Source organism: Lontra canadensis, unplaced genomic scaffold (genome assembly GCF_010015895.1).
Source record: "Lontra canadensis isolate GAN:19392208 unplaced genomic scaffold, GSC_riverotter_1.0 scaffold9, whole genome shotgun sequence".
NCBI lineage: Eukaryota > Metazoa > Chordata > Mammalia > Carnivora > Mustelidae > Lontra > Lontra canadensis.
In genome coordinates, this window is record NW_022631003.1 from 17,402,918 (window position 1) to 17,547,096 (window position 144,179).

The 144,179-nt window shown below is 36.0% G+C and overlaps 7 protein-coding genes across 11 annotated transcripts in view; 4 read left to right on the forward strand and 3 right to left on the reverse strand.

The window, feature by feature from the left end:
* The first annotated feature begins 423 nt into the window (after nucleotides 1-423).
* On the forward strand, nucleotides 424-13,805 carry KLRF2 (killer cell lectin like receptor F2). Its single transcript, XM_032855403.1, is given in 6 exon segments — nucleotides 424-568; nucleotides 3,863-3,972; nucleotides 7,552-7,600; nucleotides 10,867-10,991; nucleotides 11,246-11,361; nucleotides 13,656-13,805. Coding segments are annotated over 6 exon segments (588 nt in total). The 5' UTR covers nucleotides 424-498; the 3' UTR covers nucleotides 13,774-13,805.
* A 2,931-nt stretch (nucleotides 13,806-16,736) lies between these two features.
* Nucleotides 16,737-28,731, reverse strand: CLEC2A (C-type lectin domain family 2 member A). Its single transcript, XM_032854959.1, is given in 5 exon segments — nucleotides 16,737-17,400; nucleotides 18,921-19,024; nucleotides 20,696-20,859; nucleotides 23,943-24,023; nucleotides 28,577-28,731. Coding segments are annotated over 5 exon segments (507 nt in total). The 5' UTR covers nucleotides 28,632-28,731; the 3' UTR covers nucleotides 16,737-17,297.
* Nucleotides 28,732-30,370: 1,639 nt separating this feature from the next.
* Nucleotides 30,371-71,885, reverse strand: LOC116866193 (C-type lectin domain family 2 member F-like). The gene is made up of 8 exons (XM_032854958.1): nucleotides 71,772-71,885; nucleotides 58,540-58,703; nucleotides 56,659-56,763; nucleotides 39,011-39,192; nucleotides 38,396-38,488; nucleotides 34,124-34,311; nucleotides 33,202-33,308; nucleotides 30,371-31,095 (listed from the first exon to the last, which is right to left on the reverse strand). The coding sequence occupies exons 4-8, from the start codon at nucleotides 39,075-39,077 to the stop codon at nucleotides 30,981-30,983; spliced, it is 570 nt and encodes a 189-aa protein (XP_032710849.1). The 5' UTR covers nucleotides 39,078-39,192; nucleotides 56,659-56,763; nucleotides 58,540-58,703; nucleotides 71,772-71,885; the 3' UTR covers nucleotides 30,371-30,980.
* CLEC12A (C-type lectin domain family 12 member A) lies at nucleotides 46,741-56,177 on the forward strand. Of its 2 annotated transcripts, XM_032854955.1 has the most exons (7): nucleotides 46,824-46,920; nucleotides 49,303-49,368; nucleotides 51,259-51,357; nucleotides 51,629-51,817; nucleotides 52,708-52,859; nucleotides 54,415-54,518; nucleotides 55,904-56,177. In XM_032854955.1, exons 1-7 carry the CDS (start codon nucleotides 46,830-46,832, stop codon nucleotides 56,079-56,081), a joined length of 879 nt encoding a protein of 292 aa, XP_032710846.1. In that variant the 5' UTR covers nucleotides 46,824-46,829; the 3' UTR covers nucleotides 56,082-56,177. The 2 variants fall into 2 exon arrangements, with proteins under 2 accessions (XP_032710847.1, XP_032710846.1); XM_032854956.1 differs by lacking the exon at nucleotides 49,303-49,368 and having other exon boundaries at nucleotides 46,741-46,920.
* LOC116866192 (C-type lectin domain family 12 member B-like) lies at nucleotides 69,284-90,030 on the forward strand. Its single transcript, XM_032854957.1, has 7 exons — nucleotides 69,284-69,470; nucleotides 71,254-71,355; nucleotides 79,214-79,312; nucleotides 82,019-82,231; nucleotides 85,836-85,942; nucleotides 89,084-89,192; nucleotides 89,927-90,030. Exons 1-7 carry the CDS (start codon nucleotides 69,380-69,382, stop codon nucleotides 90,028-90,030), a joined length of 825 nt encoding a protein of 274 aa, XP_032710848.1. The 5' UTR covers nucleotides 69,284-69,379.
* Nucleotides 90,031-117,701: 27,671 nt separating this feature from the next.
* Nucleotides 117,702-125,851, reverse strand: CLEC12B (C-type lectin domain family 12 member B). Of its 2 annotated transcripts, none has more exons than XM_032855405.1 (6): nucleotides 125,683-125,851; nucleotides 123,750-123,848; nucleotides 121,506-121,724; nucleotides 120,847-121,001; nucleotides 120,631-120,746; nucleotides 117,702-118,015 (listed from the first exon to the last, which is right to left on the reverse strand). In XM_032855405.1, exons 1-6 carry the CDS (start codon nucleotides 125,771-125,773, stop codon nucleotides 117,952-117,954), a joined length of 744 nt encoding a protein of 247 aa, XP_032711296.1. In that variant the 5' UTR covers nucleotides 125,774-125,851; the 3' UTR covers nucleotides 117,702-117,951. The 2 variants fall into 2 exon arrangements, with proteins under 2 accessions (XP_032711296.1, XP_032711295.1); XM_032855404.1 differs by having other exon boundaries at nucleotides 117,706-118,102.
* Nucleotides 125,852-135,557: 9,706 nt separating this feature from the next.
* The window catches only part of CLEC1B (C-type lectin domain family 1 member B), a 23,267-nt gene continuing 14,645 nt past the window's right edge, over nucleotides 135,558-144,179 (forward strand). The window contains exons 1-6 of one of the 3 annotated variants that reach the window (XM_032854961.1): nucleotides 135,558-135,851; nucleotides 136,458-136,556; nucleotides 137,576-137,695; nucleotides 137,850-138,001; nucleotides 140,688-140,794; nucleotides 142,620-143,146. In XM_032854961.1, coding sequence (XP_032710852.1) covers nucleotides 135,788-135,851; nucleotides 136,458-136,556; nucleotides 137,576-137,695; nucleotides 137,850-138,001; nucleotides 140,688-140,794; nucleotides 142,620-142,764 — 687 coding nt within the window. In that variant the 5' untranslated portion in view covers nucleotides 135,558-135,787 and the 3' untranslated portion in view covers nucleotides 142,765-143,146. Of the gene's footprint in view, nucleotides 135,852-136,457; nucleotides 136,557-137,575; nucleotides 137,696-137,849; nucleotides 138,002-140,687; nucleotides 140,795-142,619; nucleotides 143,147-144,179 lie in introns of those variants that run through there. The other 2 variants (XM_032854963.1, XM_032854962.1) reach the window with 2 other exon arrangements.

Below are 144,179 nucleotides of genomic sequence, written 5' to 3' on the forward strand. Positions count from 1 at the left end.
CTCTTATTAGTCAGACATGCCCCCAATAGCAAAATGGGTATTTTAATTTTTTTTTGTTTAAAATATTTATTCTTAGCTAGCTAGACACTGTTCTCTCATTTGTTTGGCATGTATTTGGCTAATTTCATTTTCTTCTTTTAATAGAATATAAAGGACATGAGCGTAGAAAGTACTTTTATGTTTTTCACTATTATGTTCTTAAATACACTGCAGGCAACTGACTGGTACATGGTAAATACACAATAAATATCTGTTGAAGAAATGGAATAATATGGCCACATTTACCTTGAGGGTACAGAAGTTTAGCCAGAAATTAACATGGTTATACATTTGTATTTTACCAATGCATCCTGTGTGGTTTTAACCGCCCATATCTGAGTAAATTTTGAGTATTTTTGGACTTCCTTTCAGCTTTTGGTACATTATGCCTTGGAGAAATACCTAAGCTAACACTATTCTCCATTTTCTTTTTACTGTTTTCTGGGTAATATCACATAGATGGAAAATGAAGATGGCTATATGGTATTGGATTATAGGAATATTTTAAAATCCAGACAGAGGCCTAAAGGTAGGAATATTATCTCCCTTCTGACTCTGGCTTGAAATTGCATTACTCTCTTAAGAAGATTATTATCTTCGAATATTTAAAAGAGTTAAAATTAACTACATTCTGGGACTTAAAAAAAATTCACAAATTGTCTAAGATAGGTTATTTAGACTCACATAAACTTGAAAAATGCAGTATTTTTGCAGCCATGTGAAATGCTAATACAATGATATATAATCCCCTCAATGTTATAGCATGAGAAAAAAAATGTAACTTTCAAGTAAAAGGTCAAAAATAGTATTTTTAAAGAAATTATTCATCTTACAAAATACAAGATTTTTAGGAGCAATTATCTGGGAATGATACCGACATGAAGATACCTGCCACACAGGGAAGGTAAAAATCTGCTAACGGTGGGAGTAGCAGTGGTTCTAGAGTATTCTATAGCATAAAAAGCATTTTCATGTATACAGATTGTATTTTTTATTTTCCACAAAAGATCCATATGTTTGGCAGAATAGTCTATTGGAAATGAGAGAAGGACAAACTAAAACTAATTTCACTACTTAGAGCTGCTATATTTGGGTCAAGCTTTTATCTGTGTTTGTGTGTTTTCAGATCTGTCCCAGGTTCTGTAGAAATGTTTAATAAACAATATACTGATGTCTAAATTCACTCTGTCTGCAATAAATGTGTAAAGCAAAAAATAAGCCATGATCTAAGCTGGGATGACATGGGCCAGGAATTTGAAATTGCTGATCACAAATCGCAGCTCTGCCATCTAGACTCTTGCTGAACCTCTTCATGTACTACTTGTTTCCAAATATCAGGAAGCAAACACACCTTTTTTAATTAGCAACTTAGACTGATGTAGTAAAAAACTGACCATTGGAGTCAAATTGGCTAAATTGGATCCTAAGTCCTGCAGACAAAATTGGTGGCCTTGTGGAAATCTTTTTGTCTTCTTAAATCTCATAATTTTTACTTATAATAAAGCCAACCTCACTTGTGGTTGTTTATGTAGATGTTAACTAAATTATTAATGATTTTTTCTGTAATTTCTAAACCACCTTATAATAAAGTGAATAAAAATATATAAAGTCTGAGTATATGTACATAAAATATGAAGTAAACATCCATTTGAATTATGAGTGAAAGAAGGAAGGACTAGAAACATGAACTAGGCCTGCAACTAAGCAAGAAGTATGTAATTCAGCATGTTTGTGCTTGTTATAAATTTGTTTCTAAGCTTCTCTGTTTTGATGAGTAAGGGAAACATTGCTAATTTTTCAGCTGCGTCGAAGTTGCATCCATGCTTAAGACAAATATGAATTAATCTTGGCACTGAATCCAAAAAGAAAATCTTCCCATTAGAAAGCAGATATAAATAACCCAATGGTGATCTTGCAGGAGTGATAACAGGTTTCACAGAGTGACTTCTTAATATTACCCCACTTAGGCCAATGGCAATTCCAGAATTGCCCAGGGCAATGCACTCCACGTACACAGCTCTCTGTTCACCTGACTTTATATATGTATGCATATTTTGGTTTATATTAAAAATTACTGATTTTTAATTTATAGCTATAATATTATCTTGGAATGAGTTTAACATTTCCCTTTCTAGCAAATATGGAACCAGCAAACTGCAGATCTGTATGCCTAGGTTTGGTGTCCCTCATAAAACTGCAGAAATGTATTTTGAGGATTATCAGCTAAAGTGGAAGTCTTTTCACTTCTGCTTAAGCAGAAAGAATACCTATAGGCAAGGCAAAAAAAACCAAACAAACTTATTTTGGATTTATTCTGTAATACAGACAATTGGTTGGTAAATTTCAAAGGTTTTACTACATATGGGACATTCTGTGAGTGTGTACTATACATAAAATCAGATGCATTAAGACCAGAAAATGAGGGACGCCTGGGTGGCTCAGTTGGTTAAGCGGCTGCCTTCTGCTCAGGTCATGATCCCAGTGTCCTGGGATCGAGTCCCACATTGGGCTCCTTGCTCAGCAGGGAGCCTGCTTCTCCCTCTGCCTCTGCCTGCCACTCTGTCTGCCTGTGCTCACTCTCTCTGACAAAACACACACACACACACAAAAGAACAAAAACAAACCATAAAATGAAAGTAAAACATACACACGGAAACAGCACTTCTTATTATGACTTAGAAGATAAATTATTTGTGAAATGCACAACCAAGGTTTGATATTAAGAGCTTGTTTATTTATAAGCTAATAAAAACTAGGGAATAATTATCTGAATATCAGATTATTTGACTTTCTCTTTGGCCACCAGGATGACAAATTGGCTAGAATGTCTGGATTGAGGTAATATTCCTATGGTATCTTCATGTAAAAGGATACCTGTGTTCATTTTGTTTGTGGAAAGAGTGTATATATCCAACTTATTCAAAAATGCTCAGATGTAGAAGCAAATACATACAATCGAAAGAGAAAAATAATATATTTATAGACCTGTTCAATGTCTTTGGATGCTTCCTGTTTCCTCCTCTGTGAGATCATTCCTGCCAACTCTGATCCAAGAAGAATACTATGGCATAAATTCTATATAATTCTCTATAAGCACCATTAATCGAGATGTGTGATACTTAGATTGACACTGTTTCCTGTCCAAAAACTCAAGCCAGGAAAATACAATATATCATATATAAAAGTGAAATAACATGACTATTACCAGTATAGTGATTGGTACATAATAGAACTTTGATAAATGTATTTTTCCTTCTTTAATTTCTAACAGTGGATCATTAAAATAAACACATATAACATATATGCACTTGGCAATGAACAATTCAAAAATAATGTTAGGTAAAACAATTTCATTTATCTAGAATTATTGTACGTAGAATTATTCTATATATTATACATTTATATAATATGTTTATATTATATAATATATAGTATTCTATAAAGACAATATAAAATATATATTTCTATTATTTTTATATATTAATGTAAATACATATAATATATAACACTCTACATTATTTATAAAGTATTTACACTATATATAATACATATACAATTTAATAAATCATTTTTAAGTCATCAAAAACATCACCAAATAATTAACAAAGCAAGGCAATAACAATACAACCCAACATATTAAATAACAGTAGCATCTCTTTGGTTTTGGACTGTAAATACATTGCATTTTCAAATTTTCAATTAGTCAAATTTTTCTGTCACATGAACATGATTATCTTTGTAATAAAAATAAACAGGGAAAATGTTTATAAAGTGAATACTCAAGTGAGCTCTAAAATTCACCAGAAAATTCTCCATATTTCAGATTTCTCCCTGTATCCACGATATCATCGTCTTATGCTAGTATTTGGCTGTATTGGGTTCCTTATTTTCATGATCACACTGATTTGCCTGAACTTTTGGGGTGAGTATGGAGTTTTATTTACTTTTGCACTTTTAGGACATAAATATTGATTTTTACTTCTTCTTTTTAAAAAAAGATTTGTTTATTTCAGAGAGAGATAGAGAAAGAGAGCCCACGCACAAGTGGAGGGAGGGCAAAGGGCTAGGAAGAAAGAGAATCTCAAGCAGACTGCCCACTTAGTGGGAGCTTGGAGGGGGCTTGATCTTGCCATTCTGAGATCACCACCTGAGCCAAAATCAAGAGTTGGACTCCTAACCAACTGACCACCCAGGCTCCCTGATTTTTAATTCTTCTTAATATCAAGATTAACTCCACATTGTGGCCCCAAATTGATAAATTAAACTGATCAGCTGTATATGTTATATTTAAAATTATTTGAAATTTAAGAAAAATTAAGAAACAATCAAATATAAAATTAACATTTATTCAACATCTTTTCTTAGGAAGAGGCTCCACTGAAAATTTGACTTATTTTATGAAACATTGGTGATACAGTTTTAGAAAAAGAGTATGTGTTCATTGGTACTATTTTCAGAGATAATGATTTAAATGTACCAATGTGGTGGTTAAAAAAGACAGAGGACCTGTTGAAAACCATTTTAAATGTACTTCTGCATGTTTTTTTTTACCCCTGAAGTGATATTTATTGTACATAATCTATAGTTGTTCTTTTGGAAACAACTAGACCATTTCATGGATTTCTGTAATTTTCTGCTTTTTCTCTTGAAATAATTATCTGAATATTTAAAATGCATTAAGACCATAAATTCTTTAAAATGCATTAAGACCATAAAATGAGGGACGCCTGGGTGGCTCAGGGCTAACATGGGTTCTGTTTTATATATAATACTGACATGGAAACATAAACTCTGGTGGTCTTTGATGAGATCTAAATATAAATGATTCCCAAGACACTCTCTCTGAGGGAGACAAAGACCTAAAGGGTTTATTTTTGTATTGGGCAAGAAAAGTTTGTTTTTGTCTTTTTCCCAATACAACAGGGGAAAATATCAGATATTTCTAAGACTAAATAAATATTCTATTCAATGTAATTTTTTCTGTACTTGGCGCAGCATTTTGGCTGGGAACTTGTCAACCAATCATATCCTTAGAATATGCTCAGATTTTACTTGAAATCAAACTCTAATAATACAAAATTCTCCACCTATTTAACAGTCAATATTAGGTGACTAATATTAGTTTTCATGAATCCATCTAAGTAAGCATTATTGTCTGTTAACCAGAAATTCTGGGAAGTTGAACATATCTAATAATTATTATGTATTTTTTTAAAGCCCTTAAAATTCAGGACAAATGGCTTCTTGTTAGTCATTAAATATGGTATGTACAAGTTACCATTGATCTCTTGTGACTCAGTTCTCTTTTCTCTAATACATAAGTGATAAAATAAATAATTGGTGCAATAATCATTGCTTTAGAGAAAGATGCTATTGAGAAGAAATCAATAAAATTTGACACATTGATGAAATATTAATAGGGACAATATTTTTTCCTAGTGATATTATTTTAACAAATTAACAATTTCAATATTTGTGTTTCTATTAAGTTTGTGCTTACACTTTGACCAGTTTGAAAATATTTTCCATGGCTTCCAGTTCAAAACAAAATATTGACTATAAATATTTACATCTGTTCTCTCCTAAGATTCTGGATTAGACCAGTAAAAGGTATCAAAATTAGAATAAGTTAATAAGAGCACAGAGCATGGAAAGGCTAGAAAATTGGAAAGGAAATGAGAAGCAGAGGGGATAATGCTCTCGATCAATGAAGAGAATGGCAGTGTAGAGAAAGTACAGCAACAGCACAATGCAGATGAAACTATTTCTCATGGCAAAACCAGGAAGGAGTCTTTTGTCAAGGAGGAGAGTATAGATTATAAGGAGAAATCTAAAGAAAAGTAATTAGCTGGAAGACTTTCTAAGGAATGCTCTTTTAGATTGTTGTCTTGACAACCTCTTACTCCACTCACATAGTAGCATTTGCCACTATATCGTGCCAAAATAAAAAACAAAAATAAAAACAAAAACAAATTCTTGTAAAACAATGATGTACACAACTAGAACAAGCTAGGGCTCCTCACTTAGAGAGTGGTGGTTGGTGCAATAGGCATGTGCCCCCTTATTTTGGTTCTGGAGTGGGATGGGGAAGTAATGTAGTCGTTTACTGCATAGCTTAGCTATTTCCTGTGGGTTTTTTTTTTCTGTCTAAAAATTCACAGTAGCTAACAACATATCCTAGAGTGTAGAGAAAATTATCAAGAAAAAAACCCAATAAATATAAGAAATCTAACACAAAAACACAAAATATTGTCCAGCCCAAAAGATAATGTCTAACAAATCCCCAGAAGAAGAGAATAGGGGGAAAAAGTAGATCTGAAATAATAATAATAATAATAATAATAATTTTCAAGGAGGATAAAACAAATCCCAAACCATGAGTTTCCAGCTTATAAGAGCCTACCAAATTCAGAATAGGATATGTAAATAGATATAGATAGAAGACAGATAGATGGATAGCTATAAATAGGTAGATGATAGATAGATGATAGATATATAATGAGGTTGAGAGAGAAATCCTTATCATATTTCAGGACACCAAGGGTAAAGATATGATCTTAAAAGTTTACATAAAGAATTAGTTTTCTCGGGACACCTGGGTGGCTCAGTTGGTTAAGCCGCTGCCTTTGGCTCAGGTCATGATCCCAGAGTCCTGGGATCAAGTCCCACATCGGGCTCCTTGCTCGGCAGGGAGCCTGCTTCTCTCGCTGCCTCTGCCTGCCTCTCTGCATGCTTGTGTGTACTCGCTCTCTCTCTCTCTCTCTCTCTCTATGGCAAATAAATTAAAAAAAAATCTTAAAAAAAAAAAGAATTAGTTTTCTCCCCAAAGAGAAACAAATTGGCATCAGATATTTTTTTTTTTTTGGCATCAGATTTTTAAATGAACATATAAGAACACCACTGTAGTAATGCCTTTAAATTTATAAGCAAATCTGAACTTAAGTTTAAGACAAGAGTAATCAAGTAATATAAAATTTCCAAGCAATAAAAGTTTTCCACACAGGCTTGTATGTGAGTGTGTGTGCTGATTTTAGATAGAATGAAGCTAGCACAAGATGTAATGAAAAGACATTTCAGGTTATCAGCTCTTCTACGCTCCTGGAAAGCAATGATTTCAGTCTATATGAAAAACCATCTATAAGTAATGCTGTAAGATGCTAAAGGAACTTGATATGGTAAAAAGGAGTTTGGGGTGGAAGGTCTCGACCAAGAAGAAATAACAGTAATTTAAAGTTCAGCTGGAAAAAGAAAATAGTATACAAAAAAGTTATACACATGAAGTTTAAGAATGCACACAATAGTTAGATTGTGACCAGTGACTAAAAGAGTAAAAGTAGATATGATAAAAGTGGCTAATTCTGGGGAAAGAGAAGAGTAGAAGCTGAGTATAAGAGAGAGACTTCAAATTTTTATTTGACTTTGTTTTGTGCTAGCATTTTTATCCTCGCATACCTAGATTGGTTTTCATTTTCAAATGTTTCTCATTATATTTTTTCTTTACACTAGGTACAGACAAAAAAAATGGATTTCTCCCAGAAAGTAAATATCAGCCATCTAGCAGGTAAGGTTTGTTTTTGTCTGTAACATGCTGCCCTATGTTTGAATGAAGAGATTCCAAGTCATTAAACATGACTTTTCTAAACTTTCAAGTAGGGATATAATACCCCAACTACAGACTATTTAATGTAGATTAAATCAATGGTGGTGGGGGCACCTGGGTGGCTCAGTGGGTTAAAGCTTCTGCCTTCAGCTCAGGTCATGATCTGAGGATAGAGCCCCGAATGGGGCTCTCTGCTCAGCAGGGAGCCTGCTTCCTTTCCTCTCTCTCTGCCTGCCTCTCTGCCCGCCTGTAATTTCTGTCAAAATAAATAAAATCTTTAAAAAAAAAATCAATGGTGGTGGTTAATTTTAATGTCAACTCAGCTAGGCCACACCCAGTACTCAGATATTTGAACAAATACTGGTCTAGATTTTGCTGTAAAATTAGGTTTTAGATGACATTTACATCAGTGGATTCTGAGTTGAGCAGACTACCTTCCATACTGTGGCTGGTCCTTGCCTGATCAACTGAAGGCCTTTAGAGAAAAATATACTAAGGTTCCCAAAGAAAGAGGGAATTGGGCCTTATACTGTATATAAGACTGCTCTTATACACGAACTGCAATATCACCTCTTCCCTGGGTCTCCAGCTTGCCAGGCTGAAATGCACATTAGATAATAAAATAAAAGTAGAGACTTATGTAATAAATCTCCACGTACCTTTCAAATCTCATCAGAATTTGTCAGTATATAATCAGTATTAACTATATCTCCCCCACATTGCTCTCCCAAACCAGATTACATTAGCAATGCACAGATATCATGCGTTTAACATCTAAATATATCCGCATGTAATTCTGACAGTTAAGGGCTCCTTTTGCTTAACACAAACACAACACCATTATATATCCTGTACTGGTTTTCTCTGGATGTGTAACAAATTACCACACACTTAGCAGTTTAAGATAATAATTATTTATTACCTCACGTTTTCCATGGGTTGGGAGTTTGGGCACAGCTGAACTCGGTCTTCTATTCACAGTATCATAGGCTATAATTTAGGTGTTGACAAGATCACACATGTTTCTGAAGCTGACATTCCTCTTGCAAGCTCATGTGGCGGTTGGTACAATTCAGTTACTTATAGTTGTAGGACTGAAGTCATTGATTCTTGCTGCCTGTCATCCAGGGCGACTCTAGTTTTACATAGGACCCCTGCATTTCCTTGCCATGTGTCACTCTTGTACATCCTCTCAAGACACGAAAGCCCAATTCTTAAAAGGAAATGGGAATTTTCTTTCTCTTTAGAAAAGGCCTAGGCCGATTCTTAACATCTTGTATCTGATTAAATCAGGCCCACCAGGGGAATCTCTTCATTTATTCAAAATTGACTGACTTCACACCCTTCCCTAGTCTTGAAAATCTTATCTTGCCATCATGTATAACTTAATCATGGGAGTGATAGTCCATCATATTCGCAGGTCTGACTCACACCAAAAGAAAGGGGATTTCACACACTTTCTGGATTTTTCTGCTCAGATGTCCATGGTGTCATTTAACATGTTCTTCTATCTTATAAAGTAGTTTTAAAAACTAAATATGTTAGGTGCTTAGAAACTCACCCACTGTAGCGGGTGTGTGTTTGTTGTTGTTATTATATAAAGTATCTGAGACAGGAATGAGTACAAAGTGTTGCTTAATATATGTGTGTTTTTTTTTTTTTTTAAGATTTTATTTATTTATTTGTCACAGAGAGAGGGAGAGGGAAAGAGAACACAAGCGGGGGGAGCAGCAGGCAGAGGGAGAGCCAGGCTCTTTGCTTGGCAAGGAGCCCAATACGGGACTTGATTCTAGGACCCTGGGATCATGACCTGAGCCAAAGGCAAATCCTCAACTCACTGAGCCATCCAGGCATCCCCCTTGATAAATGTTTTATTCCATTCTCATCCCCCAGGATATTTCTTCTTATTTTAAAAATGGCACTTGAACCTGAGTTCATAGTAGTGACTCTTTTGGACAATTAGTATCCACATTTTGCATCTTTTTTTTTGTATTTTAATATATTACACTAATCATTTAGGGAATTTTTAGTGTGTTTTGCAACTTTACAACTATACTTCATTGACCACTCTATCAATAGCCACATAAGGAGTCCGAGTGACTCCTTCTCAAAAATAATACATAGCTCCTTTCAAATCATAAATTGGGAGGTATTATTTGAGGTCATCTTATACTTTTTAAGACACAACTATGTACTGGTAGAACTGAGAATAGGCTTATCCTGAGTCTACAAGTATTTTGCAAAATTACCATTATTCAGGATTGGCAATGTTTGCCCAGCACAGAATGTATTAATGAGTTAAGAATATATATGAAGTTTTATATATTGAAAGTTATTCCTTGATAGTCTTCTTCAGGTCATATGTACTGATGTTATTTTTATTTCCCATCTTACCTGGACATATTAATTCAATTTCCTAGAATAGATTTTTACAAATATTTAGGCTCATAAATAACAGACTAAAATATTAGCAATAAAAATATGGCATGCTTTAACTTATTGATATTTAATTCAATCATTCAACAATTAAAAACAATAATCAACGTGCTATATGATTGGAAACTCCAAGATGAATATGACAGTCTCCTAACAACCTCCCAGTCAGGTAAAAGACGAGGAGATGTTCACATATGACCAGGACATGGGCAATACACTTGTTGCTAAATGACACTGATATGTTATGAGTCTAGAGGCAACAGAAATTATGAACAGTTAAAGACTTTGTTTTTGAGATGGAAGTACAATTGAGCAGCAAAATTTAAGTTTAATTTAGATGAAGAAGAAGAAGGAAGGGAAGGCTATTCAAGTCTAAGGAGACCATATGAATGAAAAGCATAGGAGGATCAAAGTATCCAATGCAATGATGTCAGTAATACTAATGGTAAGTAATCTCACAGAAATGAAAAAGAGGTTGTAAGGACAACCCCAAGAAAAGGAATTAGGCCAGACAGTAGAGAGATTCAAGCAGTAGGTTCTTACTTGTGTTAATTATAAATAATTAAAGATATTAAATATCTGTTTCCTTTAATTATGGGACTCAGAATTCACATGTTTTTTTTTCTCCCCAAGCCCTCACCCCAAATCCTACCTCCATACCAGAAATATACAGATTAATGAATTAATCTCACTCTTGTTCTGCCAATGGAGCAGCCTTCTCATCACATATGGTATTATTCACACTTAATTGATGGTAAAGTCTAATTTTTTTTTCCTACATTTTCCTTCAGGAAATAATTATTTGTGCCCAAAATGCTACAGGTTTTCAATTTCTTCTAAAACTTGGAATGAGAGTCAACACAATTGTGAAAATCTACAGGCACATTGACCAGTGATCCAAACTCTGAATGAGCTGGTGAGGACTCAAATACAGGATCTAAGTACCAAGGAAGAATTGATAGGTGCAATTCTAAGAAGTGTGGGTGGCTTAAGCATTGTTTTTGAACATTCATTAATCGTAATGTCATTACCATTTTTTTTTAAACCTATTCGTTATGAAAGAAATGGTTATTTACCATTCCATCAATGCCTGGCATACTGTCTTATTCTATAGAGGGCATGGAATTTTTTAAAATAAATTAATAAATGAATATACCATTTCCTTGATAGAAGTTCATACAGAAGACTTTAAAACCTGGAAATCCTGGTTGGATTGGACTACATAGTACATCCCCAGGAAAACAATGGATGTGGATAAACAAATACCTTTTTGTGGAACAAAATGAGTAAGTAGTTATTTGAGGGGGAAGAATGGCAGCTGTGACGTTGTTTTATTGATAGAAATGTATTTTTAATAAGCTTCCATGCTTTCTAGTCTTTTTATCTTTCTTCCTCCTTTCTTTTCTTTCTATCTGCCCCTCCTTTTCCTTCCCTATTTCTCTTTTTCAGAATTTTCTCTTCCTTTTTTTTCCTTCCTTATTCACTAATGATGAGAAGGAGGGCTAGAAATCATATCTGGAAATTTTAATGGACAAGAAATGGTAACATCTTTATAATTTTTAAGTCCACTCAGATCTCATTTAAAATAATTTTCAGCAACTATATTCTATATAGGAAATGCAAAGATAAAATTCCCCTATAAATAAAAGCATCTGGAATGTGTAAAAACATCTCTTGAGGTAAACTCAGAAAGCATGAGTTTGAAATTTTGCCCTTAGAATATTCTCCTAAACTTGGGGCCCTGGGTCACTCAGTCAGTTAAGCAGCCAACTCTTGATTCACCTCAGGTCATGATCTTGAAGTTGTGAGATTGAGCCCGTGTTGGGCTTGGTGCTCAGTGGGAAGTCTGCTTGGGATTCTCTCCCTCACCCACTCCCTCTACCCCTCCCACCTCTCTCTTTCTCTGAAATTTATAAATATTTTAAAAAAGGAGAATATTCTCCTAAACTTTTGATATCAATTTCTTTATCTGTGTGATAAGAATAATGAAGCTTCCCTCACAACATTCTTGTGTGAACAACATAAGGTAATTCATGTAAGAGTGTTTTAAGATTCTTAGGGGTCACATACATTTACAGGTTCTCCTCTGTGTCCATGTTTTCTTTATACATCACTGGAGCACCTGACCTGTGGCAGGTTTAAAGCAAAGGCCGTGGAGTGGTAGTCCATTTCAGTCTCGATATTTATCTACTTCTAGATACTTCCATTCTCCTCCATATTTTATCATCTTTCATGCACATAAAACTAAAGTGTGAAGTGGTATTCATTCTTTGGCCCTATTTGGTAGCAATCTTATGCAAAAATTAGTAAGGAACACCTAGGCTCCTCCCAACCTTTGGAAATCCAACATATTGTTAGGGCAGCATATCTCTTTGAAAAAGCTTTCGTTTGATTATTTTAGGAAAAAAGATAATGCAGCTGGTTGTAATAGTGTTTGGTTTTTATATTTAAATAGTAGTCAGCTTTCAGCTCAGGTCATGATCCCAGGGTCATGGGATCAAGCCATGCATTGGGCTCCCTGCCTGCTTGGTGGGGATCCTGCTTCTCCCTCTCCTTCTACTGCTCCCCTTGCTGTGCTCTCTCGCTCTGTCAAATAAATAAATAAAATATAAAAAAAAATAGTAGTCAGCAACTAGAAAGAATAATTAAAGAGATAGCTCTCTCCAAAAATATTCTCTTCACATATTTTCCTCATCATACTATTGAAGTTAATGAAGAATTTAAGTCATCTATATAGTTTTTTACTTTAACTTAAAAAAAATTGTCTCCCTGGGTTATTGCTTTGCAACTCTCATTAGTATATCTATTACTATACAGTATTTACCAAAAACCTGTATTTTAGAGGTGCCTGGGTGGTTTAGGAGATTGGTTTAGGTTTAGGAGATTGTTAGGAGATAGGTTTAGGAGATTGGTTTAGGTGGTTTAGGTTTCAGTTTAGGTCATAATCTCAGGGTCATGAGATGGATGTGTCCCCGCCCTCCATCAGGCTCTGCGCTGGTCATGGAGTCTGCTTAAGATTGTCCCTCTCTCTCTGCTGTCCTCCCTCTCCCTCTCTAAAAAAATTAATTTAAACAGAGAGAAACTTTTAAATTTAATATCTAATCACCTTTTATAGAAAATTATTTTGCTGTGTGAAGAATGAATAGATGGGAAAAATAAAAACTGATACTGAAGTTAGGTCAGAAGTCTGTGACCAAAGATAAGGGAGAGGCAGTAGCAGCCTGGGCCAGGAGTGAATGGATATAAGGACCAGTCCAGAGGTAGAATACTAGAACTTGCTGATAAACGCAACTCAAGGGTTGAGAGGGAAGGAAGAGACAGGGATGCTTCTAGTCTTTAGGCTGGAGCTTCTATGGCAATGTTCCTCAGATAAGAGACACATTATGGGGGGAGGGTATGGAGGGCAAGCAAATCAAGTGTGCCCAAATGCAGTCATTTACAACAAAAGAAGAGTCTATTCTGAAACCTTTGCAACATTTTGTTTGCTGAAGAATTACCTGCACAAGTTTGGCTGGAAACTTTAAGAAACATATTCATTATTTTAAAATAAATGCTCTAATGTCTATACTTTATCTCCTAGTTTTCTCATGATTGAACCAACGGATCACGAGAGCTGTGCTGTCATAACAGGAAAGCAGGTATATTCTGAGGACTGTAACTCCAAATTTAATGGCATTTGCCAAAGAGACGCTGTCTGAACAATGAAAACAAATCTGTGCATTTAAATAAAGATTTGGATTAAATTTATGTGGTTGTTAATATTTTAACACAAAATATTTTAACCATGAAATATTGCCTTTATTTTTCTTTAAGTGGAATGCAAATTTATTTCTTTTCTATATTATTAAAAAACAAAAATCGACCAAGTAAATTTGAAGATCTAGTTGGCTTTATTCAATGATTGATGAACTGGGCAGCACCCCCATCTAGCAAGTAAAAAGGAGCTTCAGTGAGCTACAGAAAAAAAAAGGTTTTTAAAGGCAGACAGGCTAAAACAAGGAAGTCATAAAAAACAACAAAGCAAACAAGACAAAGCAGCAACAAAAGATTATTTGGAGCTATCAGGTGGATTACCTCACTAGTGTTGACCAGAAAATTCTCAACCAGTTAAAATTATATTCCTGAGGAGTTTAAAACTGCAATTAGATTAGGTATTAAATTTTGGTTTGGTGATATGGGCTCACTCTTCTGGGTCCATTGGCTCTTTTTTAACAATACAAATATAATGTTTTCAAATATTCCATATAGAAATAATCTTTCAAAATGAGGAAATATAACTGATTTTTAAACACCCCCCCCCACATTTTCCCATTATTTCAATATATAAAAAATAATTTTCAATATCTAAAAAATAATTAAATTTAATCTTCTTCTAAATTACCTTATTTTCTGTGTCCTATTTCTTGGGTTCTAACTCCTGAGCATCTAGTGAAGTAAGAGACTACACACATAGATACAACATTTTTTTTTTCTTCATGGTGGGCTTTTCCTCCAAAGTAACTGTCTTCAATTTTTATCAGAAAGAAATCAAACTTTCAGCTGGTATTAAGTACTCAGATGTTGTCAGCATGAGATGTCTATTTGAGGTAATATAGAATCTTCTTTTTAATGTGATTCCACAATTCATTTCCCTTTAATCAAATTTATATATCATTTATATTTAAAATTATATTAAGAATGATTTCACCCCTTAGTTTATAACTGAAATTCTATACAATGTGAAGTTTCTTAATTTCCTTTCATGTATTCAAAGAAAAAAAAAAGGGAGCATATTACTCTAAATTACTAAACAATTTACAAAATTAGTTTGTAGCCATGAACCAACACTAAAAATAAAACCTGTATTATGAATCAAATAAAACTTGAACTTAACCAGAATTTAATACATACAACTGTAATATACAGTGGCATCCTAAAATACATTATTTTCATGTTTTCTTGATAACATCATGCACAGATATAATGGCCCATACGTGATTACATGCCAACATTTGCTAAGTTATTTTTGTTCCCATATAATACCAGGGGGAACATCAACTAGTCAGCTTGCAAGAATCTCTTTTCATTTATCAGAAAGTTTCAACTGTATCTAATTAAGGAAGTAAGCCTCAGTTAAAAATATGCAAGAAGGACATGTTCCCATGTGTTTGTAATGCAGATACTCTCTTTTCCTCCCAGCTTCTCCACCCTACTTTTTCTCATCCACCTATACTCACATTCTTTCCTACATTCATAGATTGTAGAATTACTCATAGATGAGTAATTTATAGTTACCTAGTTACTAATAATAATTCATAGTTACCTAGGCAAGAATTTAAACTCAACTAATGTAATATAGGTGATTTTGGTATTTTTTGAATGCCCTGCAGAATTTGAATTTTATAACCTCACCCAGATATATGTCAAAAGCCTATTCTATTTTCTTGTCCTTACTTGGGAAATATATATTTTTTTCCCAATAGTCTATTGTTTGGTCACCTTTGATATTATTATTATAGTTTATATTCAACTGTCTAAGCTTTGTAATATTTTAAATTGAAGTACAACTGACACATACCCCATTAATTTCAGGTGTATATCATAGTTATGTCATATTTTTATTTTATTTTTTTCTTTGATTCACAGTTATTAGGGTATAAATTCCTGATGGTTTATAATTTACTATGGTCAACTTGGAGGAGTTAAGTAATGACCTTACTTATATAGTGGACACAAACTGTTACATTTATTTTGAAATACAAATGTGCTTTAAATACATGAAATTAATTATTATTTGACCATAGAGTTGAGGGTCCATATCTGGGCTCTCTACTCTGTTCCACTGGTGTATGTGTCTGTTTTTATGTCTTGGTGATCACAGCTTTGTAGTAAAGCTTGAAATCAGGTAATGTGATGCCCCCAGTTTTGTTTTTCTTTTTCAACATTTCCTTAGCAATTTGGGATGTCTTCTGATTCCATACGAATTTTAGGATTATTTGCTCCAGCTCTTTGAAAAATACTGGTGGAATTTTGATCGGAATGGCAATAAAAGTATAGAATTTTTTTTAAATTTCAAGATATCTTTTCATTTTGTTGATGTTTTTCTTCACTGTGCAAAAGATCTCCAGTTTGAGTAATCTCATTTGTTTAATTTCGTTTTTGTTGCTTTGTCTGAGGACACTGGTCCAAAAAAAAAAAAAAATTCTGATGTCAAATGGCTTACCATCTCTGTTTTCTTCTGAGAGTTTTATGGTTCAGGTCTCATAGTAAAGCCTTTCATTCAATTTGAATTTATTTTTGTCTATGGTGTAAGATAGTGGTCAGTTTCATTCCTTGGCATGTAGTGTCCAGTTTTTCCAACACTATTTATTGAAATGACTGTCTTTTCCCCATTTTATATTTGTACCTCCTTTGTCAGAAGTTAATTGACATATAAGCATGGGTTTTATTTCTGGGGTCTCTATTCTATTCCATTGATTCATGAATCTGTTTTTGTGCCAGTACCATACTATTATGATTACTACAGCTTGGTAGCATAGTTTGAAATCAGGGAGTGGGATGCCTCCAGCTTTGTTCTTCTTCCTCAAGACTGCTTTGGAGTCTTTTGTGATCCCATACAAATTTTAAGATTCTTGGTTCTAATTCTGTGAAATATACCATTGGTATTTTGATGAGGATTGAATCTGTAGATTGCTTTGAGTGAGCTTTATAATTTAATATATAATTCTGATCATTTATCAGTGATTTTTATTGATAGAGTTAGGATCCTTATGGGTGGGTTTTTCCTTGTTTTTATGTCATTGAAGTGAATGTCTTTTCATAGGTTATTCTCTTATAACATTTCTTTCCGCCAAAGTTATTATTGTTAGTATTTTGTAATATTTACACATTTGGAACACATATATTTCTCTAACTCTTAAGCTAAGTAAATGTTGGCTGGCCTATCAACATAGATCTCTTTAAATTTGCTTAAAATCATTATTGCAGTTGCATGTCATCTAATTATTTGTCATTACTTTATTTGCTTCTCTTTAGTAGAAGTTTCCTGATTTGTGCTTATAATGGGCAGTTGTGTGTCTTGATTTGATGAGGTTCTTTCATTCAACAGTTTTTAATTCCTTTGTTTAAAATCTGCAAAATTCAGTATTCAGCAACATAACTAGTGAGAACTATTGCCTACCTAGGCCTTTTCTTTATCTCTGAAGTGTGAGAGTCATTTTCCAGTTTTTTTTCTCAATTAAAATTAAAATTTGCTGCAAATCCATTTAATATCAATAAATCCCCTAGAACTATGGACTCCGTCAGCATTCAGAAAAGCAAAGGATCCATTCCCACTAATTTCAAACCTGAAAAGAACCATTAAAATTAGTTTGAGAACCACTTACAGCTGTACTCAAGAATAAAATTAAGATTCAAGTACTCTGAAACACTTTACACAAAACATTGAGCTCCATGCTCACTCATCACCATATGCTACACACACAAAAAAATCTGGTACATCAAAGAAATAGAAGACTAAATGTAGGTATTTAATTATAATTCTTAGTATAAAGTGTAACATTATTTAGAACAATAAATAGAAAGGCAGCTATAGGTATAGATGGACATGGATAAACCATGAATATAGCTATAAGTCAATGTCTATCTATATTTATCTATCTATCTATATCTATTTTCATCCATCTATCAGGAGAGAGACTGTGGTTGCTAAATTGAAAGATCTCTGGAGTTTCTTTAAAGCAGTTATTTTCAGCCAATGTTCCTTTTTGAAAGTAAGAAATAAGATTTATATTCATTTGATGCATTTGAAAAATGTACTGAGATAGAAACCGAAGAGACTAATTGCTATATTAATTTTATTGATTTGCTCTGTTTATGGAGTTTTTCCTTCTTTCATAGTAAGTGTAATTTGTCTTATCTCACATATTTTAACATTTTTTAATTGGTTCCCACTGTTTATCTAGCAGTTGATGAAATATTAAGGCAGGAGTATGTGGATAGAAAAGAAAAGTCACACAGCCTTTATTTTCAGTTATAATAGTATGCAAGTGAGAAAACAACATTACTCAGTAACAGTTAAATAAATAAATAATATGGTTTACAATGGACTTACGGAAAGTTAAAGACAACAATGTGGTCACTTACTCTTTAAAACAAAGAGATCTTGTGGCACGGATTGCATGGAGCACTGGGTGTTATAGACAAACAATGAATCATGGAACACTACATCAAAAACTAATGATATAATGTATGGTGACTAGCATAACACAATAAAAAAAAAGAGATCCTGTATAAATAAACTCATTTAAAAAAGGTGCAAGTTGGGGCAACTGGGTAGCTCAGTTGCTTAAACATCTGCCTTCAGCTCAGGTCATGATCCCAGGGTCCTGGGATCAAGCCCTACATTTGGCTCTCTGCTCCATGGGGAGTCTGCTTCTCCCTCTCCCTCTGCTGCTCCCCTTGCTTGTACTCTTTCTCTGTCAAATAAATGAATAAATAAGATACTTGCACTTTCTTTAAAAAAAGAAAATGCAAGTAATACATGTGGTTTGGCTTGAAATTTGAAATAAAATTTGAATTTGAATTAGCGAAAGGAGTGTTTATTTGCAAGACTTTGGCAATAAAAATAAAATGAAATAAACAAAAATAAAACAGAAGAAAAATTTCACTGTATCACTTAAAGTAGAAAGAAGATAGGTTGCTCTAAGGTATGTTTCGATGTGAAAGGGCACATGTCTCAGGGTAAAGACTAAGAAAGGTAATTGCACATAGAAAATAGAAAGATTTCTTTATAATAATTCACTTAAAATTATTTAAAATGTTTGCATACCAGAATAAAACCTTTCCTACTAAAATTGAAACTCACCAAGGATTGAATATGGTACCATTTGTCTATTTCCAAGATTCTCCTTGTTTTCTGTTCAATCCAATCCAGTGCATAAAAGTTCCTGCATGTCTCCTCAAAAACTCCTTTCACAAAAATCAGGGTATTATCCATTACATAATCTTTTAGATCACATTGCTGAACACACTTCTCATCCCAACCTTCTCATCTTTATGATTTACATCCTAATCTGCATGCCGTAATGCCTCTTTAGCAACAGGTAGGGATATTAGGTTAGTTTATCAGAAAGATTTTCACTTTGCTCTTTCACTTCTTAAAAATCTGTAAACAATAGAGTGACTTTCATCAAGTCATTGCAGTTTTCTGAACTACACTGTCTCAAATTATCTTTAGGGGTAATTTCTATCTCTCAAATGAGAAACTGATGAGGAAAACGTATTTGAATTAATTTCCTCCAAACTGGGCCATCAGTATGTTTTAGTCACAGAGTGAATGACAGAGACTATAAACTGATAAGATGTTTGTGTGTGTTTGGACGACAAAATCAGGAGCTGAGCATTTTCTCTAGGAACTGATACAGAACGTTTGTAAGAGTGACAGAGAACTAATGTTTCCATTTTGTTTTATGCACAGGTCCTCTCTCAAAAGTCACAGAGGAGGTATTTCAGGGGGAAAGTGTTTAATAGAAAGTATAACTACTGCTAAAAATAGGAAAATTCAGTCATAAACTACATTTGATCCTTGAACAATGCTGCCATGCAGTTGAAAACCTAAGCATAACTCTTGATTCCCCCCAAATTCAACTACTAATAGCTTACTATTGACACAAAGCATTATTGCTAAGATAAACAACCCACATTTTGTATGCTATATATATTATATATATATATATTTCTTTCTTACAATAAAGTAGTAAACTAGAGAAAACGAAATGTTGTTCAGAAAATCACAAGGAAGAAAAAATACACTTACAGTGCTGTACTGTTTGTTGAAAATAATCTGCATGTAAGTGGACCTGTACAGTTCAAGCCTATATTGTTCAAGGATCAACTAACTGTCCTTTGAGGAGATACCAAAATAAGAATGTTATTGCTGCTGTAGGTTTTCTCATATAATCAGAAACCAAACTAACTTCTGGATGATTATGATTTATTGCAATAAAAATATATTGAATGATAGATTTCCTTTCTCTTCTCTTGGTTCCTTGCTATATAGAGTTTAGTCAGCTCTCTTTATAAACAAACATATTCCCTCATCCAGCGTTCCTGCAACCCAAGTCCCTCTTCTTCATGTTTTTTCACTTCTGTCCATGGTCTCATGTTCTTCAAACTGCTATTTCCCTCAGAGCCTCAGCCTAAATTCTAAGAGCCATATCTATTTTTTGGTTTTAATTTTTCCAGGCCATTCTTGGCAGAATAAAAATTTAAAGGTATTAAAAACTATCCATTTAATAATTTAAGAACATTAAATAAAGACATTTAGCTATATAAACAGCATGCATTATTTTTAAGGACATAACATCACCAGCTAATTTGACTAAGTTCAAATCCCAGTTCAACAAGTTCTGGCTGTGTGATAATGGCTATGCTACATAATATCTCTGTGCCTAACTGTCTTCAGCTATAAAATACGGGTATTTTCATATGTACTTCATAGGCACTGGTTGGTTTACATGAGTTTTATAGTTACACTTAGAACACTGTCTGACATATATTTTCATATTCACGTTTATCATTTTTATTCTCTTTGTACAAACTTAAGCTCTGAAATGGTTAAGAACTTTCCCCTTTTCTTACCGTATTCTCTTGTGTATCAATATGAGCAAGTTCTGATCCCTGTGAAAGGCAAAATTGTTCACTGGCTATCCAATTTTTGGTATCACTGGAAAAATAGAAACACTTCTTTCTTACTCCAATCCATTCACCTGAACATTCCACAGTTTTGGGACATTTGAAAAATACTGGAAATATTGAAAAAAGAAAGAAATTATCAGATAAAAAGTAAGTTAAAGAGTATTTCTTTCATTCTGATGAATCAGGTTTACTTTTATTCCTATGGTTTGCAGTCTGTAAAATTAACTTCACTCATGGGATGATGGACAAATTCAGTTCAGCTGTCTGTAAGGAAAACCACTTAATGGTCGGGCAGTCCATAGTTTATCCAATTTCCCTGGCTTCTTCTTTGAAGAATGGAACTACTGGCCTCTCATAGTCTATATTGCCATCCTCCCCACCCCCCCAAAAAAAGTATAAAATTTAACAACTGACAAAAAGTCCTAGAAACATAAAGACAAATTAGACTTCACAGACTAGGGTGAGAAAGCTCACCTTTACCTTGAGAAATGAAATGCTTTAAGGCAAGAAAGGACATCCAAGCTAGGGAAGTAAAACTCTCTGTACATGACAACACATCATTGGAATATAAGTTAGTAAAACATTTGTTCTACTTCACCAATATTCAGTGCCAAAGAAGCTGGAATCATGAGGAACTGATTTCTGCATAGAGTGTTTTGAAAATTTTCTTTTTCAAGGTTTTAGTTAGGTGTTGAGTAATCAGAATAAGATAAAGTCCTTACCCTCCAACTGTTTGAATAAGTTAATGTAACTAGCAAAGAACCAAGTAAATGTTCAACTGTCAGTTCAACTCCAAAGCCTTCTCTCCTCATTTGCCATGATGTATAATACATAACATTTTACTTATTTATTTATTTATTTATTTAATTTATTTAAATATAAATATATATATATATATTTATATATACTTAAATATATATAAATATTTGGAAGCAGATCCAGGCTACCATACCTAGGTAATGAAATATATTGTGTTTCAATTTTTTAAATTAATTAATGAATGAATATAAAGGTTTCTTATAGAAACACTTCTTTATAAATATTTAAATTCTGGGGCACCTGCTGGCTCAGTTCAAAGGTGCTTGGGACTCTTGATCTCTGAGTCATGAGTTCCCACCCCACGTGGAGTATAGAGGTCACTAAAATAATAATAATAATAATAATAATAATAATGATATAATTATTTAACTGCTAGATATTTAAATATCAATAACATTAAGCTCCAAGGACGCTATGATGACAGAAAAAGCTATATGCAAGAACAGTACTGGTACTCTGTGAATGACAAAGAAAATAAGAATCAAGAGTGCTAAATGTTACTTTAATGTAAGTGCCAACTTAAGTGTTATATTAAGTAAAACATGCATATGGAAAATCAAATTCTGAGACTATTACATGGATCAGGAATTTTAAAACCTACCTTTGAATTATTTTCACAAAATGAGCCATTAATGTCCAGAAGAAAATTAGTATCTTCATTTTTACATATCTACTCCAATAGACAAAATCGCCACAATTCACTTATGTCTTTATTTCATTTTTTTTCTTTTAACATAATAAATATATCATAGAACAACTATTAGTAATGTAACTTAATCTTAATCCAAGAGAAATAAGAGCAAAGAGATACTGCAGCTATATGGGCTGTATTGCATGGTGGTTAAAATACGAGCAATTAGAGCCAGCCAGACAAGAAGAGTCTCGATTCTGGCTCTGGAATTTGTTATTTGTGAGAGGCAACTTACTCACTCAGGCTTCTGTTTCTTTGCCTGTAAATGGATTTCATAATTATAGTTGTTTCTTGTTCTTGTGAGAATTAAATATAAATAATAAATATAGTATAATTAGCATTGGTTCTTCAACTGGTGCAAAGTATGCTCCATTAAAAAACATAACTATTGCTGTTGTTATCTGGTGGTCACTTCAGAATTTATTATTACTTTACTTAAAGATTAAGAACTTCTATAAATTTGGGAACATAACTGTAATGTGAGATTTAGGATATTTAGTTTTTGTTTTTTGTTAAGTGATCTCTACACCCAATGTGGGGTTCAAACTCATGACTCAGAGATCAAGTTGCTTGCTCTACTGACTAAGCCACCAGTGCTAGTTTTTAATTTACTTTTTAAATTGAAGCTAAATATATTAATTTCAGGTATACAACATAGTGATTTGTCAATTTTATATACTACAAAATGCTCACCGTGATAAATATAGTTACCATCTGTCACCTTACAAAGTTATTATATTCTTGACTATATTCCTGATGCTGTATTTTTAATCTCTGTAACTTATCTATTTTATAACTAGAAATTTGTACCTCTTAATGCCTTTCACCTATTTTGCTCATTCCCTCCCTCTTGCAACCACCAGTTTGTTCTCTGTATTTTTGAGTCTGAGTCTGTTTTTTGTTTGTTTATTTTATTTTACTTGTTAGATTCTACATATAATTGAAGTAATATGGCATATTTCTTTGTCTTACTTCACCTCACACAATACCCTCTAGCTCTATCCATGTTGTCACAATGGCAAGATTTCATTCTTCTAATGTCTGAATAATATTCCATTATGTTTATATACCACGTCTTCTTTATGTATTCATTTACAAATGATATATCCAATAAGGAGTTAATATCCAAAATATACAAATAACTCATAACACTAAACCCCAAATAATCCAATTAAAAAATGAAGAGAGGACCTGAATAGATATTTTTCCAAAGAAGACATGCAGATGGCTAACAGACAATAAAAGAATGCTCTTTTTTCCCTAATCATTAGGGAAACTCAAGTCAAAACCATAATGAAATATCACCTCATCCCAGTCAGAATGGCTGGTATCAAGAGAAGACCCAAGAGCATTTTTGAGAGGGGTGCCTGGGTGGCTTAGCCTCTGCCTTCAGCTCAGGTCATGATCCTGGGGTCCTCACCCTCTCTCTCTGCCACTCCCTCTACTTGTGTTCTTTCTCTCCCTCTGTCAAACAAATAAATAAAATCTTTTAAAAAAAGAGTATTTTTGAGAGAGACAAAGTGTATGGTAAAACCTGCCAAATTAGTAGGAACCTGAGAATTTGTCTTTATAAGACCTTTTTGTTACTTCAGATTTGAGAGATCTAGAATTATTTTTGAGATAGGATTGACCCTAATGGGCACAAAGAACCATAGAAAGTTTATGAGCTCAGCCACTCACCTGCTATCACAAGAATGACCACTATGAGAAGTATGATGCACATACAAAGGTATAACATCCAGCATTTTTTCAACTTGCAAACTGCAAAATAAATAAATATCTACTGTAAAATTTGCAGAGAAACCCTGCCTGAATATTTTCATTTATTCTCCTTCATAGTAATCAATTTTAAAACTCAAATTAAAAGCATCTATATTGGGTACCTGGATGGCTCAGTGGGTTAAGCCTCTGCCTTTGGCTCAGGTCATGATCTCAAGGTCCTGGGATCAAGGCCTGCATCAGGCTCTCTGCTCAGTGAGGAGCCTGCTTCCCCCTCTCTTTCTGCCTGCCTCTCTGCCTACTTGTGATCTCTCTTTCTCTGTCAAATAAATAAAATCTTTTAAAAAAAGAGTTTAAAAAAAAGCATCTATATCATAAAGTAATAAAGGATACAATGGCCTTATAAAATGCAAAGATGGAAAGTACCAATGACCACTGTAGCTGTTCAGATAGGGCATCAGCGGTGGAGAAGATCACTTAGACTGGTTGAAAGGAGGGAGGAAAGGCAAGGTTATTTCAAAGGTAGAAATAGTGTGAATGGTGGATTGTAGTCAAGAAAGTATAATGTTCAACAAAAGGGCTATGATCAGACAAATGGCTACGAAAGATACACAAATCAACAAAATCAAAGATCGGGGAGAAAGGAAAGTCATAAGGTCATTTGACAGAAGAAGCATGTAAGATAAATCATTTTCTTTATTCTTAAGCAATAGTGGGAAATTTAATGCATTTAAGCAAGGAAATGCCAAGATAAAAGTAGTAATTTGTGGTAAGCAGAATGAATTAGAGAGGGGATTTGGCACTCATGGAAATGTTATGAGGTGAAGAAAAGAAAACAGTAATAATTTTAGGGGTGCCTGGGTGGCTCAGTGGCTTAAGCCTCTGCTTTTGGCTCAGCTCATGAACTTAAGGTCCTGGGATCAAGCCCGGTGTCAGGTTCTCTGCTCAGCAAGGAGCCTGCCTCCTTGCCTCCCCTTTGCCCCCCCTTCCCCGCTTGCCTCTCTGCCCACTTGTGATCTCTGTCTGTCAAATAAATAATAAAATCTTTAAAAAAGTAATAATTTTAGCAGTGATTAAGATCATCTTGTTTGACAAATTATTGGCAGATGTAGAAAGAATGTTTTCCATCCACACATTTAAATGTCAGAAGAAAGGATTTGGGGAGGCAGAAAGATGGCAGAGTAGGAAGACCCAAGTCTCCTCTCATCCCATGAACACAATTAAAGAACTATCAAATTATCTTAAATACCCTATAAGTCCACCTGAAGACTGACAGAACAAACTTGTAGAGAGCAAAATGAAGTCTCTCATGTTAAGCAGGGACCTATGACGAGCTGTGACACAAGTACTTAAAGGATCTATGAGGGGCACCTGGGTGGCTCAGTGGGTTAAAGCCTCTGCCTTCGGCTCAGGCCATGATCCCAGGGTCCTGGGATCGAGCCCCGCATCGGGCTCTCTGCTCAGCAGGGAGTCTGCTTCCCCCTGTCTCCCTGCCTGCCTCTCTGCCTACTTGCGATCTCTGTCTGTCAAATAAATAAATAAAATCTTTAAAAAAAAAAGGTACAACATCTACAAGATATCGCTGGGACCAGCATCGATAGACAGTCCAGAATTGATAAGAAACAGGTCTGCAGAGGCCTAAGACCAATTAAATCCATTTAAAAAGGAGAGGATTTTTGCAGCACGCTGTCAGACTCATCAGACATGACTTCTCCATGTGACCACTTAAAAAGGCAACTTCAGCTGCTGAAGGCTCCACCTGACTGATCTCAACAGAGTGAGGTTCTTCACTGCTTGAACATAAAAAGCAGTAAGTGCCAAGAGTTGACTCAAACCAGATAAGTCTCATCTCAACTGTGCACCCATAGACTGACATTGTGTTTAGTTTATTAACTTCCTATACCCTTTCATTATCTTGGTTTTTTGTCTGGTTTATCCTATGTTCTGCTCTGTGTGTTGTATAGGAGCCAAGTTTAATCACACAGTGAAATGTCATTGAGTTTGAAATCCTGAAGCTGCTTTATAATTGTGATTAACTTTGCTTTATGATTGAATAAAGTCGAAATTGTGGAAAGACACAACTCATGTATGCACATGCATACCATGCTCATGACAAAACTCCATAATAAAAAAGAGAGAGGATGCCACATCGAAGGAGGTAAGATATGTGTTTTACTTTATTTATTTTTTTTTAAAGATTTTATTTATTTATTTGACAGACAGAGATCACAAGTAGGCAGAGCAACAGGCAGAGAGAGAGGGGGAAGCAGGCTCCCTGCTGAGCAGAGAGCCCGATGTGGGGCTCGATCCCAGGACCCTGGGATCATGACCTGAGCCGAAGGCCGAGGCTTAACCCACTGAGCCACCCAGGCGCCCCAAGATATGTGTTTTAGAGGAGAAATAGATCATGGGTGCCATGAAGGGGAGAGAGATGTGGTTGTAGACAAGGACAAGAGAGAGAGGAGCACACAGGGGATTGCATAAGAACATTTCCCCAAAGACACTGGCTTGCAAAATCAGAGAGGCTGAATTTTATGAATTCTTACAATGAACAGAGCTTAAAGCCTGGAGTTTTAAAGGTCCGCTGGCTTGGCTGGAATACTTGCCTCCATCCCAGTGCAGTGGGCCCTCCTCCAGAAGACCAGTGCAAACCCCTGAGTACCTAATGTTTCCCAACAAGAGAGTTCTGCAGGGCTTTAGTTCTGGCGGAGATGACATCAGGTCTCATTTCACAAGCGCACCAGAGCACATCTAGTTAAAACTCACTGCATTTTGTATTTTTGTTTGATTCCACTTTCTGAGAAATTCATTTAGAAAGGGTCTATGAGTAGCAATTACGTTAAATTTTTACATCTGAAAAATTTCCCCCAACATCTGATAGACTGAATTAAAAACCTGAATTTAAGCATTTTCTCCTTTATAAATGTGAAGAATTTGTTCTGTTCTTTTTATGCAGCTGCTGTTGCTGATGAGCGACCTACCATTCAGAGAAGGATTTTCATTATCTTGAAGTTCATTTGGTTTGTGTGGTTTCCTCCTCTTTGAGGCCTTTCAAGATTTTCTCTTTATTCTTGATGTTTTGAAATTTAGTATAAGTCATCAAATTATGAAAAATCCTTTTAACCTTTCTTTTCAGCATTGTGTATGCTTTTTCAAATTCTAGACTCATATTTTTCTTCACTTACGATATTTTTTCTTCTGCTACTGCTAGTAATATATCCATCCCCTTACACTTAACTCTATCTGGGACTCCCTTATACACCACACCTCTAAACTTTTTAAAAACCTAAGTTTTTTATTTTTCAATGATATCAAAGAGACTTACTCAGTGGCATGAGGATACAAATTCTGATATGAAAAATCAGTCATTCTATTAATTCATCCTTGAACAAGTTCTTTAGTGTACAAAAAAATAACAGTCCATAGATATCTGCTTCCACCCTTAAAAAATAACCTAGGGAAAATACAAAAGTGAGGGAAAGACACACAGACTTGAGAAATTACAGGAAGCGCTGCTAGAACCCCCTGTGGAGATCCAAGGCTACTCTATGTGCATGTGAGTGTATGTGTGTGCATTAATGGTGAGTGAGTGGTAAGGCTCCAGGCTTGCAGTTGGGAGATGCAGCAGTATAAAGAGACAAAATACAAAATGCATTCGAGGAAACTTTTTGCTTTTTGCTTTTGCTTTCTTCCATCTGGCCTTTGGACAATTATTGCATGTTCTACAACCCAAAAGCCACCTAGGCCTCCTGAGTGTATGTGATGAGTACTCAAAATCCATGATGGAGAGAAAGTCTGAATTTATTTTACTGTGGTAAAAAAAAATAAAAATAAAATATTTTATAAAAAATTAAATAAACAAAATAAATTTAGCACTTGAACCACTCCTAAGTGAATAATCACTGGCATTACATATATTTAGTAAAGAAATATTCTTCTAATTAAAATTTCTCAAAATTGAAATTGTCTTGTAAAACAGAGATATTATCATTAAAAATATTCTAGTATAGAAATTTCTGCTAGATTCAGTCAATCTTTACACTTCTTCAAAAGCCCCTTTCAGCTTCTTTATCTTCAAGCCACTTCCAGATTTTCTCTATGTATATTTCCTATAATATCAAGATGATGCTGGGGAAACAACAAAAGAACCGGACACCTAATGATTCTGAAAGTCAACTTGACCCAAGCACATACATTTAAAAACATCTTCATTCACTTCAGCAGGATATTAGCTATTTCTATCCATCCTTGGTCTGTGCTGGTTGAGACAGAGAAAGCAATCTTGGTTACAGGATTGGGTAAAACTGTGGTAAATAACTTCTCTTTGCTGTAAAATTACATTTAAAAAACCTTTTTATTGGCATATAATGCACACACCATAAAATTCACCCCGAATATCTTCATACATACAAGCTTACACTCTAACAGAGACAAAATTCCATACCTTCTACTAAATTTTGCATTGTTTTACAGAAGTGCTTTCTCTGCCTCATAAACTTTAGTAGTTTTCCTCCTTAAGAGGTCAGCATTATTAGGCTGTTCTGTATTTGGTTTGTTTTTTCCCCCTTCATTCTCCCTCACCCAAAGGAACTTACTTATCCTGTGTTTCCAGTTATCATGCCTGCCATCATGCTGCTCTGGGGTGATCATGGCAACTGTGGTGATTGATCCAAATCAAAGAAGATAACTAGAAGGACTTACAGACTTGGATCACAAAAAGCCAAGCAAGCTTTCTGTATAACAGGAGCGAAACAACTGACAACACATTTATTTAATCCAAGGAGAAGTGGTGAGTAATCAGTCTTATCAGTTCAGATCAGAGATAAATGTGAACACATCATTAAAAATGGAAAATTGACTCATCCAAAAGCATGTTTGCACAAGAGTATTATAAAATTGGCAGAATATTTTTGTCCACAAATAATAAAAAGTCCTGTGTGCCATATTGCGTGGAACACACAGAAAAAAATGTTCATCTTATTAAAGCACTCCTTACTATTTCTTGGAATTATCTCACTTCCCATTTTTATAAAAGGTCAAATCATTAATAGTAATTACACACACACACATTATTCATTCTGTATAGGTTCAAGTGCAGTTATTACATGATTTTGAGAAAGCTATTTAACTCTGTTGCTCAGTTCTTCTGTAAAATTGAGAGTAAATTATACTTACCTATAGGAATGTTGCAATGGTCAAATGAGATACTACATGGAAAATACTTAGAATAATGATGCCTGGCATTTATGTCAAGTGTATCTATTTCAATCATCTATCTATCATCCATCTATCATCTATTTATCCATCCACACACATATTATGGTACATCATCACTTTAAAATCTACTCGTGAATTTTACAGCATACATGTGAACAAAAATAGAACTATATATTCCTTGAAGATTTCATGTATGAAGCTGTATTATGTTTTTAAAAATTTATATCTTTAAGTCATTCATTGGTTAGATCAATGATTTACATTAATGATGAGTCAACATTTCTCTCTGGATTTGCCATACAAATTTATGCAGTTATGACAACTGAATTCTATGTATAACTCAACTTTCTGTGCAGAGCCAGCCCTCTTTCATATCTGTAAAACTGAGAAGCTTATATACAGATGCTAGCAACCACCCGCTAAGTTTTATTTAATCATGCTAGGACGGTTGGTCCATGCTTTATGGACTTTGGGAAAGAGCCACTTTTGGAATCAGAAAGAACGGATTCTAATCTTGGGTCTAGAATTTCCTATTTTTTTTTGGATTTCTGGAAAGTTACATTGAACTCACTTCATTGGATATTCTTTATTGGTGTTGTAGAAACACCTATATTCCCCATTCTGTTTGGAAGTCTGTTAAATGAGATGACAAAGTATGCTGGACACAGAAAGGGCATAGGATGCATTCAGTGACCTTGAAGAACTTTTCTTCTCTTACGTGCTCTTTTACAATCTTGCATACGCATATATTAAAGCACTTCACATTTTGCATTGCAGTTACTTTTTTTGTCCCAAGTCCAACAGGAGCAATCAAGTAGTTTAGCAAAGCCTAAAATAATCTTCTATTTGCTCATTATTTAAGAAAAATTGAGATGAAATATTCTCAAGAGAGAATTATTGTGTTTGTAAATATAAAAAGAAAATATAGACTGAAACATTAAGTACTAAAATGTGCACAGATTTTTAATGAAAACTAGATGTTGACCCTCACCCTTGGTCCCTTAGATTCCTATTCAAATGTGATTTGGGATCTAAATCCCTCAGCTTTAGTGAAAGACCAGAGAAACCCCATCATTTCTTCAAGTTACCGGGCTTCTTTCCTCACATTCTGCTCCTTCTCTCAATAGTTATGTTCTGCTCACCATGACTTACATCCCAAAGTCTGATTCAGTGATTTCAGCAACAACAAATCCATGTAATGTAATTCTTCACCTTAGTAGCTTGAATAAAGATCTAGGAAACTGTGAAAGATTGTATAAATGTATTTTCAGGGGATTTGGTCTTTGACGGTAATACAAAGTAAAAAATCCTAATTAATCTGAGTACTTGTCCCATGGCCTTCTTTCCAAATTCTCAATGGGCTACATACCACTGGAGGCTGAGTGGAACACGCAGTGCTCACTTCATGCTTCATCTCTCATCTCTTGTAGGCAAATTAAATTGAATTTCCGACAGAGGAATCTTTCACTCCTTCCTCTTTACCCTCCAGTCTGTTCCGCTGAGGCATGTTGTTGAATCAGTTGTGAACAAGACCACTGTTATACCCCCAGGCTTAGACACACCAATTTATGTGGCGAAGCGACATCATGTAAAAATTCAGTTTAGTTTCTTGACTTCTTAGATAAGTTATTTAAATGAAGATAGAAGTCATTTAAAATTTTATCAAGCAACTTAAAGCATATGTTTGATGGGAAGGAAAATGTATTCATATGAATTTATAACACATAAAAGGATAGTCTTTCTTTAATTATTTTATTTACTTTATTATGAAGGACCCTTTGTCTAAGGACAAAAGGATTCTCTGCTGCATACATATTTTATTGCGTCATTGCAACTGGCACTGCTTATGCCATTCTTAAACATGAAGGCACACGTTCCACTTCCTTCAATATTAAACCTGGAACAAAATAAGGAGGTTAATTATTTATCGAACTGCATGAAAAATAACTACGTACAGACTAAAATATGTAACTTTGGTGACCATGTTTCAAAATTTGCAACTAAAAAGGAGTAGAAGGAGTGAAATGAACTGTTTCTCTCCTCTCCAGCTTCCAAACTTCACTTCGGGATGGTGGTGTGGAAAGAAACTAACACCAAGGAACTTCACTGCAGTAACAACAAAGAATCCTGGAACTTGATGCCGTTTTACAGTGGAGTAAACATTGAAAATCACTTTGGGAAGGATTAGATCCTTCCTTTTATACAAAAGAACAAAAGTAAATATAGTGAACCATTTAAAGATCATATACAGGTAAAGTATAACTGAAATTTCACTGATTCCCACACCCCTGCATACATTTACAAAACTGGTCAAAAGGCTGAAGTAGATGTTCCCTCAACCGTATTTTGAAACTATTAGCATAGTAATAGTGAAATAGGTATTCACCTGATGAACTGTGAAACATGTAAATAATCACAAATAAAATACCTAGGAAGGGTTTTCTAAATTCTTCTTTTAGGTCACATAAAACATACACAATTGAAAATTCAAAATGAGAAAAAGAGAATGTTGAGTTATGATGGATTTCTGGTTATATGGCAATTAAAATGTTTTAGCACCTCATTTTGGGGAAACTTTGTGGCACTAGTGTGCACTTTCCCAGCTTTTAGGATATATTCAGAATTTATCCTGTTTCCAAAATACGTGTCCATTTCTGTGCCTACCCTAATGCTAACTGCAATGGGCTTACTTATGTCCCCCCCAAATTCAGATGTTTAAGATCTAACCCCTAGTAGCTCAGAATATAACCATATTAAGAGATGAAGTGTTTGAAGAGGTGATTAAGTTAAAGAGAGATCTTTAGAGCCCTAATCCAATATTTGTGGTGTCCTCATGAGAAAATATTTGAACAAGATAAGCATTTGCACAGAGGGAAGAACATGTGAAGACACAGAGGGAGAAGATGACCATTTACAAGCCAAAGAGAGAGGCCTCAGAAGAAATCAACTCTCCTGACATCTTGATCTGGGATTTCTAGTCTCTAGAACTGTTGTTCACACTGTCTAGTCTGTGATATTTGCTACAGCAGCCTTAGCAAACTAATACACCATCTTTAACCAACTTCTAGTTTTTACTTCTTTCTCATTTTTTATTTTTAAGTAGGACTATATATAATATATAATATCATATTAAACTGCCAATATTTTCTCTAAAGAAAATATCATTATATTAGGTTTGATAGAAATTTTAATTTATGTCATAGTTTTCTTACATTTTTCAGAGTTGTCTATATTATTATCCTCAAATCATTGTGTATTTTCACCCCAAATTGGATATAAATACAATAATAGAAGTTTACTTTTAGAAAGTCCTGCTATTTCTTTGTTGGGTCACCCCTCATATAATATCTAGCACAGAATTAGATGCTAAATAAATTATAACTAGGGGTTCCCTTTACAGGGAACTCAATATTCTTTCTTTTCCTTTCTCCTCTCTGAAGTTGGAAAAAAATCAAATGTTTCAAAAACGAAAACGGAGTTGAGAGGTATAATCAGTTCTTCAAGCTAGGAAACATTGAGAAGTTCGAAAAGTTCGAAAATTTTAAATAAAGATCGCCTAGAGCATGCATTTTTTCTTTCTCACTCATTCCCTTCCATTTCAGTTCACCAGTGTGTGTGGTATGTAGACTTGAGTACACTCTCTCAGACTCCCTAGCAATGACAGTCCAAAACAACAATAAACAAACAGATAGAGACAAAACCCCAACTGGAAAGAAGCAAGGATCAAGCTAGTTAGATTTTTATATAGTCTTAGATTAAAAGAACACTTGTGGTACACATGTAGTATATACATTCTAATTTACCATATAGAAGTAGATGTTGATATTTGATGCCAAAACCTCACTAAGGACTATATATTTGTTTGAAGGTTCTCTTTGGCATCTACATACATTGATGGTCTTTTGGGGAGATAATGTGGAGGAAACTATAAGGGTAGCTGATTATAGGCTTAGATTCCTTACCTTGCTTAGCATATTTTATAATAAATGTTATTAAATCTTACCAATTGTCGAATGCATCTCCATTTGCCCACACCCAGGGTGCGCTTGCATTTGGCTTCTTTAGTCCAATCCAATATGAAGAAGGTTCCAGATAGGGCATCAAAGATTCCTTTAATGAAACACGGGGTGCTGTTTCATTAAAGATTTGAGAATGAGTTTTCTCATTCTCACTACCTCCAGTGCTATGGTCATTCCTTGGGCTCATTATGTCTTGCTAGGGTTATTGCAATAACCTTGTAACATGGCACTCTACTTTTAGATTTGCCACCCATTAGCTCATCACAGCAATGATAATGATTTTTTTTTTAACTTAAGTCAAATTGTGTCTCACTTTAGTTCATAGTTCTGCAGTACTTCCCTATTTTACTTGGAGGAAAACCAAAGTATTTACTATAGCCTCCAAGACCCTAATCACCCATATCTTTCACTCACTTCCTCATTCTAGGCACATTGGCTGATTTTCTTTTCTGTTCCTTGAATATTCCAGGCATATACCTACCATGAGGTCCATGTTCTAGATGTTTCTTCTTCTTGGGAAGCTGATTCCCCAGATATTTCTCTAAGTCTTTTCCACCCAATAGTTTTGCTCAGTATCATCTCAGTAAGACTATCTTACATGCAACCTTCCCACTTAGAACACTGAGAATATCACTTATTCATATCTATTTCATATCATACACACGTATGTTATATACATAAATCATATATATGTTTATCAAAATTTACTAACTTCTAATATACTATACAATTTACACATTCGTTTTGATTATTTTTCATTCCCTGTCTCTTCCTCTGGATATAAGCTCCAGAAAGGCAAAGATCTTTGTTTTGTTGGCTGATATATCATACCCTAGAAGGATACCTGTCATATAATAGCTACTCAATAAATTAGATGTGATGTATATTGCAAAGGAGAAATCTAACCACTTCATTCTTGGAGTTGAATATGGCGAGAGATCCACGATAGGCTATGCAGTTTGCTTGGCCATCTATCCAAGTTTTTTCATGTTCAGATTGAAAGAAGCAATTATTATTGATTTGGCTCCAGCCTTGTGGACATATAGTTTCATCTTCAGAGCATGTATTGTCTTTAAATATCCTTGGATTTTTAACTAAAATTAACACAGTGGTAGAAAAAAAAATGAAGAAAGTTTAAGAGAAAGGAAGAGTCTTACCTTCAGTATAAAAGATATATTTCATATTGAGAAAATGTATTTTACTTCCATATTCAATTCAAATGATTGAACTTCAAATGTCAACTCAGAAAAAAAATTAAGAACATAGCATGAAAGAAATCAAGACTGAAAAACGCAGGTGTATGCGTTATTTAATATAGCAACAGTAGACCAATAAACAAAAAATCTTCTCTAGCCAGTTTCCTCCCATTTTTTTAAATATTATTGGCATTTTCTCTATTTACCCATTTCCTTTCCTATAATTTACTAAGGTGCCTGGGACATGTCTCACTGTAAATAAACCAACTATCTGTATCCATAACCTCAGAGGGTTGGCTTCCTATTGCTGGCTTAATTGAGACTAGATTGTCTTTCAAGAACAGATTTTCCCCAGAAGTTGAAGTTGTTCATTTGTTTTTAAACACAAAATAATTCAAGGAAAAAAAGTTTGGAATTTACTACCATTCTGCTATCCACTTTTTACTTTCCAACTTACTGAAACTAGACAGATGAAGTTACTTATTAAGGTATAGCCCTGAGAAAACAAAAGCTCACCAAAAGGACACCTCTTCACAGTTGAAATAAATGACTAGTTCATAGTCAAGCCTATGAATGAGAAAATCTTCAAATTATACAAGAAACCAGCAGTATAGTTAGTAAAGTTTATACAGTAACAGTTTGTACAAGTTAGTAAAAAATCAAGTATTTGGTTCAGAATTTGGGTTACCAGAAAACCAACTTTTATCATTTATTCATTCATTCATTCATTCATTTGACAACTACCACTTGAGCTTCTATCATGTGCCAGACATTTCTGTAGGTCTAGAAATACAACAGTGTACATAAGATACCAAAAAAATCTTTGCTTTTATGGGACTTGCTTGTGTACTAAATTTTATAGTTTGTCATTAAGGGGGATTAGGGTTATTGGTAGAAAGTCTTACAATTTTAATACAGTAGCCAGGATAGGATCAACCAGAGGGTGATTTTATCAAAACTTGAGGGTGGTGAACTAGTGAGGAATATGCGTATATCTGGGAAGATCTCCCTTAACAAAGAGAAGAAACAGTACAAAAGACCAAGGTGAAGGCCTGGCTTGTTCACAAAATAGTGAGGATGCCTGTATGACTGAAGAAGACTGAGTGAAGGGACAAGTGGGAGGAGATGAGATCACAGATGTAACTGGTGACTGGATGACTAGATCCAATAGAGCCTTGTAGACCATTGGCAAGATTTTGGCATTACTCCAAATGAATGAATAACCATAGCAGCATTTTAAACAGATCTGATTTGTTTTTGAAAAATTTTTTAAATGTATTCTAGAAGTGTACTGTCCAGTATGGTAGCCACTAGCTACACATTGCTATCGATATTTGAAATATGGCTAAATCAACTCCAAATATCCTATAAGATACACAGTGAATATTAAAAACTTAGTACAAAAGTTTTAAAAATATCATTAGTAATAAATTGATAGATGGTGAAATGATAATATATTGACTATACTGATATTAACCTAAAATTTTCAGGAGGCAAGAGCTAAGCAAGAGCATTTTTTAAATCAAAGAATTGCAATTCAGTGTTTATAGATTTGAGTGGCAATCCAAATAGCATCCTTCTAGGGAGCAAAAGTCAGGAGTTTTAAAAGAAAAAAAAAGGAAGGTTTGTATATATTATGTATTACAAAGAATTTTGATCGGTGCTGATAGCAGAAAACTAATCTTGGGTAAGCATAATTGGTGGCTAAGGCTTTCATTAGTGTAGCAAATTCCAGGAGGTCTTGCAGAACCCTTGGAATATTTGGGGTTTGGCCTGGTTCGAAAGTTTTGGAGGATACGCATAAGGCTTACCTCCTTAATGGCCTCCTGGATACATTTTAAAACACTTTGATGTAAATGACTCCATTTTATTTTCTTTTTCACACTGGGTTAAACAAAAAATACAATGAAAACTGTTTTCATTGTATTTTTTTTTTTAATTTTTCAGTGTGCCATCTAAAATATAAATGATATTTGTGGCTCATTTTTTTCACTGGACAACCTTGCCCTAAGAGGTAAAGGGTAGAAGAGGGAAGAACATTTAGAAAAGAGGATGTTGGCTAGGTAGAGGGTGGTAACAGTAGAAGTGGTGAAAAGTACACAGATCCTATTTATATTTTGAAAGACCAGGAAGAATTTGCTGATTATGTGGGGAATATGGGTATGAGGCAGGAAAAAGTGTCAAATATGACTATAAGGTTGGTTTAAAAATTGGAAAGACAAAGTTGCTGTTTCCTGAAATAAGATAGACCACAGATAAGAAGGGGTTATGAGAGAAAGCCAGAATAAGATTTCAGCTTGGACAATGTTATGCTTGAGAAGTTTATTAGACAGTCCCCTAAATGGGTTACAAATTTGGAATCCAGTTAAGAGACACATATTGGAGACATGTACTTGGAGTTCATTGTAAGTGTGACAAAGTTGCAAGTAAGGTTCAGATTGCCAAGGGTGCAAGGGTAGGTAAAGAAGGGACCTGCCCAGGGACTGAGCCCCAGGGCACCCCAAAGTTAAGACATCAGGGAGAAAAGAAAGAATAAGCAAAGGAAAGCTGGAAGAACCAACAAGTTAGGTAGAAAGCAAATCATGGGAGAATGGTATCTTGGAAGCCAAATGAAGAAATTATTTCCAGGAAGAGAGATTGCTGAATACTGCAAAGAGGTCAAGTAAGATGAAAACTGAGAAAGGACTAAATTTAGCAACACAGAAGTTGCCAATGAACTTGAAAGAAAAATTCTGTAGAAGAAAAAGGAAGTGGAGCCTGATCAGAGTAGATTGACAAAAAATAGGAAGACAGAAATTAGAAAAACTTAGCAAAAAAATATTTTTCTAGGAGTTTGCTGTAACGGAAGAAAAAAGAAATTGATAGTGAAGAAAGAGTGAGGGCTAATCAATTTTTTTTTAAGGTAAGAGAGATATTACCATAATGTACTACTGATGGGGATGTTTCAGCTGACTATGGAAAAACTATAATGTAGGAGAGAGAGAGAAACATTATTATAGTCACATAATTGACCAGGTGAGAGGCTATAGAAACTGAAGTAGAACATGAAAACTCTATCTACAGTACCAGGATTCTAGACAGAGTGTATTACAGGTAGGGATAGAGGTAAGCAAGTAGGGGTGGTCACGAGAGTATTTGGAAGTTTTTTAGTAAGTTTGTTATAGTTTATGAGGTAAAATTGAAAGCAAATATAGACCTGAGACTGAAGCATTCTGAAGAAAAGGGGAAAAGTATAACGTAATCATCTATGGGAGTAAGAGAGTTAATGCACTAAGGAACAGTAATCCAATTGCTAGTCCCCACCCCACTTCTTTTTAACTCTATCACATTTACACCTGGCATAATTCTCTGACACTCTCATTCTTTCTTTCATCTAAGGCACTCTCATAAATGCCTACTTGAACTTAAGGTTCAGCACAAACACCTTTCCCTTCACAAAGTTTTGCTTGACTACCAAAAGCAGACTTATAATCTCCTCTTCCTCTTCAAACTGAACATACTTCTATTTAGCAATTATTTTATTGTTACTATTTGTTTCTTCCATCAAAGATTAATTCCTTTCAGGCCAAAATCCCCCCCCCCCCCCCCGCTTTGTTTTCATTTTGGTAGCATCATCATCTAATACTATGCCCAAAGTTCAATAGGTATTAAAAGAAGAATCTTTCTATGGGGCACCTGGCTGGCTCAGTTGGTAAAGCATGCGACTCTTAATCTCAAGGTTGTGAGTTTGAGCCCCACATTGGGTGTAGAAATTACTTTAATAAATAATAATAAATTTAATAAATAAGCTTTAAAAAAAAGATTAATCTTTCTAGAAGGCAAATCAAGTGACAAGCTTTAAAAAGCAATTAGGTGCTCTGGCTGGGAGAATGCTTTCTGATTCTAATTATTCTGTGTTAGGGAAGAACAGGCTAGTCATTGATATGAGACTGAAGTAATGATAATACAATTAACGTATTTTTAACAGAAATTGGTTACTCACATTTTCTAGGAAATCCTAACATTGCCCAAAGAAGAAAAGCGATGCCTCCACATAGCATACTTGACATGACTAGCATTTTCTTCGTTACTACACCTAAGGAAGATGCATGTCATTGTTTATATTCTAGAGAAAAAAACAAACAACAAGCAAACAGAAAACTCAAGTAAGATTTACCTATTTCTCTATCTTCTATAGGTGCTACTCTTCACAACACAGCAATTAATATTGGGAACATGAGAAAGGGTACTCAGAGCTAACTTCTCAGCAGCCAGAGTTCAAAAGTGCTTTGGCTCCACTTTTTAGTGCCATTTCTGACAACTGTTTTACCTACTCAGTTTTCTTGCCTTGGGTCCAGAATAGAAAACCAAACTTCATCCTGGGACTTTTTTATTGCTGCCTCTTCCGAGGGGGAAAAATCTGGTGGAGAGGAGTGGATCCATCATTTCTTTGTAGTCTTGGTTTTATTGAGGAATACCGCTTTTATTTAGGGCAGATTATGGACAATTAAAAACAAAAGTGCTGAGTACACAAATTGGGATCAAGAAAGGATGCTAAGATAATCGCGGGAGGCTCAGTTTCTGTACCCAAGGACAATCTCTGTGGCCCCCCCATTACCTGGTCTCTTGACCTTCTGCTCGACAACCTCCATCCCATCCCTATTCTCAATCCCTTCGCTCTCCATCTCCAAAGCTCATAGACAAGGCCCTTCTGTTATGAAGCTGGAACGGTAATGGTTTCCAGGCAGCACTAACCGCTACCCTTGTTCCAGGGGTGTGGGCTCAGCAGCCTAGGATTGGCTGGACCACAGAAAGAACTCCAAGAATTCAGTCTCTGATTGGTTCCTTACCTCCCACCTGCCAACTCCTCAAAGCTGAGCACAGAGAGGCTCATACCTTCCTGTGTAACCTGAAACATGGAGCTAGTATAAAGAAAGAAGAGAGTATAAGGAAAGCATAAAAGCTTTCCTAAACTTTCATACTTCTAAGTTTGATTGGGCTTTCAGCATTTTATTTATTTATTTACTTATTTATTTTGCATTTGGAATGTCATGAAACACCTCAGAATCCCTTTTATGTAAAAATTATTCGTAGTTATAACTTCTCTGGGACATCTCCATCCTTTTCATCACAACTCTATCCCTTATTTTTGTTGATGGTTGCCTTCAAAATTCCTCTCGCTGCATATCTAGAGTTTCTCCAAAAGTGGAAATATCAATATATTCATGATCAGCTATTTCTTTCTACTTGTCTATTTTCTCTCTGTCTTTTAAAGATTTTATTTATTCATTTGAGAGAGAGAGACACAAAGACAGAGACAGCATGAGCAAGGGGAGAGGCAGAGAGAGGAATAGAAGTAGGGGCAGAAGCAGACTACCTGCTGAGCTAGGAGCCCAATGTGGGGCTCCATCACAGGTCCCTGAGATCATGACCTAAGCAGAAGGCAGGTTCTTAACCATCTGAGCCATCCAGGGGCTCCTCTATTTGCCCATTTTCTATTTGACTTTGACTTTCAGCATTACCACTTTTTATTTCTTTGCTGCATTTAATCATTATTGAACAGTTCCCTCTATTGATTACTTATTTTTGTAAAATATCATGTAAATTTATCACTGTGAGGTGAAGAGGTAACGTAACTTTACACTTAATTGTCTACGTGCTAACTAAAGACAGATGCACACGAATCAATCATTGACAGACTTACAAGTAGATGACATGACTGGTCATTGATCATAATACATATCTGTTTTATACATAGTGACTTGTAGGCCGAAAATCTAGCAGAGAAGTTTGTACTTTATACAATTAAGTAATACTGTAGGTATATTATAAATATGCATAAGTATACTGTAAAACTAAAATTTGAGACATATAGCTGGAGCATGGTGTCATTTAATTAATTAATTAAATCAGGGCAAATGAAATTTGTGCCATCAGACCATAGAAATAATGCACAATCACCCCAACAAATACAAATTCTCTTGCAAAAGTATATATGAAATTAAAAATACATACACACATATACATAAACATACATCATGTACACATATGTTATGGGCTATCTGTGTCCTTACAAAATTCATATGTTGAAATGCCCAATGTGATGGTATGAGAAGATGAGTTTTTTTTTTTTAAGATTTTATTTATTTGATATACAGAGATCACAAGTAGGCAGAGAGGCAGGCAGAGAGAGAGGGAGGGGGAAGCAGGCTCCCTGCTGAGCAGAGAGCCCCATGTGGGGCTCAATTCCAGGACCCTGAGATCATGACCTGAGCCAAAGGCAGAGCTTTAACCCACTGAGCCCCTCAGGCACCCGAGAAGATGAGATCTTTGAGAGGTAATTGGGTTTAGGTGAGATAATGGAGGTAGAGTTCCCATGATGGAGTGTGTGTGTGTGTGTGTGTGTGTGTGTATTTCTTACCCATGCTTATTTGTGTCTGCTCAATCTGATGATTAGGGTACATTGAGGATTCATTGCTACAATGTAGACATTATGCTAAGGATTGGTGGGAATGTAAAATGGTGCAGCTGCTGTGGAATACACTACGGTGGCTCTTCAAAAAATTGAACATTGAATTGTTGTATGATCATAATTCTATTTCTGGGTATATACTCTCATAGAATCCAATGCAGGATTTTGAAGAGATACTTACAAACCTCATGTTCATAACAACACTATTGACAATAGCCAAGAGGTGAAAGCTTCCCAAAGATCCACTGATGAATGAATGAAGAAAATGTGACCTATACCTACAATTGAATATTCCTCAGTTTTAAAAAGGCAGAAAATTCTGATGATATGGATGGATCTTGATGACATAATGCTAAGTGAAATAAACCAGTCAAAAAAAACAAAACAAAACAAAAAACACTGTATGACTCCACTTCGGCTCAGGTCCTGATCCCAGGGTCCTGGGATTAAGTCTCGCATTGGGCTTTCTGCTCAGCAGGGAACCCGCATCCCCCTCTCTCTCTGACTGCCTCTGTGCCTACTTGTGATCTCTGTCTGTCAAATAAATAAATTTAAAAAAAAAAAAAGAAAGAAAGTTAAGTTCTGTGGGTACTTACAGGGCTACAGTCTTTACAAAACACCAGATCCATCTGGTTCCCCATCCTCTGACCCCTTCTTATGGGTTCTTCCCTGAGGTCTTTCAGTCATTTGAAAAATATTAGTTGGGCACCCAAATACTTGATTAAATCTGATCAAAACACATGGGACTGAGGAATGAGTGGGTAGGTCAACTGATATGTGTGCAGAGGGCTGGTGAGAACATACTTCTGAGTGGGTGGTCAGGATAAACCTTCCTTCTCACTGAAAGAATTTTTGCTACCTATACGTATTTGTCTCCATTTTTCTAGCCAATCCACTCCTTGGGCTTGTAGGGTGACCAGATTTAGCAAATTAAAATATAGAATTCCCAGTCAAATTTGAATTTCAGATCAACAACAAATATTGCAAAGACAACAACAACAACAAAAACCATTGCCTGAGGCATACTTACCCTGAAAAGAAACCATTTTTAATCCAAATTTATATTTAACTAGAGATCTTGCATTTTGTCTGAAAACCCTACTTAGGTCAGAACACTTTTTCTTATCTTTTAAATCAGTAAGTGCTCCAGGGCTTGGTTTGGGGTTTTGCTTGATCCCTGCTTACGCCTGTCTGGGAACTCTTAGGTAGCCAAGAGGCTGAGACTAGGAGAGGAATATGCAACAAAGGAAAGATAGATTGATGCTCTTTCAAGGGCAGAAAGGACTAAAGAAAGGGAAAATGGAAAAAGACAACATGAGACCTAAAGAATCTAGTGCAGGCTGTTTATTTGGAAGGTGAAAGAAACAGCAAAGAAACGTTCATGAAGTGAGACAGGATGTGTGTCAAGCAAGCCGCTACTGTGAATAATCAGTTTCCTTTAGCAGACCACGTCTGGCAATCAGTGTGAAAGTATTTACACTTTTTCAGTATGCTTTCCAGTCTTCCCCCCAGGAGTATAGAAACATCTCTGTTTCATTTCCAGCTGTAATGAGTCCACCAGTGGCCTGAGAGGGAGACTTTTTCTCCTTATGTCTAAGGACATAAGGGAATTCATGTCCTCTGCACAGTGACTTTTGTTCATCTCCCCCAATCCTTCATCACTTTCAAACTTTCAAACTTTCAGGATCCAGTGACATCTGTAACATGTCTGCAGGAGCATGTGATTGCTGTGTCTGCAGCAATCAGGGGTCCTATGCTGTCATATAAACCCACAATCTACCTTTAGCAACTTGTTAAAAGCTTTACCCTAATTCTTTTTTTTTTTAAGGTTTTATTTATTTATTTGACAGAGAGATCACAAGTAGGCAGAGAGACAGGCAGAGAGAGAGGAAGGGAAGCAGGCTCCCTGCTGAGCAGAGAGCCCGATGTGGGGCTCGATCCCAGGACCCTGAGATCATGACCTGAACCAAAGGCAGAGGCTTTAACCCTCTGAGCCACCCAGGCACCCCTACCCTAATTCTTTATAATAGTTTACATGAGTTGCATATTTACCCCAAGTAAGCAAGCCCTGTCTCTTTCCTTAGATGTTAGCTTAGTCAGCTGCCACATGACCTCAGATCTCTGAGGAGTTTCAGAGAAGTTATGAATTTGCAGATTAATAACAGCAGAAGTGACGTATTTTCCCCATTTTCTACATGCTAAGTGAAACTGAGTCTGTCTCTCCAGTGGTTGTTGTTCTAGTGATCCAACCTCACAGCCTTTGCAGGTTGAAGTGTTCGCTCAGCTGCTGTGGAAAATCTGTCAGCCACAGTTTAGAGTCAAGACTAGAACAAAAGGAGAGGATTAACTTATCCAATACGGATTTGCTAGAGGGTTAGCCCTTGTAAGTCTCCAATGTAACTAGCTATAGCTGAACACTTAGGATAGTCAATTTGGATAACATGCCCAAGTGAGGACTCACATGACAGGTTCTGACACATTTTATGGTTATAGGTGTAAGAGTGGGCTGGTGGTTTCTGTGGTGAAAATACTGAGGCAGCAGCATAGGGGTAAAGTAAGATTTCCCTGTGTTACAACATCATGACCAAAATGCTTAGAATATAGCGCTTTACAATGCCAGCAAAGAAGCTTCTCATTCCCCAGCCATGCACATAAAATACCCCCTGAGCAGCATCAGAATGTCCTACCTGGAGGGAAGCCTGGGTGGCTTAGTGGGTTAAACATATGGCTTCTATTCAGGTTGTGATCTTGGGGGTCCTGGGACTGAGCCCTGCCTGGAGCCCACCTGGACCTGCCTTGAACCCCAGGTCTGGCCCCATGCTCAGGAATGAGTCTGCTTGAGATTCTCTCCCTCTCCCTCTGCACCTCCCTTGTGCATGCTCTCTCTGTCTCTCTCTCAAATAAATAAATAAATCTTAAAAAAAAAAAAAAGAATCTCTTACCTAGAGTCTACACTCAGAGCTACTCAATTCCTGTGCATTACCCTGTAGTGGGACAGCTGAGAGGGAAAACTCAGCAACTGCTATTGCTTCTGCATCTATGATACTGTTCCTCATATTTGTTGTTTCAGAAAAACCAGTGTAGATGTACTGCTTGGCCATCAGCTCTTATACATATGCTCAGTAGGTTTTATATGATGAACAGCTGGGAGATCTCTAGTTCTGGTATAGAACTGTGGCCAGTATCACATGAAGCCTCCTACAAAAAGATTGGTATAAAGCTTGAACAAAATTTATTAAAAAAAAAAATGAAACTTGAAAGACTCCAACTGATTGAGGCTTACTTCTTTTATTATACCTGTCTGCCAGGAAAACAAACAAAAATCATTTTAAGGATATCATTTGTAATCTCAACTGTTTTGCCATACAATGTCTGGCATTTGATCAAAAATAATGAGGCATCCTGGAAAAAAAAAAAAAGACTAAATGGCAAAACAACAACTGACAAGCCAAATTAAAACAAACAAACAAAAACTGAGCCGCAAGTGCTTTCAGATACTGATGGTATTGGATAGGAAATTTGAAACAAAAGTGGTCAGTGTGTTCAAGTAAAGAGAAAAAAAGTATAAAGAATTTCAGCAACATGGAAGCAATTCAAGAGCCAAATGAAAACTCTGGAACTGAAATAAATAATAACTGAAATTAAGAATAGTTTAATTGAGGATTAAGTGAGACAAAGATGAAATCTGAGAAATAAAAGTGTTTACAAAGGAAGGGGTAGGGGCGCTTGGGTGGCTCAGTTGGTTAAGGATCTGCATTAGGCTCAGATCATGATCCCAGGGTCCTGGGATGGAGCCCCGCAGGAGACTCCCTGCTCAGAGGGTCTTGTTCTCTCTCTCTGCCCCTCGCCACAGCTCATTCTCTTTCTCTCTCTCTCTCAAATAAATAAATAAAAATCTTTAAAAAAAAAAAGAAGAAGGAATAGCCATTGACTTCAAATACTTCTAAGGAAGGAAAGCTAAGGAACTGTTATTGCTTCTCCATTCATGTTGCTATCCCCTACCAAATGTTGTGCCAGATAAACTACTCACTTACTGGTAAGTTCCAATAATATATAAGAAATAGTCAATGGATATAGTGAAAATACAATCCTTTTTGCGAGATCCTTTTTGCTGTTTTGTTAAATGGAAAAGAATTCAGATTGGACTGGATTGACGAGACCCTAGCAGAAGTAGCTATTTTGCGTATTATACATGAGAGTTCATGTAATGAACGTATTATACATGAGATCTCATGTAATGAATGAATGAGAGCTCATGTAATGAAATAATACACAACCACACTAAGTTGGTGTGTAGTGTTCAATGATTCATTAGTTACATGTAACACCCAGCGCTCATTACCACACATGTTGTTCTTAATACCCATCATCTTGTTACCCCATCCCCTCACCCCCTCCCTTCTGTAACCTTCAGTTTGTTTCCCAGAGTCCAGAGTCTCTCATGGTTGGTCTCCCTCTCCAATTTCATCCCATTCAGTTTTCCCTTCCTTCCCCTGTGGTACTCCACACTATTTCTTATGTTCCACATATGAGTGAAACCATATGGTAATTATCTTTCTCTGCTTGACTTGTTTCACTCAACATAAGCCCCTCCCATTCCAGTCATGTTGATGCCAATGGTGAGTATTCATCCTTTCTGATGGCTGAGAAATATTCTAGTGTATATATAGACCACATCTTCTTTATCCATTCCTGTGTTGAAGGTCATCTTGGCTTCCTCTACAGTTTGGCTATTGTGAACATTGCTGCTATGAACATTGGGGTGCAAGCCCCTTCTTTTCACTACATCTGTATCTTTGAGTATATATATTCCTTTGAGCCTATCCACGTCGTATAAATTGTCCCTTTATTTTATCCTTTTCAAACTCCCCTTTTAATGTATATGCTTGTTTTTTCTCTTGATTCTGACTGTGGGTCCCTTTTTGAACTTGAGTATGCCACTGTCACTGCAGTCTTTCAACTCTTCAATTATGTGACTGAATATATAAGATTTACTAATAAGAATTAGGAAGGAACTTACTCAAAAACAATGATTCCCAAGCACCCATCTTCACTTTGTACCCTTGATTAGTAAATGCACAGATCCTGGCCTCCTGAGAATGCTGAGTGGACTTTATAAGATCCTGTCTTGAATGACCTTTTTGGTATACTTTAGCTGGGAGCTGGCTTAAAAAGATTGAGGCAGTCTAGAGAGACAGCAAGACTTATTTCAGCTTTCCTGGACTACAAAGCAATTTCTAGGGCCTTTGGTATACCCACCTCGGCCATCAGTGTGCATACTTCCTGGTGTGGTTTCTGGGCCCCAGATCCCTTACTGCATTTCTTGCTGCTAAAGAAACTAGATGCTCCCTAACTCCTCTTAGGTTAACTTACCTCTAACTAACAGAGTTACAGAGTGGGCCTTATCCTCTGTCTCTCTCTATGAGTGCTTTGCGTACATACAGTCTCCCAGCAAAGGCAAATCCACTCTGCCAGGACCTTTGCCATGACACATACAGAACATTTATGCCAGACCACTATTGTGGAAAAGTGAGTGTGTGGGGATGGTGTCCTTCTCGTCTTTCTCTGCTTGAAGGTGATTCTCCAACAAATTCTGTGTTATAGTTGCACATGTGTTGTTAGGGATCTGTGTCCCCTTGCCTGGCACTAACCAAAACAATTTTTAAAACTTCCTCTCATTGGGAGTTATAGAGAAATGAGAAAAAAGGAAGAGAGATAAGAGGAAGAAAGACTTTCAGTCTTGCAGCCATGTCTGTACTTTTCTGAGGCCTGTGATAGGCTGCAGCTCCTCTGTATACAGACAGGATTGGGACACTGAAAAGAGAAGTTAAAGCTTACAAATTTCAGCTTTGGTTTGTAAACAGATGTGTAAAATTACAATTCCTGTTTATATTCAACTCTGTTAGTTCACCTTCATCTTATTTTTTTTAATAGTTTGTTGGGCTTTCTTTTTTCATAGCCATCAATGTCTGAAGAAATTACTTATGCAGATCTAAAATTTCAGGACTCCAGTAAAAAGGAAAATATCCATGAGTTTGATGGAGTTGGGATAAAAGGTAAGATTTTGAACTTTGGATGTGTTGTAGTTTGAACCTCCAGTTTTTACTAAAAAAAAAAAAAGAAATTTAAAGGTGTTGGTGGTGCATTGAACACTTGATCTTTTACAATGTTTCTGTTTTAATATCATAGTCAAGATAATTAGGTTGGGATGATAGTTTGATTTTACTGGATTATGTAACATTTTTCCCCCATAAAACAAGGGAGTACATGTTGTCCAGGAAAATCATGATTTTGTACGTTCTTTTTTTTTTTATAAGAAAATGCTAGCCACTCCCAGCTAATGTATCTAATAGTAAAACAAGAGATCTTTCCTGCTATGTGAAAAATACTATTCTTCCTGCCTTATGAGGTAGAAATGGGCATCTTCATTTTGCAGGAGAGCAACAGTGACTTCAGTGAGTACATGCTATGCTTGAGTGTTACATACATGAGTGTGGATTGGAAAAGACTCTCTATTGACCTGCCAGAATTATGGAGGAGAGGGTTTGGAGTCCATCGGATGTGTACAGGACATTTAAATAGATCATTTGACCTTTTGAAGTCTCTGGGCTCTCACCTAGAAAGTGGAGATAAGAAGGCCCGTTTTATTATGAGATTACAGCCATAATTCAGTGTATGCTGCCTGTGCCATTTTGGAAAAGGCCAACATATTTAATGATTATTTTGTGAGGCTTAAATTAAAAATAGATGAAGATGAGAAATATACCAATAATTTTTTTAATTGGTCAGGATTTCAGTAATCATTTTTTGTTTATACATTTAGTCTAGTAGGTATGTATTTAATATTTAAAATTGATCATATTTTCAGTTCTGGGTACCACAAATAAAAATAAAAGGATATCAAAAAGAATGCAGTAATAAATAAGTTTGAAAATATTTTTCAGAAACAGATATTAGAAGGAATTAAAGTTCTTTTAAGCCGCTCAATTTGACCAATTTGACCATTACTATCAAACAAATCAAATTTTATTCAGAGAAGGATTCTAAGCAGAGAGAAAGATACTAACCTCTGTAGGCACATATGACTAAGTGGAAGAATATGAACTTAAAACTAAACAGAAGGAATTTTATTTTCATATTAAACTATCACTAGAGATAAAGAGTGAGATAATAATATTCAGTCCTATAAATGGAAATTTTGTGAATGAAAATTTTACTATATTCTTAGACATATTATTTATTCATAAATAAATTCATAAAATCACGTTATGTCACTTCTCTTTAGCTTGCTGTTAGGTCTATTCACTGTTTGAATGATTAGAAAATAATAGCTTAGAGAATATTATGGTTGAATGGGGATACAGCTCTTTTTAATAAATCTTTAATTAATTTAGTTTCCTTAGGTATGAGATATAGTTTGAACTAAATTTACTCATCTTAAATATGGCATTTAAGAAGTGATTGCTTTGGTTGAACTGTCAAGGAGAACTTAATAGTCTGATACTTTATTTTAAAATGATTCTTGCAATCATATGATGGCATTAATGTTTCTCATTATTTAGAAAAGGAAAATATTAATGTTTATTGGAGGCTACAAAATACTTAGATACATACACCCACCATAATTCACATATGTTGAGCCTAGGTATAGGAAACAAAGAATAGGAGAGAGAGAGAAAGGGAGAGGGAGAGAGCGAGAGGGCAGGAGGGAGGAAGGAAGGAAGGAAGGAGAAAAGTAAAGAAAGAAAGAAATGTAGTGTGTGTGTATGTGTATGTGAAACAGAGACAGAGAGACAAAGAGAACTTTTAAAAATATCATTTAGTATTCTACCAAGTCAAGCATATATTGCTTCCAAATTTCTCTTTTTCTTTTTTTCTTTCTTTCTTTCTTTCTTTCTTTCTTTCTTTCTTTCTTTGAGGTTAAGTTAAATGAAAAAACACCTAGGGGACTAAAGGAAGAAAAGAGGTAAAGAAATATTGGAAACTATAACATTCAAAACCACACTGTGCCTGAAAGTTTTGTATTTGTATTTTTTAAATTTTTTTAAAATTTTATTTATTTATTTGACAGACAGAGATCACAAGTCAGCAGAGAGGCAGGCAGAGAGAGGGGGGAAGCAGGCTTCTTGCTGAGCAGAGAGCCTGATGTGGGGCTCGATCCCAGGACCCTGGGATCATGACCTGAGCCAAAGGCAGAGGCCTTAACCCATTGAGCCACCCAGGCACCCCAAGTTTTGTATTTTTTAAAAATTTTTCCTCTAAAACTCTTTCCTTTCCCCAATCATCCTCATCTCATTAAATATAAAAATAGATACATATTTAATACAATCACCAGGAGTTTGCTATATGCCAGCACTGTTCTAATTGTATTACCAATATTAATTCACTTACTCTCTGATATTTTATGGCTTTCTTTTTTAACCAATGCAAAAACTAAGACACAGAGAGGTCAAGTGACTTGTCCAAAGTCTCAAGTGATAAGCAGATCCAGCATTCAAGCCCAGGCATACTAGCCCTAGGCATGGCATGCCTTCTTCTTCTTCTTCTTTTTTTTTAAATCACTATGTTATACTGCCTACAAGTGTATATATTTAAATCCTCTACATCTATCAAGTAAAAGATCTCTCATAAATATTTCATAAATTTGTACTGTAGATTCTAATTTCTTTGTATTCTCTAGTCCTAGTAAAGCAAACTGCTGTTCTCTCTTGCATGGCATACTACAATAGTTTTCTTGCTATTCTTCCTACTTCCAACATTGCAGCCCTACAATTAATGCATTGTCCCTATGCAGTAATAGTGATCTTTCCAAAACAAACCAAAAAAACAAAAAACAAAACAGCTCAATTATTTTCCTGTCTTCGTTAAACCCGGTGGTTTCTCAAAGAACTCCAATCCCCTCACTCTGGCTTAATAAAGCCTGTCAATAATCTGTCTCCTGCCTTCTTTTTGACCTCCTCAAACATCATTTCTCATCTTGGCCACAGTTCTTAACCTCTGAATTTTTTTCTGTTTTTCAAACAGGTAAAGATCTTTCCCAAATGAAGTCCTTTGAACTAGACAATCTTGCTGCTTATAATGTTCTTCCCACTGGTTTTGCAGGCTCATTTGCATTGGCTATAAGATCAGAACTACTTGTTCTCTATAATATAACTGTTTTGAATCTGTGCACACCATAGCACAATTTAAGATCTCTATCATCTATCTACTTATAGATAGATACTATTTATCTCTATCTATGATCTATCCATTTTTTTCTCTCACAATTAAAATGTATTTTCTATGAGAGCAGGAACTTGTATATCTTGCTCACTTGTGTGTTGTATTGTGAGCACCCAAAATAATGCCTAGGATATAGAAGGTACTGAGCAGATAACTTTTGTCTAATTGAATACATAAATAAATGAGAACATAATTCTTCAGAAGATAGAACTTGAAGTCATACCTCTAACCTTAGATAAGATCTTGACTATATAGTTCTTTCACTATTAGCCATTGTTCAAAGTCTAAAAAGTTGTTTTACATTTTACTTTCAATTCTCTACATATTTCACAATGTTACATCACCAGCTAAGAGATGTAGGACACAGATCAGAAGTATAATTGGTTATCACATTTTTCCTGAATTATGTTCTTTTAAATAGCTAGTATCCATATATACAGATGATGATAATTAAAATCAGATACTGATTTAATAATGATTAATTTATAATATAAAGTTTATAATTCTTTTTTTTTAAATAGGGAAATGATCTGTTTTGGGGATTTAGTGTTTAGCAAAAAAAAAAAAAAAAAAAAAAAAAAGTCCAACAGAAATTTGTTGCTAAAAATATGAAGAAATCCTGATGAGGAAATGATACTGATCTGGCCTATGTTTCTGGCTGCTGGGAGGACACATGAAAACATTACAAAAGACACCCTATAATTTATATTCCACAACCAAACTCTCAGGATTTGTGGGGAAGGGCATAAGTAATGAAATTATTTTCTTTGGCACTCTCAATTGTCCACTGAAGGAAGGGATACTTTGATCGACCTCTTTATTAGCTGCCAGCTACTCGTTTCCCCAATTTGTACAGAAAAGATATGTCATATCCAGATTGATAGGTTTTCTCAATTCTTTTCAAAGCCCTTTTTTGCCTCTTTGTGTCTTGACTCAGCCTACCAGTTAACAACCTCTCCTATGAGAACCAGTTTGCATGTAAAACAGCTAACAAAGTGTTTTTTACTTATTCTTTAAAAAGACATTTTTAAAATGTCCTTGAGTTTCTAGCAAAACACATTCCTTTACCAGAGACACGTTAGAAAAGAAATAAAGGCTGAATGAATGAATGAATGAATGAAATTAAGATGTATACCACTTCCAGGCCTGCCTGCTTATTTTGCTTTCCACAGCACCACCTGCTCCTTCCCATGGATGGCGTCAGAAAGTCTTGGCTCTGACTCTTCTATGTCTTCTGCTGCTGGTTGGACTAGGAGTCTTAGGAAGCATATGTATGTATTACCCATGTTTGGACTGAAAGGAAAAACACCTAGAACTACATGAATTTTACAAGAAAGTTTATTTTTGAATTGAAGCCTTGGAATGATTATGGGTTATATAACTCAAAAGGTATTGATAACTGGATAAACACGGTAATTTGTTTTCCTCCCTTCTGTGAAGGGATTGCTTCCCAAAACTTTTAATGTTTGTAATACTAGTTCAGCAGAAAAGAGATAATGGTTGGGTTGAGGAATTAAATTTTTTTATTTTTTTTATTTGGAGTTTACACAACTTTGAAGATAGAAACAGGAAAATTGAATAAAATGCAAAATTTCAAAGAAGAACTTCAGAAAAATGTTTCTCTGCAACTGATACATAACAAGAATAGTTCCAAAATGATCAGGGACCTGTCGATCACACTGCAGGAAATAGCCACCAAATTATGTCATGAGCTGTATAAAAGAGAACCAGGTAATCTTATATTCCTCTTCAAGCTATTTATTAGACAATGAACAAAACTTAGGAGTTACTTGAGACTCATTCATCAATAGCTGGCAACCTCCCCCCAGGATGCCATTATTTGGAGACAGGAATTAAATGTAGTTGACAGAGGACTCACTGATATTTCTGTGCAGTTAGAAGTTTCTCTAATCTGACATCTACTACTGTTATATTGGGAACTGAGGTTAATAGAAGTTAGGGAGGAGAGGAGAGGGCACCTCTTTATACACTTTTTAAAGGATAAGAAGAGAAGATAGGTCTCATCTTTATAGGTGACCTTATCCTACATTTCAGTCAATGTTTGAGGAGAGTCCATAGAAAAGAAATAGTTAAGCCTTGCCTATGGAATGAGGAAGAATTGGCTTTTGAATTATCTCTAACAGTTTCTATAGCTATTATAACTAAAATATATTCTTTGTGCTCTTGAGGACTCTCCCAAATATTCAACATCAGGCAGCCAGAAACACTGTAGTTGGAGAAGGCAAGGTTGATGTAGGTTTGAGGGGTAGATTCTTACCAAACAATGTTTTCGTGATTAGCCTTTATTGCCATGTAGTAGTACAAAAAATGAAAAAAAAAATAGAGAAAGAAGTTAGTTAATCATTATTTACGACTCCTGAGGTAAGAAAACACACTGCAATACACCGGATGTTTAATTCAGAATGTGTTGTTCAGATTATGTTTTGGACATATTGTGGTGGTATCTAGGGACCAGGAATACAGGATGCATTTTCTTCACCTTTCATGTAAGAAGAAGAAAGAGAAGTAAATTTGGTTAACTTATTATAGAGGACTTTGGAAATAATAAGAATAATGAGGATTATCAACACAAACCAAATGAAACTATGTTTTTCTTCCAGAGCACAAATGTAAACCTTGTCCAAAGGCATGGATGTGGCATGAGGACAGCTGTTATACACTAAGTGACCATTATGAAACATGGCAAAAGAGTGTCATGTTCTGTTCTGCTCAAAATGCCAGCCTGCTGACGATTAAGAACAAAAGTGTGTTGGTAAGGTCCCATGGATCTTCTGCCTATGAAGAAGGAAGTCACTTTTCCCATCATAGAATAGAGAGGAATGAGGCATGTTGGGGAAGATTTGTACTAATCCCGACACGGGCTTAAGTTAGGGTATGAGGTGATTGAAACTTAGTATATTTACCATACCGTGTAGATTAGCCAAGGTGTCATCTAAAATGTTAGCTTAGGGGCGCCTGGGTGGCTCAGTGGGTTAAAGCCTCTGCCTTCGGCTCAGGTCATGATCCCAGAGTCCTGGGATCGAGCCCCGCATCGGGCCCTCTGCTCTGCAGAGAGCCTGCTTCCCTTCCTCTCTCTCTGCCTGCTTCTCTGCCTACTTGTGATCTCTGCCTGTCAAATAAATAAATAAATAGAATCTTTAAAAAAAAAAATAAAATAGAATAGAATGTTAGCTTAGGTACTTAACGTCAGTGGAATCTCAGCAGTTGGGCAGGTGTGTAGACATGGGGTAGCCAGAATCTTTAGGTCTGTGAGCATTTCCAGACTGGAACTTTAGGATCAACTCTCAGAACACAATTTCTGAGAATTTATCTAAAAGCAGGAGATCTGGAAATCATTCCTGAAGGTTACCAATTCTATAAAATCTAGATAGGAGAAGATTCTTTGTTTCTATCATTTTGTCTTTTTTTAACTAACAGAAAAAGCCAACATATACTAGAATAAAAACATAGGTTAGATAAAATATGTATAAAAAGGTAGAATTAAGATGGGATGTCAAAGGCAAGCGTCAAGCAGACATATTATACTGACTCCCTGGGTCCCAGGAAAATGAGTTCTCTGGAAGATTTATTTATGTTTATATGTATTTATTTATTTTATTTTTTCTAATATTTAAGTAGTATCTCTATATTTTACTTATTCCTCTGCATTTCTGGTCTCTCAAATAGTATTCCCATATTATTTAAGGAAAAAATTCATTTTCACAAAAGTGTCAGCTTCCTTACTGTAAGAATCTGGTTCCTCCTTTATAGTTACAGGGAAAATCTAACCATAGTTTCTTCCTCCTCTCATCATTGTCAACTGATCCATTCTTAGTTATTTACTCAAAAAAATGTCTGGATTATGAGGGAAAAACAGCTTATGTTGCCTATAAAATTTTGGACTGGATCTCTATTCTATAACCACTTCTCATCAGACTTTGCTACATTTTTCTCCTACTTTTTCGGTTTCAATTAACTTGTGTATGTAGTGATTAACCACCTGTTTTGCTCCTAGACTGACTACTGCTGGATACTTGAATCTTGAAGTTTGTGACCTTCACTGCCCCTAAGTTAAAGAAATGCATGGTTTGGTAGATAGTTTTACTTGTGAAACAGTATCTGATAAATAACTGTTGGAGGAAATCTTACAATAAGGAGCACTTCATTTTGATTTTTTTCTAATGGCATCAAAAATAGTGTAATGTCAGAAATGTTACCTTAAAACAGTAATTTGTAAGAAATTATGTTGTGAAGTAATGTACAGAAATGGGAGATAGCTATTATTTTGCGGGGGAGACAATTTTTTTAAACATCTCTATTTCTTGTAGAAATTTATAAAATCCAAGAAATTACGTAGATACTGGCTGGGATTATCTATCGGAGAATATCAAGATTACCAAAACCTGGATGAGACAATTATCTCCTCCAACTGGTAAGTCTTTATTCTTACTGAATTTTTCTGGTTGGTTTGAGTAAAGGTGTTTTCCCTGGGACAGTATTGATTACAATTAAAACTAGCTTCAATTGAAATTGCATCCTTAAATAACTCTTTTCTATCAGGCTTCTTTAATGTTTAATAATGCAAAAAACTACCACTAAATCTAAACCCTGGGATTCCTGCACACTCTCCACTGTGGGCGAGAAGCAAATACAAGTTTTGATTGTTTTGTTTTGTTTGCATTTTCCTTCAGACAGAAATAGTAAATATAAGAATATGGGTCCAAAAGACAAGGCAGCTTTGTATTTTCAGTTAAAAATGATGGGACAGAACAGGGGATAATATGTATACAAATGGAGGACAAAAGGAGGTATATTTTAAAGATCTCATCTGGAGTGAAGGGACTAGAAGTAAGGGTAGTGTGGTCACATCATGGAGAGTACAGATGGAATCTTGTTTTGAAAAGGTAGAATTTCTACGTGTTTATTTGTAATTATGGCTAATGGGAAGGTAATCTATAGTGGAATAGAAAACACAGTATATATTTGAAATAATTAAAAAATAAAAATATATAATATATGTATATATAATACATTATATATGTGCATAATATATTATCATATATGTATTTCTTTTTGTTTTTATTCTTAATGTTATTCTGGGATTTGTTTCTCGAAAGGTGTTGTGATCAATGACGTTTGTATGATGCCACTTCAAATAGGAAATCTCACTTTTCAAAATTTAATTGATAAAGTTATTTATTTATTAATGATCATTATTTAGGGACCCAAATATTTAATACTACATTTTTCCCAAAAGATAATATTTTCAATTTATAAGTTTGTCTTTGATGCCTAGTCCCTGCTTAGTAATCTTATTTTAGGGGCTGGTAATTATTCAGAATGTCAGAATAAAATCTTTGAAAAATGGTTAGAAGGAAATGTTACTTGGAGATTATGTTGAACTAAAAGTGTCATATATTAGGTTAATTCCAAGCTTGGGTGATTACAAAAAATATTTGAAGAGATAGTGTCAAAGATTTGCTACAGGAGCCAGACTGGAGAATTAATAGAACTGCATTATTCTAAATCATATTAACTATTGGGGAAGGGAAGTTATACATCTGGGAGTAAAGGCAAGCAAATAGTCCAGATGTAAAATAGTGGAAAAGGCAGACTGAAGTAAGGCAGTGTTTACTACTGCATATTTGTTGATAAATATAAGTAACTTGGACACTCTCGATAGTCCCAATAATAATTAAAATTTATTTTAGATAATGCAGACCTAGAAGCAATGATATATTGGAAAAGCAGTTTTTTCCTGTGGATGTGTTTGAAATGTTTGACTTGCTAATTGTAATTCTTTATTTTCTCTTTCAGGCTTACACAAAGGAGAAATGATGTAAATGATAGGATGTTTTGTGGGTATATAGATGCACAATATGTTTACTATGAAGACTGTACTTCCAGAATGAAGTTTATATGCGAGAAGCTGGCTAATCCAGTGGAGGTTAAGAGCACACTACTGAGTGAAATACCAGATGGAAAATATAGTTAGTGCAGGTATTTCTCTATTATCCTGTGATTCAGGCAACTTTAGGGAACATACGTCTTGCAGGTCACACAAAAGCAATAAAGAAGCTGTGAGACTAAATCTCTGTCTCCAAACTCTGTACATTTCTTTCTTCTTTCTTTCTCCTAGTTTGCTGAGTGGAAGGAACCCAAAGTCATATCTTGTTATCTGGATACAGCCCCAATACTGTTGACCATAAATACAGTGTGTTGGGCAAACATATAGAAAAGTGAAGCTAACTTTTCCTGCTTTTCCAGGGATAAACAAGGAAAATGCCAACCTTACAGAACACCAGGGAAAATGAAATCTAGGAATATATAGAAAGGATGATAACATGACCAACTGGAATTTATTCTAGCCATACAAGTTGATTTACATTTTAGAAAAAATCTATTATTTTAATAGATGTAGAAAAGCATTTGATAAAATTTAACAGCTAATCTCTAAGAAAACTGGAAACACAAGGTGTCCCTAATCTGATAAACATTGATATTAAAAGAAGAGAAAAAAAACAAACCAAACGAAAAACGACCAACAACAAACTCTAAACCTAATAAATTACCTTTGGTAAAAGAGTGAATGTTTCTTCTTTTGAGCTCTGGAACAAGATCAGAATGGCCTTTGTCAGTAATTTTTATTCAGTAACCTCTACTGTCTATTAGAAGTCCTAGAAGTAAAATAAGGTAAGAAAAATAAATTTAAAAATATAAAAACTGAAAAAGGAAGATATAAGACATTTTTATCTATAGCTAATGTAATTGTGTGTATATATATACTATATATGTAAATGATAAAACATAAATTATTAAAATATATATTTTATCAAGGTTATTGGATAAAGTCTTAAAATATCTCAACGTTTAAACATGAATTATATTTCTGAAGGTTAGCAGTAAACAATGAAAAATTTAAAAAAAACAATACCATGTATAAGAGGATCCAAAAATAAAATAGTAATAAATGTAATAAAATTAGAAAAACTTTCTGCCCAGTACTGCTTCCTTCAACTCTCTTGCACAGGTGGTGATACCAAGAGCGCTCCCTAATAAACCTCCAACACAATAATCTTGATTTCAGAATCTGCTTGTTGGGAAACCATGCCTTCAAGTGTTGTTGACAAAATAAAAGAAAACCTTAATAACTGGAGAAATAACCATGTACTTGAATTGGAACTCTCTATTCTTGGAATATAAAGTCTCCCAAATCTACCTACAGAGTGAACAAAATCCCTGAATATGACAGATAGATTTTTTTTGAAAAAATGATATCCTAATTCTAAAATTAACATAGAAATGCATAGGATTTAGAATAGCCAAGACAACATTGGAAAGAAGGATCTTTGGAGAAATTACGATTCTGAATATCAAGATTTACTTTAAAGCCATAATAATAAAAACAGTTTAATTTCATACCAGAATAGAGATACATCCACAAGACCAGATATAGCCCCCCCCCAAAAAAAAGACATGCATACAATTACCTTACATATATATTAAAAAAGTTGTCCCTGCCATTAGAGGTAGAAAGTGGTAGTCTTTTCAGTAAATGGAGCTGAAGCAATTGGATATCTGCATGGAAATAAGTGAAACTTCGTATTGACCCTGTACCACACATAAACATTTAAAAAAAATGGATCATAGAACTAAATATGAGAGTTCAAAATATAAAGCTTCTAGTTAGGGGCTCCTGAATGGCACAGTCAGTTAAGCATCCAACTTGCGATTTCAGCTCAGATCATAATCTTAGGGTGGTGGGATCCAGCCTGGGGTTAAGCCCCATGAGAAGCCCCATGTTAGGGATCCATGTAGCTCCTCTGGGGCTTTGAGCTCAGCAGGGAGTCTGCTTGGGATTCTCTCTCTTCCTCTACCTCTCTCCCGACTTGTTCTCTCTTTCAAATAAATAAATCTATATTTGAGAAAGAGAGAGAGGGGGAAAAGCATACTCCCCACTGAGCAGGGAGCCCAACCTTGAGTTGGACAGGCACACCTCAAATAAATAAGTCTTTAAACAAATGTATAGCGTTTCTAGTTAAAGCCTAACAGAATACAGTTATGGCTTTATGGCAGACAAAGATTTCTTAAACAAGATGAAATAAACACTAACAACAAAAAACATAGGAAAATTAGACTTCATTCAAAATAAGAATAGTGTTAAGGAAGCAAAGATACAAGTTGTAGGCTTTGAAGGGCTCAGTTTGAATTTGAATTAGTATAACACACACATATCCAAATTTATACAGGACTAGTAGTCAGGATAGAATTAACTCCTACAAATCAATAATAAAAAGTTCTAATTAAAAAATGGCAGAAAGACTTGAAGGGGCACTTCACGAAAGAAAATGTTCAAATGGCCATTAAAGCATATAAAAGGTCATGAACATCATTATTCACCAGAAAAAAAATTTTATTGAAAATAAAAATACAGTGAGGTACCAGTCGCCTACCAAAATGGGTGAAATTAAAGGCTGGCAATACTAAATGTCAGCGGAAATGTGGAATATGCTGGATTTTTCTGTGGTCAAACTAGCACCAAAATTCCTGTCTGGGAAATCCATTTCACACAAATCCCTTTCCCTGTGTTTGTCAGAACTGGGCCATGAGGGGAACTCTGAAAGATAAAACCAAGACAGAGATCGTTACTCTCAGAAGGATGCTGAGGTCAAACAGAACAACAGGTGGATGCTGAAGTGCCAGGTAGACTCCACATCATCATCTATCTCCTCCTTCTTCACATCCAGTTACTTCGTCTTTCTGACTTCTTACTCTGCCAACCCACAGCACCTCCAGCTCTACCCCAGAGTCATGACTGCAGTCCCACAAAGCAGCAGCTTCCACAGAAATGTGATTCCTGAGAGACAGTGGGCTTTGTGGAGAAACCATTTTCCACAGAGACAGACACTTCCTCACAGACGGCAATTACCCTCTAGGTAGCAGCTTCCACAAATGTGTGGATTCCACAGCCTTCTCCTTACAGCTCCCTTTTTATAGTTCTGTTGTGGAATCCAGATGACCATGACCACTTGGAATTTTACCCCTTCCAGATTGTGGTAGAGTGAAAAACAACAAACCAAAGATATTAGGTCCTAATCCCTAGAGCTCTCACCTGTTAATTTGTAGGGAAAAAGGATCGATGCAGATGTGATTCAGTTAAGGATCCGGCGTGGGGATTATCCTGGTTTATCTAAATTTAATCACACCATTTGAGAGCTTCTGTCATTTGAGATTTTACTGTCCCCAACTCTCTGCTCCTTCCTCTTAAGCTCTTTTTCTTTTTATTTAAATTTATTTGACAGAGATCACAAGTAGGCAGAGAGGCAGGCAGAGAGAGAGAGGAGGAAGCAGGCTCTCTGCTGAGCAGAGAGCCTGATGTGGGGGTCGATCCCAGGACCCTGAGATCATGACCTGATCCAAAAGTAGAGGCTTAACCCACTGAGCCACCCAGGTGCCCCAAATTCTTCTAAATTTTTAAAGCTTTTTTGTTTTCCTTCCTTGTATCCATCTGAATGATTTTCATTGGTTTATCTAAGTCAATAGAAACTAATTCTATGTATCTTTTGCACCCTTTGATTTTGTCTTTATACTTCTGAGTTTCAGAATTTCTATTTGATCCTTTGTAGAGATCCCATTTCTTTAGTAATGTTCCCAATCTTGAAACCAATATTGTTGCACATGTTAATAAGAAAAGAAATTTAAAGTCTATGCCTAATAATACCAATATCTATTTCTCCCCTGGGTCTCTTTCTGTTGTCTTTTATTCTCTTATTCTTCTATCATTTGGACTTGAAGCCTGATACTTTTCACTCAATAGTTGTCCTACAGAATAAAAATCTGTAGAAGCTATGGGTGATGCTATCTTTCTTCAAAAAATGGATTTAATCCTGTTTTGGCAGAGATTTTCCATGGGGGAGGATCACTGCCCTAATCAGGAATTGAGATGTTTAAGGTTGTATTTCAGTCATTGCAAAGAGTGATATCTCTCCGATTTTTACTTCAAAAGGGCCTCTTCTAAGGTGTCAACTGTATGGGTCTCAGCTTTAGGACTCTGCTTTTATTGTTACCTGCACACTATGAGACTAATAATCTTTAGGTATTTTCTTTAAAAAAATATTTATTTATTTGTTTATTTATTTATTCTTTAGAGAGAGCATGAGTAGAGGGGGAGGCACAAAGGAAGTGGGAGAGAGAATCTCAGGCAGACTCCCTGTCAAGTGCAGAGCCCAATGTGGTTCACGATCCCATGACCCTGAGATCATGACCTGAGTTGAAATCAAGAACTGGTCGCTCAACCCACTGAGCCACTCAGGCTTTATGTGTTTTCTAAGGCTTTTTGTTATTGTTTTCACTTGGCTTCTTGACCCTATGCCCTATACATGATGGCTTGGAAGAGAAACACTTGGAGAAGAAAAGTGGCTCAGAATATCAGACTCACTACTCTGTAATTCCTTTTATTCTGTTACATTGTCTCCTTCAGTCCTCATCATCTTATTTTTTGCTGGACTCCAGTTTCATCGCTCTACGCCCATTGAGACTATCTAAAACTTTGAGCTGTTTTTTTCTGCTTGGGATTTAGCCCTGAGAAAAATGGAATCAGTTATGTGGAAATATGAACATCAGAGTTACCGTAAATTGTTCTCTTTAGATGCACTATCTTGATACCCATAAAGTCTGGCTGAATTAGTTGACATTCAATGTCTGCAATCAGCTACTTTGGTATTCGGTATTTGGTATTGATGCTTATTATATCACTTTTTAAGTAAATTTCAGAATTGACCACTTTATAATTTTAGTATTCTAATCCAAGAATGTGGTATATCTTTCCTTTACTTTAAGACTCTTAAATAACTCTCAATAAACTAATTTAATATCCTGCAATAGTAGTTTTATTGAGTTATAATTAATATAGAATAGATTGCACATATTTAAAGTTAACAATATATTAATTTTTAACATATGTATAAACTCATGAAATCATCACATTCAAAATAGTGAACTAATCCATATCCTCAAAAGTTTGCTTTTTTGATGGTTTGTATTCTCTCCTCCTCAATGTTCTTTGCCACCATATCTCCTTGTAACCACTGACATCCTTTCTGTCACTATAGATCAGTTTGCGTTTTCCAAAATTTTGAGTAATGGAATTATAGAGTATGTGTGTTTTTTGGTGACTTCTTTTCATCAGAATAAGTTCTTTGTGATTTTTGTAAGTTGCTGTTTATATCACCAGATCACTCCTTTTACTGCTGAGCTGAGTACTGTCCCATTGTTTGGATATGTTTATCCATTCACTTGCTGAGGGTCATTTAGGTTACTCCTGATTGTAACAATTAACACTACTATAGGCATTTGTACATAAGTCTCTCTATGGACATGTTTTTATTTATCTTTGGTGAATATCTAGGAGTACAGAGACTGATCAGATGGTAGGTGTAGGCCTAACAATTCAAGAAGTTACCAAACACTTTTCTGAAGTCATTGTATAATTGGACATCCTCATTATCAGTGTATGAGAGTTCCATTTGCACATCAATAACTATTAGGGAAATAGAAATCAAAACCACAATGAGATATCGCCTCATGCCTGTTAGAAGGGCCATCATCACAAGGATGAGAGGTAACACATGCTGACAAGGATATGGAGAAAAGGAAACCCTTGTGCACTATTCATAGGATGGAAAATTACTACAGCTACTGCTGAAAACAGTTTGGAGTTTCCTTAAAAAATTAAAAATAGAACTACCATATAATCCAGCAATTCCACTTCTAAGTATGTATTAGAAGGAAATGAAAACACTGTGTCAAAAAATTTTTTGTACTCCCATGTTCACTGAAGCATTATTTGCAATAGCCCAAATATAGAAACAACCCCAGCTTCCACTGACAGTGGGATAGATAAAGAGGTTTGATTCGTGTGTGTGTGTGTGTGTGTGTGTGTATACAATGGAATGTTATTCAACCATAAAAAAATTAAGAATTCCTGCCAACTATGACAACATGGATGGATCTTGAGAGCATTAAACTAAGTGAAGTAAGTCAGACAGTGAAAGACAAGATAAATAATTTATGATCTCACTTATATGTGGAACCTTAAAATAGATATATATACACAAAGAGATCAGATTAGTGGTTACCAGAGACAGAGGTTTGGGGAAGAAGATATTGGGTGAAGTGGTCAAAAGGCACAAGCTTGCAGCTATTAGATAAATAAATACTAGGGGTCTAATGTACAGCATAATGACTGAGGTGAAAATGGCTATATGGTATATTTGAAAGTTTTTACAAGAGTAAATCTTAAGAGTTCTCATCACAAGGAAAAAACCATTTTTTTTCTTTCTATTTTTTGTATCTATATGAAGTGATGGATGTTAATTAAACTTACTGTGGCAATCATAATACATGTAAGTCAAATTATTATACTGTACACCTTAAACTTACATTGCTATATGTCAGTTATATCTCAAAAAAAACTGGGAAAAAAAGAATTCCATTTATACATCACATTTTCTTTTTTAAAATTTTATTTATTTATTTAGAAAAGAGGGAATGAGAGGGGGAAGATCAGAGGGAGAAGCAGACTCTGTGCTGAGCAGGGAGCCTGAAGCAGGACTCGATCCCAGGACCCTGGGATCATGATCTGAGCAGAAGGTAGTCAGTCACTTAACCAACTGAGACACCCAGTCACACTATTCATCCCATTTTTATCAAGACTTGATACAGTTTGTTTTAAAACCATTCTAATAGGAGGGTCCTGATTCAAGACAGTGACACAGGAACACTCTGATATCACCTCCTCCACAGAACACACAAAAATACACCCATTGATAGAACAATTCCTCTTGAAGAACTGAAGGTCAACTAAACAGCTACTGAACAACCACAGATAGATAGAATGGCAATGGAACAGCAAGAGATATGGAGACACTGTAACAGAGGGAAACTCCACACCTGAGGCTGCAAACACTATAGGGAGGGACAGCCTGGGAACAGATCCCTCTGTCTTTGGGTATGGAAAAAAAAAATCTCTGTTTAAAAGAACATATAAATAGAAAACACTAGAAGTCTGCCAGGTTGTGGAGTAACTGAGGGGATACTCTCCCAGTATGAGGGACTGAGAACACACTGTTCATGTTCCCACCCCACCTTAAAAGCCTAGATTAGAGCAGAGCAGGATCTGGACACCATAAGGGGCAGGTCTGGTTGCATCAGTGAGCTCATGGTCCACATGCCCCAGCTGAGTTGATTCCACAAGCCCTAGTTGTGCTGCAACACAAAAAAAGAACCTGGGGTTTAAAAGGGCTAAGGAGCTATGGGAAAGCTCTCTTCTTCTCATCTACCTTAAAAGCCCAGACTGGAGCAGGGTCTGAATATCAGAAGGGATGGGTTGGAATGCCATAATTAGTGGCTCCTAACGCCATAACTGCTGGGTCAGGCTGGCACAGAAACTTATGATCTCAGCAAGCCCAGGGTCCCCAAGACCATACTAGTCCTAGGTGCACTGGGACACAGAAAAACCATGCTTAGAAAGGACCAAGAACTCAAGGAACTTTTTCTCCCCTTTCTCCTTAAAGCACAGACTGGAGCAGAGAGTTTGTGGTCTCAGAGAATACAATTTCCACAAGCCCACACCAGCTATCCTGTGGTACTAGGGTGTGGAAGACAAAGCGTGGTTTTAGTGTGGGTGTGAGTGTGTATTTTAATTTTAATTTTAATTTTTTTTAATTTTTGAAATATGTGAATAACAATTTTTTTCCAGTGTTTGTCTTGTCTTTGTTTTTTTTTTTTTTTTTTTTTTTTTTTTTTTTTTTTTTTTTTTTTTTTAAAGATTTTATTTATTTATTTGACAGACAGAGATCACAAGTAGGCAGAGAGGCAGGCAGAGAGAGAGGAAGGGAAGCAGGCTCCCTGTTGAGCAGAGAGCCCGATGCGGGACTCGATCCCAGGACCCTGAGATCATGACCTGAGCCGAAGGCAGCGGCCCAACCCACTGAGCCACCCAGGCGCCCTGTCTTTGTTTTTTTATGTCCTCACACATTCTTTTTCAAAGACAGAAGCCCTTAATTTTCATCAACTCAAATTTTTTATTTATTTTTTTATTTCATGGATCACACTTTTGGTGTTGTATATAGGAAATCTTTGCCTAAGCCAAAATCATAAAGATTTTCTCCTTTTATTCTTCTTGAAGTTTTATAGTTTTAAGTTTTATATTTAGGTCTATGTTCCACATTTTTGTTGTTCATTATTTTCTGTGGTACGAAATATGGATTAAAATCTAACTTTTTTCATAATAATATCCAACTTTTGAAATGAGTATGCTTTCTTCACTGAACTGCCTTTGTATCTTGGTAAAAACAATCAACTGATCAAAAATATGTGTGCCTATTATGGGCTTCAATATTTTTCACTGACATGTTTATCTAAAGCAACAATAATATCACACTTACATATGGTTGCTTTATAAGAAGTCTTAGGTAGAGTAAGTTTTCCAAGTTGTCTTTCTTTTTCAGTGTGTTTTTCAATACATTTCACTATGTTTTTCAATACATTTCACTTGTCATTTATTCTATGGATGCCCATCAGGTCAAGTTGGTTGATATGTTTGTTCAAGTCTACTGTATACTTGCTGATTTTTTTGTCAAATCATGTGGCTCATTTTAAAGGAAGCATAGCAACCTGTTCAATTTAATTGCCTCTGTCACAGATTATTTTGTTAAAATAGTTCTCAAATGTCAAATATTAGAATGAGAGCAGGATGTAGGGGATAGGTTGAATCAGAAAGTACACAGTAGCATCACTTAAGGATATGTTTCCAATAAAATGTTCATGTTTAAAAATTATTCATTATGTAATAACATTTGTATTTTTACAAACCTATATTAATTATTTAAATGTAATTTGACTATGTACAGCTTCCTATATACAGAAATAAGACATATATAAAATTAAAATCTATGTCCATACTTCACTGCAGAAAGTACAATATACTAATCAATGGGTTTTAAATTGAGGGCAGCATCAATAGTAAAGAAATCAGTTGGGACAGGGCCTGAATGAAGGCAAATTATGAAATTGGAGAGAGAACCTTAATTAATAGCCATAAATACATACTACATGAACAACCACGAATAAGACAGTTATTATTATTTTCATTTTTCAGAATAGTATATGTACACATTTAAATGAAATAGTTCAGAAAAGCTTATTAGTCAATAAAAACATCTCTCCTCAAATGATTGTCTTGCTCCTTAGAGGCAATTTTTTTTTGAATTCTTTGTTTTTATTTCTTATGATGATCATCTTTATATCATTAAATAGTTTGTGCTACTCCATATGGATTTATCAACTTTAGAAATTATCTGTTGCCTTCCTGTTTTGATAGATGATTTAAAGGCACTGTCTCTCTTCCTTTCCCTCATCTCTTAACGTAAACCTTTACTTCTAATCTAGAAAACACTAGGTCTAGATCTCTAATCTAGATCTCTAATCTAGAGATACACAGAGTGTATCTCTAATTTCTCCAACACATAGGAGGTGTAGATTGGTACTATCACTCTTCCTTCTATTTCTCCTGCCCTCCACTCTTCTCATTTTGCTCTTTCTTAATCCCTGTCATTTGATCCTTTACTGTTATACTGCTAATACTGAAGTGTGCATATGTTCCATAGTCATAAATATTTCATGATTTTATCATTGGTTGATTTTAAAATTTAAATTTAAAATTTTAACCATTGGTTTAATTTTTAAAATGCATTTATTTACCCTGTTATGATTGGATGATGATGAATTCCATTGTAATAACTAGAAATCTCTCTCTACATCTCCGACATGCCACTCAAATCTCAGTATCTCAGCACAAGGTTCACATGGGATTTTCTAATTTTGCCTCATTAATTGTTCAAGTCATCCCAACCTTGCATTTGCTCCACATTTGGACATAGTTATCCTACCAAGTTATTTGTTTTTGTCTTTTAGTTATCTAATTCTTTCTTCTTTCCTTGAATTATGTATAAGATATCTTCCAGATTTTAGATTCTTTGCCATATTGTACTTTCTGTGGTGTGTCCTTTCCTCTCAGAGTCATCTTTTCCTGTGTCTCCAGTCCTTCTATTCCACTCTGGACTAAAATTATACAAAGGCTGTTACAATGTTCATCCTGGACATTTTGTCACTGTTCTCCTGAGTATTGTTAGCCAGGTCCTACATCTGTCAGTTTTGGCTTTCTGTCTTCGTTTGCTGAATTGTTATTATTTTTTCAGCTGGTGCTTTGTGATTTGGTCAGTGTGGGTATAAGCACTGATGAAAGGCTCTGATTCAGGGTTTCAGAATAAAGTCTTACTGTTAGTGAAACAAATCCAAGAAGTCTATGTGAATCAAGTTACTGGGATTAGCCTGGTGGGTCCAGAGATGGAGAATTGAATTAATTTATTTTCAAATAAGATGAGGACAGAGTATTTAACATATTTCTTTCCTTGGTTAGATTTAGATTTGACAAGGGATCAAGTTTGGTCCAGAAGTTGAAAAGAGGGAACATATTACAAGGAAACTAGAAAAAAAGGGGAAATTTAAAAATCCTGAAAACTCTGAAATTGAAAGAGCAAATAATTCACTTCAAAAAATTTTATTCTGACTCATGATTTCAGTAACTAAACAGATGGTAAATATTAAGGCATTAAATTAGCATATTTTTGTACAACAATATTTTTGCTGTTACTATTCTCTGTGCCAAATGACACCTCCATGGAGGCCTTCCAGGATTACTCTGTTTAACATAAAAGCCTCCTCTCCTTCCTCTGCCACCCTATTTTTCCCTGCCTTTTTTTTTTTAAGATTTTTATTTATTTATTTGACAGGCAGAGATTACAAGTAGGCAGAGAGGCAGGCAGAGAGAGAGGTGGAAGCAGGCTCACTTCCAAGCAGAGAGCCCAATGTGGGGCTCGATCCCAGGACCCTGGGATCATAACCCGAGCCGAAGGCAGAGGCTTAACCCACTGAGCCACCCAGGCACCCCTACTTTTCCCTGTTTTATTCCTATGCATAGGACCATTGCATTGTATGCATTACATTGTATTACTTATCCATGAATAAATAACATAAAACATTAACGTATATGTACAAACAAATATATGAATTGTAGAATGTAAACTACATTAAGGAAGAAAATGTGCCTGTCATTTCCTTTGGAATAATGTATAGTATATAGTAAATCCTCGATTAATTTGTTGAATAAAGAAATGAATACATAAATAAGTTAATGTTCCTGAACTTCCGAGCAAAAATATTCATTTTATTTTTCAAATAGGCAGAATGCACCTATGAAATGAATTGTACTGCACTTATATTTATGGAGACAAGGTATATTATGATCAGACTGGGGTGGGGTGAAAATAAGTACATGTGAGAAGAAATCTGATCCTTGAAGATTTAGGAGATACTTTACTACTTAAGGTTTCAGAAGGAAGATTAGAAGAGTGAATGATTCTGCCCCCCACCCCCCAGCAGGGTGTTCCTTACTAATAAAAACACGTTTATGAGGATAGGAGAAATATCTGTTACTCCAGAGCAATTAAAATCAGTGAAAATTCTGAGCTTCATGGTGGAAGTCTTTAGTCTTTCTCATCTCTTCAAGGTTTACGTATCAGAACATGGTTTTCCTAAAAAAATATGTATATTGTCTTTTTCAATACCACATTAAATATTCTTGATTTTTACTTTTGTAATATTGTGATTTAACCCCATTTTTTTCTAGACTCTGTGCCTATTGCACAATGTCCCAGTCGTTCTTAAATGTCAATAAAGGTGTTCTTATTAATAATAGTATTTAACAGGTGCTTTTCACTGAGCAATACTATGATTATTTCTTTTTTTTTCTTTTTTTTTTAAATTTTATTTTTTATAAACATATATTTTTTTCCCCAGGGGTACAGGTCTGTGAATCGCCAGGTTTACACACTTCACCGCACTCACCATAGCACATACCCTCCCCAATGTCCATAATAACCCCACCCCCGCTCTCCCAACCCCCCTCCCCCCAGCAACCCTCAGTTTGTTTTGTGAGATTAAGAGTCACTTATGGTTTATCTCCCTCCCAATCCCATCTTGCTTCATATGATTATTTCTGAATGAGTTAGTAACTTACGCATTTAAAGATACTAACTAAATATGTGATACACATTTGCCTCTATGCTAGATATTCAGGATGCAGAGTATGTTCTCTATGGACTAATCTTTGCTGGACTATGACCAAGGCACTTGAGCTCCCTGAACTTTATAACTCCTCAGTCTGTAGAACAGATTAATGCATACATACACCCTACGTTCCTCACAAATTCAAGTTCTTAGAATTCAGATCCTAACCTGACAGATAACACTCTAAATAAAGAACTTCCACTTCTAAAATACATCTCCCTTCTTTTCAGGGGCTGTTCTGTGTGGAGGGTAGGGGTGAGGAGGGGAAAAAAATCTCTATTTAATGTAGCTCAAATGTAGCTTTTCCTGCTCTTTTCCCGACTATCACTCTTCGGTTTTGTATTGCTCTATTAATATTTTTCCTTTTTTAAAAAACTTATTTATCTATCTTAGAAAGACAGAGAGTGGGGGGAGGGGCAGGAGGAGAGAATCCCAAGCAGACATCCCACCCCCAACACACAACAGCTGAGCTGGGAGCCTGATACTGGGCTTGATCTCACGATCCTGACTGTGCCACCCAGGTGCCCCAGTATTCTTCTTTTAACTTCTAAAGACTTTTTTCAACCCACAAAAATAGGAAGGAAAAAGAAAGGGAACAATATTTTGGTGAGAACTAACTCAGTTGTGGTTTTCTGGGAGTTAGTAGTGAGTTAAGTGTTTTCGATTACAACACTGTTCTCACAGGCACATGCTGATTAACAACTTTATGTATGCAGAAATGGTGATACTTTTATTTGTATTTTTTCCACAGAGGCTTCTTAAGTCGGGAGGTCACTGCTATTTTCCACAAATTAAAAAAAAAAAAGAATGTTTATATTTAAAACCCACATTTTTCTTTCAGGACCATTTCTTCAACTTGGTGTTTACGGGAGGAAGTTAAGAAAAGAAAGATAAGAAATGTGTGTGGAGGTGTGAATAAAGCAATTCTGAAATTCTCAGTGGATCAGTTCTGTTTTCTGACACTATATTTTTGCTTGGTTTTTACAAAGGTAGATCACTGAACTTAGTCGCCACATGCATAGATCATGCCACAGGAGCAGCTTCTGTGAAGTTCAGTGAGACATGCACCACACCCAGTGACCAACAGTGTTGTATTTGTTCAGTATGCCTGAAGAAGTGACTTATACTACTCTCAAATTTCCAAATGCTTCCCAGGTGAAGACATCCCAGGAGAGCTACAGTCTCAAGAGAGCAGGTAAGAGCCTCCATGTAGGATCAGACATACCAGAAAAGAGAGCTATTTAACTACACTGGTGAGTTCTCCTCGCCTTCAATTCAAGGTTGATGATTTTGATGACAGAGCTCCAGTCCATAGGGAAATTGCTATGCCAGAGCTTAGTGTTGTCTATCTTATTTTGCTTGTAAAATCATAGTTTGTGGAAAACAAAACAAAACAAAACAAACACGGTGGTTTAAGCCTCTGGAAATCCAGATCTCTGGTGTCACGAAAATAACATTTCTTATGTTTTTAGACATTTCGGATGATCTCACATACAAGCTATTATGGGAAGAAAAAACAGTAATAGTATGAACATAAATATCTAGGATTTTTATTTAACTGCTGAAAGATATAATATAGACATATGCTATGAGATTTAAAGGACCCTGGGATCCTAGTCAGTCATGGTGTGCTAAACATTTGCTTCTTTCTGTGAAGGAGCAAGACTGAAGGTGTCTTATCTCTATATAATATCATTCCAGGCCATATAATTCCAGTCTGTTTTATCCAGGAATTCAATTCCTAGAAAGTTATAAGTAACAGTGAAACAGTAAGAAGATGATTTGGGGGAACATCAAAATTGTATTTATTGAAATTTTTGTATTGCTATAGGATACATGGTTTCTTGTGCCATCCCTGGGATTATGTTTTGTTATTTATATTTTATTATTTATATTATTTTTATTCCCTTGTATTTGTTTTCAGTCTTTTTGATCTTACTATAAAATTATATCATCTATCTATATATATGTACACACATATGTATGTATGTGTATGTATGGAATACATACAATACATATGGAATGTACACATACATATATGTACACATACATATGGAATTTTTTTAAAAGATTTTATTTATGTATTTGACAGAGATCACAAGTAGGCAGAGAGGCAGGCAGAGAGAGAGGGGGAAGCAGGCTCCCCACTGAGCAGAGAGCCTGATGTGGGCCTGGATCCCAGGACCCTGAGATCATGACCTGAGCTGAAGGCAGAGGCTTACCCCACTGAGCCACTCAGGTGCCCCAACATATGGAATTTTTACTTTATAAATTTACCCCAAAGTATTTTATATTCAAATGAGGAAGAAAAATCACTTCTAGTAACATGTCTCTGGTTATATAATTTGAAGCATCAGGTTAGTGGATAATGTTTTAGGGACCAGTTCCCCTAAATAGGGTCTTCTTCTCTGTGTCTACAATATTGACAAAGGCATTGTATGTACTGGGGAGAAGTATTACATACTTGCCATCCATGGGCAACTGACTTAGAGTGCTTATAAACTGGAAGATCCAATTTACATTTTGTTATATATTCTCTAATACATGTTTCCTTATAAGACAATTTAATCTTTTTTATACAGTAGGGTAGGTTGTTTGAATTTTATTTTAGTAAAAGATCACACAGTGTTTGTCAATTATAATTAATTAATTAACTTATGAGAGAGGGAGGTGAGAGAGAAAGCATGTGAGTATGGAGGTGGAGGGGAAAGGGAGAGAGAGAATCTTAAGTAAGCTCTGTGCCCAGCAAAGAGCCCCACAGGGGGACTGATCTCACCATCCTGAGATCATGACCTCAGTCGAAATCAAGAGTCCAACACTTAACCAACTGACCCACCCAGGTGCCCCAGGGTTTGTCTATTTAAAATATCTACCATCAGAATCAGCATCAGACCAGGAACACTGGTATTATCTAGATAGAAAGTAAAGAATAGAGAAAACTGACCTTTTTTTTAAAACACTTTTTTTTTTTTTTAAAGACAATCATGAAGTTCCTGAAATGGAAATGGATGGTGAAACTGAAAATAAAGCAGGGGGAGTTGAGAGCATACCTGAGATGGCAGAGAGCAGAGCTGTGGCAGGTAAACCCTATGTGAATAAATGTAGCCACTGGAGAAAGTTAAGAAGAGCATTTGGGAGACACCAGAACATAACAATTAGAGATTATTTTTAAAGATAAAGATGGAAAACTTTTGAGAAGGGAAATAAGGAGGATAAACAAAAGGTGATGAAAAGTCATATCCTTTACTTATGGGAAAACATCTTCTTTTTATTTTCTTCATCCATCCCCAGTGTTTTTGTCTTTTTCTAGATTTTTCCTATTTTACAGTATTATTTCCTTCCACTTTCCTTTTCTTTATTAAAGATTTATCTATTTTGGAAAGAGAGAGAGAGAGAAATGTGGGGCAGAGGGAGAGGGAGAGAGAAACATCAGCAGACTCCATGCTGAAAGTGGAGCCCAGTACGGGCCTTGATCTCAGGCCCCTCAGATTACTACCTGAGGCAAAATGAAGAGTAGGTTGCTTAATCGTCTGTATCACGTAGGGGCTCCGTATTTCCTCCCATTTTTCATCATTTCATCCCTCTGTTCAATTTCATGGATGGTTTTCTTTTCTTTTCTTTTCTTTTTTTAAAATATTCTTTATTTGTCAGAGAGAGAGAGAGAGAGATTATGAGCAGGGAGAAAAGGTAGAGGGATAAACAGACTCCCCAGTGAGCAGGGACCTTCCCTCCTTACAACCCTGCAATGTGGGACTCGATCCCAGGATGCTGGGATTATGACCTGATCCAAAGGCAGACGCTTAACCAACTAAGCCACCCAGTTACCCTCATGGATGATTTTTTTAAATTATATTTTAATTTACGTAGTACAAACATGTTCCTTGTATCATTTCATTTTCAATGAAATCTTTTTTCCCCCCTCAAGTCTTCTAATATAACATTCCAGTTTCAGACATAGATACAAAATTGTATCTTACTTTTGAAAAATTTCATTTCAAGTCAACTTTATTGAAGTACAATTTAAATACAAAAGAATATACCCTTAACCTTAAGTGTATAGTTTATTGTACTTAACAAATATAAACCTCTGTAACCAAAATCAAGATACACAATATTTTTGTCACCCCAAAAAGTATTTTGTGTCTTTTAATCAAAAGGACAGTACCTGCTTTCTCTAACCACCTCTCTCTTTCAACCTTCACTCCCTGTTTTTGCATAATGTTTTATCCTTTGGAAAGAATAAGGCTATGATGTAGTAAATATTATCAGGTTTCCTGTGTGTCTGTTGTTACAAATGTATTTGGGGATATTGGATGCATTCATTTTCTATAATAAAATTTCTTAATCAGTGTTTCCAAAAAGTAAAAACAAAATACAAAAAAATTTCCCCTCTAAGTTATCCCCACCACCAATTTTAGACTGAGGTAATCACTGATCTACTTTCTGTCACCCTACATTATTCTGTCTGCTTTCAGATCTTATATAAATGGATTCAAATAACATGCAGTCTTCTATGACTGGCTTCTTTGATTGAGCATAATGTTATTAAGATTAATTCATATTGTATGTTTTCAATAGTTATTTCCTTTTCATTGCTGAATAATATTCCATAGTATGAATACACAAAATGTTTACGCATTCATTTGTGGATGGACATTTCAGTGGCTTCCAGATTGGGACTAGTGTAAATAAATCTGCTATGATGTACAAGTCTTTGTGTAGACATATTTTTTAAAAATCTTATTGGGTCGGGGTGCTTGGATGGCTCGGTTGAATGTCCAACTCCTTATCTGAGCTCAGGTCTTGGTTTCAGGGTTGTGTGGAACCTACTTTAAAATAAAAAATCTTTTTTTTTTTGTTTTAAAGATTTTATTTATTTATTTGACATAGAAAGTGAGATCGCAAGGAGGTAGAGGCAGGCAGAGAGAGGGGGGAAGCAGGTTCCCTGCTAGGCAGAAAGCCCAATTTGGGGCTTGATCGTAGGACCCTGAGATCATTACCTGAGCCAAAGGCAGAGGCTTAACCCATTGAGCCACCCAGGCATCCCTAAAATAAAAAATAAAAAAAAAATCTTATCAGGTAAATACATAGGAGTAGAATTCTGGGTTAGATGGGTATATTTACTTTACAAGAAACTGTGAAAATTATTTTCCATTTTTACATTTCCAGTAGAAATGTAAAAGATCTTAGTTTATTTACAGAACTTTTTAAGTGTTCTCACTATGTTATCTCTGCTTTCATTTTGTCTTTTTTTTCCTCAGTCTTTTTTTTTTTTTTTCTCAGTCTTTCATGTTGGCAGCTTTCTTCGAATATCTGGTGATATTTGGTTGCCTGTAATCATTTAAGAGTGAGATGCCAAAGGCACCTGGGTGGCTTAGTCGGTTAAACATCTGCCTTCGGCTCAGGTCATGATCTCAGGGTCCAGGGATAGAGCCCCATATTGGGGTCCACGTTCAGCAGGGAGCCTGTTTTTCCCTCTTCCACTCCCCCTACTTGTGCTCTCTCTCTCTGTCAAATAAATAAATAAATAATTTTTTAAAAAAAGAGTGTGATGCCAAATTAATTGAGAGGGGTCTCATTTTTATATGAGGGTATATGTGTAGCCTTCATGTACTTGGGTGATTCTCTGAGAAACCCAATTGTCAATATTTGTATGTGTTTGTTTGTTTGAATTTCCCCTTTTAGGTCAGTTAGTTGCTCTGGAGAGGATTCCTCCAATACTCTGCCCCAGACAGTTTTCTCTCAGAATGACTATGAGAGGGTATTAAGGGAAACCTCAGTTTCCACTTGTTGTAGGAAAAAGAAAAGAAAGAAAGAAAGAAAGAAAGAAAGAAAGAAAGAAATTTCTTCTCTACCATGAGTTTTTTCCCTGCGATTTCTCCTTTACTATTCACACAGAACAGTTCATTTTTGATACTTCTGTCATCAAATGCATGGACATTTTTCCCACATCAAGCAATTCTCTGTGACAGCAGCTGCCATTTCCTACAATTCAGCTCAGTTCTATTACTATCTACCTGGAGATAGTGTCAAGTTCTATAGGGTAAAGTCTCAGTCTCAAAAGACTGCTCCCACCCTACTTATTTTTTTAAATATTTTATTTTATTTATTTGACAGACAGAGATCACAAGTAGGCAGAGAGGCAGGCAGAGAGGGTGGGGGGGGGAAGCAGGCTCCCCGCTGAGCAGAGAGCCTGTCGGGGGCTCAATCCCAGGACCCCGGGATTATGGAACCAAGCCAAAGGAGGCCTCAACCTACTGAGCCACCCAGGCGCCCCACCCCCTATTTAAAATGACAATTGCAAGAAGTATGTCCCCAGATTACCCACAACTTCATTTAGATTTGGCTATAAAACAGAGTTTCCCATAATCCCCTCTTGGGGTACACTTAATTTGCCCCAGCAGGTCATAAAACTCAGAGAACCATTTAACATTTACCACTTTATTAAAGAATATGATAAAGGATAGAGATAAGCAGCCAGATAAAGGATACATAAGGTGAGATTTGGGAGGGTCCTAAGCAGGGGTGGGTCACCCTCCTGATACTATGTTCACCAGCCTGGAAGCTCTCTGAACCTCATACTTTTGGGATTTTTATGGCAGTTTCCTTACATAGGCATGATTGATGGAGTTAATGATTCCATTTTCAGACTTTTTCCCTGCTCAAGAGAAGCAGGGGTGGGTGGGGTGAAAATTCCAAGCTTCTTGTCATGGCTTGGTCTTTCTCGTGACCACCTCTCACCCAGGAGCCCATCCACATGCCCACTCAGACTCACTTCATTAGAATAAAAGATGCTCCTGGGGCACCTGGGTGGCTCAGTTGGTGCAGTGTCAGACTCTTGGTTTCAGCTCAGGTCATGATTTCAGGGTCCTAGAATCAAGCTCCTTCCCAGGATCCTCCCTCAGTGGGGAGTCTGCTTAAAGATTCTCTCTCTCTACCCCTCCCACCACTCGTGTGTGCATTCTCTTTCTCTCTCTCATAAATAACTAAATCTAAAAAAAAAAATAATAAGAGCAAAGATGCTCCTTATCACTTAGGATTGTATAAGGGTTTAGGATCCTTGTGTGAGGAGCAGGGTTAAAGATCAAATATTAGAAGAAGAGATGCTCCTAGTGTTCTTACCACTTAAGAAAATATCAAGGTTTTAGAAGCTCTGTGACAGGAAGCAGAACAGATAGATAGTCATATAGATACAGATACAGTATAGATATATATCCTATTATCTCACAGTGGGTAACTCATTGTATGAAATGGGGGGGAAAATATGGGTTTAGGAGTCTACCTGAATCATATGTAAATTTTCAGGTACTTTCTCAGTTTTCAGGCTTCCCCACATCTCCACTTGAGATGATAAAGTAGGAGGTTATCACCAACTTACAGAACTTTTGAGTTTTTTTTAAATTTTCATTTATTTATTTGAGAGACAGAATATTTGTGTTGGTTAACTGAGCATAATAAAAAACAAATGAAATAAGTGAAACATTAAAAAAAGATTTTATTTATTTATTCAAGAGACAGAGCGAGCAAGTGCAAGAGAGAGAGTGTGCAAGCAGGGGAAGAGGGAGAGAGAGAAACAGACTCCACACGGAGCAAGAGCCCAATGCAGGACTTGATCCCAGGACCCTAAGATCATGACCTGAGCTGAAGGTAAATGCTTAACTAACTGAGCCACCAAAATGCAACTTTTGGGATTTTTAAATGAGAATTTTGACTTTGGTTCACTTTTCCAAGGCCCACGAAGTTACTAGCAACTTTTGTTCTCTACCTTCCAAATGCCATTTATGTTGTTTCCTTTCTCATTATTTTGAATCTATGCATTTTTTATTCTCTATTTTTATTTTATCAGAATTTTTAGGGAGAATAAAGGTAAAGGAATGAGCTATATTTCTAAGATTAATTCCGGACTGATTTTTAATCAACATTTCAGCCCAAATGCAATCTTATTCTGCCCTTCCTTCCCATTTCCTACCAGTAAGTGCCTCTCCTAAAAGAAACTAGAAGCAATAGGAAAGACATAGGAAGTATGTCTATAACAAAACTCTTATTGGGGTTCCAATGAAGAGAAGAGGTGATGACTTGTTTGCCTCTGTGTTACTTAAGAATGTGGAGATTCACAGGGAAAAGAAGAATAAGAAGAGCTTAGGAGAAGATTTAAGCCTCTTTCATCCTTGGAAAGGTCCCAGTCTCTTGAGATTATTGAACTCCATAGCAGAAATATTATACCAACCTTCTTGTGTGGTCCTACAAGGACTTGCTTGCTTATCTTTCTGGTCTCAGACCATTCATTTGCAAACTGAATAGACAGGCAAAAAAGGTCTTCTGTAATTCTAAATCAGAGAAAGTACTAGACTTTGTATCCAAGAAGACACTGGACCAAGTTTGTCCCTTTTTATGGAACATAGAGTTAATTAACAGCTTGTCACCTGGCATGCCATTGACATATAGTGGAAGAAACAACTGTGCTTTCCATTACACATAGGTGTGATGCTTCTCAAAGTATCCCAAATCTTGATCTCAAACTCGAGTAAATAAAACTAAGGGAAAACAAAAATAGCTATTGATTTTAGGGGATCCAGAGGCCAAAGGAGAAAAAACACAAAAGTCCCAAATAGGTAACTGTCAGTAAAATTGAATGCCTTAAAGGGACAGATAACCAAATTAAACAACTAGCATAATAAGATTTTTTTAAGACATTAAATTATGGAATCAAAAAATTTTTAATTGAAAACATGACTTTGACAGCAATAACTTCAGCAGATGAGTTAAAAGAAAGAGCAAAGATCATTAAGACCCGACAGGATATTCCGGAAGATCAGACAGAAGAAATTATTCAAAGTTATAAAGGTAATAAAAATCATAATAGGTTTGGATAACATATCCAAGTAATCTAATATGTAAAAAAGATTTCATAAAGAGGGAAAAGGACAGATATAAAAAAGGAAATAAATAAAGAATAATTAGATATCCTCTAGTACTGGATATATATGGAGGGGAAAAAAACTGCCATTCTCCCATCTTTAATTCAGAAAAGATATAAATCATCCATCCCAACAAAATAAAAATTTACCATGTACTCCATCTAAGAAAAATACTCAAGAAAATTTCCAGACATACAAGGAATTAATCAGACCTCAATGTAAGGGAAAATTTAGAGGTGAGTCAAAAAGTAATAGCTGATGATGGAATAAATATAATGGTAATTGTGATAATGAAAGTGCTAAATCATTTTTGCTATAAAATAGATACACTGCAAGAGAAAGTCAATAGTAGTCTAGGACAAATTTTACTAAACTGTCACGATAAAACCCAGCATTAGGAGAGAGGAGGAAAGGGAATAAAAGTACTATAAAAGTCTAGGTTGGAGAGTCTAAATTTAGCTATTCCAAAATTACAGATATTAAGAATATAATGCAAAGGAAAACATGTCCTTTTGGAAACAGCTAAAACTTTCATCCCAGGGGCACCTGGGTGGATCAGTGGGTTAAAGCCTCTGCCTTCAGCTCAGGTCATGATCCCAGGGTCCTGGGATTGAGCCCCGCATCGGGCTCTCTGCTCAGGGGGAGACTGCTTCCTCCTCTTTCTGTCTCTGCCTGTCTCTCTGCCTACTTGTCTGTCAAATAAGTAAATAAAATCTTTAAAAAAAAAAAAAACTTTCATCCCAATTTTTCATAATCAAAGGAGAAAGAATATAATAACCCATCTTAATGTAAAAATAATAAAATCACAAAAGAATTTAAGAGAATTGATAAATTTAAAAGCTTAAATCAATAAATAGGAAGGTTTTGAAGAGAAAAGTTACTCTGAGACTGGTTTTATTTTAAAAAAACCTAATAGCCAAATTAAGGAAAAATGGAGAAAGCAAAGGTATCAGATATCAAGCTAGGGACACCTGGTTGGCTCGGTTGGTTAAGCATCTGACTCTTGGTTTCAGCTCAGATTGTGATCTCAGGGTCCTAGGTTCAAGTCCCATGTTGGGCTCCCACTCAGTGGGGAGTCTGCTTGTGATTCTTTCTCTCTCTGTCTCCTTTTCCCCATGTTATCTTTCTACTCTAAAATAATAAATAAATCTTTTTAAAAAAGGAATATGTTTAAATAAGTAACTAAAATGGGAGAGAATAGGGGAGGCTGGGTGGCTCAGTGGGTTAAGGCCTCTGTCTTTGGCTCAGGTCATGATCCCAGGACCCTGGGATCTAGCCCCACATCAGGCCCTTTGTTCAGCAGGGAGCCTGATCCCACCCACCCCCCACCGCCTGCAACCCTGTTTACTTGTGATGTCTGTCAAATAAATAAATAAAATCTTAAAAAAAAAATGGAGCACACCCCAGAAATCTCATATCCACTTCCGCTCATTTAATAAATAAATAAATAAATAAATAAATAAATAAAATGGGAGGGAATAAATATGTGTAATGCTCCAACCTCTGTAACTTCATGGCAATAAATTTGATAGTCTAAAGGAAGTAGATGATTTCCTAATAATACATTAAAGAGAAAACCTGAAAGGGCAATCATCAGAATGGATTATAAATCATATTAAATAATAGATATCAATATTAGCATAGAAAAATTAGGAAAGAACAACCATCAGGTGGCCAACACTGATTTCCTGGAGATGGGGAGGATGAGGAAACGGCAAGATGGGGAAGGTGGGAGGGGAAAAAACAATGCTAAAAGATGAACAAGAGAGTGTCAATGAAAGTATCCAAAATATGTCCTATGATCACATTTACTTAGAATTATGTGTTTTCAGTGTTAATTGTGAATGTAAAGATGTATTTAATGAGGACTTTGCTTGATTTTGCAAGCAATTATTTTCATTAAGAACATTCCAATAGTCCTATACATAAGGGGCAGGTGTGTTGGACAGGGTTATGGAAAAAGGAAACAACATAAAACGTGTTGCTTCATGTCTTTTTCTAAATTGGTGCTTCTTCACAGGACATAGCACTCAGTCAAAAGTGTGGTGCACTGTTGCTTTCATTTCGTTGACTGTGAACCTGGTGGTGCTGGCTGGACTGGGGACACTGGGCCTGAGGTGTAAGTTTCCACTTTTCTCTGAGCCTATGGATTGGTTTTATCAGGCACATTGCAAATAAATCCAAGTCCCAAGACATATCCATATAATATTTCCAGATTAGTAGAGGAGAAAATATGTGTCATTACTGTAGGACCATATCATATTCATCATTGTCTTAAGGATATTTTAATGACAAATTCCTTCAGTGACAACTAAGGCTAAAGATTGTAATGTAAACCCATTTTTCTAGAAATTATGAAATCAATACAACAAAAATACAATTAATTATGGACTGAGAGTTTGCATGATGATTTCATATGTCTAAAGCAAATTCCCCATTCTTCATGCATTTTCTTCTTGTCTAATTCATTCTAATTGCAAACATACTTCAAAATGGCATTATCATACTTGATGTTTTCTCTAATTCCTCCATTAATAACCAGTTATTTTGTCCTAGGAATCACACCAATTTCAGGTGAGTATGAGCTGGTTTCATGGGGCTGTCTTTTGAAAGATAATTTCTCCCAGATGATTATTTTTTTCCTAAAACTTCTATAACTGTTCTTGACAATAGCACAATAATTGGTGGGCAGGGTTTTTTTCCTCCAATATAATGCAGGCTTCATAAAAGCACAGACTATGGCTTATTCATCCTTGGTATTCTTTGACTGAATGAATGTATTAAATGAATAAATGAGTGAATTCAGGAACAAATAGGTGAATAAAAAGAAATGAGTAGGCTTTTGAATATCAAAGCTGAAGTATCTTTATAAGAAAAGGAAAACTCCCAATCCACCCTTATTAGCAATTTGTTCCACAAATAAGAAAAAAAGGAATCACAAGTGCTTAAAAATATATTTTCTCAATAAAGATAAAATGCATATAAATTGCCAAAACTTCAAAATACAGAGAAAGAGAGGAAACTAAAAGCAATTGGTATCTGTCAACAGGAGTTAAAGGCTATTAAAATATAAAAACAGCATTAATATCTCTGGAGTCATAGAGTAGATATCATTTATATTTTATTTTTAATAATATTTTATTTAATAATTTAATAATTTAAATACTCTTATAACATTATATTACTTATCATTTTTGAGTACTAATGTTTTCCCAAGCTCTTCACATATAAATTATGGCTATATCTGTCCAAGAAACTCAAATTGCAACACATAGGGTCATGATCTCATTCAGTCTTTACCCAAATCATGTCCTATAATCATGTTTACACTCAATTTCCAGGTCAGAGAACCCAGAATACTTCTCCAATTCCGTATGGTCTGTAAGTGATCAGGGGGAGTATTTGATTATACATCTATCATTTCATTTTATACTTTATGGTTTTTATTTTATTTTTAATTAATTATTTTTATTAACATATAATGTATTATTTGTCCCAGGGGTACAGGTCCATGAATCATCAGGCTTACACATTTCCTCCCCAATGTCCATAACCCAACCACACTTTCCCTACCTCCACACCCCCGGGCAACCCTCAGCTTGTTTTATGAGATTAAGAGCTTATGATTTGTCTCCCTCTCAATCCCATCTTGTCTCATTTTTTTCCTTCCCTACCCTCCAAGCCCCCACCCTGCATCTCAAATTCCTCATATCAGGGAGATGATATGACAATTGTCTTTCTCTGATTGACCCATTTCGCTCAGCATAATACCTTCTAGTTCCATCCACGTCATTACAAATGGCAAGATTTCATTTTTTTGATGGCTGCATGGTATTCCATTTATACTTTATGGTTTTAATGGCCCTTTGCCTTATGTCTTTATGTTTCTCTGCTTTGCTACATTGGTTGTGTCTTCTATTCTTCTACTGCATTTCCCAGGCCCTATAATGATTTTTTTCTTTAAATATCAGTTACTTATTTGATAATTAAAAGAATCTTTTAAGAACTCCATATTTTGGGAGCATCTCTTCTCAACCCTGGATGCTAGTGGGTGATTCTGTTCCCCCTTCTCTTCCCTCCTACAACAGTGAGTACAAAGGCATTCTGAGGAAATAGAAGGAATATTATAATTGTTAACTTTTCTTGAGCACCCATCCTTTGTGACTTTATCTAATTTAATCCTCATAAAACTTAAATTAAAAAATAAATATTTTATTAAGTTGCAGGGTTCTCAGGTAAACTAACATCAGCCTATTTAAAAAAACCAAAATATGTTTTAACAATCCACAAAATAAAGCAGTTATGAAGTTTTCTGAGTCTCCTGATGTTCTTAGAGATATGATCCCCATGTTCTGTTTTTTTTTTTTTAATCCCGAGGCTGCCATTTACCAATTGCCCATCCTTAAATTATGGTTATATCTGTCCAAGAAACTCAAAAATTACAACACATAGGCTCACCAGTATGTTATAGTACCTCCTAACTTCACAGGTGTGAATTTTCTATAAACTAACTACTGAACTGCATCATCTTTTATTTTGAGATCCCTGCTTCACATGGACGTTTCTTGTTTTTTTTTTTTTTTTAATTTTTAAACATTTTGGGACATTTTCTTCAACAAGGAACTAGTTCTCTATTCTGTAACATATCTTTTTATTTCAAATAAATTTCAATCTTAGAAGTACATACAGTTAGTATTTTATACATATATAAGTTTCATTTTAATATGAGTATTCCATTAAATTATTAAGTAATAATTGTGATAATATAATTTATTGGAAAACTTTGACTATTTTAAAGTCATTAATCTCCTGATATCAATTATAGATTATTGGAAACTCATTTTCAACAACAGAAAAACAAATGATATTGAACAAAGCAAAATACAACAGTTGGAAGAAAATTTAACGCTATGCATGAATATGTGTAATAATATCTCAAATGAGCTTATCAGTTTTGAAAATATGACACAAAACACATTAAAAGAGCTGACAAACTTTACCTCAGAATACTGTGAAGAGTTAATGAAGAAGGAAAAAGGTGAGTGAAATGGTCTCTTATTTCATCTAGTCTCATCCCTGACCAGTTTCTTCATTTTTTCCTAGACATTTTACTGGGTTTGAAATCTTGAAATATATCTGAAATAAAGAAAACATGGAAATACAGTAATAATTTACAAATTCTTGTATTAAGCACTTTTTCTTTTTTGACTGAGTTTCTTCATGTTATGTTTTAATATTATTTTATCAAACTAATCTCTCTCTCTTTTTTCCTCTTTCTTTCCTCAGTTAGATTCAGTTTTTTTTTTTCCAGTAGTCCAAAATTCATTGTTTATGCACCACACCCAGTGCTCCATGTAATACGTGCCCTCCATAATACCCATCACCAGGCTCACTCAACCCCCCACTCCCCTCCCCTCCAAAACCCTCAGTTTGTTTCTCAGTCCACAGTCTCTCATGGTTTGTCTCCCCCTCCGATTTCCCCCAACCCACTTCTCCTCTCCATCTACAATGTCTTCCGTGTTATTCCTTATTCTCCACAAGTAAGTGAAAGCATATGATAATTGACTCTCTCTGACTTATTTCACTCAGCATAATCTCTTCCAGTCCCCTTCCATGTTGATACAAAAGTTGGGTATTTATCCTTTCTGATGGAAGCATAATACTCCATTGTATGTATGGACCTTATCTTCTTTATCCATTCGACCACTGAAGGGCATCTTGGTTCTTTCCACAGTTTGACAACTGTGGCCATTGCTGCTGTGAACATTGGGGTGCATATGGCCCTTCTTTTCACTCCATCTGTATCTTTGGGGTAAATACCCAGTGGTGCAATTGCAGGGTCATAGGGTAGCTCTCTCTATTTTTAATTTCCTAAGGAATCTCCACACTGTTTTCCAAAGTGGCTGCACCAACTTGCATTCCCACCAACAGTGTAAGAGTGTTTTCCTTTCTCCACATCCTCTCCAACACTTGTTGTTCATCATCATTAGCCATTAAGGAGATTCAAATCAAAACCACATTGAGATACCACCTTACATCAGTTTGTTTTTTAATTCCTTCTTTCTTTCTTCTTTTACACTCACATTTTACACTCTTATTTTAATGAAGTTCATCTATAATGGAGTTTTGCTGAGTATGTGGAAGATAAATGTTCTGTCTTCTTGCATGTCTGAAAAGGTCTTTATTTTGGCTAGGTATAAATTCAAAGGTTAAAAATTAATTTCTTAGCAAGTATTGAGAGTTCTCTCACTGTTTCTAGCAAACAATGTTGTGAAGAAGTCTGTTTCCAGGGTGATTTCATCCCATAAAAATGATCTGACTTTAGCTTTTTTTTTTTTTTTTAAGATTTTTTTTTTATTGGGGCACCTGGGTGGCTCAATGGGTTAAAGCCTCTGCCTTCAGCTCAGGCCATGATCCTGGGTCATCAAGCCTCACATCGGGCTCTCTGCTGAGCAAAGAGCCTGCTTCCCCATCTCTCTTTGCCTGCCCCTCTGCCTACTTGTGATCTCTGTCTGTCAAATAAATAAATAAACTCTTTTAAAAATATATGTTTTTTATTTATTTGAGAGAGAGAGAAAAGAGAGAGCACAAAGGAGGTGGGGAGGGGCAGAGGGAGAGGGAAAAGTAGAATCGCCACTAAGCAGGAAGCCCAACAAGGGGCTCCATCCCAGGACCCTGGGATGATGACCTGAGCAGAAGGCAGATATTTAATGAACTGAGGCACCCAGGACACTGGACTTCAGCTTTTAAAATATTTTATTCATTTGTGGGAGCTGAAATATTAGGATATTCTGGGTATAAGTGCTTTTTAATTGCTGTGCACTCTGTAGCCTTGCCAGTCTGAAAGTTTATGTTTTTCAATTTTAGGAAAAATACACTCTCTTACTTCTGAGTTCTATTTCCTGTTCTTTCCATGACTTCCCTTCAAATGTTAAAATTTGCAGATTGTCTCTTTTCTTTGTATTTTCTTTTTTTTTAAAGATTCCTTTTTGAATTTTCCTACTGATTATTATTTCAACAATCATATTTTTAATCTGATAAAACCTTACATGATTCTTGAGAGTGTTTGTAGCATCCTGTTCTTACTATATATATATATATATGTATATATATATATATACATATATATATATATATATATATATATATATATATAATATCTTTTGGAGTCCTATAAGTATAGTAATTAGAAGGGTATTTTAAAATATCACTCTCCTCTTTCCTAAATTCATTTTTGAGGATGAAGGGGGAGTTTTTTCCTTTCCTTTCTATCTCTTTCTTCTTCTTTTTAAAATATTTTTCTTAAAAATTCTCTTTCATGCAAGGGTGCTCTTATATACACTATGATCCTTACTAAAAGAATAGATGTTGTGGGTTGGTTCCATTGTTATTCAAAGAGATAGTTTTTTTCATTAGATTTCTTTGAAAGCGACAAATCTATCTGGATAGTTTAAGGGTAGAAGACCAAGATGGAGTGTATGAACATGCAACTTTCCTTTTCAAATGAGACTGGATATAAATGATAATCACAACAATCACAGTGGAAACCTAGGCTTTGCCAGACAGTTCATCCAATTTCTTCAGAGAAGAACCATGTCCTTTCCCCTCCCCCAAATCCTATAGCTTCTCAGTCATTTTTCTTCCCTCTTTTCTTCACTTTTTCCTTTCTTATCTTCTTTCATAAGAAAGAAAGAGATAGGAGGAGAGAGAGAAAAGAAAGAAAGAAAGAAAAATAGAAAGATGAAAGAAAGAAAGAAAGAAAGAAAGAAAGAAAGAAAGAAAGTCACTTCACACTACGTGTGAACACTTGGGAGACCTTCAAGAATATTAAGTCTTATGCATAACAATAATAACTATCCCTTGCCTTAAGTAACTCATGGCATGATAGAAGAAGCAGACAAGTAAACAGAAAATTACAATTCAGTGTAATGAGTGCTCATAAACATAAATATGTAATGCAAGAAACAATAGTTGAAAGAAAGAGTTGAGATTGGGTAGGGGTATAATATTCAATGCTGGGACTGGAAGCATATTGTAATAAAATTGGTGAGGGGTAGCATGGGGTATTCAGAAATTTCAAGGTATTCAAAATGAATGGCTGACAGAAACCTGAACAAACTAGTAGACAAGATTGGAGTGTCACTAATGTTCCCTAGATAATGGGGAGGGTTTGAATTTTTCCCTACAAAAAAAAATTAGACCACTTAAAGCAGAGTCTGATAGAAAAACCAAATCACTGGAAACAGGGTGGTGCTAAGGTTTCTGTAAAAAAAAAATATATATATACATACAGACTAGAGATGGACTACAGTCTTGCTGTAGGAATCCAAACGTTGTAGTTTTCTTTGAGTGCTTTTAGTAAGCCCTTCATCACTTTTCTTCCTCTTTATGATTTTCCTTCTTTCTTCAGATTATTCTAGATCCAAATCCCATACCATTTCAGATCCCATTCTCTTCCTTCTCTCATATTATAAGCAGTCATCTCACTCAATATGTAACTTTGGTTAATCATTTCAATAGGCAATGCAAAGGGTTGTAAATTCTGATACATATGCTAATTCATAGTATATCTGTACATACATATTATGCTTATGTGTGTATCAGAATCATATCTTTATAAACTTTCCTCATGTGTTTTTCAGATGTTCAATTTCACTCATGTTTGGAATCATGGATGTGGTATGGAAATGGAAGCCAAGATCATGCCCAGATGAATATGGACAATAAGAAAAATTGCAATAATACCCAGGTCTGTGTTATGATCTACAGAAAGTTTTTGGTATTGTTAAGATATAGGTCAGGAGAATTGGGATAACAACCTTAGTCCTTGGCTATTCCTAATAAATGGCCTCCAAGCCCTTTACCTTTTGAGCAGTTATTGGGGAATTCCACTATCACAGGTTCAAATGCCAAGTATATACAATTATTACACTGATCAATCCATGAGACCTGTCACAAAACATAAGTTATGGAACTTTATTTTCTCGGGATTTCTTATTCCCTGTGTGTTCTGGTTCTTGTAGAATCAGAAAGGAGAGAGCAACGATTTATTCCAGGTGAGAGGCATATTTTAATTGGCCATTGATACAAATTAAATCATGGGGTTCTCTTCTCCCTTAGAGTTGTCCTGTGATGAAAAATTATACTCTCAGTCATAATGTACGTGGCACAATCCTGCATATAACTTCTTATCGTCACACATCACTACCCTAATTAATGTTATTAGTTAAAATACAAAGAAACAAATCAGGTAAACTTACTGCAATGCTCATGATTATTTTGTTGTTGTTTTTCTTAATATTTGAGTGTAGAAAAAAAATTTCCAAATGTAGAATGCTAAAACCCTTACAATCCAGCACAGTATGTTTGTTTAATATATATATAGCATGCTCCAACCAACCAGATTTTATCATCAACATTTCTTGAATGTGGTTCATGCCTCTGTGATTTTTTCCCTTTATAGTTTTGTTACCTGAGTTATTCTGTCCCTTTCGAACTCAACTAATCCAATTCACTTCTCAAGTTTCAGCCTCATTGCTTCTTTAAAATTTTGCTTCTAAACAAGCTCAATTAATGTCTTTCTCTTTCATATTCCCCACAGCATTACATTTTTAGTTAACAGCTATGAGTGCATCTGTTTTGTTAAGAGTTTTAACTCCCTGAAGGTAGAAAACATGTCTTTCCCCTTATTGTATATCCACTTATGATACTGGAAACACCTTAAGTTTGGCTGAAGTACCAGTATTCTTCAATATCTTGATTTTTTAAAAATTGTTTTTCTTTTCTGTAGGCAAAGAGCATACTTAGAATGTCATAGAAGAGATTTTTCATTATTTTAGTGTATTATTTTGCTAATTTACATTTTTAAGAAAAGAGACATCTGAATCAAGAGAAACAGTTAACAGTTAAGGAATTAAGAAAAAATAAAGTTGTTTCATGCCACAACCTAATTGGAAGTGAGGTATGAAGGAAAAAGCAGACTATGAGAATTTTAAGTTTTTGTCTTGAAATTTTTCACAAGGAAAAACAATCATTCATATATATGGTATTTTTGTGTTTGAGACTGATATTGAGTGTAAATTTTAACAGGTCAAATTTATGGTGCTTGTGAGAATGACATGGACATAAAATGCTTTTGGGGTTGGAGCTGAATGGGAGATAACTGTATTGAAGATTTTAAAAATTTGCCCACCCATACTTTTATTAAACAGTCATTATCAAATATTTACTAATGATTACTATGTACTAATACTATGTACAAGGTGAATTTAAGCCTGGTAAGTTTTGATCGATAAAAATAAAATCTATAGATTAGATGATAAAATCCAAAATAAATTGGTAGATTAAGAAAAGAAGAAGCCAAAGGATAGAATCCTTAGTATCCACACCATAAATGGGGCAGGAAATTAGGAGAGCTATCACAAGTGTTTAAGAATAAGTGATTAAAGAAGGAAGGGGAACAAAGAAGGTGTGATACCAGGGAGCTAATGGAAAGAAGTGTTTCAAAAATAATGTAATTTGAGGTGTCTGGTAGGCTCAGTCGTTAAGCGTCTGCCTTCAGCTCAGATCATGATCCCAGGGTCCTGAGACTGAGCCCCACACTGGGCTCCCTGCTTGGCTTGAAGCCTGCTCCTCCCTCTCCTACTCCCCCTACTTGTGTTCCCTCTCTTGCTGTGTCGTTGTCTGTTAAATAAATAAATAAAATATTTAAAAAAAAAAGAATGATGTAATTAACAGTGAAAACACCTCCAAGAGGCTAAACAGTACATACAAGTAATGACAAATACTATTCATTACATGTCTGCTCTAAGTCACAAACCAAAAAAGATGCTTTATTTAGGCACAAAACAATCTGCAGTATCAGTTCCATTATATCTAAATTTCAGGTTCGGAAACTGAAGTTCATAGAGGATAAGTAAATTTCTTAAGGTCACATGAATAAGTAGCAGACCAAAGACTCAAAGCCTAGTTTGCCTATCTTCAAAGCCCAAGATACGTTTAAAAGTAAAGAGTCAGTTGACAACTAAAGAATGACCCTGTCAAGAGTATTACAAATGAAGTAATATGGGGTACATGCTGATAACATTATTATTTTAAAAAATATTTCTTAAGATTTTACTTAAGTCTACAGCATGGAGTATATACTGAGGATAAATAAAAATCCACACCCTTATAAATCTTAAAGAAGCTTATAATCTAAGGTGAATCAAGACAATAAATCAGTAATTAGCAAATTATTAAACTGCAATGATTCTATTACATATACAAAAAAAAAATGAAAAGACAGTGCTCAAAGCAGATAGTTAGAAATGGCTTGAAATCCAAAGGACAAAGAAATGATAAAATCAAATTTAAACTCCAGATTTTCTCTTAAGCATCTTGAATGTTAATGGAAGATAAGCTACCTTTGATATCTTAAGAAAAAAATTTACAGAACCAGGAAGGGTTTTCAAGACATTATTACTCACTTCAGGGCAGTGCCCAAAGAAGAGGGAAAGATTTAAAGAGTAGATTAGAAATAAGTAAATTGGAAAAGAGTGGAGGGCCTCATTGGAAAGGCTAGTCCCCAATGAATGGGAGTCCATTCACAGTCAATGCAGAACCTCTGTCAGTACAGCCAGGTGGTGTCTGGAGAAATGGGGATTTAGCTCATCTGATGGCTTCTCTTTTTGCCTATCATCTGCTCAGTGTTAGAGTGGGATGGTGTTAAGAGAAAGCTTGAGAAGAATAAAGATTTTAAAATTTTTGAGGGAAAGGGGACAAGGAAACAAGAAATGAAAGGATTATTGAATGGAATTTTGATGATACTAATCTGATTCTGTGGCACTTGAATTAGCTCTCAGTGGTACAAAGGAGCAGTAACTGATTTTGTTGTTGTTGTTGTTTATAGGTGTTCTTTAGATGTTTTCCATTACCTATCCCCTGGGTGGATCTGGATTCTCCTTTCAAGAAGACAAATTGGGAAGAAGGAAGGGTTTTAAAATTTTGCATTGTGACCTGTGAGTTAAACTGCCACTTGCTTATTGTCAATAATAAAGGAAATCTAGTTTGTTAATTTTGAAGATGTCTCTCTGACAGCCACCCTCCATATGTGGTCAAAATGTATCAAGATAGGTAAAAAATTTCTGGGAACCTTTGCCTGAAGCTCAGGCAATACTTTTTTCAGCAAAAAAATCTGTTCTATATAGAAGGAGTTCATAGAATTGAGAACATGGAAGATAGAAATTCAGAAACTATTACGCTTCCCTGTCCTTTACACACTCTTATGCTTTCCTAAGCCCCTAAGGAATGGACAGAAGTTACAAAGACAAAGTAAAATCAAGGTCAATAATAATATCTTGTGCAATATAAAATAGAATGGGAATCAGGGTAGCCATATGATTTATTGTCCAAACCTGAACACTTTGAGAATAAAAGGAATCAATATCAATAACTGCAGTACAACACCAAGCATGAATCTGAAGTGCCCTGGGCATACCCAGATTTTTCAATGGCTTCTTGGGTGAATTGTCAATGAAAGACCCAGAGGTAACTTTGGGCCATAGACAGTTGAATTCTATTAAATTCTTGCAGTAGTGTAAGAAATCACCATAGTTATTATCACTTTGGTCTTGTTTAACTAAAATAATCTGACAAGAAAATAATAAACTTTGGCAATAATAGATTAGATTCATGAGGTAACTGTTTATTTTTCAAACTAAAGCACATAATTATTTTTTTTTTCTGGTCACAGGTTTGACACTTGCTGAAAACAGTGAAGTTAAAAACATGACAATGGGACACACACCAAATACAACTCAACTCCTGGAAACAAACAACTCCTGGTTACGAAAATAACCAGAGGCCCAGAGATGGGGACAGGGTCATTCATGATGGACATCAAGGAGGGCATGTGATGTGATGAGCACTGGGTATTTTACACAAGTGATGAATCATTGAATATTATATAAAAAACTAATGATGTACTATATGTTGGCTAATTGAATTTAAATAAAAAAACAGTGAAGTATACTACATTCAAAAGAAATGAAATGATTGGAAAATTTAATACCTTTAGTAGTTATCATATTTGTGAAATAAAGTAGCTATATCAAATTTTCAATTGTAGCTAAATGCAAACATTCCTAGTTTACTGTATTAGTGTGCAAGATAAAGGTGACCATGTAAGCTGAAACTTTGAAAAATCGATCTCAGAATCCAATAGAAAATTTTTTGATTGTTTTGTGACTTTAAAAATTTTTTTGTCAAAATATTAAAAATGTCTTACTATTGGTTATAAATGTGTAGAGAAGTGGAAAAAAGTAAAATAATACTACTTAACATGTTGTAATTCCAAATATTAGAAACATTGAATATTAAAGTGGTTTCTCCCATTTATCAAGAGAAGCAAGAGGAATGGTATAACTCCTTTTTGTGATACAACTTACTCTACAGATTGAACATTTTATCCATTCCTTGGCAATTTGCCATATTCCTTTCTTTCTTTTTTTTTAAATTTTTAAAATATTTTTATAAACATATAATGTTTTATTAGCCCCAGGTGTACAGGTCTGTGAGTCACCAGGTTTACACACTTCACAGCATTCACCAAAGCACATATGTCATATTCCTTTCTAGGTTAGGATCAGCTTTTAACATTTTAGCTTTTGTGATGTCAAAGATATGAAAGACTTCCAACAGTTCCTTAAATGTGAAGTTTCTTGTAGGCAGCTTCACCTCCTCCAGCATATCTCCCTTCCTCATTTTTGCCAAGAAATTATCTTCAGCAAGCTCTTCCATTCTTCAGGAATTTCAGAGTCCTCCAAGACTCTGAAATGATGGCAGTATCAATATTCTCACGGTCAGCTATTTCTTCTTTCTTATTATTACCCATTATTTAATTTTTTTTTTTTGTTATTGAAGTATCATTGACAGTTGTTTTGTCCTTAACTCTGTTTTTTATTTACTCACATTCTGCAAAGTCATTCACATGGTGTGGAAAAAGATCTTGTCTATTATAAGGATATTCTGTTACCTTCTGACAAGATGTTTGAATATTTTCAGCTGCATGCTTTTTATACTATTTCTTCTAAAATTCGGCTAAAGAAATAGCATTAGCTCCAGTTACAGGGTCAATAGTCTGCAAGGTTTTAAAAGCTTAAACAACTCCTTAGATTAATGAAGCTGTATTGCTGATAGAAAGCAAATTTTCATTTTTTCCCAAGGTCTTATATAAATCAGGTTGATCTAGAGTATTATGTAACAGTAGAAGTGTTTTGAAAAAATAATCTTCCTAAAGTATCTCTACAACTGAGAAGCAAAGAGGGAAAACAACTGTATGCTTTTCTATCAATATGTAAATGAAATGAGATTCTCAGTGACCAATCATGGACAGACCTTGAAGGAAGTGACAAGAGTGGTCATTTATCATAATGAGCATCTATTACTTATGTAGCAGGGTGTTGTACTTAATGCAATTACTCACCATATATTGTAATAAATGAAAACTGAACTGTATTGTTAGGGAACTAGTGTTATTTGAATGAACCATGACCACTGAAATCTGTATATGGGAACCATGTAAAGCAAGAACTCTCTGTGTTTCTAATATAGTCTGTTACTGCATAATTTGAATACCTCCATTGACTCCTGTATATTATAGCAATTTTAAATTCAATTAACATCTACCTTAATCTCACTATAATGTTTGTATGGAATACTAGATATAGAAGTAATGACTTTGTATTTTCCCACAAGCTGCTCAGTATACACCTATAAGATATTAATAAAAAAATAATTTCTTATTTACTTTTAACTCAGATATTATGCAACTCAGTTAAAAATGCTTCAGTGCTTGTTTAAAAACTGATTTCTCTTTAGTCTTCCTTTTACTAGTATTCATTCTTTGTGCTACTGCAAACTTCATATAAATTTCAGAAATTCATGTTCCTGGGAACTTAGGCAAACAATTCATGACACTGAGGACTTCTAATATTTACTACATAATCATACTTCATCTCCCTGTCTTATTGTATTAGCACCTATTCATTTCTTAAGTGTGTCTTTCTGAATAATTATATCTGGTATCTTCATGGATAAGGAAAAAAATTGATATACTTAAATAACTACTTCTGATTTAAGAAAAGGCAAGAAAAGGTGGTGGAAGAAGAGGAAAAGGAAAAAATTCTAAGTGAATTGGAATGGTGGACTATTTCCTTAATACGCTAATGATCATATGTTTAAAATTGTCACCAATATGAAACAAGATAGTGATTCTATGTATTTTGTAAACATCAAAATGAGTTTATCACCATTATTATCTAACATTGCCCTGGAAGTCTAGTTAGTGAAAGAGAGAAAAATTAAAAGAGTAGTCACAACTGATTATAAATGATCAAATATTAATTGTGGATTCATAGAAAATGTGGTGTTGAAAAAAATAGCTGAAAGTTATGACATAAAATTATCAAATTGGCCACTCTCATGACAAATGTCCAAGACATATTCTTTATTATATATAAATAAAAAGCTGTCAGAATTGCAAATTGTTCTAATAAGAGAAAAGGCATTGACCAACATAACAACAAATATATAACACTCACATGAAAAAATTAATAGTGAATATGAAATGATAAAGATTTAAAACTGTAGTAAAAGAAACAAGATGACTTAAACAAAAAGATGTAATACAACTTATTCTTGGACAGAAATTTCAAATTTCTAAATGTATTACTCCTCTCAGATTCATCAATAAATGAAGTGCAATCAAAATATATATTCTGGAAAACATTTATAAAATTAATATTACTTTTTCAGTTCTTTACTGGAGAACATGCTTAAGAATCCACTATGATGGAAAACATTTCACTCTTAAAAAAATTTTTTTTTCCTCTTCTTCCTCTTACTGGTAGTTCTGAACATTGGATTTTTTTTTCCCCCCATGGGATCAAAAGCTACCTAAGTATATGATTGCAGGAGGAAATATAGTGGACAGAAATCAGGTATTCGCAGTTTTTCCATTTTCATTTGTGTGTGAATTTTTAATATAAATGTGGGAACATAAAGAGTTAATGCAAGTCAAAATGTTTCAGTGAATACATTTCAGCAGTTCAACTTTATAACAATTATAAATAAACCTGTTAAACTTTTTCTCGACAATGCCAGCATTGGGATTTTTTTAAAACAAGTAATTTGTTATGGGCAGCAACTAAATGGTGTTTGAGACATTTTTATCATGTAGTAGATTCCAACCATTCAGTATACTTTTCTAACTGACTTGTCCTACATGCAAGTACATGTTTTTAATGGTGTCTGTCTCCTGTGCTGTTCCTGTAAGTTTACTATTAAAATACGTTAAACTATTAAAAAAAACAAACAAACTAAGAAAATTGAATTCTTTTCGGATGTAATTCCAAGCTGATTCTGGCTAGGAAGCAGACTAGTTTCATCAACATCACATGTATATCCTACAGTTTTCTAAACACGTGCTATTTCTGATATTTAAAAATAAGTTCAAATAATAAATACAAGTCAACATCTAAAATGTGCTCTGTTTTGTAATCATGTCATCCTCTTTCTCCAGACCATTACATATTTCCATCAATGAGAAATCTATGAAGGCTTTCTCAATATAATAAGGTTGATACTTAAGAAATTCATGATCTAGCCCTAATCCTCTTTATTACTCTTATGGTGAAAATATCCTCACTCATTCACTAAAATTAAGTTTTCCATATGAAAAAATTCAATCACACACTTAATAAAAAAAATGTATATAACAAATATTTTGAGTGTGGCAAATATTCCACTGGTGAGATTGTGGTGTAACAGGGAACTCATGCATGGCTGGAGGAACTGAAAGATGATGAAATTGCTAGTGAGAATTTAGTAAAATGACATATGAATTTACTCTTTGAACCTGAAATTCTACTTTTAGGAAACTATACTCAAAGTAGAGTGACAAACAGAAAAAAAAATAGAGAGAGAGAGAGTAAGAAAGAGACAGAAAGTGAGAGAAAGAGACTATATGCATAGGCTGTTCCTAAGAGCGTTGTTAGACTACTGGGTATTTACCCCAAAGATACAGATGTAGTGAAAAGAAGGGCCATCTGTACCCCAATGTTTATAGCAGCAATGGCCACGGTCGCCAAACTGTGGAAAGAACCAAGATGCCCTTCAACGGACGAATGGATAAGGAAGATGTGGTCCATATACACTATGGAGTATTATGCCTCTATCAGAAAGGATGAATACTCAACTTTTGTAGCAACATGGACGGGACAGGAAGAGATTATGCTGAGTGAAATAAGTCAAGCAGAGAGAGTCAATTATCATATGGTTTCACTTATTTGTGGAGCATAACAAATAACATGGAGGACATAGGGAGATGGAGAGGAGAAGGGAGTTGAGGGAAATTGGAAGGGGAGGTGAACCATGAGAGACTATGGACTCTGAAAAACAACCTGAGGGTCTTGATGGGGTGGGGGGGTGGGAGGTTTGGGGAACAAGGTGGTGGGTATTAAGGAGGGCACGTATTGCATGGAGCACTGGGTGTGGTGCAAAAACAATGAATACTGTTATGCTGAAAAGAAATTAAAAAAAAGAGCATTGTTGGTTCTTCGCAATAAGAAAAGTAGCAATTGTCATATGGTTTCACTTACTTGTGGAGCATAAGGAATAATGCAGAGGACATTGAGAGATGGAGAGGAGAAGTGAGTCGGGGGAAATCGGAGGGGGAAACAAACCATGAGAGACTGTGGACTCTGAGAAACAAACAGAGGGTTTTGGAAGGGAGGGGTGTGGGATGGGGTGAGTCTGGTGGTTGGTATTAAGGAGGGCACATATTGCATGGAGCACTGGGTATGGTGCATAAACAATGAATCTTGGAACACTGAAAAAAATTACAATAAAATTAAAAAAAATATATATATAAAAGAAAAGTAGCAGTAACTCTACTTTGTAAATTCATACAATGAATTGATATGCCAGTTAAAAGCAATGAGGAAAAGCCCTTTGCTTACATGGTTATAGGTTGCCTTCAAGAGATATCATTAGATGAAAGCAGCAAGAAGGAGGATGATGTTTATATTGTGCAACCTTTTGCTTAGGAAAATATGGGGAGGACTACAACTTAAATATGGACATACATACACACATACATATGGGTACTTTCTTAGATTTTCTTAAAAGAAATAATTATAGGATAAACCACAACTAATAAAAAAGAAGGAAAGGGTAAGAGAATATCATGAAAGCTAGATTTGCATTATAGTTTTGATTTTAGACCTATAAATGTCTTATATGTCAAAATTAAAAAGACAATTCCTAAATAAAAGGACCAAATTGAAGTAAATAATCTTAAACATATACCAGTTTTGCAGCATAAGCACCCAGACAAGAATTTAAGTTTTATTAAAATAGAGTATTTGACTGTAACTCCCTGGTGAGATAGATCATAAGGAAAAAATGAGAAAATTGTGAATTTACTGAATATTTACCAATGAGAGGTAAGATGAGAAAAGCCCATATATATTTTGATTTATCTGGCAAATTGGCATGATTGGATTTTCTGGGTATTTTAGGGGAATCGGAACTTGAAAGTTAAGTTAAATTATAGAAAGATGTTTTCACACATTTCATTCTTTTTCTCATGAAAATTTGATTCTGCTGCATTTGCAAATGTAATCCTTCAGAATCATAAAAGCCTAAGATAATATTATCACATGTGCTTCCTTCTAGTCCTGCTAGGATAATTTCTTAATAGGAAATATGTTCATAGAAATGATTCTACTACAAGACTTGGGATAGAATAAAACACTTTATTATCTTCAGAACTACTGAAGTGTCCTTCAGAATAGCAATAACCATAAAACAGTACAACATATTCATTGCAATTATGCTCACCAATTATAATGTGGTGGGGTTTTCCCCATACCACCAAGTGATTGGACACCAAGTGGATGTCCTACAACCCAACTCAATTCTGATACCTTGTGCCCAAGATACTGTCAGATCCCACAAGTTAAGGGCTCAGTCCCATAAGGTTGTCTCCACTCCAGATGTTAATCACAGGCCTGGGTTGTTACCTAAGCTTCTCATTGACTTGCTGTAAATCAAAGGTTACCTTGATCCCCTTCTTGGGTTCCATTAACTTGTTAGAGTGGTTCACAGAACTCACAAATCAGTTTACTTACAAGATACCGATTTATGACAAAGGATGTTAAAGGATAGAGGTCAACAGCCAGATGAAGAGATACATATGGCAAGGTCCGGAACAAATCAGCTTCTATTCCTGTGGCATTTGGTATTTAGGGCCAGGCATAGTGCCAGGTGGAAGCTTTCCGATTTACCAATCTGGAAGTTCTGGAACTCCTTCCTTTTGAGTTTTCACAGAGACTTCACTACTTATACATGCTTAATTAAATCATTGACCATAGGTAGATTCCACCACCAGCCTGTCACCCGCCCCGGAAATCATGGGGTGGGACTGAAAGTTCTAACCCGAATTTCACCAGTTGGTTACCCTGGCAACCTTCGCCCACCCCCAACCCCAGCCTGGGGGATTTCCAAAACTCACTTCAATAACATAAATTCTGTCTTGTAAGTCCTGGTTGAAAGAGACTTGTTATGAATAACAAACACCTATTTCAACTTTCGGCTCTGAGGTCACTTGATTTCAGGAAATGGGGATAAGAGACCACATGTTTTAACAAAAAGATGTTCCCATTGCATTTATTACTTAAGAAATTCCAAGGAATTTAGGAGCTGTAAACCAGAAACTACAGATGGGAGACCAAAATATATATTTATTATAAACCACAGTATTACATTTGAAAATAATATTCATGAAAAATACATTTAAAAAAACTTAAAGTTTAGGGGCACCTGGGTGGCTCAGTCAGTTAAGTGTTTGCCTTTGCTGGGGTCATGATCTTAGGGTCCTGGGATCAAGTCCCGCATCAGGCTCCCTGCTCCACCAGGGTCCTGCTTCTCCCTCTGCAGCTGCTCTCCCTGCTTGTGCTCTTCTCTCTCTCTCTCTCTCTGACAGATAAATAAATAAAATCTTAAAAAACAAAAAACAAAAAACAAAACTTGGGGCAAAAATGACCAAACAACATATTTTAAAAATAAATTAATTAAAAACTAAAAAACTGAAAGTTTCTAAGGATACTTCCAGTTTCTAGTAATAACTGGCTGCTCTAGTCATAAAAATCTGAAAAAATATTAAAAACTAACTAAAAGTTGTAAAATTCTTTAAAGTAACAGTAAGGGAACTTCAGCCATACTTAAGATCACCATTGGTCATAAAATTGCCAATGAAGTAAGCAATTTTCAGTCCTAGAGCATTTCACACTTAGATAACAACAGATAACTCATGCAACTTTGAAATTCTAATTTTTAACCTCACTCATGGTAGTCATATTGCTTTACTCACTACTTTTCTATCTCTTTGGACTTCTCCCTCCCTCTCTCTCTCTCTCTCTCTCTCCAGTCTTTCCTTGAAGTTCTATTTAGACTTTTTTCCTTTTACAAATGCTATTTTCTTAATATGCCTAGTATATAAACATTTATTTAAATGTGGATAAATCTCACATCATTATCTCAAGCAGTCCTCTCTCATAACATCCAAAGCAAGCTTTTTATCTACCCAATTAAACGTTTTCTCTGATTAATCCAAGGGAACACCAAACCAAATAAAGACATGTTTATTATACCAATTCCTATTTTTTCAGTGTAAAAATATGAGAAGTCCTACCTCACTTTTACCTCCTCTTGTAACAAGCCAAATACTATCTAATTTAGGAACTTTATTCTATCTTGGTCATCTTATCACATTCTCCACTTTAGCTTATTCTAAGTCCTAATCATCTCTCGCCATTAATAATGCAGCTTTGCATGTCTCCTCCGTCCTAACTCCCATTTATTAGATTTATCCTTTTTTAAAAAATCAGAAAATTTAAAATCCCTAATTGAGGTATTTCATTAGATATAGCTTCATTTTTAGCAATTTTTGTAAGGAGTGCACGTTCTGCATATCTGGCATATAAAGCTCTCAATCATATGGGCAAGAAACAAATCCCCAGTGTTCTTATGTATCACACTGCTTCATAAAGTAAGTTCCTATCATGCTTACTTTCCTAAAGCCTACCTGGAGATATCTCACCTCCAAGCCTTTGCCTATGTTGCTCCTTGAAACTTTAATACTATATATTTGCCTGATTAATTCTTAACCATTCTTCCAAATCTAGTGAAGGTGATTTAATGTTAGTGGAACATGTCAAAATCATGTGGCCAATCAAAATAAACAAGTCACATTATTAATTAATGCTTGAGAAAAGATACAGAGTGATGATCTCTTACAACAGCAACAGAAAGAAAAAAAAAACTTTACTTCATTTTTAATTTTAAATAAAGAAGACTTTTTAAATATTTTAATTTTACATATCTACATTCCAACCATCCCAATTCAGGCAAGCTCTTTGTTGATTACAAACAAATATAGATACAATTTTGTTGTTATTACTTGAATTCTTAAGAATGGGAAAAATAGAACATGCATTTAAGTTCAGTCCAGAAAACCTTTGCTATATATTTGCCTTAGTCAGATCTAGTAGAGTCGTTTAGAAATACTTGTTTCTCTTGTTTCTCAAAGAATGGTTTTGAAGACAGAAGACAGACACTGACTCAAGGTATTACGAAATTCGAAATTAGCACAGAGGATGTCTTTGATGACTCAATCTTTTTCTCACACCAAAAACCTTCATTTTGTCTGAGGAAATTCCCTTACAGTATGCATACAATTTAGAATAAGCAGAGAGAAGAATGAATATTTAAGACTAGATTAAAGGGGAATAAGAAAATAAATTTTTGCAAATGAATTTATATTGCTTTCAAGTAAATTAAGTGAACAAATAAATTTTCTTTGGGGTATTAAAAATACAAGATTTTAATATAAAAGATTGGAAAGAACAGCTTTTTTTTACAGATTAAAATTATTTATATTAAGTTTTCTATTTAACATATTCTCAGCAGGTCAAATATTTTATCATAGATATTTTCAAAGAAAACTTTCCCACAGCTGTTCTTTAAAAGCTATACTTAAATCTTCATCTCTTCCTTTACAACTATTGCAATTCATACATTTTACTCTACATTTCTTAAATAGCATCTTCTGCTGTACACTCTTTAGTCCTATGTTAAGAGTCATGGGCTTCACATAGATATAAAATCTAAGGATTCTATCTTATTCATGACAGCTTTAGCAGAGCTTGGAAAACTTTTTCAGCATAAGAAATAATATTTTTTTCTAAGGAGTTGGGTGATGATAGATTTTTTTAATGATACTAAGTTTTAGTGAAGTGGTAGAACCAACTGATCTTAGAAAAGTAGAAAAATGTGTTTCCCATGCTCAGCTTTCATTTTAGACCTTAGTCTTTGTACTTAAATCAAGACTATCCTTCCTATCTTCATAAAGAATAGAATAAAAGAAAAAGGTGGAAGAAGACAAAGTGTTAAGAATTATTGATGAGAAAGGTGATTACAAGACTAGCCTGAAATTTAAATCACAACTAAGGATGGAAGCATAAGAAGTGAAGTTTCTGAACTTTGCTGAAGACCTGAAAAGATAAGAAATTTACAATAGTAAATTAAATGGACAAAAATTACCATACCAAAAATTATCTTTAAACATTAAACATACATTCTCCCAGTTTATCAATCATGTATTAATTATTTTCTATGATGTTCTTTGAAAAGAAATGCTTAATGTTGCATCTTCTCTAATATTTTAATTTTCTCATTTAGACTTGAATGTAAAGTTTAGCTTCATGTATAATGCAAAACCAAGAACTACCTCTAATTTTACACCTTTTTACTGGAATTCTATGCATGTTGTAATTTTTAAGCATTACATCAAAGTGTGGAGTAGCAGGTGATGTTAAGGAAAAGATTTTATTTGTATAGCCCATGATATTAAAAATGGAGTTTTAGATATTTTCTTCTTGTAAGGCTTACATGACTCTTATGATTTGCATAGATTAACATAATCATTCTCACAGTTGAAGAGAAGAAATTGAGTTTCACGATTTAGGTTTTATGCCAAAGATTGTGTTTAATACACAATGAGGCTAAGATAAGTCTTATGATTTAATGTTTTGTCTTTTCCCCACTTTACTACATTACTATAGAATTTACAGAATGGGCATTACAGGAGCATAATAACTACATATCATTCTATGATTCCATTTATTCAATAGAAGTAAGGATGGTTATAAAGTTAAAAAAAAAAAGTCTGTTAAGAAAGTATTTGTTTAGGGTGCCTGGGTGGCTCAGTGGGTTAGGGCCTCTGCCTTCAGCTCAGGTGATGACCCCAGGGTCCTGGGATCGAGCCTCACGTCGGGCTCTCTGCTCAGCGGGGACCCTGCTTTCCTCTCTCTCCCTCTCTCTGCCTACTTGTGATTTCTCTCTCTGTCAAATAAACAAATAAAATCTTTAAAAAAAAAGAAAGTGTTTAGAAATTTCTAGGACTCACTCAGTTGAAATGTGAACTCAGTAAAATGATCTTGTGTCCCCAGGCTCCTTTGTTATTGGTTACAAAATGTCTATGCTTAGTAGAAGGAATAGAGGTTAATATAGAAGGAATAGAGGTTGATGTAGACTAAAAACCTCAGTAATAACATAAGTGCATTACATGGGAATACAAGATTAGTTTCAGGGATATTTCAGATGAAAGGTAGGTAAAGCCTTAGAGTCGAGAATCTGGAAAGCACTTTATTGCTGTCTCTACTTCTCAATATTATTTTACTCATTTGCATACCAATTTTGTATTCAGCCTTTATCACTAGACTGAAACTGTGCTTTCAAATGGCATCAATGATTTCCAGATTGGCGATGTCTATTGGTGTCAGCAGTACATGTACATACTTTTATAAAGTGTTATTGATCAATCTGTGAATCTCTCCTTTATCAAGTATTATTAATCAAGCAATCTGTGAAACTCTCCTACCTTTCTCTTCTTTTATTATCACTCTTTACTGGTTTTCTTTTATTTCAATTATTTTGTATTCTCCTCTTTTGGCCTTTCAAATGGTGTGCCTCCAACTTTTGACATATTCTTTGCATGCTTTATTACATATTTTCTCTTGAAGTCCTCATCTTTGTACATGGCTTTAAATACAAAATTCAGACAACACTCAAATCTTTATTTTTTAGCCAAAAATAAATAGGCCAGAGTAACAGACCCAGATGAGGAATACATTGCTTCCAAAATGCAAAGAAGCTCACTAGGCCTTCTGCCTCTTTTTCGGTTGTAGGAAAGGCCATATGCAATGATTGATCTTGGCTCAAAAGAGATATTTTAATATATCCTACACCAATGGACCCCTAAAAATTTCACTGAAGAAGAAGGCCCCTGAATTTTTGTCAAATTTTGTCTGAAATTTGTCAAACTCTCTGACACACAAATGTCTTATCAACAAGTCAAGAGTAATTGCTACTTCTTCCTCATTAGGTCCAGTCCACATAATGTCATCAATGTAATAGACCATATAGAAAGAAAAGGTAATCAATATAACTGCAAACTAAATTATAACATGGGCCTTGAGAATTGATATGCCCCTGAGGTAGAAGAATGAAAGTGTATTACTGGCTTTGCCAGTTGAAAGCGGATTGCTTGTGATTGGTCTTATTGACAGGAATGGAAAAAAACATTTGCCAGATCAATAGCTGGATACCAGGTACCAGGAGATGTGCTGAGCTTGCTGAAGCAATGAAACCACATCTGATACACCAACTGCAATTGGAATAGTCATCACCAGATGGTTACAATAACCTACAGTCATTCTCTAGGATCCATCCATCTTCTTCACAGGCAAAAATAGGAAGAATGAGATGGGAATGACCACTCCTGCAAGTTTCCATTTCTTGATGATGGGTGGTCCTAATCTCTGCAATTCCTCCAAATGTGATATTGATTTTGGTTTACTATTTCCTAGGTACTTCTAGTAATTTCCATTTGGGTTCTCCCATCATAACAGCACTCACTCCACAAGTCTGGGAACTTATGTGGGGATTTTGCCAGTTGCTGAGTATATCTATTCTAATTGTACATTGTAGAAAAGGAAAATAATCATTGGATGGGTTTGGAGACCCACCAAGCCCACTGTGAGAGGGCCCTGAGATAAACTCCATCAATCACCTGACCTCCATAAGCCGCTACCCTGATAGGCGGACGACAGGGATGTCTTGGGTCTCCTGGAATTAGTTCCAAGCCAGTGTCCAATAGTCTTTGAGACTTCTGATTATTTCCTTTTATGCAATGCACAGTTAACCTAGTAAAAGGCTGTAGGTCTCATTGAGGAAGGTTGGGGAAAAGATTAATAGTATAAATTTTAGTCAGTGTACCCAAATCCTTCCTCATGGGGAACCAGCCTCCCCTTCATTCTGGCTCTGTAAACTGGCTTAAGATTGAGAATAGGCTGAGAAACATGGCTCTATGTTTCATGGTTCAGGTTAGACTTTTGTTCACATGATTTAGAACTTTCCTTCTTATATTGATCAAGTGAGGACATAGTAGCCTTTCTATCTATTTCACTTCTGGGAACACCAAAGTAATTGGCCAATGCCACAGGTCCATGTGAGTCAAAGTATTCTGATGTCTGACTTGGCTCTGCTGTCCATTATAGTAACCACACTCATCTTGCCTTTGCAGTTGAAAACTTGGTTGCTGCCACCTGGGATCCAATTACCCCACTGCATCTAAGTTTCCTAATTCAGTGACTGTAGTTCCTACTGTGTCAGTCTAGTCCACAGAGTAGTGATCTCAGAGTTCTTCAAGGATGCGGGGGCTTTGCCTCAGAAATTTACTTCTCATGCTGAAAGGTATGCCTTCTGGACCCTCCCAGTGTGGGTGAGTAGGTTTTAAATAACAAATCCATTCTAACATTCCAATCTCCTTCAGCGTTTCAATCTCTTTCTCTACATTAAACTAAAACAGTTCTAGTATTTCCAACTTGCTCATAATGGTCCATGTTTTAGTCAACCAACTAAACAAATTGTTAGAGCCCTTTCTAACACCCCAGGCTGCAGTATTAGATGAAGAATCTCTGCTTAGTGAGCTCATATTAACAAGCTTGGCCTGACCAAAATTCATGTTCCTTTCACCTAATGGTGAAATCCCACATCCTTAGTATTCATTCCCATACATGCTCTCCAGATTCCTGTCTGTATAAATCAGAAAACTCAAGTAGTTCTTCTGAAGTAGAGCTCACTTCTTCATGGGTCACATTTTGTACATCTACCTTTTGGGGTCTTCTCGGACTTGAGTCTTGTTATAAGTTTAGAAGTAAAGGGGAACAAAAGGGAGGTCGTGAGGATATTCAGAATTGCCTTGCCGAGCAAGACAGGGAGTCCTTGCAGTTTCCTCAGCATTGCAGGGTTAATTTCCTCAGAAGGGGATAGAAGGGCTACTTCCACTGGGGATCAAAGGCTTCTTCTTTTGGGAATGGGGAAATCCCTTCCAATGTCAAAAAAGACTCATCAGAATTTAGAGTCTCAATATCCCCAGCTTCATCAGGATCTTCCCACATGTCCCCATTCCAACTTTCAGGACCACATTCCTTCCCAGTCAATTGCTCTCACTTTAATAGTAGGTATTCTGAGACCGGGAGTGCAATTACTGTAATAATTCAAATGATCATAGGATGAGATTCTAGGTTTGATTATCAGCAATCCCAACCCTATAGCTAGGGAATATTAGGGTGTCTTTCATGACATACATAAAGTATTTTTTTTTTATTTTAAAAGATTTTATTTATTTATTTGTCAGGCTGAGATCACAAGTAGGCAGAGAGGCAGGCAGAGAGAGAGGGGGTAAGCAGGCTCCCCACCAAGCAGAGAGCCCGATGCGGGGCTCGATCCCAGGATCCCAGGACCATGACCTAAGCCGAAGGCAGAGGCTTAACCCACTGAGCCACCCAGGTGCCCCCAATACATAAAGTTTTTTGATCATTTATTTAGCACTTGAGCTGGGAGTTCAAATCCTTGAGCTCATCCTTTTCTTTCCCAACTTTGTCCAGTAGAAACAACCAGCCAGTGTCATTATCTGTTAGTTTCCCGATAATGTTTGAAAGTAATCACCCAGCTTCTTCTTTTTTATTTTTTTCTTTCAAGATTTTATTTAAATTCTAGTTAGTTAACATATAGTGTAGTATAGTTTCCAGGGTAGAATTTAGTGATTCATCACTTGCATATAACACCCAGTGCTCATTTCAACAAGTGGCTCCTTAATGCCCACCATCCATTTACCCCATCTTCCCACTCACTCCAGCAACCCTGGGTTTGTTCCCTATTGTTACGAGTCTCTTATGGTTCTTGCTTTTTTAAGTGGTTGATTATGAGTACACAGGGGTGAAGTTTTGCATAGCTATTGTCATATCACATCATGGATCATCAATGCTCTCCTTACTACTACTTGGTTGAGCCTAGCACCTGGGTTTATGACAGCTGGCTGGAGCCTGGGTCTATGGAAGTAGGTCAGAAGTCTGCATCCATGGAGGGCTGCATTGGAATTGAGCCAGGCTGACACCAGTGTTCATGACAAAGCTAGACGCTCTCCCCTCTCTTTCCTCCATGGAAGAGCTCCCAAGTAAAGGGGGTCTCTCTGGGTATACACTTCCTGGGCATGGAGAGAGCTGATATGTACAAAGTGAGAATGTCCTTCTTACTCCCATCGGTGCACCATTTCTTATTTCCATGCTTTCCCCAGTTGCTGTAATCTCTCACCTGGATTCTTTAACTTTTGTGAAGGTGTTTTTTATATGTGGATAGTGCTCAAATTAGTGTTTCTGTGAAGGGACAAAAAAACCTCCTATTCTTCCATCCTGCTGATGTCTCTTCTTCAAATAAATCCTTTTCTTAGAGGGACAGAGAGAGAAAATCTTCAAGCAGACTAGCATGCTGAGCACAGAGCCCAACACAAGACTTGATCCCACAACACCTGAGATCATCACCTGAGTCAAAACCAAGAGTTGGATGTTCAACCTACTGAGCCCCCCAGGTTCCCCCTCAATTAAATTCTTAAAGAAAGATTTTTTTTCTAAAATATTTTAAGTTCATGAGTCTTGTGGTTTAGGCACCTGTCATAGATTAGCCAGTACTGACATGAAGCTGAAACTAAAAGTTGCTTGCTGTTTCTCTTTCTTTTGTTCCTTATCTAAAATAAGGATGTTTCATTTATGCATCATATCTGCTAGGTGCCAAATGGGTTTAAAATGAAATATTCATGAGTTCTGACATCTTTTCTTTTTCTTTTTCTTTTTCTTTTTTTTTTTTGAAATACAAGTATATAATGAAATTAGTGATTGACTAACAAACTGCTATAGTGATATTTTATAAATATACTGGAATTCTTTGGTGAAGGACACATTTTTTCAGTATCCTGTTTCCTTTCTTAGTAGAAGGACCACTTTTCAGCTGTTAAAGATTGATCCTATGTTCTAAAAGCTAGCCTTCTTTTTTTTTTCTTTTTAAAGATTTATTTATTCATTTGAAAGAGAGAAAGAAAGCACTCACAAGTGGGGGAGGGTCAGAACTGAGCATGGAGTTCTATGTGAGGCTCAGTCCCACAACCCTGAGATCATGACCTGAGCTAAAATCAAGAGGTGGATCCTTAACCAAATGAGCCAGTCAGGCACCACAAGAGCATATGTTTTTAAGTGAGGCTTCTTAGATTTTATTTCCAACGCTGACACATATTATCAGTATAGGCAAGTTAATTAATTTCTCTCTGCCTCATTTCTATCCTTATGAAGTTGGGATACCAATAACTTCTGATTTGTAGAGTTATTGTGAGAAAAAAATAAATCAATATGTGTAAAGGTACTGAAATATTTTATTGGAACAAAGTGAGTGAAAAATTAATGTTAGCTGTTACAACAAAGAGCCATATTCTTTGTTGACTACACACACAACTTTAAAGTGATTTGAATTAACCAAAGAAGGAAAGACTAGGGGGCAATTATGGGTGTTTGATATCATTTTTTCTCCATCCCTCTAAAGATGAACTAATATATGTTGTTAATTCAAGTCCCAAAACTCAACATGTTTTTAGGTGGAGAGGTTTTATGTTTGTTTGTTTTTTGTTTTATTTGCTTGTTTTTTGTTGTTGTTGTTGTTGTTTCTTATATTTTGATATGATATGGTAATAGTACTTCCAGAAGTTTTCATTTACAGGTAAGTTCGTACTGTGGATTCTACTTACAAAAGACAATAATAATTATTTAACTAAAAACATTTGAAAGTGTATGTTGTCCAAAACTCAACCATAAGACAGTCTAAAACTACTATCCACCGCAGTGATTTTAGCACATTTCACAAATTAAATTGTGCACTGAGGGCAAAAACCACTGACACTGTTAACAACATTTAGTACTTAGCTCAATACCAAGCCCAGAGTCTACTTGAATAAGTCATTACTAAAATGAGTTGAATAAAATAAAATAAATACTAAATAAAATAATATGATAAATATATTATATTTATATAGCATGTAAATATAATAAAATAAAATAAATACTAAAATGAGTTGAATAAAATAAAATAAAATGAATAAAATAAAATAAAATGAGTTGAATCAAAATACCATAATCCAAATCTCTCTTTGTGATTAAGTGAATTTCCCCATTTCAGTAACCTTAAGGGGAAGTCCGAAAGAGGCAGATAATTTTGAAGGTGTGTGTGTGCGTGTTTGTGTGTGTTAATTCTAAGGGGAATAGAAATTGTCTGTTTTTATAGCCAATCTGTGGCGAAGTCAAAATGCTATTCTGCTAAACAGGCAGTGTCTTGACCTTGCTTGAATGATTTGCAAGCATGTACAATGCATGTATGCCTGCTCTCAGGCCCACATGATGATATAACCCAGAACATTCTGCAGTAGCTGTACTTTTCTGTTGCATAACAATATCTGGGAATGTGGTCTCCACAACACTGAAGTTTCTCTAAATCTGTCAAGTTCTAAACTATGCGAAAGGCTGACACTGCCTGCAGAAGTAAGAACAATTGGTAGTGGAAGAGAGGATATGGAAACAAAGGCGATTTTGATGCAATAGGTGATTTGGGCCTAACTCCTAAGAAGATCTTGATTAGAGGAGAGAATGAGGAAAGGAATCCTTGAACAAGGGAGATTGTGAGCAAATTGAGAGTGATAGGAAAGTGCAAGTTGACGCAGGCAACAAGGAGTGATGGGGGTCATGTAGTATGTGCAGAGAGATGGGGCAGGGAGGAGCAAGTGGAGATGAGGACAGGAGCTCCTGGGGTTCAGGGAAGATAAGCAAAGGGTAATGTTGGGTCCATGGTCAAAGGAGCGAGACTGATACAAAGCGAAGGTCAAGCAAAGCTTTATTTTGCGCCAAGCATCGAGAATCAAACTGACTGGCCAGGGCCGTCTCTTACAAAGAGGTGAGGACTCCCAGCCTCACAGACTAACTTTTATAGAGTAAAGGCCATGTGGTTGAGCCTGGCCACACACAGGTGGCCAATTGAATTACAATTCACCCTATAGTAGTTATTTGAACTAGCCTATCACCCTGGTCAGAATTGGCGCCCAAAAGGCAGGGCCCACATTCTTGGGTGGTTAGGGAGGTGCTTTCCTGACTGGATGTCTCCACCTGGCTTGGCTCATCCTTGTATTCTGGGCTCTGTTACCTCCCCCTGACCTGACACGTCCTGGTATATGGGCTCTGTTATCAGGGGCTGGTCAGTCATATTTTTCTGGTTTCCCAGACTTGTTTCTAAGTAAGTTCCTCTGGGGGGGGGGCAGGGTCAATCTAAGTTTACTGCATAAACAACAAAAATGGCTCACTCTGGCTAAGCAGGCCCTTACAGGTAATACATAAAATTGTTCTAAGGTTTGATGCTGGGCCAGTGGACAGCCTCAGTAAATCATTCCAACATCCTTACTCTTGTCCATGTTGACCTCTCAGTCCACAATTGTCCTACTTCATGTTCTTTCCAGAACATGAGGGGGAAATGGAATCGAAGGATAATCTTCAGGTGGTCCTCATGGCCATTCCTTATCCCTCTGTTCATTTCTTGTCCCCTCTGCAATGTCCTCCACCTTATGGTAAGAAAGGGACAGGCAGGCTAGGTAGGAAAAGAGAGGTAGGGGGCTCTGTGATCAGGCTCACAGAAATCCCAAAAATATGGAAGTGTAAGAAACCAAAGATAAGGGAACACTCCAGACCACCCTGCCCTAGTTGTCCCATGATGAAGGATGGAGGACAAGGACAAAGTCTTATTTATGACAGTCTCCTGTGGTCAACAGAAAATAACCAGACTCTAAAAAGAAATAAGCCATTAAAGATGCATCACTAGTCCTGCTTACACAAGAGTGCTGTCAGTAGAGAAGTCAAAAAGATTTAAGTTCTCTGGTTAGCTTTCTATAAAAGGCCAGGTGGTGGGTATTATGGAGGGCATGTATTGCATGGAGCACTGGGTGTGGTGCATTAAACAATGAATTCTGTTACACTTAAAAGAAAAAAAAAAAAAAAGGCCAACCCTAAAAGCCCTCAGTGGCAACCCTGTCAGGACCCCTCTTACTCCTGAGAGCTTTTTCTGTATCCTTGCTTAATAAGCTTCTGTTGCTTTGCTCTCCTTTGTCTGCAAGATTCAGTCTTTGACTCAGGGAGACAAGAACCTAGCTCTCCAGCTTCAATAGGTTTGTGACCGCCTTCTCTGTTGATCCTGCCTGGTGCTGCTCATTGTGTGGATTGCTCCAGATTAGCCTATACAGTTAAAACTTCTCTAAGGGATGCCTGGGAGGCTTAGTTGATTAAGTGTCTGCCTCCCGCTTAGGTCATGATCTTGGGGTCCTGGGATTAAGCCCTGCCTCAGCCTCCCAACTCAGTGGGGAGTCTACCTCTCCATTTCCCTCTACCCTCACCAACCCCTACTTATGCTCTCTCTCTCTTTCTCAAATAAATAAATAAAATCTTTTTAAAAAAATAAACTTCCCTAAGAAATAAAATATTGCAATTTTTTAAAAAAAGATTATTGCTGGCTGCTAACAGCCCTGGCCCTCCTGAAGAAGGAGATGTATCTTATATTTTGAAATGAAGATTTCCAGTAATCAGAAGCTTATCCAAAAAGCAAATTTTACCCCAACTTCAATAAACTTTTTAGTACATGCCCAAGAACTTATCCCAGCAGTTAGAAATCAATAGATACACTTATCAGAACTGGAAACTTAATATAAAGGATACACCAGCCAGGACCCCAGCCCTTCCCTGGCCAGGCAGTCCAGCATTCTCCAGCACTGCTCTTGTGGGGAATATGCACATTTTCATAGGTTAGGGCTTGGAATTAGGTAGACGCCTTCTTCCCAAGCCTCTTGTGACCAGGCCTCTCCTGACCTTCGCCCTGTTACAGGTCCCTGGCTAAGCTGAAGTTGCAGCATGAGCACGTGCATTAAGTACCCATTTAGTAGCCCTTGGGCAGCCATGATGTCGTAGGCCATGGAGCTAACCCCCAGCCCAAACAACAGCACAGCCTCCAGCGAGCCTGAGACTCCATCCCACCCACGCCCACCTGAATATCACTCTAGGCTGCAGCTGCCAACTGGTGACAGACTCAGTTTGGACTTTCTGCCTGATGGGGCTCCTGGGCTTCTCTAGCAACCAGAGCTCCCAGATATCTCTTTTTCTTGTTCCCTTCCTTCCTTCCTTCTCTCTCCCTTTTTCTCTTTCTTTCTTTCTTTCTTTCTTTCTTTCTTTCTTTCTTTCTTTCGTTTTCTTTCTTTTATTTTCTTTCTTTCTTGTCTTTCATTTTCTTTCTTTCTTATTTTCTTTCTTTTATTCTTTCTTGTTTTCTTTCTTTCTTGTTTCTTTCTTTCTTTCTTTTGTTGAAAGATGAAATAAAATGGAGTCATTTACGTCAAGGGGTTTTAAAATTGAAGTGGGAGACCGTGAAGGAGGTGGGCCTTAGGCATGTCCTCACTGTTCTCCTCAAGTGGAACCATGAACTTTTGACCTGGGCCAAGCCGCAAAGATTCCAAGGACTCTGTGAGAACATCTACAACTAGCTACAATAATGGACTTTTGTTCAGTGAAAGCCTTAGCTACCAATTAATGTTTAGTCAGTGTTAGTTTTCTGCTGCCAACACTAATGAAAATTCTTTTTGAGCAATGTATACAAGCATTCCTTTTTTGCCTTTAAAAACCCCTAACTTTTGTTTCCTAGTGGACACTCTTTGGGTTGCTGCCCAAACCTGTGTACCCTGAATTGCAATTATTTGATCCCAAATAAATACTTACTTACTGCCTTCTGACAATTTCAGGTTGACAGGTGGTTATACCAGTCATCCCATTTGGCCTCTCTTTGGCAAAAGAATTGGGTAAACTAGCACTCAGCCTTCAGGAGGAACATTCCCCACTGGGTAGGTGAGGACGTGGACTAGGGATGCCCCTCATCCCTCAAGAGCTCTCTTCTGTAACCCAGTCTCTCCTAGTCGTTGTCCTATTCCAGGTCTCTGGCTACACTGAAGGGCACTGCACAGTGGGTATAGGGAGAACTGGCACCCCTTCAGTAGGACTTGGGTAGCAGTGGGTCTCCAGATCTGCACATCTAGAACCCATCCACAACCACCAGCATAGCCTCCAGGGTAGTGGCAGCCCATCCCCTGACTGTCATTCGCAGGAGGCAGCTACAAATGGGCAACAATCTGTCACATTGGGACTTGCCACCTGATGGGATCCTGTGCTCCTCTAGCAAGCAGGGCTCTGTGGTGTTCCTTATTGGAGAATCCCCCAGCCCACGCCAACCTCTACTCTGGCAGGCATCCAGCATCTCTGGCTCTGCCTTCAGAGGTGTGTGCCCATTTGTGTAGTATAGGGCTTAGAATAAAGCAGATGCCTTGTTCTCCCAAGATCTTGCCTCTCCTGCTTCTCCTGACGCTCGCTCTGCTCAAGGTCCCTGGAGAAAGAAGAGGAGGAGGAGGAGTGGAGGCACAGAGAGACAGAGAAATAAGACCTTATTAAAAGTGACATACTTTAAAGGGACACAAACTTCTTGGGAACTTCCAGCCTCACAAAATCCAGCTCTAGGTGATAAAAAACAAACAAACAAAAAAGCTTACATACATAATTTTAGGGAGAAGCTAGGTACACAAGTACTATTTTCAACTGTGTGTGTGTGTGTGTGTGTGTGTGTGTGAGTGAGTGTGTGAATGGTAATTTTGAGCCAGTTGTATCATATATATTATATAGATATAATTTCTCTTGTTTGGGTCACATGTCTACCCCTCAAACCAACCATGTTTTACCAAAACATAAAGTTCAGATCTGAATCCGTGGTTGTCTCTGTTTCTATGAGGGAAGGGATTCAGGGTGCCTGGAGAATAGAGAAATAAAGAACCTCAAAGACAAGAGGACATAATTTCCAAGAAAAAATAGCAAGGAGGAACTCAAACCTAGATGCTGAGAGGATATAATCAATACTTCTCCATTAGGTTGTTTCTCTATTCAAACACAAACTAAGCTAAAAAATGGAAAATAATGCAGCAAAACACATTTATATGTAAAATTTAGGTATTTGTTTAAGGTTGAGGTAAAATCAATATTTAAACAGAATTCTGAGGAACAGATGTCAAAATTTGTCTACAGTTTTTCTTCAATAAAAAGAATTTTTAGGGGCACCTGGGTGGCTCAATGGGTTAAGCCTCTGCCTTTGGCTCAGGTTATGATCTCAGGGTCCTGGGATTGAGCCCCGCATCAGGCTCTCTGCTCAGCAGGGAGGCTGCTTCCCACCCCCCCGCCCCACCGCCTGCCTCTCTGCCTACTTGTGAACTCTCTCTCTGTCAAATAAATAAATAAAATCTTTAAAAAAATAGATTTTTTAAAAATTTCTTTTATTTCTAAAAAAAAAAATCTTATTTTAACATAACTTTAAGTTATTGCTACAGTTGTTGCAGGGTTCCTGAGTTCTAGTCTCACAGAGGTGAAGAACAAATCTCAGGGATATAAAAGGGTGAAGTGAAGTGAAAGTTTATTAAGCGAAGGTGAGAACAGAAAGGAAAGAGAAAAGCTTTCTAGAGGGATAGGGATCCCGAATGGGTTACCACTGAGTGTCGCTGGCAGTCTTTTATTGAGAACTCACTGGAAAGATTGTGGCCTTGAAATTCTTGTGCCCTCTTGGTTTGAGGAAGGACTACTGATGACATCCTTAATGGCTTACTTCTTCTCCGAGGTTTGGTCATTTTCTGTGATTACAACATAGCTGCATCCCAAAAAATAATAAAAATAAAAATAAAACACTCCCTAAAATCCTAGACCAGGTGTTCGCTTATTTCTGGTTTTGGACACCTCAGCATTTCTCCACATTTGGGATTTATGTGAGCCTGTTCAGGGGAGTCAGGGCCTCCTATCTCTCCCTGCCCAGACCTTAACCCTTTCCTTACTCACAGTTATTTCTTAGAAATGAACAAAATAAAACTTTGTGACATTTACAAATGATCAACCAAGTTTGTAAATTGAGTTAATGAATTAAAATATTTTTAAATTCTGTTTATCTGAATTAAAATCATAAAATACCACATAAGAATTGAGTCAAAAATATAAGCCTATGTTTTCAAAGGAGTTATTGGTCCCCTTTGAAAGTACCTACATTTTTTTTGTATTTATGGAGAATTATCTGATTTAGTGAGGGTAGGTTATTTTGATTATTCCACTATAAAGTTCTTGATTGAATGATGAAGCCAATCGCTTAGGGAAAAAAATCAAACTTGAAATATTATTCCTCTAATAAAAACAATTATAAAAGACTTGAGAATCTAGGAAATAGACCAGAAACTCATGACTTGTCATCATTACCAAATAAACCTAATAAGAATTTAGAAGTTCTTTCTATCATATAAATAAATAAATAAATAAAAGACATATAAACTGCCTTTGCTCAGTATTATGCAAGTTCGAGGGCGGAGATTAAGAGCAGTCCATAGTGTCTACAAGTTTTTCTCCTGGCTATTAGTCTAACAGTCCACAGGTGGCTGTTTTTGCTATAACCTCGATTTATGCTTTCTCTGATTATGAGGTAATTCATTAAAAGTGGAGCAAACATCCAGAATATCAAACCACAAAACTTTCAAATTCCTTAGCTTGTGCACCCCTTCTAGTCTCACTGGTAGTCTACTGCCTCCTGCTGGTGAAGACTAGAAGCCTCCTCTGGTCTTTCATGACTTCTACTTCTCCACCTAAAAACCGAGCACCAGCACGGACAACGAATAACCACAGAGGCTCTGGATGGAAAACCGCCAAGACAACTGCCTCCCCCAAGCTAGAAAGAGAACAGATTCTTTCCAGGTGTGGCTTTTTAAAAATAGGTGTTTGGCCTTCCAGAAACTACTTGTTTTGGCCCTTAAAACAGAGATTTACCTTGTCAGCTTGCTGCTCTATTAAGGGACACTTTCCCATTTCAGGACCTGGGGAGAGAAACTGGGAGATTATGTTCAGGTCTGCTGTTCTACTACCAATTCTACTACCCAATTCTGTTCTACTATCCAATTCTGTGCCAAAACTGGGACATTAAACTTAATCTTCCCATCCTCTCTCAGAATGTGTCCTGTGGTTTTTTACAGACGGCCTTTTCCTCAGGTATTTGAATTTTTATGTTTATATATTATTATTATTATTATTATTTTATCACAATTGATTTCATAGCCATCTAAATAATTTTTTAGGAATTTTAAGAAAGTGTTGGTAGTCCCAACAGATCTGGGAAGCATGAACATTAGCTACAGACCTTATTTTATTATCCATACGGATTTGATTTATACCCATAAATAAAGTTACATTTGCATATACAAATAGAAAATGCATCCCAACCTGAATAAATACTGAGAACATGAAGAAAACACAGAGCAGCTTTTGGGTGAATACACCCAAAGCTACATTATCAATCCTTCTGTATTTCCACATACAGCACTCACCAGATACCTCTAATATTATACCTATGACAGTGTCTATGAACACATACCACTTTCACCTCTAACACTGAACCCGAATGTTGAGAAAATAATTTCTCTATCTCCAAGTTATAGACAGAGACTAGAGGAAAATCCCCTAGAGAAATACCGAGTTCTTCTGTTCCTCAATATAGTAAAAAATGTCCTTTCATGTCAAATTTTCTCTTGAGTCTTTGGGTAATCTCAAAACAAGTATTAATTTAGAAGTGGCCATTTTGTTTAGCCCTATTGCTTCAAGATCATTAGGCTCCAGGACTATGAAAACTGAAAGAAGATCATAGGTTATTTACACAGAATAAAGTTAGAAATGATCTGCTGGGCCATTGAAAATGGCTTAATGTGTGAACCAGTGTGTATCAACCCCAGTGTGTTCTCCTTTTAACCCTTGTCCTTGTAAACTATTGAAAATCATGCCAAGATATATTTTTGAGAGTACTTGGGAGAAATGTACTTTATTACATTTATATTTTATATATTTTGAAAGAGAGAGAAAAAAACATGTTATTACTTCAAGTTACTCGAGCAGCAAGCTAACATGCCTGGGCAATGAAGCGTTACATTTGCTTTGAAATCACATTGCTAAATATGACTCCTTCTTCAGTCCTCTGCTTCACAATGAATTCTCAATTTTAAAAGTTAATTGTGTCCTCTTCCTGCCCAATTTTACTACCATCATACCTGCCCTGAGGAAAACAGCATTACTAACATGTCCTTCATGTCTTTCTCCACATATAAGCGAACGTATACAAGCATGCTTACACATAAACTGCTCAGCATGAGGCCTCGATTATACCATAGACCCTAGCTTAGATAATAGTCGCTATGCCTGCTGTCTCAATGCCATGGAATCCTCCCCAAGGGAACTAGCTCACCTCCTCCTTTAGTATACGATGGAGGGTTGGTTATTTTACCAACACAGTAGCCCTGCACCAACATAACGGTCACTAGAATGATCTCACTCCAGTGGTTTACAAACTTAGCTGAAAATTATAAACATAAAAGTAGCTTAAGTTTTTTTTCAATAACCTAACCACATTGTTGATCAATTCAATCAGTCTTCAGAGGTGGGATAATCTCAGGCATTAGCATTTCTTCAACACTCCTCAGTATAATTTCAGTGTACAGCTGATTGGAAAACTATTTCCACAAAGCCAGATGGGTCAGAATGCAAAGCACCTGTCTACCATGACCACCTCCTCATTAAGGAGTTGTTGGACAAGGATAGGAAAATGAAATAGCTGAGCTTTGTAATTACTTTTGTCCCAATTTTGACCTTCCTTGACCTAATTTGGCCTACACACCACAAACTAATTTTACTGACGTTGCAGGAAGAGCCATTCACTGAAATGATGGATGTGTTGACTAAGTTTGTTGTGGACATCATTTCACAATACATACACATATCAAATCATTGTGTTTTACATCTTAAACGTATACAGTGTTATATGTCAATTATAACTCAATGAAGATGGAAAAAAATAATAAATAAATAAGTAAATAAATAATTTTAAAGGCAGAAAAGAAAGAGCCTCCTATTTGAGGATGATTTCACCACCTTTGCCTCTGAATATACTTGCTTAAGGAAGCTAGTATTGAGGTCTTTTATCCAAACGTTGTCAAATACCCAGGCGGAGTTAAGAGCTGCCAGAGGAATTTGTGAAACTTGCAGTTTTTGTGGTTCTGCCCTCCAGTCATTGAGTCCACAGATCTGACATGTGGCCCTGGAATCTGTCCTTTTAAGGGGGACTATCTGTAAAAATCTTACATGAAGACAAGTTTGTAAACCACATAAGTCTTTAATGAGGGAAGGATAGTTATCCAAAATAAATACAAAACATGGCCTTTCCCCAGGAATTTTGATAGTACATTTGTGCGTGCACGCATGCATGTGTGTGTGTGTGGGGGGGTTATCTCCCAGGAATTTTGTGTAAGAGGGAGAGAATAAGAGAGAAATTCCTGTCATATGCCATGTCTTATAAGCCAAAGTACCAGAAAGCAATAAGGGATAACTTATTCAGGTAAAGAGGTTGGTGAATTCTCAAGAAGACCTTTGGGTTTACTCCTCCACTGTAAAGGCTGACAGGGATGACATCATGGTGGCAAGAAAGCAGGGAGACGTCTATGAGCAATAGGATCTGATCCAATTCCAGAGACACTCTGAGGTCAGAAACAGAAATGTTCTCTTTACTGAGTGTGAAAGTCAGAGTATGCCTAAGAGAATCATGAAGAGATACAAGATACCAGGGGTGGTGGTGGGGCAGCGTGTAACCTCTTTATAGGAACAAAATAACCAATGAAGATATTTTAATTACTAAGAGCAGATCTTTCTATGGTTAGAAATAGAGGAATAAAAGAAAAAAATGATCTTTCCCACGGGAATAAGGAAAAACCCAAATGTGTGGGAGTGAGGTGCAGAGCTGTTGACTTTTAATGAACAGTTTTATCTTTGTGAGAAAGACAGTGGCAGTAAGCTACTAAAGAAATAAAGACTAAAGTTTCTTTTTAAATCTGTGTGTATGTAACTTATATTTCAGTCCTGTATGATAATTAGTAAAGCCTGTTCACTTGAACTATGATGAAATAATTATCTGTTTTAAAATTTGTGCTTAAATACATTTTGCTTATAGTTATCACCAAATTTTCACATTAGACTTTAGTTCCTTTGTTCTAGACTTTTTTTCAGTGCATATATAAATTGTCCATTAGCTCACAATTTTAAATCTTTAGAGTGTAACAGGCTGCTAGATGTCCGTATGGTGATGTTCTTTTAAAGAACTCTCAAAATATTCTGAAATGCACCTAGCTCAGAACTCAGATCCCAGTAAATTCTAGATCTCTGATTTAGACGAAATCAGTATTGCAGGTTGGTTTACTGTTTTCTTTAGTCTATACATAGCTATGCAATTACATGAGGAGCAAGTGAATACTATCTCCTTCACTGTTATTCTTAAAACAGCAATTTTGTCCCAGAAAAACTCTCAAGCTCTAAATTTACAAGGTTTGGCATCTAAAGTTCAGGGACACTGACCAACTACATTAAAAGAAAGTTCTTGAAAGTAAAATATAATGGCTCTACTCTCTTCAAGTAATTTTTTTAGAATTTCTCTAAAGGAAATAACATTTATGGAAAGATTATAATCTCCCATTAATAATATCCAGATTACCAAACAATAACCTCAAAATGACTTAGTCTAAATATATGAGAATGCAAATATTAAAAGATATGTTACTTCACCTATATTACAAAGCTGGTACACGGGTGCAAACAAACCGTTTGCTAAGATACGAGGACATTCCCCAATCACTTGGCACAGTGAGCTGTGCTAGAGCTGCTGCTCTAGCCACCAGGATCCCTACCCCAGAAGCCCCCAGACCACTGTCACAGCAGGGTCTCCCAAATGTCATTCCAGAGCTGCATCTTGTATCAGTTCTGCCTGTTAAACATTTACATATCCGCCCTTTGCACTTGTGCATATGTAATAACGCAGGAAAAGAATCTTTTATTTGAGAGAGGGAATTCAGTGAAATGATGCTGAGATAGACTAATAGGGCCAGAGAAGGGCTATAACGCAGGGTCCCCAGCAATAACCAGAACATCAGAGCAGAAGGCATCAGATGATAAGTGGAGAATGTTCTGTGAAGTTTATTTGCCTGAGTTTAAATACACAGTCATTTTTTTCATGTTTTTGGCTCTAGTGGGTAGCTTTCTCTTTCTTCACATGAATTTAACCCCAAGTCCCTTACATCTCGGCGAATTTGGAAGAAGCATATTAATCCAAGTCTTCAATCTTCACTAACGTAGCCATCTTCTCACAAATCCAGGAAATTTCAGCACTGCAGCGGGAAATATAAATATTTCCTTTTTGAAAATAGGCACATCCTTTGGATCCATTGATCTGGGCATACTCTTTAGTGCTGAATCTGAAAATTAATCCCCTTAAAATTAATTACAAATTTCATATTTCAAATTCACTCACAAGTCAATGTTCTCAGTTACCAGTTATCAGAACTTTGAGACACTTCTGTTTCCATAGCCTATCAAAGTTCTTAAAGCTGGCAAATCTGAGTATTTCATTTCAAGTTAATCATAATCCCAGGTAGAATTATTTAAGAATACTTAAATCTGGGTTGAGAATTCGTCTCCTCTCCATTACCATGGTAAGAAGTACCCAGTACAGATTATATCAGAAGTACCAGAATTTCTTTGCTTTGTAACTTTATTAAGAAAAACAGACAAATGAAATCATATTCTGGGTAAAAAGTTACAACATTTCATTATGAACAAATATAATTCTGTGTATACATAATTTTATGTGGAAGGTGAAGAGAGAGTAAGAGGGATTCAGACAGACTATGAACGATGATGTAGGTGGGACTCTGATATCTGTCCGTAGTTCCTCTGCTAAGGAATTGTTGATAACTCTTCAATAATATCATTACAGAGGCGCCTGGGTGGCTTTCGTTGGTTAAGCCACCACCTCTTGATTTCAGCTCAGGTCAAGATCTCAGAGTGATGGGATCAAGCCCTGCCTTGGGCTCAGGCTCAGCGGGGAGTCTGCTTGAGATTCTCTCTCTCCTGTCTCTCTGCCCCTTCCCATGCTTGCTGTGTGCTTTCTTGCTCTCAAATGAATAAATAAATAGATATCTTTTTTTTAAATGTACAAAATTATGCTCATCAGACCTAAATCTCCTATATGCCTTTTTACTCAAATGATCTGTGCTACACTGCAGTATCCTTGCTTTGGTGTTGGGCTTATTAAACCATCCCCTTGGCATATGCCCTTACTGAGGGCAGCCTTACTCAGTAGGGAAGGTGATTCTGAAGCTCAATTCCACCTGAGTGTGACAGCCACAGCCTCAGAGCGTCCTTGTCCACAGACTCCAAACCTCACCACAGGTTTGGAGGAGACCCCCTCCTCAATATTTTCACTAGGAATGAGTGGAGGGATCCTGGGATGATGACAACTCCTTTGGGAGAGGGGACCCATCTTCTTAAAGGGGAAACAGCTGCATTTACAGGGTATGCTGGTCCTGTTCTGTAAAATCTCAGTCTAGCAGCAATACCGCGGGTTAGTTGGTAATCATCTCATGCCGAGTATCGCTCTGTTAAAAAGAAGTAACTGTCGTTTTTGTTCGGGTGTTTATTACTTTGCACGTGCTTGTCACCATGATTATTTGAGTGAAACCAGAATCAGTGACTTAATATGACCAGTAGTGGACATTAGAGAGTGAGAAATTGGCATGAGTAGAAAAAACCGTGATATCATTGTGGGAAATGGGTGAAGATAAATATATCCAGGGAGAAAGTATAGACATATCGTTGTCTAAACTGGCAGTCATAGCTGAAACCCAGTAACCTTGATGGAAATGAGTGATTATAATTCAGCTTAAGGAAACTGACAGTATGCATTAAGGAGTAAGTGAAGGAGTAAGTAAGGCGTAAGTGAATAGGTGAATAATTTAATGCGAAGGGAGGTGGAGGAAAAACCTATCACACCCAGAAAGGTACCAGTGCTCTTATATTTCACGTAATACACAAATGTCATATATTACATTAAAAGTACAAATATCATATATCATTTTAATATAGTTGGGATAATATAGTTGGGAACACGGCTGTGTTCCTCAAAATATTTGTTCTGTAGCTGCTAAGAGAATTTTATAAGACTATGTGTTCCTTTCTGTATTTTTAATATAATACCTATTTTTATAACTTTGAATAGTTGTAAAAACTGTAATTTTCAAAGTATCATATATCCTGTACGTATTTTAAATATTTCTCCAAAACCTTGAAGTGGCAGACTTAGCTCATTTTAAGACATATAAAACATTTGCCATGAAATCTAATTGATCAATCTCTATCACAAAACCAAACTAATCTATCAATTCAGACTTACTTGCTGCTAGAAAATGGCTGACAATTATTGAATTTAAATAAATGAGTTAATGTATGTTCTTATGATAAACGCCACCCTCAGGATTTTAAGTGTTGGAGCCAGGGGAGCTGAGAGGCCAAGCTCATGGTCACAGAAGCACTCAGTCCTGACTTTGGCACTCAGGAGGTAGTGACCTTGGGCAAGTTATTTAATCTCTCTATGATAATTGTTTCATCCATAAAATAGGAATATAACAGTGCTTTTATCACAGAGCTAATATTTACATACCCCTTTGAACAAAGTAAGTGTAAATATTATTTGTTAAATCAAAAAAATAAATTTAAACTAATAGATAAACTTCAGTGTCTTGCCATGAGTTTGTCACATACACAAAATTAGATACTCCGGCTTTCATTATTTCTTACTGAAGCTTTCTTTTCCGTGTGTGTTGTACTCTTTTTTTTGTATCTAAATTTATAATTCTTACAATTAGCATTGATTTTCTTTGCATTCCGTTTTTCAGTATTCTTAGCTTACTTTTTCTTCCCCTGCCCCCAACAGTTAGAGACTTACAAGGATGGAGAGGGACCAGAGCCATCCTCCCATACCCAGCTCCTTCCAGATGGGTCCCATGACAAGCCCAACCAGAAGAAAGAGAACATGGGTAATGGCTGTGACTTCAGAAAATCCTAAGAAGAAGAATAGGGACAATGTCATGTGTGAACCACATTCCAGAGTGCAGAACTAAGATGTTAATTTCTCTAACCAGGGAAGGAGAGTCAACCAGACCTTTTCCTCCAAGCTATCTATCTTCACCAAGGTGGAGTTCCTATCCATGCAGTTTTTCCTACTGTTAGTCCAGGTCCTCTCCTCGTTTGTTGCAAAATAATAGCAGCTGTTTTGGTACCATTGCCACATCTTAGGACAAGGATTACACTTGTGGTCTGAAAAAGAAATTACACCCATTAGTACAAATAATTAACACTGAGGGGACCGGGGAAGGTTTTAGAAACTAAATAATTGAACTTGACGACAGCATCTGAGACCCAGTGTTCTGGAATCATACCACTTTAGGAGCCTGTGGAAATGAAGTCACTCCCAATTATGGGTTGGAGCAACAGGGATTGAAATTCTCACTTCAGGGCTCAGTTTCCTGGCCTTAGAATTACAAGCTCTACTTTTAACTTCTTAAAACATCAAAATCACCTAAAAATAGTTTAAATTTTAAGAAGCTGAAGTATCCAGGTTGCTATCATTCCAAGGCGCTTCCCAAATTCACCTCTGTGTTTTCAAAAACATTAAATATATTGATATCTTCCCTTGTCTTCTATAAATTTAGTGTTATATCAATAGAGGTCATCGGAGAACATACCTTTTTCATGCTATGAGGTGGTGCATGTGATCAATGCCAACAGATTGGACCCGACTATCCAGTAGGTCCCAATTACCTGAATTGTGAATGATTAGCTCCTGGCAGAGTTTGATGGCCATTTGTCCCTGTCTCTTCAAAAGACTGGAGATCTGTGATTTGAGAAACTCCTCCTGGGTGGGAATGTTCCTGTAGCTGTTCAGCTGCTCGGATAAGTTATCCTGCTGTTGGTGGATGATTTTTTGAAGTTGACTTAATTTCTCTGAATCTGAGTTAATTTCATTAGATGTCTGCAAAACTCCAAGACATAAAAGGAGCTAAGTTCATATATCCTCCCATTCTCATCATTGCCATCGATAATTCTTAATGCAGAACTATTTCTCACGTTACTTAATATTTTTCAGTACCTCCCAATAATAGAGGTATCACGGAAGAAACACACCAGATGCCTTTCTATTCCAAATTGTTTGGAGCTCATCCTCACAATTTTATTGAGATTTTAAATATGATTATACTTGTATTAAAATAATGAATTAATAATTTTATATCTTTGACATTTAATCTAAGGCAGTGCCAAGCATTTTTCCAGTCATTTAGTGGAATACTTTTCTTTTTCCTCTTTGGAGTTCGTTCATGTAATTGTTGTTTTAACAGGAACAGAATCCTTTAAGGCAATGGTTACCTTAAGGTATAGTATACAGATCACTTTTATCAGAATCACCCACATATTTGGTTTTATTTTAGATGCAGATTTTAATTCCATACTAGACCATTTCTGGCTCTGGACCCATAAAATCTGCCTTTTTTAAAAAAAAGTTTTTATTAATTTATTGGAGAGAGAGAGAGAGCTTAAGCAGGATAGGGGCAGAGGGAGAGGGATGGAGAGTATCTCAAGCAGACTCCATGCTGAACATGGAGTTGGATGTGAGGCTTGACCTCATGACCCTGAGATCATGACCTGAGTGAAAACCAAGAGTCAGAAGCTTAAATGACTGAGCCACCCAGGCATCCCAACATCTACCTTTTTAATTAATAGTTCAGGTGATTCATGGTCACAATAAATTAAGAATCATTATACTAAAAACTACACTTCAGGAAAAAAAAAACTTTACTTCTATGGTGAACCAATGAATATGTATCATTTCATCTTAATTTTTTTTTAAATTGTATTTATTTATTTTGAGAGAGAGAGAGAGAGAGAAAGCATGAGTGGGGGAAGGGCAGAGGGAGAAGCAGACTCCCCGCTGAGCAGGGAGTCCGATGATGTGGGGCTCAATCTCGGGAACCTGGGATCCTGACTTGAGTCAAAGGCAGAGGCTTAACCAGCTGAGCCACCCAGGTACCCTTCATCTTCATTTTAAAAATATGCATCATTATAGAAGATCAACTGCTAATCCTCATAATGATCAGCTATTGAATATTAGTAACTGCTGCTAGAACCCTGTATTTCTTTCCAAAAAAGCAAGCTACATCATTAGGCCCTATTTATGTGTCTAAATTGGTATGTCTAAATTTTAAGTATCTATGAAGTCCTACATATATAAAAATAAATGAAAGTAGCAAGGAAGATACTAGTGTCATTCACAGAATAAACTTTCTTGACGGCAAGTCCCTCCAAAAGGGAATACTGTGCCACTCACTACTCTGTCCATCATATGGTTAACAATATCCTACAGAGTATGGATTCTTGAGACATTCTTCCATTTATTGTTAGTTCAGGACTCCCTACCCTGTTCAACCCTGATGGCTCAATGATAGGTCAGAACCAAAATAATATTCTTTTTTAGCTATTGTGCTTCGGAATGAAGCTTCCATTGTTACATGGAAGTGGTTCAACTTTCTGCTTAGAGGGTAATGTATCTCAAGCAACAACTTCTCCTTGTTTGTATCTCTTTTTCCATTATAGCAGGCAAGCTATTTCTACACTAGAATGGTCTTGAGTGAGTGGGTTAAGTCAGTCTTGTACTAAGTCTTCAGGGTGCATGAAACGGCATGTTCTTCCTTGAGTCCAACTCCCTTGGCTCCCATTTCTTACCACTGGGATAATAAGTGTATGTGTGCCTATGTGGAAAAGAAACTCCTTATTCTAACCAATAATGAGAAATGTAAAAGTTGTCTTCATAATCCAGTCTAGTTTATCAAGAGGAAAAAAATGGATTCAGGGCAAAATCCTCATAATAATTAAGTCTGTCCCTTGCTTGTTTATGTTAGAGACGTGGAGAATGAAGGAGCTATGATTACATAATATAATCAAACCGGAATTTACATAGTTTATAAATGTATTTCCTAATCACTTTTCTTGGGTTTGATGAAATATACTTACACATAATCCCCAAGGTTACCATCCCAATCAGCAGCATCAGACAAAGAGTTAGCAGACTGAGGGCAGCCTGACGCCAGGTGGGGGAAGGAGCTGGATACCCTGAAAAAAGCCAACAGAGGAATTATGGTTACAAATGAATTTTTTATTTCTCTCTTATTCCTTTAATGCTCCACCTAGAAAATACCTAAAATGATGTTCAGTAAGGGCCCCACCATCAGTTCTCTTCTACTTCTCTTCCCCACCGTTCTCCTTTCCTTTAAGAGTGTCTCCTAGGGATGCCTGGGTGGCTCAGTGGGTTAAGCCTCTGCCTTCTGCTCAGGTCATGATCCCGGGGTCCTGGGATCGAGCCCTGCATCAGGCTCTCTCTGCTCAGCAGGGAGCCTGCTTCCCTCTCTTTCTCTGCCTGCCTCTCTGCCTACTTGTGATCTGTCTGTCAAATAAATAAATAAAATCTTAAAAAAAAAAGTGTCTCCTAATTTCCAGGTTTTTGTTTTACATCATCACACACCCTTCTTCTTTAAGTTTACTAAATGTACGTATGAGACCTTGTGGAAACTGCTTCTCTGGATGATCCTGACAATAGGAGAGACATCAAGTTTTTGAGATGACAAACCACCATGACACAAATGTTATAGTGCATTTTATTCTTATCTATTATCCAGGCTGTTTATCACCTCACAGATAACGAATGAGTATGGAATGAAAGACAAAACAAATGTGCACTCTAACCTACAATGTTTCTTTTTTTTTAATGTTCTTTTTTAAAATTTTATTTTATTTTTTCAGTGTTTCAATAACCTACAATATTTCTTAATTCAGAATCTAACAGCAGCTAGCCCAGTATCTCAGACAGATGGATTGCAAATTTCCAGGTGTGCTATCATACACACCACACCCACGACTCCTTTTCTCTCAAGGATTACAGCTATAATTTAAACAAACAAATAAAAATGTATAACCACTGTTATTAGACCCACGACAAGCCTATTCCCATTCTCTTTGTTTATCACCCCAAACTACACACACACACACACACACACACACACGTGCATGCACACACACACACACACACACACAAAGTAAAAATAAATTCAAGAGAAGAAGAAAGTAGTTCCCATATTTTAGACTATTTAGGGCAACAATCTGAACTGCCAACAGATTCTTGAAAATAAGGGATACAGTCTGATATACTAACCTGAATTCCTGACCACAGAGATTAATATTTCTTCCAACAAGAGATAAGGGAATGAGCCAAAAACTAGCACTGAGTTTGGGTTTTACCAGTTGTGGGAACATGGTTAAATCATTTAATTTTCTTCAGACTCAGTTTTGCCAATATTATTGCATTTACTTCACAAATACTTTGATAAAAATATGATATAATGCATATACAGTACTATATGGATATTGTTATTATTGATCCAACACTATTAATTATGCTAGGAATTTCCACTCCCCCCCAAATTTTAAACTACTTACAAAACGGAAATTCTCTCTTGTCTTATTTCTGACTCTCTTGTCCTCCCATTTCTCTCTTCAGTTTATACCTTTGAAAAGAAAAATTTCCTCGACTTTCTCTATTTTAGTGACCTCCAATCTGGCTACTAAAAAAATATTTGCCGGGCATCTCTCACAAAGTATAAATATAAGGACTTCATTTGTAAAAAGAATTCTTTTAGTCCCCAAGTTCAATTTCTCTCATGTCAAATGTTTCACTATAACACAAATACATAGTGATATCACACAATTTAAAGAGATCTTAGAAGCCACAAGTTTTCTGGCCAAAACTGGGAACACTCATTCTACTCGTGTATTTCACAACTCTGTCTCCATTTTGGAGATTCCACAACACACCTCTCTTTCGCATCAGAACCAAAGCATTTATAACCCGTGCATTTCCCAAGGTCACATCATGCTGTCCCTGACCTCCTACCTCTTTTCCTTAGGTTATTTCTATCGCGGGTATTTCTCTCTCCAACAGAATCCTGAAATGTGAGTGTCGCGTAAGTCACTTCTTCAGACATTGTAGAAGAAAGCACTACTATAGATTATGTAATTAATGTTTCAATATCTTCAGGCCCAGGAACAGGTCGTTCTTCTCAAGGCTGGGAGCTTTTATAAACACACTCAACTTACCCAAGACACACCCCACAGCCCCTCTGTACAGACAGAATGATAGTCAGGGTTTTTTTTTTTTGTTTGTTTGTTTTTGTCTTGTTTTGTTTTTGCAGAGAAAGCAAGAGAAATCAAATAATTCTTTTTAGAAATCAGAATATCATAGATCTCAATCTGTCTGCTCTTTGCAGCATTGTTTCTTGTGAAGCTAAAGGGATACTTGGGAGCAGAGAGGAAATGGTGGTTTCTGGGGGAATCCCCATGATCTCCAGGGTAGAGGCTGTTCTGAATTATTCAATAAAGGGTCAGCTTGTCATTTTTACATGTGTCAAAGGCCAGCTAATCCTGTATGAAGACACTGGATCTGGTTTACACTCACACATATCAGAGAAATATGCACATGACAGGAAAAGCTGTGTAAAGACCACCCATACCTGCCTACTGTTTTAAAAATACAAGTGTGTGTGTGTGTGTGTGTGTGTGTGACAGAGACAGAGAGGCAGGCAGGAAGGGAGAGAAGCAGTGGTAATGGGGCATAGAGAAGAAATTGATAACCGTTAAAACTGAGCATGGATGGGCACTCCCTCTGGCAGGGCTAAACCCCACAGAATAATCCCCCTACGAATAACAACTAGCATGTGGTATGGTACCTTTCCTTTTCCTTTCCTTTTTTTTTTTTTTTTTAATTTGTTTGTTGAGTTGGTTTTTAACCTGAAGATAGCCAACAGTCATTTTGTGCAGCTAAAATTCCTATAGAAAGCATGCAGTCTTTTGGGTTCGAAAAATCAGAAGATGGAATTTGGGGCAACAGTAAGAACAGTGCTGGATACTCACATGGACCCCGGGATATGGGGAATCCCTAGAGCACCTTTGTGCCTTGAAGTCTCTTTGAGCTACAGGTTATATACATTTCATTTTAAAAATAATATGGGGTGAGGCACCTGGGTGGCTCAGTTGGTTAAGTGTCAGACACTTGGTTTCAGCTCAGATCATGATCTTAGGGTCCTGGGATTGAACCCCTTATCGGGCTCCCTCCTTAGCGAGGAGTCTTCTTGTCCTTCTCCCTCTGCTCCTCCCCAGGCTCACACATGCACACTCTCTCTATAAAATAAATAAATCTTAAATTTTTAAAAAAATATAAAATAATCAATCTGTTTTTTTTTTTTCCTTTCTTAAGACAAAAAAAAAAAACAACAACAAAAACAAAAACCTGAAAATGTGTTTCCAATAAAACTGAATTGCAACCACTTTGGAAAACGGTGTGGAGATTCCTCAAAAAATTAAACATAGAGTTACCCTATGACCTAGTAATTGCACTACTGGGTAATTAACCCAAAGATACTGATGTAGTGTAAAGAAGGGCCATCTGTACCCTAATGTTCATAGCAGCAATGGCCACGGTCACCAAACTGTGGAAAGAGCCAAGACGCCCTTCAGCAGACGAAAGGATAAAAGAAGATGTGGTCCATATATACTATGAAATATTTCTCAGTCTTTAGAAAAGATGAATACCCAGCTTTTGTATCAACATGGATGGGATTGGAGGAGATTATGCTGAGTGAAACAAGTAAAGCAGAGAAAGTCAATTATCATATGGTTTCACATTCTTGTGGAACATAAGGAATAACATGGAGGACATGAGAAGGAAGGGGAAAATGAAAGGAGGGAAATCAGAGAGGGAGATGAACCATGAGAGACTGTGGACTCTGGGAAACAAACTGAGGGTTTTAGAAGGGTGGGAGGTAGGGGGATGGGTGAGCCTGGTGGTGGGTATCAAGGATGGCATGTACTGCATGGAGCACTGGGTGTTATAGGTAAACAGTGAATCCTGGAACACTGCATCAAAAACTAATGATGTACAATAAGGTGACTAATGTAACACAATTAAAAAAAATCTGAAGTAAACTCACTGCAGAAGGATTTAACTGTGATACTTTGTTTCAACAACATCACATGAGTAGTAAAAAGCAGACGGTTTATATAGAAAGTGTTCTGGCTATTATTTGGAGTTAATATGAGAGAAAAACAGCCCATCACACGTGTAGTTGGTCATTTAGTGGGTTGGTGTCAAATTCTTGAAGGACTGTATTTACTTCTAATGCCAGCATCACTTGTAAAATTTACTACTTCTGTAATGAAATTCATTGTTGTTGAGAACTTGTGGAAGGCAGAATAACAACCCCTCAAATCTATGCCTGTTCCATCCCCAGAATCTCTCAGTCTGGTAGTTCATATGGCGAAAGGTATTGCAGATGGGGAGAAGATTGCAGACCTTGGGATGAAGAAATTATCCTTCATTACCTGGTGGGCCCAATTTAGTCACGAGTCCCTCAAAGTGGAGAACCTTTCCTAGATTCAGTCAGAGAGCTCCAACATTGTTGGCTGAAGGTGAAAGAAGAGGATCGGGAACCGAGGAATGTGGGCTGGAAGATGCACGGTAGGGATTGGAAACTCCCACAGAGCACCAGAAAGGAACACAAACGCCGCCACCCCCCGCCCCCGCAGCCTTGATAATACCTCTGTGAGATCATGTCAGACTTCTAACACACAGAACTCTGAGGCCATAAATTGAGTTGTTTAAGCTGCTATTATTTGTGGAATTTGCTAAAGCAGCAACAGGAAACTAACACAGAACTCTGCTATATGTGAGCAGAAGAACTAAGGAATCTTTTTTAGAGTTTCCTTTGGGGTAAGAAGGAGATTGCATAACTACACTGGGGGATGATTTGATGTAGGTTTTTGTTTTCAGGTGGCAGAAGGACGGATCTGAAACTTCCAAAGATCTTCCTGTATGTGAAGATTATCTTCGTCGAAGTTCTCCAGAATAAATTGCACCTTGTCTTAGAGGTGTGAATGAATATCCAATAGGTTGCAGAAAAACAATGTAAAAATAGCAATTCTTCAATAATATTTATGTATGATTTCTAAAAACATAAATATACATTTATTTCTCATTTCTATTTTTTCCCAAACTGATGTGTATTCAATCAAAAAAAAAAAAGTGGAGGCTCTGAGTCATAATCAATTAAACTCCCCTGCCAAAGATGTAGAAATAATTAACAAATCTATGTTGATGTTTACTATTCTACATAACTTAGGTAAAAGCAGAGACCATCAACATGAGGAAAAGTTAAATTGAATACGTGATTATGAAAATGAGAACTCAGAATTTTTTTGTCTCATTTTTCACTTTCACCAAATTTTGCAAAGACTGAATTTTCATTTTCATTGCTCTAATTCTTTCACCTTCAAGCTCCCTAAGAAAGCATTTAACCTCTTACAGTCTTATCCAAAGCATACATGGGTAAAACAGTGATGAGGAATCTCACCTAGTTGCTAATAATTTCTCTAAGAAAAAAGACTGGTCTCACTTTCTATGCACTTCCTGTTACCATGATTCTAAAAGTCTTTTTATATACTCTTAGCTTATAATTTTATTAATTTAGAAATCACTGCTTATACTTGCCTCCCTTAAAAATTTCCAGCATCTCTGTAGCTCATTTTAGCAGGTTATGTTATCAAATATCATATCTTGTTGTAGACGTCTACCAAATTTAGGACATTTCTCCTAAATCACCATTAATCTCCTCATTAACACATCCCAGGCTCTTTCTCCAAATTCATTTTACTCATCCTATAAGCAACTAATATAATTGATTATTTATTTTAACTTAAAATTCTTCTCCAAAATACCCTGTTCTATAGGACACCATTATCTTGTTTTTCTTCCTACTTCACTACCTAATCCTCCCTCAGATTTGCTGGCTCTCTTTATCAGGCTCCAAAATGCTGTTGTGACCCAGAGTTGAGTTCCTGGTCCTCTGTCCTGTTTGTACTCATCCCTGGATGAGCTCTTTGAGATCCATGGCTTGGAGTGACAGCCATGCGTAAGGGATCTCCAAATATAAATATATATTCATGCCAGGGTTTGATCACCAGACCCAAATATCTGACTGAAGATTTGGCATACTTATTTGCATATGCTATAGGGTTTTTAAATGTAACACATCAAAAAATAAATTAATAAACAACTCCTTCCCCGTGGTTTCACTCTATGCTTCTCCGTTTCAGTAAATGAAAACTTCGCACATTTCCTAAGCCCCAAACTCAAGCTTCAAATTTTCATGCTGCTCTCACATCAAATCCCCCAGAAAATACTGTTCATTGTGAAAAATAAGGGAATGCAGGTATTAAATATGGAGCTATTGTTGGTCCGAGATACATTAAAAGAAATACTGAGTTTACACAATAAGAAGTTACCCTCTAACTCCCTTCTTCCGTGATCATTACATGCCCACATATTACATGACTATTCCAGAGAATACTTTCAAAGTACTTTCAAAATATCTGGAAATTGGGCAGAATGGAAATTAATTCACAAAAAGGAATGGAGAAAATGAAGATTAAGTCCAGAAGGATCAAAGACCTAAAAATAAACGCAGAAAGAAAAAAAATGACCACAAGGTGGAGCTGGAGGATAAACACACGATAGAACTTATTTGGGGTATTTCTTGTTTGGGGGCTTTTTTTTCCTAGGACTTATTTTGAAATGTGTATTCATCCAATCAGGAAAATCAAATATCCTGATTAAAATAAAAGGTCATGCATATATATTGATTACCTTAAATCTCAGATCAACATTTAGTTGTCCAGCAAAGTGAACAAAACCTGTGTCTGCCCCAAGCTTCTCCAGTAAAGCTCTATTATTCCTTTTTTTTTCATAATACTTATCATGATCTGAAATTATGTTGCTTTTTTCTTCCTTTGCTTCTTTCCTATCTATGTTCACCAGCCTCCACTAGAATATAAGCTCAATAAGAGCACAGCTTTTGTATGTTTTTTTCACCATGTTATCCCAGGAAATAGAATAGTGCTTGAGACACAAAAAGTGATCAAGAAATGTTTGTTCAAATACTGGATTAATTCATGGTCCCTGAAATGTACATTTCATAGTGATTTTAACAGGAGTCTTTACTTTTTATTTATTTTTTAAAATTTTTGTTTTGTTATGTTAGTCACCATACACCATTAGTTTTTGATGTAGTGTTCCAAGATTCCTTGTTAATGAATGCTTTATATCCCAATATATTGTAACATGAATCCGCAGTTCAGATATGCTTGATCACTTTGCTTTCCTTGATCACACCACACTCGTTCATACTTCCACAGCTTTGTTCAGATGTTTGCCCCACCTGATAAAAAAAAAATATTCCTTTCTTCTCTCTCTTCTTCCGTAATCTTTGCCTTTCCTTCAAATCTTAATTCAAGGCTTATATATTCTGTTTGATTATTATTTAACTTTACATATATTTTGTATGCACATGTATGATAAACGTCTCAGTGTGGTAGATGCTGTCTGACACATTTTCCCCTTTATTTTTTCTGCTCTGTAACAAAACACTCTGCCACAGTTGTCATCTGATAGTTATTCATTGTTTAGCTCATGAACTTTTAATAAAACATGACACTTTTCAGTCCACATGTTTAAGCTTTCCAGAAATGAAAGAGAAGATATAAATTATGTTTTTTTTCATGACAGGAAATTCTAGTTTTTATCAAGGATAAACGATGTTTGGTATGTGTATTGAAGGCTAGTAAGTCAGAGGTGAACCAACAATATTAATGCAGAGGATTGAGAAAGAACAGGACATCACTGATAGTTACACCTAAGGGTTAGCATAAAAGTGATGTGCCTTAAAAAGTCTGAGACTCTTAACTGTAGGAAACAAACTGAGGGATTTAGATGGGAAATGGGGAGGTGGTCGGAAGGATGGGGTAACTGGGTAATGGGCATCAACGAGGGCACTTGACGTAATGAGCACTGGGTATTATATGCTATGTATAAATCACTGAATTCTACCTCTGAAACTTAAAAAAAGAAAGGAAAAAGAAAAAGAAAGTTTGTAAAAAAAATCACCAGTTACAAAATTCTCCTTTCCTTTACATATTTTTTTCAGTTAAGAGACGTTATTAAAGCATCCATAATAGTCAACATCATTTTCCTTTGGTCTTTCTCTTTTACACACCCACTAGCCCTCATTATGTATTGAACAGTCTTATCCACAATGTTATGAATTCCACTGATTTCTTATTGAATCTCTTCCCTGTCATTGTGAGTCTTGTGTTTACTCATTCTTCAGCTATAAACATAGATAATGGAGTCTGGACAATCCTCAAATTTGAAAGACTTTATAAAGTAGTTGAAAGAACTTGGAAACTAGGTAGATGGTACTGCTTTTTACAAGCAGTATGATCGTAGAAATGTCTCCACCTTTCTTAACCTTTTCTTTCTACATGTGTAATATCAGGATGACAATGCCCTCATTTACCAAATATCTACCAGATGGTTACTGTATGTTGGACACTAATTTAGACCATGGAATATATTCTTTGGGGATACATGACAAAAATACCTGTGTGTGTGTGTGTGTGTGTGAGAGAGAGAGAGAGAGAGAGTTAAGTGTAATGGGAAAAGAGTGAAACAAGAAAGAGGAACAGGAAGGGCGCATGGGTGGCTCAGTGGCTTAAGCCTTGGACTCTTGATTTTGGCTCAGGTCATGATCTTAGGGTCATGTGATCAAGTCCCAGGTGTGGATCTGTCCTCAGTGCAGTCTGCTGGGATACTCTCTCCTTCTCCCTTCCCCTCTGCCCCTCTCCCTGCTTCTGTGCAACGGCTCTGAAATATAAATAAATAAATAAATAAATAAATAAATAATAAATAGGGACAGGAATGTGGGCTTGGCATATGGTAGGATTTGGGAAGTCGTTCTAAATACAAACAAATCAAGATTAGATAGCTAAAATCTAAGACTGCTCCATAAAGAAAAATACCATGACTTTCTCCGTGAATATTCACTGCCAATTTCAGTGTCTGAAATTGTTAAAATATATTTGCTTTAAAATTAAAGAGATGGCTTTATTTAAGTGCCTCTTAATCTCTCAAATACTAAACAAAGATTTTTATTCCAAATTCAAACTCATCAGAATATTTGCAATAAGGACTTTTTCTGTTATACTTTACTATGCCAAGAAAAGAGGGGTAATAAAATATACAAACATACCAATGACAGACCTTGTAGGGTGAGTAAGAGATATCTAACAAAGTAGCACCTGGTTGGTTCAGTTGGTACAGCATATAACTCTTGATCTTGGGGTTGTGAGTTTGAGCCTCATGTTGGCAGAAGAGCTTTCTTAAGGGAAAAAAAAAAGTGGTATCTAGCAAAGCCTCTGGATTTTGGAAAAGGAAAAAGAAAAGTTTGTAATCTCTTTCTTTTTCCTGCAGTTCTCTGCTTAATTTTTTGCTGAGTAACTCAGCTTGTATTTATAGCCTATGTAGAGGAAGAAAACAGAACAAAGACTAATGTTATCAGGGACTACTTTGACCCTGAGGGACTCTGTACTCAACCAGCCTATTTCCTAACACCTCCATGCCAAGTTGGGGGCTTACAAATAAAGGCAAATATATTTTTGTGGAGCCTAGATATGGACATAAGACCCTCAGCCTGCGACTAGTGTTATCAAATATCCAAAACCCAGTGATGCATTGCAATCATTAAAAGGAAAAAAACAAAACAAACAAACAAACAAACAAACAAAAAAAAAGAAAGTCCCAAGGCTGAGCTATGGGTAGGAAAGGAATATCATCTGAGGCTTAGGTTTCTTAAATGTACAATGTTAAGTATTCGTGAATCAAGTAAGTCCAGCATATTCTTTGCTATTTGCAAGAAGAATGAATGGGATATTTTATAACTCATCCAATTGTCCAAGACTTAGAAAATGTGGAAACCACAACAAATCAAGCTATTATGTTTCATACCTCCTGAAAGTATCTGCTAATTGAACATGAAAATGTTTACAATAATTGTAAAGGCTTCCAAATGTCCATGGATCTTGCACTTACATATTTGATTTAATTTAACTATAAATTTTCAGAAGTTACATATTTGGTTACTAAGAGAAATGAGTAAAAGTTGATAGAAAAACTAACTTGAACTAAACCCTCCACATTCTTTTCTGTCACTAAGTCACAATTATTTTTTCAGGATTTCTGAAAAAAAAAAAGCTGATGTAAGATAGTGACAGGAAGAACATGAAACAGAGGAGTAAAGGTGGAAGAAAAGCCTCAGAACTTGGTGTATGAATAAAGGCGGCCAGAAAGGGAGGCCCGGAATAATTCCCAGGCTGTGCTGGGAGATAGGGGTTAGCATGCACTGCTAGGAAGAGCTACAGTCCACTTTGATTGAATGAGAAATTATGCAGATGGAAGCAGAGGTAGATTAATGATCGACTAAAGATCTGGATTTACCCTGCTTATGACTGGGAAACACCGAATATTTTACTTGAGCTACAAAACCCAGTGGAAAAAATGGGCGTGGGGCTTAAGAATTTTGATTATGTGATTTTCAGTACTTTGATTAGATTTGATATTTATTAAAAGTGGGGTTTTTGACAATGATTGGTTTTTAGTGAAAATATTTAAATCATGCTAAGTTTAGGTTCCTTAAATCAGGCAATGCCTTTCATGTTTGTTTGTTTGTTTATACTTTACCTCACTTTTAAAATTATTTGAATTGTGTAGGGCAAGAAATTTTAAGATGAAATATTATTTTAAGTGAATTGACAAAGAATTCAGAGTGAAGGAGATAACAGAAAGGAAGGACAAATATGTATGAGATGTACCAAATGGAACATTAGTAATCAAAATACCTGCTGTGACATCTTACGTGATTTCTATAGTGAAAAGTAAAGTCTAAGACACTACTAACTAAAGAAACCATAAAAATAAGATTATTTATAAGAAAAATGCCTAGAAGTTACTTAGAAGTAACTTTCTGGCCATAAAGGTTTAACAAAAAAATAAAAAATACATATCTACTCCAAAACTATATAAAAGCTACCCAATGACAAAATAGACAGCACCCTCACTAATATCCTTCATTAGTACGGCAGCTAGCCTTCTCTAGCTATTCTAATTCCTTTCAATGTGAGCTGCAGTAATAATTTGAAAACCCATTTTATAGTTAAATGTGTTTGACTATAGTTATAGTTACATATAGTTACTATAGTATAGTCACACTCCAGTGTGAAGGGCACTAGGAACCTGTCCCTTCCACAAATAGCTCTTCTTTGAAGCACCACTGTACTTGAAATTACACAATTTCACGTAAGATTTTTCCTTTCCTGGATGTTCACTTTAAAGTGAAAACATTACTGAAAGACAGTAATCACTAACTCTATATTATTTCACTTTATTTGATTGTTTTTTATTTAATGCCTAAATCCAAGCAATATGAAGTCTGCCTCCTGTGGAGTCCTCAAATTTTTAAACAATATGATTTGTGAACAATGCAAGAATTTGGATGAATTCTAGATCATAATTAGGAATGGCATCTTCGAACACAAGACCTTGAAACATCTACTCTAGGTCATTTTTGATCAAATTACATTAGATGTGCTCCTCACAATGGAACAGACTATGTATCTGCTCGTGTTTTATCCACAAATTTTCGTCAGAAAGCAGTTCATTTAAACAATACTATTTAGACTCCACTAAGGTTAAGATGAAGCACGAACTTTTGTTCTTTGAAAGGATATAATAAGGAGACATTCCTTCATTCAGAGTTGAAGATAAGAAAACAGGAAACAAATGTGATATCTACTCCTTTACTGCAAGTTATTATTTTTATATTTTTATGCTCAAGGTCCATGTATCTCTGAACAGCTATGAAAGGGCTTCCTGGAAGAAAAAAGATCCATAAAACAAGAACAAAACAGGACCAAAAATATGTGCCCCAACTCATATAACTCCACCTTACCAGAAAGAGGAGGAACATGGACTAGCAGGCACTGAAATCTATAAGAGTGGACACTGCAATTTTGCAAAGTCATTGAACCCTGAGCTCACTTGCAGTCCAAGGGAAGCCATGCTGGACGAAGATGGATACATCACTTTAAATATTAAAAATCGAAAGCCAGCTCTCACCTCAGGTAAGAATACCCAGAGCCAGGGATCTGGAAGTTAATTATTGAAATAGGTCAACCCCACTTTCCTTTTTCTACTAGTGATAGCACGTACCATTTTATTTTATTTTCCCGATGACCTTCCTGCTCTACAGAATTTGAGTAATACCTACTTAGGCTCAGACAGATTTATTTAGAATATAAGCAACAAGAGATGAAAGCAGAGAACTTTATGTTAAGGCTTATACAGTTTAATGTTGGGTAGAATAGAAACCAAGATAATAAGAGGAAAGAATGTGTTATAACCTCATTTTCTCAGTTGTTGGCAAATAGGTGTGATTCTTCATTTGTTGCTTATAAAAGCAATTGTTTATGGGGTTGGGCACAAAACAAGACACAAAACACAAACCTCTGTTTTGACTCAGAGAAAAGTCCATTGGAAAAGGACCGATGTATGGAATGGGAATGGGCTGTACTTTCTATTGATGATCCCCAAGGGAACACCAGCAAGACCTGGCAACGAAGCTGTTTACATCACTCAGAATGCCTTGAGAGGGCAGGGGGCAGGGGTGACACTGCCCCATAGCTATGCCATATTGCCTGCCCCCTAACATCTGTATTCTATGTCTACAGTTGACCCTGCTTCCTCACCTCTGTGGCGTGTGACGGCTTTGATTCTGCTGGTCTTGTGCATGGGGTTAGTTGTTGGGCTGGTGGCTCTGGGAATGATGTGTAAGTATTGACTCATTGCAAAAGATTTGTTCTGAGGAAAGCACAACCTGAGTCCTGGTGTATGCCACTAAGCTTGATTGTCACTGTGTGTCTCTTTGTTGCTGCTTCAGTCATCTTATACTTGGCTGCCAAGATATTCTCAATAATGGAGAGCTCTGACTTTTCCTTCTGATTCAAATCACTTTAATTGAAATTATTTCAAGAACTTTAAACTGGTCTTTAAGATCCACCTTAATCTAGATTCACACTATCTTCTCTCTTTTTTTTTTTCTCTCTCTATCCTGCCTATCTTCAGTTCCAGCCAACATAGACTTTTCTGTTTCACAGATAGATCCTCTTTCCCTGTCTGAAATTTCTCTCCATTGTATTCCCTCTTCCTAAAATGCCCTCCTTTTCACTTTGTTTAATGAATGCATTTACTTTCACTCAGAAGCAATTAATATCCCATTTCATTTATATATATTTTCTTTTTATAAATCTAACAGCCCGCAGTATCACATTACCATCCATGTAGCTGTTGCCTGTTTGTGTGCTTGTTTATTTGTTCACAAGATATTTTGGAATCTTTTGTTCACCATTGTTTATTCACTTGAATATCATACTATTTTGGGCACAAGAAATTAGTGTTTTTTAAATAAATGGATATTTTGATATTACATGAAAAACAAAATAACAGGTGTCATTCTCCTCTGAAATCTGCTTAGAAATCTATATTCAAAGGAATATCAAAAGATTCGTTTTGGGCACGCAATTTGATCATGGCATTTTTCTTGTTTGTGATTTTCTTCTTCATAGAGTTCATGTCTTCTTTTGGATAAGAATCAGGTGTCAATTTTTTATAGTTCTTAATTTGTTCTTTATATCCTCCTTTACCCAGACCCCTTTGCAGTACTCATTTACTCATGTGTATCTAGTAAACACTTTCCAGATTGACAGTTCTGAAATTAAAGTTCTTTGAAAGGTCTTTGCATCACCCATACGATCCTGATTACAAATTATTATCTAATTTTTACACCTAGCTGTCAGAGAGCTAAACCACCACCAAGTGGAGAATAAAAATGTCTCAGGAACTCTGCACCAAGTAGCAAAGAAGTACTGTCAATATTTAATAAAACAATTGGAACAAAAGAACAGTGTCAGTAAGTATGGTTTTGTAACCTCTTCATCTCCCCTCCCCCCCTGGAGTAGTTCTGTGTTGTTATCTGTAGGGAATCTGGAGATCTGCAGAAGACACTGATTATGGGGAAAGTGAAAGTAAAAAGTATGGATTCCTCTGCTTGGTTTCACCTTAAGGCCATAAATGCAGCCCATGTGACAGAAACTGGAGATATTATGGAGAGAGCTGCTATGGATTCTTCAGGCACAACTTGACATGGGAAGAGAGTAAGCAGTTCTGTATTAACATGAATGCTACTTTGCTGAAAATTGCCAGTCAGAACGTTCTGGTAAGGAGATTCCTATGTCACGTATACTCGAGTCATAAGAAGAATCTTAAGTGAAACATTCGACTTTAAAAAATATATATGTATATTTTTTCTCTTGTCTTCCAGCCTGTGCTAATCTGAGAGCCTTATCAAGCCCAGTAGAAATGACCACATTTAAGAATAGAAAGGGTTAACATGAACTAATGAGACTGAGAGTTCAGGTATTATCTCTGTGACAAGTCATTTCACTTTTCTCAGTTTCCTTGATTGCATTTACTAATCCATAAAAGGATCTGAAAGTACAAAGAAACTCTAGCATTGTAAAATATAAATAGCATTGTCATCCCAATATTACATGAGTCCTTAGTTCCTGCTAAATTGTTGAACAATTGAACTTGAAGAAACGATGCAGACTTCACCTTTTCATAGGCTCTTCCATAGTTTTGGGAATAATCTCATTTGTGAAACACGCAGGATTTCAGTTGAAATTTTTCTACTAAACATGTCTCCTCTTCCACATTTTCCTCTTAAACAGGCTCCACATTTCCTCTAACAAAGGCTCTATTTTGAAACAAAATATGTTCACATCCACTTATGCACTCTCCCTTTATTATTTAATATAGCCTTTCTCTTTTTTGTGAATCCTGGGAACAAACCAGAAACCAAGCCTTGGAGTCTCCCTTCTGCCAAATAATAGATTTATTAAAACATTTTTTAAAAAGCAGAAATTATTTATGGTGCTTAACCTACAACTTCCAATATGGTATTTATTCAGATTCTGTATATTAAAAACAAAAGCAAGTAGAAGATCTGGTTTGGGCTGTGTGCAGACATTAAATTGAACTCAAATAGTCAAGCCAGTCATTCTACAGAACTACAGTCTATTCTACAGAACTGCTATAATTGATTAACAAAACTGATTATACTTTTCCTGAGATGAAGTCCACAGTAATGGACCAGACATGAGGAGATCATTCCCTTGACACTCATGATCATTTGTTGCCTTGTTATTCTAACTGCTGTACCACTCACTAACTGCTTTTGTGGACTCAAACTCATAGAGAAGATATTCAGGTAAGTAAATTAACTTTCTTTCCAATCAGGCAAAATAAGAGAGTGTCCTAAAATCTCAATTTCAATAACAAGAGGCTAAATGGAAGTATACAAATATGTCTTGAATCTTGGTATTCTAAACTGATACCAGGTTGGAGGTTTATACATGAGAGAGGAAGTAATGTCATTTTTGAGAAACAAAGAATAGTTGAATTTCAGGGAGAATATACTTCGTATAGTGAAGTATGTCATGTGGATGTATCTTAAAGAATGGAACAGGAGTTAACAGAAAGGGGACGGGTAGCTCACGCTTTAAAAAAATAAGCAATAGGGGTGCTTGAGTGGCTCAGCCAGTTAAGCATCTGACTTGGTTTCAGCTCAGGTTGTGATCTCAGGGTCCTGGGATTGAGCCCCATTTTGGGCTCCATGCTCAGCGGTGAGTCTGCTTGAGATTCTTTCCCTCTGCCCACCCCCTGATCACGCGCTCTCTCTCTCAATCTAAAATACATAGATAAATCTTTAAAAATATAAATAAATAAGGGGCGCCTGGGTTTTTTGGTTGGTTAAGTATCTTCCTTTAGCTCAAATCATGACCCCAGGGTACTGGAATAGAGTCCCACGTAGGGCCCCCTGTTCAGAGGGAAGTCTCCCTCTGTCCCCTCACCCCTACTCATGCTCTCTCTCACTATCTCTTTCTCTTAAATAAATAAAATCTTTAAAAAATTACAATAAATAAATAAGCAGTCAAAAGTCACTTTCACACATTATCTCTTACTCTGTGTTTCACTTCTGTTAAGAAGCTTGAGTCATTTTTTTATTTGCCAAGAATGCACTCTCACCTATCTGTTTTTCTGGGAGATATGAGAACATATGACTATTTGACTCTTTTTAATTTTGCTACCCATGAATTGATTGATCGACTGATTGATTTCTCCATTAATTTGCCAAATATGCCCTGGAACTATTCCAGAATCTGAACCTCTGCAGTTAATAAAACAGACAGAAGTCCCTAACCTCAGGAGCTTATGTTCTACTTGGAGAAAGAGGCAACAAACAAAACAAATGGGTATAGTGTATCATATAGTAAATAGTAATAATTCCTAAATTAAAAAATGTAAATTAGGAAAAGCAAATGCTGTTTGTAATCCCTTTGAGAATGACATCATATAATTCCTTTTACTCAATCAACCAAAACAAATTAATATTTACAATGTAAATATTGTAGGCTACTACAGAACTAAGTTGAACAAGAATCCAAAGCAAGTAAAAGTTAAATGTAGAGAGTAATAATGTTTCACCAACAATATATTTCTTTCTTTATTTTCCTTCTCTAGTCATTCACCATTATCTTATTTAAGAGCTATATTTGGTACTCTATTTGAAACTCTAGTCTTCAGTCAATGGAAGATAAACATATAGAAAGGTTACAATATCTGCCTTCTGTAAACATTTTTTCTGTATTCTACAAGCAATTTTTTATTCTAAAACAAGTGAACTTGGCACAATTCTAAATATTAAATATAATTAATTAACATTCACATAGACATACATCTAACTTGTTATTGTTGTTCAGGGTCTTACCATGAATGTCTTTACATCGTTACAAGAATTGTGCAAGCAGGTTGACCATTATATTTGTCTGTATTTGCAATAGGAATACATGAAGTCCAGGACTAGATTAATTCGTTGGGTTGGATTGTCCCGCAAGAACTCTACTGAGGTCTGGATGTGGGAAGATGGCTCTGTGCCCTCCAAAAATGTGTAAGTCAATGGACATTCAGAATACAAGGCACAATGAGCAGATTTTATTCTTGAGATCCTCTGCCTTCTTGAAAACGAGCTACTTAAAGCTTGGAGGTGGCTCCATGACCTACTGTGTGCTATAAAAGGAGCAGCACTCACTGACACTCTACTCCTAATAAGTGAACCCTGGTAATAAGACAATTCTACTGTACTTACCCTCCCATTCCTTTGCTCTTTATCTAAGTCACAATCCACCTCTGTTCTGGTATTTTTCCCCATTCATTTCTACCCTCAAATTTACCATTGGAGTGTGTGTGTGTGTGTGTGTGTGTGTGTGTGTGTGTGACCTGATCTGACTCCCTTCACATATTTTTAGAACAAAATGATCATTCTTGTTATTTTATGGTTGAAAGTGATTGTGTTGAGGATTCTTTTCACTTTTCAGTATCATTTTACCTACTTTTCCTCCCTAGGGGTCTCCAAGATTCAGGCACACCATCATTCACAAGTTGGTTCTAGTATTCATATCACAATGCTCCATCCTTCTACAGCTAATCCAGGCAAAGGAGGCATTACAGTAAGAGTTATTTAGTGTGGCTTTCCAATCTCCAATCTCAAGACCTTTGGTCATCTTGTATATCAAAACTGTAAGGTCTCTCCAGTTAAAATTAAAACTGATAAACACAACTTGTATGATCTGATCATTACTTAAATTTTCAATTCATTTTTTTCAACAGATACTTAAATGTTTACTGTGCGTAGGAGCAAAGGATACTGCAAGTATAAGCAAACTTCTTCATAGATCTTGAGCTTTATCTCTTATCATTTGCTGCCTCCTTCACAATATTGCAGGCAAACTGGGAAACCTCTGTGCTTTCAACAAATAAAACTTGTTTTGTTGTCTTAGGGCTTTTGTACTTACTGTTTTCTTCTAGAATGCTCCATGTCCAAACTCCATGATGGGCTCCCCCTTGTGACTCACATGTCTGTTTAAACACTTCCCCAATGAGGTCAACCTTAATTACCCAAACTAAATTAGGTTCCTTCCACCCACATCCACTCAAGTCCATTATCACACCATTTCATTTCTTCCTAACTCTTACCACTCTCTGAAATTTTCTATTTATTGGCTTCTTACCAATATCCTCTTACTATGATGTAAGTTCCCCAGTAGAAGGGACCGTGTCTCTGTTTACTCTACCAATACTGGCACACACAATAACTTTGGCACGTAGTTGGTATCCCATAGATATTTGGCAAATAAATTAGATCTATACATTCTTTGTTCCCTTGTCATAAGCAGCACAGCTGGGCATATAGACAAGTTAATAGGCGATTACAATAGACGGTGCTGCCTTATTTCTGTTACCCTACAACATAAATCTTCATTTTAAAATTATTTAGTCAACTTACTTTTCCTTGAGCTTATTCCATCTTTGTGCAGCTATTTGCCCTACAGGGCTCTCCTGTCTCCTCTCTGTTTACCTAAATCCTACCCTTCTTTCAAGACATAACCAAAGTGTGATCTTCTATGAAAAGATGAAAAGATAAAAGCCTTTCCTGTCATTTCAGATCCCATCCATCTCTTTCTCCCTCCTACTGTTCTTACTGCTCACTTTTTGCTTAGTCAAAGCTGTACTGAATTGCTATTGACTTAAGCAGATGTACATACTTTATATTCACAAGCATACTGAAAATTTCTCAATGATCTGAACATTGTTTTTTACTTTAATCCCCATACTTTGTATTTCCACTTTGTGGACAAAGTACTTTCATGCAGAGTTGAATTGTTGACTACTTATATAGCTTTTAGAGGAACTAATTCTACCTTTTCCATTCACAGGTTTGAGCTTTCTGGAAATGAAAGAGAAAATATGAATTGTGCTTATTTTTATGACGGGAAAATTTACCCTACCTTCTGTAAGAACAAGCATCATTTGATGTGTGAGAGGAACGCAGGCATGGTGAATGTGGACACACTACTTTAATGCAAGGAGATGGGCGAGATGTCACAGACAAGTTCTTGATTATACGATGAAAGATCTGGGTGGACTCACTAGCCATAAAATTGCTTATTTTTCCCTTTATTCCCCTTAGAGTCATCTTTATATTATCTTTTCTACCAATACCACCTCATCCTTTCTTTATATATCCCCTTTTACTAAGGGATGATTTCATCCCTTCTTTATATATCCAGAATTCTGTCTGTGAGTTGATCATTTGTTCTCAATTCTTCTGTTTCCATGGACTTTCTTCTTGATTTCCATTCCTAATTATCTTAACATGGTATGATTCATCACATCTTTAGACATAAACATATACATTTTAAATTGAAATAGGAAAGGCTAGGACTTAACTGACTTAAGTTGTGCAAAAGACAGCATAAAGCAGTGGAAAGAATACTAAACTTGGAATCAGTAGAACAATCTAGATGGTGTGATTACTTAAAGTACAACCATGGGCCAACTAGTCATGTAGCCTCTTTACTATGCATTTTCTCATATTTCAAATAGTATAACACCGATGACTTCACAGTTGTACAACCTAATAAAACACTAGCTATGTCAGAAATTCCATAAAGGCCAACACCGTGACTTTCCTATTTGTCGTTGTATGTGAAGCACCAAGCATGATTCTGGCTCACTGGAAACAGGAAAATAGTTGTTTCTCATTATGTGAGAAGCACACAATCTGTAAAACACTAACAATTATAATTTGGATTCCAGGTGCACCTTTGGTCAGATTCAACAGCAAGGAAATTAAAGTTTCATTCTGTGCAAGGAAAATAAAAGTTCTGTGCAAGGAAATTGATAGTGTGTGACTTCTTAACAAGGACTTTAGGCAAGTAGACAAAACAGCAAGTACAAATGCTTTATCTTTTCCTGACAGTTCTATGCTTGGTTTTTGCTGAGTAACTCATGAAGTATTTATAGATATGTGGGGAGGCACACTTTCACAGGATAATAGGCAAACATTGCCATTCTTTCCCATAGCTTCCCTGAGGCTCTTTCTTCTTACATCAGTAGTAATAAAATTCATGAATATGCGTCTCAAACATCATCTGAGATGTTTGTTAAAACATGTGGATGTTCAGGTGCCTGGGTAGCTCAGTGGGTTAAAGTCTCTGCCTTCAGCTCAGGCCACGATCCCAGAGTCCTGGGATCGAGCCCCACATCAGGCTCTCTGCTTGGCGGGAAGCCGGCTTCCCCCTCTGTCTCTCTGTCTGCATCTCTGTCTGACTTGCGATCTTGGTCTGTGAAATAAATAAATAAAATCTTAAAAAAACAAAAACAAAATAAAACATGTGGATGTTCAAACACAGATACTTAAGGTTCTCAGTTGGAAGGCTAAGGAGACACTGAGAACTGTGCTTTTAATAAGCTCTCCTACTTGATTCTGATAC

Bases quoted from the DNA above. Each gene is read 5' to 3' on its own strand.
- LOC116866193 (XM_032854958.1), bottom strand. From the start codon at position 39,077: ATGGAGAGCGAAGGGATTGAGAATAGGGATGGGATGGAGGTTGTCGAG. The intron at 34,312-38,395 runs GTGAGTAACCAA...TGTTAATTTTAG, and splicing joins GTTAGGATTTCCTAGAAAAT to TTAAAAATCCAAGGATATTT. The intron at 31,096-33,201 runs GTAAGATTTAAT...ATTTTGTTCCAG, and splicing joins GGAGATGCATTCGACAATTG to GTTTAATATTGAAGGAAGTG.
- CLEC12A (XM_032854955.1), top strand. From the start codon at position 46,830: ATGTCTGAAGAAATTACTTATGCAGATCTAAAATTTCAGGACTCCAGT. The intron at 46,921-49,302 runs GTAAGATTTTGA...GCAAAAACTAAG, and splicing joins TGATGGAGTTGGGATAAAAG to ACACAGAGAGGTCAAGTGAC. The intron at 51,818-52,707 runs GTAATCTTATAT...TTTTTCTTCCAG, and splicing joins GCTGTATAAAAGAGAACCAG to AGCACAAATGTAAACCTTGT.
- LOC116866192 (XM_032854957.1), top strand. From the start codon at position 69,380: ATGCCTGAAGAAGTGACTTATACTACTCTCAAATTTCCAAATGCTTCC. The intron at 69,471-71,253 runs GTAAGAGCCTCC...TTTTTTTTAAAG, and splicing joins CTACAGTCTCAAGAGAGCAG to ACAATCATGAAGTTCCTGAA. The intron at 82,232-85,835 runs GTGAGTGAAATG...TGTGTTTTTCAG, and splicing joins GTTAATGAAGAAGGAAAAAG to ATGTTCAATTTCACTCATGT.
- CLEC12B (XM_032855404.1), bottom strand. From the start codon at position 125,773: ATGTCTGAAGAAGTGACTTACGCGACACTCACATTTCAGGATTCTGTT. The intron at 120,747-120,846 runs GTCTGGTTGACT...TCTTCTTCTTAG, and splicing joins TAGATAGCTTGGAGGAAAAG to GATTTTCTGAAGTCACAGCC. The intron at 118,103-120,630 runs GTAAGTCTCTAA...ATTAATTTTCAG, and splicing joins TCTGGTCCCTCTCCATCCTT to ATTCAGCACTAAAGAGTATG.